The following is a 144,179-nucleotide window of genomic DNA, read 5'->3' on the forward strand; positions in this document are numbered from 1 at the left end:
ACATCCAAAACCTTGGCAGAAAGTCTCCTTAGTCTGGTCATCTGGTTCACTGGGTATATATTCAACTTTCAACATAATGTCAATGACCATGGTACTAAACTTTCTGCCACTATGTAACAAGAATTTGTCTTCCTCTGTTTTCCAATAGCATTTACTTTACTTTCCTGAAAGTTCTCACTGTCAGACTTATCAAAGAGCAGGAGACTCCCACTGATAGTTTCTTCATTGCATTATAGGATTTCACTAACAGCCTCCTCAAAGCCCACTGCCTGGTGTCTACGTCAAGCCATCATTTCAGGTTTTTGTTATGGCAACATCCTATTCTCAGTATCAAAATCATTATTATTTATCTATTATTATATGATAAATAACCCCAAAACTTAAACTCTTAAAAAAGCAACATTTCTTATTTCACAAATTCTGGTGGTGAGAAATCTGGGATTGGCTTAGTTGTATGGTTCTGCCTTAAAGTCTCTCAAGAATTCTCAATCAAGCTGTTGGCTAGGACTGCAGTCTCATCTGATGATCTAGGTGACCACCTTATTCCAAACTCACTCTTAGCGTTATGAGCAGGCCTCAGTTGCTCTCTGGCTGTTAGCCAGTGGTTTTAGTTCACAGCCACATGGGTCACTCCATAGGCTGTATGAGAATCCTGGCAAGGACACTCATTTTCCCCAGAGTAAATGATCCCTTAGAGATATACGACACCCAAAATGAAAGCAGAATCTTTTTATATCCAATTCTCAGAAGGGAGATACCATAATTTCTGTGGTATTCTATTTGTTAAAAGTAAATAAGTAAGTGTATTACACACTCAAGGGGAGGGGACTTAAGCACCACTCTTTGAAGGGAGGAGTATGAAAAAAATTGTGGACATGTCATTAAACTACCACAGCATTAAATACTAAATTTTCATCTATGTACTACTTTAGCTACATTCCAAAAATTTTGCTTTGTGGTTTCATTTTCATTCATGTCAGTATATTTTATGATTTATTTTGTGATATCTTCTTTGACCCATGAGTTATTTAGAAGTGTGTTATTTGGTTCCCAAATATTTTGGAGTTTTCCCACATATTTTGTGTTACTGACTTCTAACATAATGCCATTGCTGTCAGGGAACATAACTCATACGATTAAATTCATGTAAATTTATTGAGACTCGTTTTATGGTCCAGAATATTCCCTATCTTTGTAAATGTCCAGTGTGCACTTGAGAATAATGTATATTCTGTTTTTGTCAGGTGAATATTTTTATGTCAATTAAAAATCTTGGTTGATAGTATTTTTAAGTCTTCTGTGTTCTTACTAACTTTCTGACTACTTTACCAGTACTTGATAAAGAAATGTTGAAATACCTGACTGTAATTGCGGAGTTGTCTGTCTTTTCAATTCTATCAGTTTTTGTTTAATGTATTTTTAAACTCAGGTGTTAGGTACACAAGCTTTTGAGATTGTATGTATCCTCAATAAGTTGACCCCTTTATCATCCTGAAATATTCCTGTTTATCCCCACCAATATTTCTTGCTCTGAAACATATTTTTTATCCACTTCATCTCTCTTCATTAAATTTACCATAGAACATATTTTCCTTCCTTTTATTTTCAAGCTATTTGTTTCTACATACTGAAAGTGGAGATTATTGTAGCCAAGTCATAGGTAGATATTGCTTTTTATCCAACTATAATTTTTTTTTTTAAGAATTTAAGGTATTGAGGCAGAGCTAACATGGTACTATAGACAGAAGCACCATGCTGCCCCTTCACTGCAAAGACCCTAAAAACTAAGGAAAACAGAGCCAAACATCAATTCTGGAACCCTAAGCATCAAATAAAGAGATAAAGAACTCAACCAAACACCAAATGGAATAAGGAACTGACAGAGAACAGAGAGCAAGGAGAGATATGTGCAGAGGTCCCCTATCAGCTAACAGAGCATGGATTCATCATCTTGGACTCCCATTGAAGATTGGTGCACAGGGAGTACAGGAAAGCAGCTTCACAGAGCTCCCAGCAGGAGACTGAGCACCCAGTAGCCAGCGATATGCACTTTCCCACCCCCCATCCTTCTCCTCAATGCTTGACCTTCCCCTCTTCATAGCTGGCTGTGGTCTCTTGGCCAGCCAGGAAGTGTAGGGTCCATGCCACTTGGATTCACCCCACCCACATTGGAGATTGGGGAACAGGGAGTATGTGAAAGCAGCTTCCTGGAGCTCCCAGCAGAAGATAAAGCACCTGGTAACCAGACATACACACTTTTCCACCTTCCCACCCTTCTTTCCCCTGCTCGCTCTCTGCCACTTCCCAGTGAGCTGAGGTCACTTGGCCAAGAGGCACTGGCTATATGCTGCTTGGATATGCCACGCCCACACTGGCCAGCTCCTTCAGTGCATTTCTTTGTTGCTGATGTTGTTTTTTTCAGCTTCTTTTGGTTTCTCCCCTATCTCTCACATCCTCTCTCTCCTTTCTCTTGACTACCTAGCTCCATGTGCCATCTTTGCTTCTCCTTGATAGGCTCTGAAGCACTGCTCAGCTGGGGAATTGTTTCTGAAGTCCACCTGCTAGGGTAGTGGGACCTCTGGAGACTTTTTTTGTTTGTTTTTGTTTTTTGTTTTTCTCCTTTTTGTTTTTCTTCTTTTCTCAGTTCCTTCTCTCTCTGTACTTACTTCTTTTCCTGTCTCCTGAACACCTGGTGCTGTGTGCCATCTCCACCCCTTCTAGACAGGCTATGCTGTGAGGCCAAGGAGCCACTTCCCCAGTCACCACTGGGATCCCTGGAGGCATTTCTTCCTTCTTTTTTGTATATATTTCTTTATTTTCTCCTTTTCTTTTTTCCATTTTTTTCTTCATTTCTCATTTTTTTGTCTCTCTCTACTTACATTCTTTTACTTTCTCCTGAATACCTGGCACTGTGTGCCATCTTGGCCCCTTCTAGCTTCACTGTACCGCACAGCTTGGGAGCTACTTCCCTGATCTGCACACACTGGTGGGATCCCTGGGGGCATGTTTTTCTTGTTTTTAACATATTTATTTTTCTTTTTTCCTTTTTCTTTTTTACATTTCTCAGTTTCTCATCTCTCTCTACTTCTTTCCCTGCCTCCTCTTAATACCTCGTGCTGTGTGGCATTTCTGCCTCTTGTAGAGCAACTTATCCAGTCATCACTGAGATTCCTGGGAGAATTTCTTTTCTTACTTAATTTTTTTTTTTTTTACTTTTTCTTTTTTCCTGTTTGTTTTTCTTCATTTCTTGGTTTCTTGTACCTCCACTCAGACAGAGTCTCGCTCAACAGGTTTTTTTTTTTTTTTTTTTTTTGGCTCCTGTTATACTCTCCTCTCTCTCCTCTTTCCCATATCCAACTTAGCTCCACACATCACAACCTCCCCTCCCCCGCCTGTCTGCACCATGTGCTGAACTTCACACTCCCAAGCAGCACAGGTACGGCCTACCAGAACCTGCCCTGTACTGACTCCCAGCCCACCCTGTTGGCCCCAGTACATGCCAAACAACCCATCCCAGCCTCTTCCTTCCAGTTGGACATGCCCTGCTGCACCATAGCAGAGCAACTGGCCCTACTCTTTGGACATGAGGAGACAAGTATTGTGCCCACAGACGAGAAAGAAACAAAGAATGCACAACTCACCTGCTCAGACATAACCAAATAAAAGAAAAAAATCAGGACAAAACAAACAAATCTACAATCAATAAATGAAGAAAGTAACTATTGAAAGATAGCCAAAAAAAAAAAAAAAAAAAAAAAAAGACAGCAGACAATATCAAAACATATTAAAAAAAAAAAAAAAAAGACAGGATAGTTCCAGTAGGCACCCAAAATAAAACATCAGATGATCTTCCAGTAGAAGAAAAGGCACTGGAACAATCTGATAGGGAATTCAAACATCTAATATTCAGAGCTATCCAAGAGTCAAAGCAAAAATCAGGAAAACATGAGGAAAAAATAAACAAATTCATGGAAAAGGCAGAAAAATTCATGGAAATACAAACAAAACAATGGAAGAATTCAGGAAAATAATACAGGAACAAAATGGCAAATAAATTCACAACATGAAATCATACAAAAACAAGAGTTACAAATCCCAAAATAAACAACAATATTTCAGAAGTGGATAGTGTTGTAGAAGGGCTGAGGAGCGGATCTGAAAAAATAGAAGACAGTATGAGCTAAATTTAAGAGAAATACTTGGATATGGTTATTTATGAGGAAAAAATCAGAAAAAAAGAACAAGCAAAAATGAAGAAACCCTGAGAACGAGGTGAGATACGATCAAAAGCAAAAATTTATGATTGGAGATCCAGAAAGGAGGGAAAATGGAAAACACAGAGAGGATAACTGAAGAACTGCTGAGAGAAAACCTCCTTAATATCATGAAAGATGAAAAGTTGACCATCCAAGAAGTTCTATGAACCACATATAGGATAAACCCCAAAAGAAAAGCACCAAGACATATTATAATCACATTTGCTAAAACCAAAGACAGAGCAAGACTCCTGAGAGCAGCCTGAGAAAAACAAACAGTTACATACAGAGGGGAAACAATAAGACTAAACTCTGATTACTCGGCAGAAACCATGCAGGCAAGAAGGAAATGGGATGATGTATGTAAAATTTGAAAGAAGAAAAATTACCAACCAAGAATAATATATCCTGTAAAGCTTTCATTTAAATATGGTGGTGAAATTAGGACATTTCCAGATAAAGAGAAATTAAGGAAATATGTAAAAACCAAACCAAGCTTACAAGAATTATTAAAGGGAGTCCTTTGATTTAACAACAAACGACATCTGACCACAGCCTGAATCTAGGATGAAAGATTGCACCAGTCAGATAACAACCTTGGAAACAAACTCTCAAGGACTATTCAAAATCAAAAGATTTACAATAGGGCACCAGAGAGGTTACTCTTCTGTAAATGACAACGTTAGAACAATAAAAAAGGGAATAAACGGTGTAGGTATAGAACTTCCTCATGGAGAGGAAGGCAAGGCAATACCAAGTAAAGAAAGACTGAATCAAACCTAGGAAGATAAAGGTAAATTTCAAGGTAATCACAAAGAAAGTTAACAAACCTACCATCAAAATAAAGAAGAAAAACATAAAGTCTCAGTAAAAACAAAATCTACAGAAAAAGAAAGAAAGAAAAAAGAACCAACAAACAAAAAGAATTCAGCACTCAGCACAGGAAACTAAAAGGAACAAAGAAAATGCCAGAACCACAAAAAAAAATCATTACAAAATGACAGCAACAAACTCACACCTATCAAGAATTACACTGAATGTAAACGGCCTAAATACAGTCATAAAGAGAAAGAGAGTGACAGAATGGATAAAAAAGCAGTATCCTTCAATACGCTGTCTACAAAAGACACGACTTAGAAACAAAGATTTAAATTATTAAAAATAAAAGGATGGGAAAAAATATATCAAACAACAACTACCAAAAAAGAGCAGGAGTGGCGATAAAATAGACTTTAAAACAAAATCCACCATAAATGACACAGAAGGACATTATCTAATGATTAAAGGGGCTATCAATCATGAAGACATAACCATAATAAATATTTATGCACCCAATGACAGGGCTCCAAAATACCTAAAACAAACTCTAACAGAACTGGTTAGAGAAATTGCCAGTTCCACAATAATAGTAGGAGACTTCAACACACCACTGTCAGTGAAGGACAGAACATCTACAAAGAAACTCAACAAAGATACAGAAGATCTAAAGGCCACAGTCAACCAACTTGACCTCATAGAAATATACAGAACACTCCACCAAACAGTTACGAAGTACATATTCTTTTTCAACATGCATGGAGCATTCTTAGGCCAAATCTTAGGCCACAAAGCAACACTCAACAAATTCCAAAACAATGAGATAATACAAAGAATCTTCTCTGACCACAATGCTATCAAAGGAGAAATTAACAACAGGAAATGGTTAACAAGAAAACAAGGGAAAAAAATGTATTATATGGAAATTGAATAACGTGGTGCTTAAAAGACACTGGGCAATAGAAGAAATCAAAGATGAAATTTAAAAAATTCCTGGCATCAAATGAGAATGAAAACACATTGTACCAAAACCTATGTAATACAGCAAACACACTGATCAGAGGTCAGTTTATAGAAACAGATGCATGCATCAAAAAAAAAGAAAGGGACAAAATCAAAACATTAGCTACACAACTCAAACAAACAGAAAGAGAACAGAAAAAGAAGACCACAGTCACTAGAAGAAAGGAGATAAATGAAATAGAGAAGCAGAGATAAATGAAATAGAGAATAGAAAAACAATAGAAAGAATCAACAAAATCAACAAACTGCTGGCCAAATTGACAGCTGGAAAACAAGAGAGGATGCAAATAATCCAAATAAGAAATGAAATGTGAGACATTACACAGACACAACTGAAATAAAGAGGATCATGAGAGAGTATTATAAAAAATATATACTTCAATAAATTTGAAAACAGAGGAACTAGACAAATTTCCAGAAACATGGTACCTACCCAAAATAACACAAATTTTTCTGGAAAATCTGAACAGACCCAAAACAAGAGAAGAGAATGAAAAGTTAATTTAAAAAAAAACTCACAACAACAACAAAAAAGAAGCACTGGCCCAGGTGACTTCACTGGAGAATTCCATCAAACATTCAGAGAAGAGCTTACACCAGTACTACTCAAATGATTTCAGAACATAGAAAAGTAAGGAATACTTCCAAATTCATTCTATGAAGCCATCATAACCCTGATACCAAAACCAGGCAGATACCACAAAAAAAGAAAATTACAGACCAATATCTCTCATGAATACAGATGCAAAAATTCTCAACAAAATTCTGGTCAATAGAATTCAGCATCGTGTCAAAAAAATAGTACACTAAACCAAGCAGGATTCATACCAGGTATGCAAGGATGGTTCAACACTGGAAAAGCAATCAACGAAATCCACCACATAAATAAAAGAAAAAAAATGACATGATCATCTCAAATGACACAGAGAAGGCATTCAACAATATCCAACACCCATTCGTGACAAAAACTCTCAATAAAACAGGTATAAAAGGGAAATTCCTCATCATAATAAAGGGCATTTATACTAAACCAAGAAAACCATGGTGGTGTAGTGGTTAAGCACTATGGCTGCTAACCAAGAGGTTGAGAGTTCAAATCTGCCAGGCGCTCCTTGGAAACTCTATGGGGAAGTTCTACTCTGTCCTATAGGGTCACTATGAGTTAGAATCAAATCGACGGCAATAGGTTTGGTTATACTAAACCAAAAGCCAACATCATTCTTAATGGAGAGAAGCTGAAAACACTCCATTTAAGAAGAGGAACAAGACAAGGATGTCCTCTATCAACACTCCAATTTAACATTATGCTGGAAGTCCTAGCTAGAGTAATAAGGCAAGAAAAAGAAATAAAGGGCATCCAAATTGGTAATGAAAAAGTAAAACTTTCCCTATTTGTGGATGATATGATACTATACATAGAAAACCCAAAAGACTCAACAAGAAAAATATTGGAACTAATAGTAAGATTCAGCAGAGTAGCAGTATACAAGATAAACATAAAAAAATCAGTTGGATTCCTATGCACCAATAAAGAGAATGACAAAAAGGAAATCAGGAAAACATTACCATTTATAATCGCCCCTAAAAAAATAAAATACTGGGGGGGAGGGGAAAGATGGCAGAGTAGTCAGACGCTTCCCATGAACCCTCATACAACAAAGACCTGAAAAAACAAGTGAAACAATTGTATTTAAGACTAGGAGCCCTGACATCAAAGGCAATGTTAGAAAACAGAATGAGTGGTGGTGGGGCAGTGGGGAGAGATGGTTCAGAAGTGGACAGGAGTTGCTGGACCTAAATCTCTGGGGACCTTCAGGCTGTGGTGGGCCGGTGGTAGCGTTCAGCTGCACTTTTGTCAGGGAGAAACAGTCAGATGCACAGCCTACTCACACCTCCAGAACCAGAGAAGAACGGAGCTCTGGGCAAAAGCTAAGTACTTGTGCATATTTTATCATGCATCCAGCCTCCAAGCCAGCTTCAGAGGCTGTCAGATTCCCTGGGCCTGAGATAGGTCCTGCTGTGTGTCCTGAGACATTCTCCCCCCACTTGGAAAAGGAATAAATTCACAGTTGGGGGAAAAGATAATCTGCCGGCTCCACTACACTGGGGAGCTCAGGGCAGAAGCAGCTCCTGTCCAGGCATAAATGGTCCATGGACTTTGAATACCTTTCCGCCTGCATGGACTTGTGTGGGCCTACCTAAGAAGAAGACGCCCTTGTTGGCAGACTGCAGCTGTTTCATCTGTGTGGTGGAGAGGTAGGTGTTTGATGTTTGACACCCCTTTGCCTATTAAACAGGGTCCTCACCTACACATATCAGGGGCCTAAGGACTGGTGGCTCCACACAGGTCACCCAGCTACCTGTGACAGGGGTCCAAGGATACCTAGTACCTCCCAGTCATTATAACCAAAAGCACTGGGTGCCCATGGTCCATCTGCAAAACCCATCCACCTGTGCACTCTACAGAACAGGGATGCGCTTTCCACACAGACACTTGGGGGACAGTTGTCAGACCCCTACCTTGCTCAGAGTGTGACCCCCTGCTGCAACCAGATACGGTACTGACACCAATTACCCCTGCCCCTTTAAGACTGTAGGATAGAGCCTGTACCACACACTTGATGACCAACTACCTGGACACTTGAGCTGAATCCATACAAGAAAAGTGAATGGACTCCTAGGCTTATATACCCGATAAGAGCTCTTGCCATCCAGTGACAGGATGTTACAGCTTCAAAGAAGCAAATAATCAAGCTGGCTCACTCAAGCAATCTATTTGGATATATGAAAACAAAACAAAACAAGAAGCTAGAATATAGTAAGCAAACATAAAATGAACTAATACAAAATAGATGGCTCAGAGACAACAGTCAATATCAAATCACTTAAAGAAGCAGGCCATGATAGCTTCAACAAGCCCTCAAAACAAAGAATCAAGGGATCTTCAAGATGAAGGTGCCTTCCTGGAATTACTGGATGCAGAATACAAAAGATTAATATATACAACTCTTCAAGACATCAGGGACAAGATCAGGAAGGAGATCAGGCAATATGCAGAACAAGCCAAGGAACACACAGATAAAGCAGTTGAAGAAATTAAAAAGATTATTCAAGAACATAATGAAAAATTCAATAAGCTGCAAGAATTCATAGAGAGATAGCAATCAGAAATTCAGAAGGTTAACAATAAAATTACAGAATTAGGCAACTCAGTGGAAAGTCAGAGGAGCAGAACTGAACAAGTGGAAGGCAGTACAGGTGAGATTTAAGATAAAGCACTTGGCACCAATATAACCCCAGTGCCATCGAGTCGTTGAAGAAAAATCAGATGAAAGAATTAAAAAACATGAAGAAACCCTAAGAATCATGTGAGACTCTATCAAGAGAAATAACCTATGAGTGTTTGGGTACCAGAACAGGAAAGGATAACAGCAAATGCATAGAGAATTACTGAAGATTTTTTGGCAGAAAACTCCCCTGATATCCTGAAAGATGAGAAGATATCTATCCAAGATGCTCATGGAACTCCACTTAAGTTAGATCTCAAAAGAAAGTCACCAAGGCATATTATAATCAGACTTGCCAAATCAAAGATAAACAGAGAATTTTAAGAGCAGTGAGGGATAAACGAAAAGTCACCTACAAAGGAGAGCCAATAAGAATAAGCTCGGACTACTCAGCAGAAACCATGCAGGCAAGAAGGCAATGGGATGACTTATACAATGCATTGAAGAAAAAAAATTACCAGCCAAAAAACATACATCCAGGAAAACTCTCTCTTAAATATGGAGATGAAATTAGGACATTTCCAGATAAACAGAAGTTTAGGGAATTCATAAAAATCAAACTGAAACTATGAGAAATACTAAAGGGAGTTCTCTGATTAGAAAATCAATAATATCAGATACGCAAAGGCTAGAACACTGGACAGAGCAATCAGATGTCACCCCAGATAGGGAAATCACAAAAATAAATCAAGATTAAAAAAATGCTCAAAACAGGGAAACAATGATGTCTTTATGTAAAAGAAGACAACATTAAAACAATAAAGGAGGACTAAGAAATGTAGTCATAGATCTTTCATATAGCGAGGAAGACAAGGCAATATAAAGAAATATATGTTAGGTTTAAACTTAGGAAAATGAGGGTAAATATTAAGGCAACGAACAAAGGAGACTAACAATCCTACTCATGAAAATAAAATAGAAGAACAAAATAGAGACTCAGCAGAAACAAAATCAAGTACAATGAATAAGAGGAAAAGACAATATATAAAGATAAGCTACCTAGCACAAAAACTTAAGTGGGAAAAAGGAACTGTCAACAACACACAAGAAACACATCAAAATGACAGCACTAAACTCATACCTATCATAAATACGCTGAATGTAAATGGACTAAATGCACCAGTAAAGAGACAGAGAGTAGCAGAATGGATAAAAAACACTATCTGTCTACATGCTGCCTACAAGAGACACACCTAAGACTTAGAGACAAACAACTTAGAACTCAAAGGATAGAAAAAATATATATCAAGCAAACAACAATAAAAAAGAGCAGGATTGGCAATATTAATTTGTGACAAAATAGATTTTAAAGTTAAATCTACCACAAAGGATAAGGAAGGACACAATATAATGACTAAAGGGACAGTATACCAGGAGGATGTAACCATATTAAATATTTATGCACCCAATGATAGGGCTGCAAGATACATAAAACAAACTGTAACAGCATTGAAAAGTGAGATAGACAGCTCCGCAATAATAGTAGGAGACTTCAACGCACCACTTTCAGTGAAGGACAGAACATCCAGAAAGAAGCTCGATAAAGACATGGAATATCTAAATGCCACAATCAACCAACTTGACCTCATAGACATACACGGAATACTCCACCCAACAGCAGACAAGTATACTTTCTTTTCCAGTGCACATGGAACATTTTCCAGAATAGACCACATATTAGGTCATAAAGCAAGCCTTAGCAGAATCCAAAATACTGAAATATTATAAAACATCTTCTCTGACCATAAGGCCATAAAAGCAGAAATCAATAACAGAAAGAGCAGGAAAAAGAAATCAAACACTTGGAAACTGAAAAATACCCTGCCCCAAAATGACTGGGGTATAAAAGATATCAAGGATGGAATAAAGAAATCCGTAGAATCCAATGAGAATGAAAACACTTCCTATCAGAACCTTTGGGGCACAGTGAAAGTAGTGCTCAGAGGGCAATTTACATAAATAATGCACACATCCAAAAAGAAGAGATGGCCAAAATCAAAGAATTATCCCTACAACTTGAACAAATAGAAAGAGAACCACCAAAGAAGCCCTCAGGCACCAAAAGAAAGAAAATAATAAAAATTAGAGCAGAATTAAATGAAATAAAGAACAGAAAAACAATCAAAAGAGTTAACAAGACCAAAAGCTGGTTCTTTGAAAAAAATTAACAAAATTGATAAACCATTGGCCAAACTGACGAAAGAAAAACAGGAGAGGAAGCAAATAACCTGAATAAGAAATGAGATGGGTGATATTACAATAGAACTAACTGAAATTGAAAGAATCATACCAGATTACTACGAAAAATTGTACTCTAACAAATTTGAAAACAGAAGAAATGGATGAATTTCTACAAACACACTACCTACCTAAACTAACACAAACAAAGGTAGAACAACTAAATAAATCCATAGCAAAAGGAGAGACTAAAAAGGTAATTTAAAAAAAATCCCAACAAAAAAAAGCCCTGTCCTGGACGGCTTCACTGCACAGTTCTACCAAACTTTCAGAGAAGAGTTAAAGCCATGACTTCTAAAGGTAATTCAGAGCATAGAAAAGGAAGGAAGGCTACCAGACTCATTCTATCAAGCCAGCATATCTCAGATACCAAAGCCAAGTAAAGACACCACAAAAAAGAAAATTATAGACCTATATCAATAATGAACTTAGATGCAAAAATCCTCAACAAAATTCTAGCCAATAGAATTCAACAACATATCAAAAAAAATTCACTATGGCAAAATGGGATTCATACCAGGTATTCAGGGATGGTTCAACATTAGAAAAACAATGAATGCAATCCACAATACAAATAAAAGACAAGATACACAAGATTTTATCAATTGTTGCAGAAAAGGCATTTGACGAAGTTGAACAGCCAACCATGATAACAATTCTCAGCAAAAAAAGAAGAGAAGGAAAATTCCTCAACATAGTAAAGGGCATTTATGCAAAGCTAACAGCCAACATTGTCCTAAATGGAGAGAGTCTGAAAGCATTCTGTTGAGATCGGAACCAGACAAGGATGCCCTTCATCACCACTCTTATTCAACATTTTACTGGAGGTCCTAGCCAGAGCAATTAGGCTAGATAAAGAAAAAAAGGACATCCAGATTGGTACGGAAGAAGTAAAAGTATCTCTATTTGCAGATGACATGATCTTATACACAGAAAACCTTAAAGGGTCCTAAAGAAAACTACTGAAACTAAAAGAAGAGTTCAGCAGGTATCAGGATACAAAATAAATGTACAAAAATCAGTTGGATTCTGCTACACCAACAAAAAGAACATCAAAGAGGAAATCACCAAATCAATACCATTTACAGTAACCTCCAAGATCAAATACTTAGTAATAAATTTTACTAGAGTTGTAAAGAGACCTACACAAAGAAAACTACAAGACACTACATAAGTGGAAAACAATATCTTGCTAATAGATAGGAAGACTTAACATTGTAAAAATGTCTATTCTACCAAAAGCCAACTATAGATCAAAAGCAATTCGGATCCAAATTCCAATGACATTTTTTAATGAGATGGACAAACAAATCACCAACTTCATATGGAAAGGAAAGAGGCCCTGGATAAGTAAAGCATTACTAAAAAAGAACAAAGTGGGAGGCCTCACTCTACCTGATTTTAGGACCTATTAGACTGCCACAGTAGTCAAAACAGCCTAGTACTCGTGCAACAACAGATACATAGGTCAATGGAGAGAATTGAGAATCCAGATATAAATCTATTCAGATGTGAAAAGCTCATATTTGACAAAGGCCCAAAGTCAGTTAAATGGGGAAAAGACTGTCTCTTTAACAAATGGTGCTGACATAATTGGATATCCATCTGCAAAAAATGGAACAAGACCCACATCTCACACCATGCACAAAAACTAACTGAAAATGAATCAAAGACCTAAATATGAAATCTAAAATGATAAAGATCATGGAAGAAAAAATAGGAACAATGTTAGGAGCCCTAATACATGGCATAAACAGTATACTAAACATTGCTAACAATACACGAGAGAAACTAGACAACTGGGAGCTCCTAAAAATCAAACACCTATGTTCATCCGAAGACTTCACCCAAAGAATAAAAAGATTACCTACAGACTGGGAAAAAGGTTTTAGCTCTGACAACTCCAATCAGCATCTGATCTCTAAAATCTACATGATACTGCAAAAACTCAACTACAAAAAGAAAAATAATGCAAAGGATATGAACAGGCACTTCACTAAAGAATTCAGGTAGCTAACAGATACATGAGGAAATGCTCACCATCATTAGCCATTAAAGAAATGCATATCAAAACTACAGTGAGATTCCATCTCACCCCAATAAGGCTGGAATTAATCCAAAAAACACAAAATAAATGTTGGCGAGGTTGTGGAGAGACTGGAACACTTATACACTGCTGGTGGGAATGTAAAATGGTACAACCACTTTGGAAAGTGATTTGGTGCTTCCTTAAAAAACTAGAATCCGGCAATTCCACTCCTTGGAGTATATCCTAGAGAAATAAGAGCCTTTACGTGAACAGATATATGCACACCATTTTCATTGTAGCACTGTTTACAATAGCAAAAAGAAAGAAGCAACCAAGGTTCCCATCAAGAGATGAATGGATAAATTATGGTATATTCATACAATGGAATACTATGCTTCAATAAAGAACAATGATGAGCCCGTGAAACATTTCATAACATGGAGAAATCTGATAGGCATTATGCTGAGTGAAATTAGTCAACTACAAAAGGGCAAATATTGTATGAAACCTCTATTATAAGAACTCAAGAAATAGCTTAAACAGAGAAGAAAATATTCCTTGATGGTTATGAGAGTGGGGAGGGAGGGAGAGAGAGGAGTTTTCACTAGTTAGATAGTAGATAATAACTATTTTAGGTGAAGGGAAAGAACACACAATACAGGAGAGGTCAGCACAACTGGACTAAACCAAGAGCAAAGAAGTTTCCTGAATAAAGTGAATGCTTCGAAGGCCAGCGTAGCATGGGTGGGGTTTGGGGACCATGGTTGCAGGAGACATCTAAGTCAATTGGCATAATAAAATCTATTAAGAGAACATTCTGTATCCCACTTTGGAGAGTGGCATCCGGGGTCTTAAATACTAGGAAGTGACCACCTAAGATGCACCAGTTGGTCTCAACCCACCTGGAGCAAAGGAGAATGAAGAACACCAAAGATACAAGGTATTTATGGACCCAAGAGACAGAAAGGGCCATATAAACCAGAGACTACCTCAGCCTGAGGCCAGAACTAGATGGCTCCCAGCTAGAACTGATGACTGCCCTGACAGGAAACACAACAGAGAACTCCTGAGAGAGCAGCAGAGCAGTGGGTTGCAGACCTGAAATTCTCCTAAAAAGACCAGACTTAATGGTCTGACTGAGACTAGAGGGATCCCAGAGGTCCTGGCCCCCAGAGCTTTTGTTAGCCCAAGACAGGAACCATTCCCAAAGCCAACTCTTCAGACAGGGATTGGACTGGACTATAGGATAGAAAATGATACTGGTAAGGAGTGAGCTTCTTGGATCAAGTAGACACATGAGCCTATGTGGGCAACTCCTGTCTGGAGGGGAGATGAGAAGGCAGAGGGGTCAAAGCTGACCAAATGGACACAAAAATAGGGAGTGGAGGGGAGTGTGGTGTCTCATTAGGGGAAGGGCAACTAGGAGTATATAGCAAGATGTATATAAATTTTTATATGAAAGACTGACTTGATTTGTAAACTTTCACTTAAAGCACAATAAAAATTTTAAAAAAATAATAAGAATTCAGGGTATTTAGACCATTACACTTAATATTATTATTGCTGTCTGTGAGTTAAATCTACCATTTTGCTGATTGTTTATCTTTTCTGCCAAGTTTTTGTTTCCTCTTTTGAATTTTATTGCTAATATTTTGGATTAATTGAATATTTTTATGATTATTTTTTATCTCCTTTATTAGGATAGAAAGTATACCTCTTTGCTTCAGTTTTATTAGTGATTTGGGGGGAGTAAAGTACATGATTTTTCCTTATTGAAGTCTAACATCAGGTGATAATAAACCTTTTTAAATACAATTTAAGAACCTTACGACAGTAAGGTTTGTTGTAATATGGTCGATTGTGTGTTGCTGTGATGCTGGAAGGTATGCCAGCAGTATTTTGAATACTGAAAGGGACACATATTGGACAAGTTTCCAAACTAAGACAGACTAGGAAGAAGGACATAGCAATCTACTTCTGAAAAAAGTGGCCGGCGAAAACTTTATGAATAGTAGTGGACATTGTCTGATATGGTGCCAGAGGAAGGGCCCCTCATGTCAGAAGGCACTCCAATTACAACTGGGGAAGAGCTGTCTCCTCAAAGTAGAGTTGACCTTAATGATGTGGATGAGTCAAGCTTTTGAGACCTGCATTTGCTGAGGTGGCTTGCCTCAAAATGAGAAGAAACAGTGTAAACATTCCTTAATAATCAGAATGTGGAATGTACGAAGTATGAACCTAGGATAACTGGAAGTCATCAAATATGAAATGGAATGCACAATGATTGCTATCCTAGGCATTAGTGAGCTGCAATGGACTGGTATTGGCCATTTGAATCAATTATATGGTCTACTGTGCTGACAACGTCAAATTGAAGAGGAATGGTGTCATATTCATCATCAAAATGAGCATATTAAGATCTATCCAGAAGTATAATGCTGTCAGTATTAGGACAATACTGACAACCTGTTTGTGTTTGCTCTCCAGTGCCTTAAAACATTTTTTCCAGACCTTATCATTGTTGTCTGTAGGAGGCTTATTCTGATTCAAGATCCTCTACCATTACCAAAAATTGGAATTTCCCACACGATTCTGATATTCAGATGAACAAATATCCTAGGTAATGCTTCTCTAACTTCAATGCCCAAATGAATCATTTGGGAGTAATTTTTAAATGCAGATCGTGATTCAGTAGGTTTTTGGTGAGACCTGAGATTACGCATTTTTAACATGCTCACAGGTGACACGGGTGCTGCTGTCTGCAGACCATACTTTGAGTAGTGAGGCCCTACATTATCGATGGAGTGAAGCTGTGGCAATAAATTTCACATTGTGAAATAGCAGAATTTCAGAGTTTGAAGCAATTAGGGTTAACACACTGCTCTTAATGAAGTGTTGGTTGTGGTTGTAAATTCCTATTTTCCAGGGGCGAAGAATCTAACAAGTGTCAGTATTGATAAAACCTACCTCTACCTTGTTAATGCTAATGGATTAAACAGCACCATGAGCCTGATTATCTGTTAGCCAATTAAGATAAGCATTGAGCTTGTCTTAATAGCATATTTATTGTGATTGGAAATATTGATGTACACTATGTTAAACACTGGACAATATATCAAGTACATGATTTTGCCCTGGACAGACTCCAACAGCAACCACTGAAAACATATTTCAAAAAAAGGACAGTTGCCAACTTTCCTCCATTAAAAATTTTTTTAAAAAGGACCTGCATCTTCATAGACAATAACAATGCAGTTTCTTTCAAGAATCTGAAAGGAAGTTATCTTTGCCATTCTCAAAATATCCATTGTTAGTCACTACTACAGGTAGCCCTCTCTTGGCTCCCTAAACTCAGTCATTAAATTGTACAGATTTTTGTCTCCTAAATAATATCCTAATCCAATTCCTACCACTCTCCAATATTGTTATCACTGCCCTACCTTAAGTATTGAACACCTCTTGCTACTGCTATTCCTTTTCCCCTCAGGTCCATCTCCAAAACTGTTGCCCAACTGATCTATTTAACCCCCTCTTAAAAACATCTACGGTAAAAAGTCCAAGCTACTCAATATGACATAAAAGGCCCACACCGAGCTGATCTTTGCCTATCAATCTGGTTTCCTTTCCCATGAGACCTTTCGTCCCAAAATATACTCCAGGGAAAACAAACTGTACTTACTTTTTCTGGCTATGCTATTTCCCCCTTTGTGTCTTCACTCCATTTGGAATGCTATTGCTATCCCTTCCACAAACATTCTTCTTCCTCTGCTAAATCTTCCTTATAGACTTAACTCAACTGTTATCTCTTCCAGAACACCAACTGTGATTCTTATTGCCAGGTTCCTAGGTGCATACACAATACATAATGCCCAGTGGATACTTCTACCACCAATGCATTACATGTTCTTAAATTTTCTGTTTGCTTCTGCCTCTTTCTTGGATTATAACTTCTTTAGGTCACTGCTGTCTTATTCATCTTTGTATGCTCAGTGATCAACATAAATTCCTGGCACCAAATCAGAGTGCCATAGTACCTAATCAGTGTATTAATGAGTGAGTCCTTCTCTTACTTACATAAACAACTGGCTCCAGAGTTCCTCTGTTGTTAATTTAAATAACTACCTTGTTAGACTGTTATGAGTGCAAGAAGTAAGACATTAAGAACATAGTCTTGTAGGAAAACAAGAGATAACTAAATCATTCTGAACAAGGAAGTAATAAACTGCAATATGCAGATGACTCAACCTTACTTGCTGAAAGCAAAGAGGACTCGAACCACTTACTGTAAAGATCAAAGACTGCAGCCTTCAGTATGGAGTACACATCAACATAAAGAAAACAAAAGTTCTCACTACTGGACCAATAAGCAACATCATAATAAATGGAGCAAAGATTGATGTCAAGGATTTCATTTTACTTGGATCCTCAATAAAGGCCCATTGAAGCAGCAGTTAGGGAATCAAAGGAGGAATTACATTGGGCAAATCTGGTGCAAAAGATCTCTTTAAAGTGTTAAAAAGCAAAGATATCACTTTGAGGACAAAGGTGGGCCTGACCCAAGCCATGATATTTTCAATCGCCTCATATGCATGTGAAAGCTGGACAATGAATAAGGAAGACCAAAGAATAATTGATGCCTTTGAATTGCAGGGTTGGCAAAGAATAATGAATATACCACAGACTGCCAGAAGAATGAACAAATCTGTCTTGGAAGAAATGCAGCAAGAATGTTCCTTGGAAGCAAGGATAGAGAGACTTAGTCTAACGTACTTTGGACATGTTATCAGGAGGGACCAGTCCCTGGAGAAGGACATCATGCTTGGTAAAGTAGAGGGTCAGTGAAAAAGAGGAAGACCCTCAACAAGATGGATTGACACAGTGGCTGCAAGAATGGGCTCAAATATAACAATGACTGTGAGCATGGTGCAGGACTGGGCAATATTTTGTTTTGTTGTACATAGGGTAGCTATGAGTCAGAACCTACTTGATGACACCTAACAACAACAACACTGACATATTGATACAGATTTGTGTCATGGTGAAGTAGGGAAAATGTTTTTTCTTTAGTGTTTTAATATTAGGGAGAATATATTTTCTCATCTGTTTTAATATAGCTGTATAAGCTGTGATTAGTCTCTAGTCCTTGGAAAACGGTGCAGGCTCTGTTCAAAATATAGCTGAGCAGCCTGTTCCCCTCTGAAACATAACAAACACCCTAATACCTTACAACATATTTTCTGTTATTCGAAATAGGCGATTGAGAGCTTGACATGGCTAATGCCATAATGATGCTGTAAGTAATATCTAAACATTTTTTAATTGCACCAGCTGCCCTGGTCTCCTCCGAAGAGGTGCGGAGCTATCTCAGCTCCCGTGGCTTTGATGTCTCCTTTCTTTGTTGTCTTGAGAAACGGCCTTCAGCCTGCAAACTGACAAGAAGGTTTGCTTTCTTGCTCCCTATCTCAGCCACAGTGGACTTGGAAAAATAGCCCCACTAGCCGAGAGATTCTTATAAGAGTTTTTCAGCCTGTCGTAAATATACTGATTAGAGTCCAGGTACCTGACATACTTATCTTTAGTTTAATAAAGAGTTTTTGTAGTTGTTTTGTGATGTATAAGACCATCTGTGGACTACATGCTCAAAATATTAGGTAACTGTGATATTTTCCGTATAAAACCCTCCCATCAATGCTTTAGGGTAGGCAGAATTTGGGAGAAATTTAACCCCCTCTGTCTCTCAATAAAGCCTTCTTACTGCTTACCTCCTCCTGTCTCAGTATTGGCTTTGTGGCATGTGGCTCGAACCCGCAATTTGCGGTAACAGTGGTATGAGAGAATATGAAAATGGCAACTCAGGATTAAAAAAAAAAAAAGATTATCAGGTGTTAATCAGCTGTGATGAGAATGTTTAGGAGCAGATGATGCTGGGGATAACAGGAATGAGAGACTTCCTGGTGATGAGTCCACAGAGGATTTGATACAAATTCTCATGAACAAATACACCAGAGGGAGGTTATGCTTGAATGGCAGTTCTTGCATGGGTTACCCCTGTGTCCTTTATGTGTGATTGGTGCCCTGAAAACCATAGGCATTACTTTTCCCTCCTTACTCCCTTTTGGAATTTTCCTCTGTTGCCTACTCTTCTCCTTCAACTCAGACCTTGCTAATCCACCAGCGTCATTATCTCCTTTTATCAAGGCATGTCTAGGATGGGATCTTAGGTGGCAGAACTGGGACTAGGAGGATGAGAAGTAAAAGATGGTCTAACTATGTGATCATCTCTTTCTTCCCCTGCAGTCCTTTCTCCCTTACACCCACACATACACACTCATTCATACACATGCAAACTCTCAAACACACACACACACTTGTGTGCACACACATACACTTCTGCTTGAACTGGAGATTTCTATTTACTGCATCTGGGTCCCAACCTCACTTCTTGTCTCCTCTAGATTCCACTTTTCTTTCACTTCTCAGTCACTAGCCTTAGTCCAGAACCTATAACTAAGTGCCCAGAGGGACTAATCCTGGGTTCCCATTAACAATGCAATTGAATCTTAAATAAGGCTTTTGTGTACAGAGAGATTCAACATGAATGTGTAAAATCTATCTCGCCCTTTGTAATCTAAATACAAATCCCAAAGGATAAACATATAGGGTGAAAACTTAGTTCTCTTGTCTATTTTCTGATTGTAATATCAGCAAAATCACTTTAAAAATCTCAAAATGTCTCTGTGATTACTACAGGCACAGGAACTCAAATGATACATGTAGCACTATATTTCCTGGGAAGAGAACCTGGGTATGATACAAAGAGGAGCACAGGTGGTCACAGAAGGGAAAAGAGGAAAAGCAGAGAGATAGCCCAGGACAAAGGATTCTCGCACATTTGCCATTCCTAAGCTTCATGAGCCCCTGTCATTAAAATTCTCTGGGGAGGCTGAGCCAACATGGCTCTATAAACAGAAGCACCACACAGTCTCTCCACAGCAAAGACCTAAAAAACTAAGTAAAACAGAGGCAAAAGTCAATCCTGGAACTTTAAGCATCAAGTGAAGAGAAAAAGAACTCAGCCAAGCACCAAATGGAATAAGAAACTGATAGAGAAGAGAGAGCAAGTAGAGATACATGCAGAAGTCCCCTATCAGCTAACACAGTACAAATTCTCCATCTTGGACACCTGTCAGAGATCAGCAGACAGGGAGTATGGGAAAAGAGCTTCATGGAGCTCCCAGCAGGAGACAGAACACCTGATAACCAGTGATATACACTTTCCAACCCTCCATCCTTTTAACCCCTGCTGCTTGGGCTCTGCCAATTCCTAGCAGGCTGCAGTTGCTCACACAAGTGGGAAGAGCAGGATCCATGCTGCATGGATTGGCCCTGCCCACATCAGAGATCAGCAGACAGAAAGTACCAGAAAGCAGCTTCATGGAGCTCCCAGCAGGAGACAGCGCACCCACTGGACCTACCCTGCTGCACCATAGCTGAGTGACAGGGCCTGCCCATTGGACAAGGAGGTGAAAAGTATCCTGCCCACAGATGAGCAAACAACAGAGAACACAAAGCCCACCTGCTCAGACATAATCAAATAAAACAAAAAAGCAGGATGAAACAAACAAATCTACAATCAGTAATTAGAGAAAATAATTACTTAATGTCCCAAAGGCCGAAGACAATATCAAAATATAAAAAAACAGGACAGGATATTTCCAGTGGGTGTCCAAAATAAAACTCCAGGTGACTTTCCATTAGAAGAAAAGACACTGGAGTTACCTGATAAAGAATTCAAATCTCTAATATTCAAAGCTATTCAAGAGTTGAAGCAAAAAGCAGATAAAAATGAGGAAAAAATAGACAAATTCATGGAAAAAGCCAACAAATTCATGGAAAATACAGACAAAAAATGGAAGAATTCAGGAAAATAATACAGGAACAAAATGGCAAAATAAAATCACAACAAGAAACCATACAAAAACAACAACTAGAAATCCAAAAGGGAAACAACAACATTTCAGAAATGGACAGTGTCATAGAAGGTCTGAGGGAAACTTTGAAACAATGGAAGACAGGGCCAGCAAAATTGAAGACAAACACTTGGATACAACTTTGAGGAAAAATCAGAAAAAAGAACATAGAAAAATGAAGAAACCCTGGGAATTATGTGGGATACAAGCAAAACCAAAAATTTGCAAGTGATTGAAGATCCAAAACAGGGGGAGAAAACAGAAAACACAGAGAGGATCACTGAAGAATTGCTAACAGAAAACTTTCCTAATATCATGAAACAGGAAAACCTGACCATCCAAAAAGCTCAGTGAACCCCCATAGGATAGACCCTGAAAGAAAATCACCAAGACATATCATAATCACATTTGCTAAAACCAAAGACAAAGAAAGAATAATGAGAGCAGCTTGAGAGAAACAAAAGTGGCATACAGAGGGGAAACAATAAAACTAAGTTCTGATTATTCAACAGAAACCATGAAGCAAAAAGGCAATGGGATGGCGTATATAAAACTTTGAAAGAAAAAAGTTGCCAACCAAGAACAATATATCCCTCAAAACCCTCATTTAAAAATGATCGTGAAATCAGGGCATTTTCAGACAAACAGAAATTAAGGGAATATGTAAAACCAAACCAAACTTACAAGAATTATTGAAAGGAGTCCTTCAGTTTGAGAACAAACAATATCAGACCACAACCTGAATCTAGGATGCAAGATCACACCACCGAGATATCAACCTAGGAAATGAGCTCTCTAGGACTATCCAAAACCAAAAGAATTACAACAGGAACCAGAGAGATTAATCTGTAAATAACAATGTCAGAACACTAACGGAGGGAATAAACAATGTAGGCATAACACCTTCTTAAGGAGAGGAAGGCAAGGCAATACCAAGGAATAATAGACTGGTTCTAACCTAGGAAGATGAGGGTGAATTTCAAGGTAACCACAAAGAAAGTTAACAAACCTACTCATCAAAATAAATAAGAAAAACATAAAGTCTCAGTAAAAACAAAATCAACAAAAACAAAAGGCATGAAAATAAATAAACACACAAATAAAAGAAATTCAGAACAAGAGAGTAAGAGGAACAAAGAAAAGATCAGCACCACAAAAAAAAGCACAACAAAATGACAGCAGTAAACTCACACCTATCAATAATTACACTGGATGTAAATGGCGTAAATGCACCCATAAAGAGACAGAGAGTGACAGAATGGATTAAAAAAAAAAACAGGATCATCAATATGCTGTCTACAAGAGATGCACCTTAGAAACAAAAGCATAAATTTATTAAAAATCAAAGGATAGAAAAAAATATATCAAGCAAACAGCTACAAAAAAAAAAAAAAGAGCAGGAGCGGCAATGTTAATCTCAGATAAAATAAACTTTAAAACAAAGTCCACCAAAAAAGACAAAGAAGGGCACTATATAATGATTCAAAGGACAATCCATTGTGAACACATAACCATAATAAACATCTATGCAGTCAATGACAGGGCTCCAAAATACATAAAACGAACTCTAACAGCACCAAAAAGAGAAATTCACAGTTCCACAATAATAGTAGTACCCTCTAATACACAACTATCAGCAAAAGACAGAACGTCTAGAAAGAAACTCAACAAAGATACATAGGAAATAAAGGGCACAATCAGCCAACTTGACCTCGTAGACATATATAGAACACTCCACCCAAGAGCTGCAGAGCACACATTCATTTCCAACACACATGGAACGTTCTCCAGAATAGATCACATCTTAGGCCACAGAGCAGCCCTCACAAAACTCAAAACATTGAGATAATATAAAGTGTTTTCTCTGACCACAATGCAATCAAGGTAGAAATTAACAACAGGAAGAGCAAGTGAAAAAAAAAATTCAATTACATAGAAACTGAATAACACCCTGCTTAAAAACTATTGGGTAATAGAAGAAATCAGAGACGGAATCAAAAAATTCCTAGAATCAAATGAGAATGAAACACATCATACCAAAACCTTTGAGACACAGCAAAAGTAGTCCTCAGAGGTCAATTTGTAGCAATAGATGCACACATCAAAAAAGAGGGAACAAAATCAAAGTATTAGCTATACAACTTGAACAAATAGAAAAAGAACAGCAAAAGAAGCCCATAGTCTTAAGAAGAAAGGATATATTCAAGATCAGAGCAGAAATAAATGAAATAGAGAATAGAAAAACCACAGGAAGAATCAGCAAAACCAAAAATTGCTTCTTTGAAAGGATCAACAAAATCAACAAACCACTGGACAAGATGACGTAAGAAAAACAAGAGAGGACACAAATAAACCAAATAAGAAATGAAATGCGGGAAATTACAACAGACACAACTGAAATAAAAAAGGACCATGACAGAGTATTATGAAAAACTACTCCAATAAATTTGAAAACCTAGAGGAAATGGGTAAACTTCTAGAAACACACTACCTACTCAAACTAACGCAAAATAATGTTTAAAATCTGAAAAGGCCCATAACAGTAGAAGAGATTGAAAAGTTTAAAAAAAAAAATCACAACACACAAAAAAGCCCTGGCCCAGATGGCTTCACTGGAGAATTCTACCGAATATTCAGAGAAGAGCTTGCACCACTACTACTCAAACTATTTCAGAACATAGAAAAGGAAGCAATACTTCCAAATTCATTCTATGAAGCCGGCATAACCCTGATACCAAAACGAGCAAAGACAGGACAGAAAAAGAAAATTACAAACCAGTGTCTCTCATGAATACAGATGCAAAAATTCTCAACAAAATTCTAGCCAACAGATTTCACCATCATATCAAAAAAATAATATACCATGACCAAGTAGGGTTCACACCAGGTATACAAGGATGCTTCAACATTAGATAATCAATCAACATAATCCACCACATAAAAGGAATGAAAAGAATTACATGATCATCTCAACTGATGCAGAAAAGGCATTCCACAAAGTCCAACACCCATTTCTGATTAAAAAAAAAAAAAAAAACTCTCAATTAAACAGGTATAGAAGGGAAATTCCTCAACATAAGAAAGGGGATTTATGCAAAACAAATAGCCAGCATGATTCTTAATGGAGAGAGGCTGAAAACAGGGATGCCTTTTATCACTACTCCTATTTACCATTGTGCTGGAACTCCTAGCTGAGCAATAAGGCAAGAAAAAGAAATAAAGGACATCCAAATTGGTAATGAAGAAGTTAAACTATCCTGGGTGGCATAGTGGTTCAGTGCTATGGCTGCTAACCAAAAGATCAGCAGTTTGAATCCACCAGGAGCTCCTTGGAAACTCTATGGGGCAGTTCTACTCTGTCCTATAGGGTCACTATGAGTCTGAATTGACTCAACGGCAGTGGGTTTGGCTTTTTGGTTTTTAAGATACTATACATAGAAAAAAAAAAAAAATAGAACACCCAAAAGACTTCAGGAGAAAACTACTGGAACTAACAGAAAGATTCAGTAAAGTAGCGGGGAAGAAGATAAACATACAAAAATCAGATTCCTATACAACAACAAAGAGAATGTTGAAAAGGAAATTAGGAAAACAATACCATTTATAATAGCCCCTAAAAAAATACTTAGGAATAAATCTAACCAGGGATGTAAAGGAGCTATACAAAGAAAACTACAAAACGCTACTGCAAGAAACCAAAAGAGATCTACATAAATGGAAACACATACCATGCTCATGGATAGGTAGACTCAACATTGCGAAAATGACAATTATACCCAAAACAATTTACAAATACAATGCATTCCCGATCAAATTCCAACAACATTCTTTAAAGAGATGACAAAAATTAATCATTAACTCTATATGGAAATGAAGGCATCCCAGATAATTAAAGCACTACTGAAGAAGAAGAGTAAAGTAGGAGGACTCTCACTACTGCGCAGAACCTACTACAGTAGTCAAAACAGCCTAGTGTTGGGACACCAACAGGTACAATGACCAGTGGAACAGAATCGAGAACGCAGAGGTAAATCCATCCACCTCTGGTCACCTGATCTTTGACAAGGGCCCAAAGTCCATCAAACGGGGGAAAACACAGTCTTTTTAACAAATGGTGCTGGCAAAACTGGATGTTCATCTGCAAAAAAATGAAACAGGACCAGTATCTCACGCCATACACAAAAACGAATTCAAACTGTATCAAAGACCTAAATATAAAGCCAAAAGCTATAAAGTTCGTAGAAGAAAAAGTAGGATCAACCCTAGAGGCCCTAATACACGGCATTAACAGGATACAAACCATAACCAACAACACACAAACTCCAGAAGACAAGTTAGATAACCTGGATCTTCTAAAAATTAAACACTTCTGCTTATCTAAAGGCTCCACCAAAAGAGTAAAAAGAGAACCTACAGAGTGGGAGCAAATTTTTGGCTATGACAAATCCGACAAAGGTTTAATCTCTAAAATCTACAAGAAAATCTAACACCTCCTCAACAAAAAGACTAATAATACAATTAAAAAATGGGCAAAGGAAATGAACAGACACTTCACCAAAGAAGACATTCAAGCAAGCGGCCAACAGACACGTGAGGAAATGCTTGTGATGTCTAGCCATTAGAGAAACGCAAATCAAAACCACAGTGAGATACCGTCTCACCCGGCATTACCGGCATGAATCAAAAACACAGGAAATAACAAATACGGGAGAGGCTGCCTGGTGACTGGAACTCTTATGCACTGCTGGTGGGAATGCAAAATGATACAATCATTTTGGAAAATGATATGGTGCTTTTTTAGAAAGCTAGAAATAGAAATACCATATGATCCAGCAATCCCACTCCTAGGAATAGATCCTAGAGAAATAAGAGTCATCACATGAATAGATATATGCACACCCATGTTCATTGCAGTATTGTTCACAATTGTAAAAAGATGGAAACAACCTAGATGCCCATCAACAGTTGATTGGATAAACAAACTATGCTACATACACACAATGAGATATTATGTAACAATAAAGACCAATGATGAATCTGTGAAGCATCTCATAACATAGATGAATCTGGAAGGCATTATGCTGAGTGAAATAAGTCAATCACAAAAGGACAAATATTGTATAAGACCACTATTGCAAACATTCAGGAAAAGGTTTATACCCAAAAAAACCCGATCTTTGATGGTTACGAGGGAGGGGAGGGGTGCAGATGGAAAAACACCAAATAGACAATAGATAAGTGATAACTTTGGTGAAAGGTAAGACAGTACACAATACTGGGAAAGCCAGCACATCTTGTACAAGGCAAGGTCATGGAAGCTCCAAACTCCCTGAGGGACTGAATTGCTGGGACAAGGGCTGTGGGGACTATGATCTTGAGGAACATCTAGTTCAATTGACATGACGCAATTTATAAAGAAAATGTTCTACATTCTACTTTGGTGAGTAATGCCTGGGCTTTTAAAAGCCTTTGAGCTGCCGTCTAAGATACTCTGCTGGTCTCATCTCTGGGAGCAAGTAAGAGTGAAGCAAACTAAACATACAAGGAAAATATTAGTCCAAAGAACTAGTGGACCACATCTACCACAGCCTCCACCAGACCGAGTCCAGTACAGCTAGATGGTGCCTGGCTACCACCACTGACTGCTCTGACAGAGATGACTATAGAGGGTCCCAGAGAGAGCTGGAGAAAAATGTAGAACAAAATTCTAACTCACAAAAAAGAGATCAGACTTACTGGCCTGACAGAGACTGGAGAAACCCCAAGAATATGGCCCCTGAACACCCTATTAGCCCAGCAATGAATTCACTCCTGAGGTTCATCCTTCAGCCAAAGATTAGACAGGCCCATAAAACAAAATGAGACTAAAGGGGCACAACAGCCCAGGGGAAGGACTAGAAGGCAGAAGGGGACAGGAAAGCTGGTAATAGGGAGCTCAAGGTTGAGAAGGAGAGCTTTAACATGTTGTAGGGTTGTTAACCAATGTCATAAAACAATATGTGTACTAACTGTTTAATGAGACGCTTGTCTGTTATGTAAAACATCATCTAAAGTACAATAAAAAAGTAAAAAAAAAAAAATTCTCCTACTTTTGTTACCATCATCCTGTTTATGTTCCTTTCCATTTCCAATTCATTGATTACATATATACATATGCATCTATATATACTTTCATACATATGTACACGTGTACACATATACATATATATATATTTGTATCTCTGTGTACCAGGCATTGTTGTGGGAGTTGCGGAAATCACTTATTGAGGAAAATATAGTCTTGCCTTACAGAGCTTTAGTAGATTAGGAGAAGGAGAGATTTAAGTAAACAAGTAATGAAAATATGAATTTATAAGCACTGTCTTTAGGCAAAGCATGAAATTTCACTTCTCTCCCCACCTCTGCCACTATAGATCAGGCATTTATAAACAAAACCGGACTCAGGTAAACTTGTATTGGGAACACCTGACAGAGCTTCCCACAGAAAGTTATTGCTTTTCATTCTGTTTGTACACTTACTGGAAGTCGTAAGAAACACAACTCATAATTCCCTATCGGTGGACTTCTCTTTTACTACCTACCAAATGGATGAATTAGGAAAAGGGAGTGAGTCATTCCTGCTGCATTATGGATAAGTCGTGTTTATCCTATCTTAACATGGGACTCAGGGAAAATTTTCTTACAAAAATATTTGACATACAAAATCTAGTTCTATATTGATATTTCGGACAAATAAAAAGTTAAAGATGTTTTGTATACTGGTTTAAGAATTTAAGCAGCTATGAGTCTGAATTGAATCAATGGCAACAGTTTTTTGTGGCATGAAGGGAAGACATTTCAAGCTCCAAATTATTTACAATGCACTTATTATACCAACTTGTTAGCAAGTTGTGTACTCGTGTATCTCAGTTTTACATGATGTGAAAACTTAGAATTACCAAGTGACTTTAGACTTTTTTTTATATTCTTCCTTATTAAAAAAAATGTAAATGGCTTGTAGATATGACTAAGTAAAAATAAAATAAATAATAAAAATAGGGGGTGAAAATAGTAAATACAAAACAATAAGATGCGTCCAGGGCTGGAGTCAGTACACCACATTTGCTCCATAAATTAGCTAAAACTGGCCAGAGGAAAGAAGACTATTTCAGAGTCCAAGACTCGGTATATCTTCATGGTAAAAGCCTGTACACTCCAGAAGCTCTTTCCTGTGTTGATGAGAAAGTTAAGTCCTTGGAATGTGACTACAAAGTAAAGAGAGAAAAGAGTGCATGGGGCACCCTAAAAGGGAGATCAGGTCATGGTAACAGAGGCCATGCAATCTCAGACCCTTGGTAGGGATTGCTTATACTGCTTCCGCTGAAAATTAGCCCACTATTTTCTAAGCAATTCCTTAGCCAGCATTGTAGTAATTAGTGGCAAATGGAGAAAGGTTTGCTTTCTTCATCTTCTTTAAACTCCGACATAGAAATAGGAATCTCCTCAAGGTGCAGAGATAACTCAGTCTGTCAAACGCATGGGATTCAAAGTAAAGACATACTTGCAAGGCTACAATGCACAGACTCACGCATGACTACTCTTGATGATGACGTCATCTATCCAGCTAAGAGATTCGGGTTTGCATCGGCCAAGCATTTCTGAGCATTAGCCGTCAAGAGTCTTGCCCTTTGTTTGCCTTTATTTTTATCTATTTATTCTCCAAGAAAAAAAAAAAAAAAACAGTGCCGTCGAGTTGATTCCGACTCATAGCAACCCTATAGGACAGAGTAGAACTGTCCCATAGGGTTTCCAAGGAGCACCTGGCTTTCTCATTTTGTTGTAATTGGCTTATCCGAGAAAGGAGAGCATTTGACTACGATGTGAGGGAAATTCTTGGAGAGCAAGGCAATGGAATATATCTTACTCTTCCCACTGTTATTGTTATAAGTGTGGCTCAATGTTTGTGCCTAAGAAGAAGATACTAAGGTTAGAGGAACACCTTCCTAAAGTCCAGGTTATTCGAAAAAATGAAGAATTCAGAAGTGTCTCAGGAGAAATTATCCATGAAAGAATAGTGTAAAGTGTAGTTTTCCTGGTTTTGCCTACTAAAACACTAGGATCTCTTCTCTAAACATCAATAAAGCCCAGATAATTATGACCCAGAATACTGAAAGTATTGTTTAACTCAGAACTTTAGGGAGACAACAAGGAATTTATTGAAAACAATGAACGTATTTTCTCACCTGACATAAGACATATGCAAATCCTTACATACACTAAGAATAAAGAGAATATAATAGATTCTGATAGCTGTTTTCTTTGTCTGCATGAAGAAACTTGGGATGACCCTTTAAAAGCATAGCTGAAGGAACAGTACGGTCCAGCTGGAACCCTCCCCAGCATGACAGCCTGAGGAAGTCCATTCTTTTATTCTCAGCCCAATTACCACTTATCTCTTCAGTACTTACTTAAAATACAGACTTCAAGGACTAAATCTTTTTAAAATTACAGAAGGCTTCGCACATCTTCAATATGTTTTGCAAAAGACAGGATGTGAAGGAAATTCTGGAATTTTCTGTATACCCTGAGAAAATTGTATCTGTGTTTTCTTTTACCATAACTAGTATTTGTGTACGGGTGTGTGATCTCTGGTGACAAGACTGATGTCTTATACCCATTTGGGAATATTTTCTTCTGGTTGGAGTTAAGGATTGAAAACAATTTCCTTATTAATCTAAAAATGTAGATGCCCCAGTAAGTCACAGTAAGCGGTATTTCAAGGAATAGCCTGGGGTCTTCGCTGTTTACCCTTGGTAGACCCACATAACTTAGGTTCCAGAATCTAGGAGAACACATTCTGTGGAGGTAGAGGGAACTAATGAGGAATGTCTAGTGTTTAGAGATCAGTAAAATATGATGCAAATGTGAAAGAGAAAGACAAGTAATCCTGAAGCCTTAAGGTTCTTCCGCTCAGAAGTTAAATTTAATCCTTGTTACATTATACCACATGCCATGTAACATATGGGGGAGGCTCACAGGTATTATAAATCCTGATACAGATTCTAAGAATCAGAGGTACGTCATGGTGGCGAGTAGAGTGCTTCATCAGAAAAAAGATATTTAGTCACACAGTAGAGATCTTTTGTTGTTGTTGCAGTTTGATGTTGATTTACTTTTCCAGCTTCTCTTCCTTGGTTTTTATTTTTTGCTTTTGGTAACAGTGCCCACATCCTCTTTTGGTGAACCACTCCTCTCCCTCTTTTAGACCTTGTAGTTCAAATGGCTGTTCCAGGGATGCTCACATAACCTGGACAAGGCCAACCAGAGCAAGCTGTCTGCTAGCTCCACACGTTGCTTCTTGGGACTTCTGCTTGAATTATTAGGAAACAGACACACTCTCTCCCTCTGTAAGGAATGTATTACTCTGGAGTTTCTGGGAATCATATTGGCTACCATACAGAGACAGACTGTTAATAAGTTAAGCAAAGCTGTAGAATCCAAAGTCATTTTACAGAAACCAACTGTATTTCTATATACTAGTCACAAAACCCTGGTGTTGCAGTGGTTAAGAGCTACAGCTGCTAACCAAAAGACTGGCAGTTTGAATCCACCAAGCGCTCCTTGGAAACCCAAAAGGGCAGTTCTACTCTGCCCTATAGGGTCGCTATGAGTCAGAATCGACTGAACGGCAATGGGTTTGGTTTTTGTTTTGGTGGCGCAGTGGTTAAGTGTTTGGCTGCTAACCAAAAGGTCAGTGGTTCGAACCCATGAGCCGTTCCTTGGAAAGCATATGAATAATTAGAGAATAAAATTTAAAATAACCACTTTGTCATGGATTAAATTATGTCCTCCCAAAAATGTGTGTATCAATTTGGCTGGTCCATGATTTCCATCATTGTGTGGTTGTCCTTCATTTTGTGATTGTAATTTCATGTTAAAAAGGATTAGGGTGGGATTGTAACACCACCCTTACCAAGGTCGTATCCCTGATCCAAGGTAAAAGAAGTTTCCCTGGAGTGTGGCCTGCACCACATTTTATCTCTTAAGAGATAAAAGGAAAGGGAAGCTAGCAGAGAGCTGGGGACCTCATACCATCAAGGAAGCAGTGCCAGGAACAGAGCATATCCTTTGGACCTGAGGTTCCTACCCTGAGATGCTCCCGACCAAGGGAAGACTGATGACAAAGATCTTCCTCCAGAGCTGACAGAGAGAAATCTTCCCCTGGAGCCAGCGCCCTGAATTCGAATTTCTAGCCTACTGGACTGTGAGTGAATAAACTTCTCTTTGTTGAAGCCATCCACTTGTGGTATTTTTGTTATAGCAGTACTAGATGACTCAAAAAAACTAAAAAGACACACTTAAAATCACAACCAAACATATGACATATCTACAGATAAATATAATAAAATATAGGCAAGGGCTGTACAATGACAGGTATGAAACATTGCTGAAATTAATGAAATATGTTAGTAAGTATAGATTCATTGCAATCTCAAATTCTCAGCAGACTGTTTTTTGTTTTTTTGTATAAGGTGACAAACTGTTTCTAAAATTTTTTTGGAAATGCAGAAACCTAGCATAGCCAAAACAATTTTTTAAAAGAACAAAAAGGTTGTAAATTTTATATTGTCTTTAATAATTAAGAGAGTATGATATTGACATTAAAATAGACATGTATATAGATCAATGGGGGACATCTGGTGGCATAGTAGTTAAGAGCTATGGCTGTTAACCAAAGGCCAACATTTCAAATCCACCAGTCACTCCTTGGAGAGTCTATGGAGCAGTTCTACTCTGTCCTACAGGGTCACTGTTAGTCAGAATCAACTGGAAGGCAACAGGTTTAGGTCAACGGGACAGAATAGGAAGTCCATTAGTAAACCCTCACATACATGACAAATTAAATTTTGACAACGTACCACACTAATTCAGTGACTATAAGGACCGTCTTTTCAACAAATGTTATTGATTTAACTGGCTATCCATTAAAAAAAAAAAAAGATGCTTATCTTATACCTTATACAAAAAGTAACTTAAAATGGGTTATGATCCTAGATAATAAAACCTAAACTATAAAACTTCTAGAAGAAAACATTAAATTAAAAAAAAAAAAACTTTACAGTCTTGGGAAAGGCAGAGATTTATTATATAAAAAAATTATATAGGACAGGAAAATTATGAACCACAAAAGAAAAAAAGTGATAAATTGGATTTCATCAAAATTAAAAATGTCTGCTTTTTGAAAGACACTGTTAGGAGAATGAAAAGACAAGTCACAGACTGGGAGAAAATATTTGCAAAAATCACAGTCCTAAACTATATAATACCTAGGGAAATTAGAAAACTCTTCCTATGAGTCTTCAAAAAGTACTTTTGCCATTCCTCCCAACAGGGTTGTTGTTGTTAGGTACCATCAAGTCAGTTCAGACTCATAGCGACTCTATAGGACAGAATAGAACTGCCCCATGGTGCTTCCAATGAGCGGCTGGTGGATTTGAACTGCTGACCTTCTGGTTAACAATCAAGCTGTTAACCTCTATGCCACCTATGGGCTGTCTTTTACTCTCCCTGGGAACTGAAACATACATTAAGTACCATTTTGACAGGCAAAAAAGAAGAAGCTGGAGGTGGTGTGGTATCTTAAAAGACACACTTTAAACTGTCTTTTGTTTTCAAAGGTCTAGGTCAATTGAAAGGAGTCCTGTGTGGTACAAAAGTTAATGTTCTCGGCAGCTAACCAAAGGTTGGCAGTTTGAGTCCACCCAGAGGTGCCTCAGAAGAAAGACCGTTGATCTACTTCCAAAAAATCAGCCACTGAAAACCCTACGGAGCACAATTCTACTCTGAAATACTTGGGGTCACCAAAAATCAGCATCGATTCAATGACAACTAGTTTCAGGTCATTTGACAAAAAAAAAGTACAATATCCAAAATCTATTCTTTGACCTACAATGTCCTGCTGATTTGGCACCTGCAATTTTTTTTTTTTTTTTTTTTTTTACTTCACTCTGCTTACCTCATGACCCTCTTTCTCTTGATCTTTACCTTTCAGCGTCGTTTTGTTTTGTTGGTTTGTTTTAGTTCTTCCAATGAATCGTACTTCTTTCTACCTTAGGAAGGTATAACATTCTGTTGCTTGTACCTGGGAGTTTTCATTTTTCCTTCTCTCTCAACTTAACTCCTACATATCCTTCAGATCTCAGCTTTTTTGTCACTTCCTTAATGAATTGCAGGGCCTGACACGTTGTAAGCATTCAATAAATTTACCTTGAATGAGTAAATAAAGAGATGAATGAATGAATGAATGAATGAATGAAATTTATCCCAGACTCTGTAGATCGTCTTCCTATTATATGTTCTCCATATGCCCTATCATCTTTCTTTGTGTTAATCATCACAATCATAGTTATATAATCAATTGTGAAATTAGGTATTTAATGTCTGTTTCTCATACTAGATTATAAGTTGCATGAAAATAACTGAGAAAACTAGGATACCTTCACACTGTACCATATAGGGGTGTGGAATAAAGTTCTCATTGGGATTGTTAGAAGGCAGTGGTGAGAAAGAACAAAGTTATTCCCTGATAATGCTCTACTCAATGCAGCTAGTTAAATAAACTAATTAAAAGATATCCAGGGAATTCTTCCCCCAAGACCAAAATGGATGTAACAGGAGACTCTGAAACTTGCTCTTGAAAGTCGAGTAGCTAAAGCGAAAGGAAGAAATGATGAAGTAAAAGAACTGAATAGAAGATTTCAAAGGGAGGCTCCAGAAGACAAAGTAAAGTATTATAATGTTACTAGATGGAAACCTCAGGTAGTTACTCGGCATGAATCTTATTGACCAATAGACCAGAAACTGAGGTGGGAGAACAAGAAAGCCACCTTTATTTCATCGTACGAGGAAACGGAGTCAGTCTGTGCTTACCGCTGCCAAGACTGTTCACTAAGGGTAGGCAGGCAGGTTACTTTTAAAGGGGTTTACAAGCAGAGAGTTCATAAAGTTATGTCAGCAACATTCTTAATCATACTATGCAGGTGCAATGGGGTTTGCATAAGACTTCCAAGCAAAAGCAGGATTCAAATGCAAAGCTACGGGTGGTAGGGAGAGCCCAGCAAAGGAAATGATGTTTTAATACAACACTGTAGGGGAGGAAGCCAGGCAAAGAATACGGTACTGTGGGAGCTCTGTCTCAATAATGACATGTGCAAAGACATGGAGGTAGAAGACCAAAAGGGAAGAACAGGCTTGTCATTTCTCAAGCTGAAGGAACTGAAAAAAAAAATTCAAGTCTCAAGTTGCAATATTGAAGGATTGTACAGGGAAAATATTAAACGATTCAGGAAGTATTAAAAGAAGATGGAAGGGCTAAACAGAGTCACTATTCCAAAAAGAATTGGTCAACATTCAACCACTTCAAGATGTAGCATATGATCAGGAGCCAACAGTACTGAAGTAAGAAGTCCAAGCTGCTCTGAAGGCATTGGCAAAAAACAAGGCTCTAGGATTTGACAGAATACCAATTGAGATGTTTCAACAAACAGATGCAGCACTGGAATTGCTCATTTGTCTGTGCCAAGAAATTTGGAAGACAGCTACCTGGCCAACCGATTGAGATCCATTTTATGCCTATTGCCAAGAAAGGTGTTCCAACCGAATGCGGATATTATTGAACAATATCATTGATATCACACGCAAGTAAAATTTTACTGAAGTTCATTCAAAAGTGGCTGCAGCAGTATATCGACAGGGAACTGCCAGAAATTCAGGCCGGTTTCAGAAGAGGACGTGGAACCAGGGATATCATGGCTGATGCCAGATGGATCCTGGCTGAAAGCAGAGACTATCAGAAAGATGTTCACCTGTGTTTTATTGAATATGTAAAGGCATTTAACTGTGTGGATCGTAACCAATTATGAATGACATTACAAAGAATGGGAATTCCAGAACACTAAATTGTGCTCATGAGGAAACTTTACATAGATCAAGAGGTAGTCATTCGAACAGAACAAGAGTTTAAAGTCAGGAAAAGTGTGGGTCAGGGTTATATACTTTCACCATACTTATTCAGTCTGTATGCTGAGCAAATAATCTGAGAAACTGGACTATATGAAGAAAAAAAAGGCAGCAGGATTGGAGGAAGTCTCATTAATAGCCTGCAATATGCAGATAACACAACCTTGCTTGCTGAAAGTGAAGACTTGAAGCACTTACTGATGAAGATCAAAGACCACAGCCTTCAGTATGGATTACACCTCAATAGAAAGAAAACAAAAATCCTCACAACAAGATGAATTGACACAGTGACTGCAACAATGGTCTCAAGCATAACGAGGGTTGTGAGGATGGTGCAGGATGGTGCAGTGTTTTGTTCTGTTGTACACAGGGTTGCTGTGAGTTGGAACTGACTCATTGGCACCTAACAACAACAGGGAATTCCCCATCTTTCGATGTGGTGCTTCTCTCAGTCAAGAAGTAGGCATACAATTGAACCTGCCGATCTAATACGTCTATTGAGGTTTTTATTTATTTTGTTTTTTGATTTTATGTTTGGAAGGCAATGATGGAAAAAAAGAAGTACTGTACAGAATCCATTCTGGTAGAGGGGACAGGAGAGATATCCAACTTTCAGAGGCAGCAGTGGCCAAGCTCCTTTCAGAAACAACCAATTCATAAATATAAAGGGGGAAGTAAAAGTAGCTATTATAACTACAATGAACATTTTGAAAAGATCATTTCATGAAATTCTGGCTTCATACACACACACACACACACACACACACACACACAAGCTCAGGTGTCACACAGAAACACAATTCTACATGAATGGAATCGTACTACCATTTTTTTTTTTTTAATTATTTTATTATTTACAGTTGCCATCAAGTCAATTCTGATTCATGGTGACCCCAGGTGTGTCAGAGTCGAACTGTGCTCCACAGGGTTTTCAATGGCTGATTTTTCAGAAGTAGATGGCCAGGCCTTTCTTCTAAGGTGCCTGTGGGGAGACGGAAACCACTAACATTTTGGCTGAGGACTTAACTGTTGGGGCTACTCAGGGCCTCCTTACATTACAGTAGCTGTTTTTGTTTTGTTTTGGGGGAGAAGGGTTTAATACTCTTTTTGAATGAAGTTTTCTTCTTTCTCTCTCTCCACCTCCCTTCCTGCTTCCTCCTTCATTTTTTAGTTTACCTCCCTGTAACCCTCTTTGACCTTTCCCAGCAGTCCTCTCCCATCCTTAAAGTCAATGCTTGTAAGTTGATGTGTATATTTTTGTAGCTTCCCTGTCTTTATAAATTCAGATGCATTTATGTATGTAATGTTACCAAACATGGGGTAATAATATGGGCTTCTCTGTATCTAGATTAGAGAGGTAGTAGAATTCATTTGCTAAGATTCTGGGATCAGGCTGAGACTATCCAAGATCTACCAGCTGATTATCTATGTGATCTTGGGTTAAATTCTTTTTACTTCCAACAAAGAGAAAGTCGAAGAGGAAATCACCAAATTGATACCATTTACAATAGCCCCCAAGAAGATAAAATACTTAGGAATAAATCTAACCAGAGACATAAAAGACCTATACAAAGAAAACTACAGGACACTACTGCAAGAAACCAAAAGAGACCTATGTAAGTGGAAAAACATATTTTATTCATGGATAGGAAGACTCAGCATTGTGAAAATGTCTATTCTATCCAAAGCAATCTGTAGATGCAATGCAATACTGATCCAAATTCCAATGGCATTTTTTAATTAGATGGAGAAACAAATCACCAACTTCATATGGAAAGGGAAGAGGTCCCGGATAAGTAAAGCATTACTGAAGAAGAACAAAGTGGGAGGTCTCACACTACCTGATTTTACCCAAACCCAAACCCACTGTCATTGAGTCAATTATGACTCATAGTGACCCTACAGGACAGAGTAGAACTGCCCCACCTATTATATTGCCACAGTAGTCAAAACAGCCTGGTAGTGGTACAACAACAGATACATAGACCAATGAAACAGAATTGAGAATCCAGAAATAAATCCATCCATTTATGAACAACTGATATTTGATAAAGGCCCAAAGTCCTTTAACTGGAGAAAAGACAGTCTCTTTAACAAATGGTGCTGGCGTAACTTATATCCATCTGCAAAAAAATGAAACAAAACCGATACCTCACACCATGCACAAAATCTAACTCAAAATGGATCAAAGACCTAAATATAAAATTTAAGACAATAAAGATTATGGAAGAAAAAATAGGAACAATGCTAGGAGCCCTAATATATGGCATGAACAGTATACAAAACATTACTAACAATGCACAAACACCAGAAGATAAACTAGCTAACTGGGAGCTCCTAAAAATAAAACACCTATGCTCACCCAAAGAATTCATCAAAAGAGTAAAAGGACAGCCTACAGACTGGGAAAAAAAAGAAATGGCTATAACAAACCCTATCAATGTCTAATCTCTACATGGTACTGCAAAAACTCAACGATAAAAAGACAAATAACCCAATTAAAAAATTGGCAAAGGATATGAACAGGCACTTCACCAAAGAAGACATTCAGGTGGCTAACAGATACATTAGGAAATGCTCACGATCACTACCCACTAGAGAAATGCAAATCAAAACTACAGTGAGATGTCATCTCACCCTGACAAGGCTAGCACCAATCCAAAAAAACAAAAAATAATAAATGTTGGAAAGATTGTGGAGAGACTGGAACACTTAGACACTGTTGATAAGATGTAAAATAGTACAATCACTTTGGAAATCAATTTGGCACTTCCTTAAGAAGCTAGAAATGGAACTACCACACTATCCAGCAATCCCACTCCTCGGAATATATCCTAGAGAAATAAAGGCCTTTGCACAAACAGATCCATGCGCATCCATGTTCACTGCAGCACTGTTCACAATAGTAAAAATATGGAAACAACCTAGGTGCCCATCAGCCGATGAATGGATAAACAAATCCTGGTATATTCACACAATGGAATACTATGCAACAATAAAGGACAGCGTTGAATCCGTGAAACATCTCATAACATGGATGAATCTGGAAGGCATTATGCTGAGTGAAAATATCAGTCTCAAAAGGACAAGTATTGTATGAGACCACTATTACAAGAACTCAAGAAAAAGTTTAAACACTGAAAAAAAACATTCTTTGATAGTTACAAGGGTGGGGAGGGAGGAAGAGGGGTATTCACTAACTAGATAGTTGTTGTTGTTGTTAAGTGCTGTCGAGTCCATTCCAACTCATAGTGACCCTATGCACAACAGAATGAAACACTGCCCGGTCCTGAGCCATCCTTACTATCGTTTTTATGCTTGAGCTCATTGTTGCAGCCACTGTGTCAATCTATCTTGTTGAGGGTGTTCCTCTTTTCTGCTGACCCTGTACTCTGCAAGTATGATGTCCTTCTCCAGGGACTGATCCCTCCTGACAACATGTCCAAAGTATGTAAGACGCAGTCTCGCCATCCTTGCCTCTAAGGAGCATTCTGGCTGCTGTTCTTCCAAGACAGATTTGTTCATTCTTCTGGCAGTCCATGGTATATTCAATATTCTTCACCAACACCACAATTCAAAAGCGTCAACTCTTCTTCGGTCTTCCTTATTCACTGTCCAGCTTTCACATGCATATGATGCTATTGAAAATACCATGGTTTGGGTCAGGCGCACCTTAGTCTTCAGGGTGACATCTTTGCTCTTCAACACTTTGAAGATGTTCTTTGCAGCAGATTTGCCCAATGCGATGCGCCTTTTGATTTCTTGACTGCTGCTTCCCTGGCTGTTGATTGTGGATCCAAGTAAAATGAAATCCTTGACAACTTCAATCTTTTCTCCGTTTATCATGTTGTTGCTCATCGGTCAGTTGTGAGGATTTTTGTTTTCTTTATGTTGAGGTGTAATCCATACTGAAAGCTGTGGTCTTTAATCTTCATTAGTAAGTGCTTCAAGTCCTCTTCACTTTCAGCAAGCAGGGTTGTGTCATCTGCATAATGCAGGTTGTTAATGAGTCTTCCTCCAATCCTGATGCTCCCTTCTTCTTCATATAGTCCTTATAGTCATATAGTCCAGCTACTCATATTATTTGTTCAGCATACAGATTAAATAGGTATGGTGAAAGAATACAACCCTGACGCACACCTTTCCTGAATTTAAACCAATCAGTATCCCCTTGTTCTGTCCGAACAACTGCCTCTTGATCTATGGAAAGGTTCCTCATGAGCACAATTCAGTGTTCTGGAAATTCCCATTCTTGGCAGTGTTACCCATAGTTTGTTATGATCCACACAGTCGAATGCCTTTGCATAGTCAATAAAACACAGGTAAACATCCTTCTGGTATTCTCTGCTTTCAGCCAGGATCCATCTGACATCAGCAATGATATCCCTGGTTCCACGTCCTCTTCTGAAACCACCCTGAATTTCTGGCAGTTCCCTGTCGATATACTGCTGCACCCATTTTTGAATTATCTTCAGCAAAATTTTGCTTGCGTGTGTTATTAATGATATTGTTCTATAATTTTCACATTTGGCTGGATCACCTTTCTTGGCAATAGGCATAAATATGGATCTCTTCCAGTCAATTGGCCAGGAAGCTCTCTTCCGTATTTCTTGGCATAGATGAGTGAGCACCTCCAGTGTTGCCTCTGTTTGTTGAAACACCTCAGCTGATATTCCAGCAATTCCTAGAGCCTTGTTTTTCGCCAATGCCTTCAGAGCAGCTTGGACTTCTTCCTTCAGTACCATCGGTTCCTGATCATATGCCACCTCTTGAAATGGTTGAGTATCGACTAATTCTTTTTGGTATAATGACTCTGTGTATCCCTTCCATCTTCTTTTGATGCTTCCTGCATCGTTTAATATTTTCCCCATGGAATCCTTCACTATTGCAACTCGAGGCTTGAATTTTACCTTCAGTTCTTTCAGTTTGAGAAATGCCGAGCGTGTTCTTCCTTTTTGGTTTTCCATCTCCAGCTCTTTGCACACGTCATTATAATACTTTGTCTTCTCGAGAGGCCCTTTGAAATCTTCTGTTTAGTTCTTTTACTTCATCAGTTCTTCCTTTTGCTTTAGCTGCTCGATGCTCAAGAACAAGTTTCAGAGTCTCCTCTGACATCCGTCTTGGTCTTTTCTTTCTTTCCTGTCTTTTCAGTGACCTCTTGCTTCCTTCATGGATGATGTCCTTGATGTCATTCCACAACTCATCTGGCCCGGGGTCACTAGTGTTCAATGCGTCAAATCTATTCTTGAGATGGTCTCTAAATTCAGGTGGGATATACTCGAGGTCATATTTTGGCTCTCGTGGACTTGCTGTGATTTTCTTCAGTTTCAGCTTGAACTTGCATATGAGCAATTGATGGTCTGTTCCACAGTTGGCCCCTGACCCTGTTCTGACCGATGATATTGAGCTTTCCCATTGTTTCTTTCCAGAGATCTAGTCAATTTGATTTCTGTGTGTTCCATCTGACGAGGTCCATGTGTATAGTTGCCGTTTATGTTGGTGAAAGAAGGTGTTTGCAATGAAGAAGTCGCTGGTCTTGCAAAATTCTGTCATTCGATCTCCAGCATTGTTTCTATCACCAAGGCCATATTTTCCAACTACTGATCCTTCTTCTTTGTTTCCAACTTTTGCATTCCAATCGCCAGTAATTATCAATGCATATTGATTGCATGTTCAATCAAGTTCAGATTGTAGCAGCTGATAAAAATCTTCTATTTCTTCATCTTTGGCCCTAGTGGTTGGTGCGTAAATTTCAATAATAGTCATATTAACTGGTCTTCCTTGTAGGTGTGTGGATATTATCCTATCACTGACAGCAGTGTACTTCAGAATAGATCTTGAAACGTTCTTTTTGATGGTGAATGCAACACCATTCCTCTTCGAGTTGTCATTCCCAGCATAGTAGACTATAAGATTGTCTGATTCAAAATGGCCAATACCAGCCCATTTCAGCTCACTAATGCCTAGGATATCGATGTTTATGTGTTCCATTTCATTTTTGACAATTTCCAATTTTCCTAGATTCATACTTCGTACATTCCAGGTTCCGATTATTAATGGACGTTTCCAGCTGTTCCTTCTCATTTTGAGTCGTGCCACATGAGCAAATGAAGGTCCTGAAAGCTTTACTCCACCCACGTCATTAAGGACGACTCTACTTTTTCTACTTTGAGGAGGCAGCTCTTCCCCAGTCATCTTTTGAGTGCCTTCCAACCTGGGGGGCTCATCTTCCAGCACTTTATCAGACAGTGTTCCGCTGTATTCATAAGGTTTTTACTGGCTAATGCTTTTCAGAAGTAGACTGCTGGGTCCTTCTTCCTAGTCTGTCTTAGTCTGGAAGCTCAGCTGGAACCTGTCCTCCATGGGTGACCCTGCTGGTATCTGAATATTGGTGGCATAGCTTCCAGCATCACAACAACACACAAGCTCCCACAGTACGACAAACTGACAGACACGTGGGGGAACTAGATAGTAGACAAGAAGTATTTTAAGTGAAGGGAAGGACAACACATGATACAGGAGAACAGCACAACTGGACTAAACCAAAAGCTAAGAAGTTTCCTGAAGACAACCAAACACTTTGAGGAACAGTGTAGCAGGGGCAGGTGTCTTGGGACCATGGTTTTGGGGGACATCTACGTCAATTGGTATAACAAAGTTTATTAAGAAAATGTTCTGCATCCCACTTTGGTGAGTGGCGTTTGGGGTCTTAAAAGCTAGCAAGTGGTCATCTAAGATGCATCAATTAGTCTTAACCCACCTGGAGTAAAGTAGAATGAAGAACATCAAAGACACAAGGAAAATATGAGCCCAAGAGACAGAAAACCTAAACCAAACCAAACCCACTGTCATCGAGTCGATTCCAACTCAAGCAGCTGTAGCTTGCCGTAGCTCTCAACTACTGTGCCATGAGGGCTCAGTCAACCACCTTATCCAGTAAGAATTATTGTTATCCTCTTTTCAAAGATAAGAAAGCTGAGGTAAAAAGAATTTTTTTTATTGTGCTTTGAGTGAAAGTTTACAATTTAATTCAGTTTCTCATACAAAAACTTATGCACACGTTATATGACCCTAGTTGCTCTCCCTATAATGTGACAGCACACTCCTCCTCTCCACTGTGTATTTCCTGTGTCAATTCGATCAGCTCCTGTCCCCCTCTGCCTTCTCATCTTGCCTCCAGAGTTGCCCACTTAGTCTCATGTGTCTACTTGAGCTAAGAAGCTCATTTCTTACCAGTGTCATTTTATGTCTTATAGTTCAGTCTAATCTTTGTCTGAAGAGCTGCCTTTGGGAAAGGTTTTAGTTTTGGGCTAACAGGTTGTCTGAGGGCCATGTCTTCCGGGGTCCCTTCAGTCTCACTCGGACCATTAAGTCTGGTCTGTTTACTAGAGTTTGAGTTCTGCATCTCACTTTTCTCCTGCTTCATCAGGGACTCTTTTGTGTCCCCTGTCAGGGTGATCATTAGTGGTAGCCAGGCACCATCTAGTTCTTCTAGTCTCAGGCTAATGGAGTCCCTGGTTTATGTGGCCCTTTCTGTCTCTTCAGCTCATAAATGAAGTGGTTGAGAGCTACGGCAAGCTACAGCTGCTAACCAAACGGTTGGCAGTTCGATTCCACCAGCTGCTCCTTGGAAACCCAATGGGGCAGTGCTACTTTGTTGTATAGGGTCTCTATGATTCCAATTTGAATTGATGGCAATGGATTTTTTTCATTTTAAGGGGATTGAGAGGACTAAAGGATTTGATAAAAATAAAGTGTAAGAGAGTTTAACAAATATTAACCTGTTGCTGCTCTATTATTATTGTTACTTTTTTTTAATTAATAATTGTTGTTGTTATTAGTCATCCTTCAGGGGATTCTGACTCTTGGTGATGTCGTGTGTGCAGAATAGAACTGCTCCATAGGGTTTTCAAGGCTGTGACCTTTTGGAAGTAGATTGCCAGGCCTGTCTTCCAAGGCACTTCTGGGAGGGTTTGAACCACCAACTTTTTGGCTAGATTCAAGGGCTTAACGTTTGCTCTAGACAAAAATCTCTGAATCCCTGTGTCAACTGGTGTATTTGCAAGTGCTTAATATCCCATGTTACAAAAACAAACCTCTTTTTATTTTTTCATTTCCCTATTGACGGGCATTTATTTTGTATTTGTAGTTACAACACCGCTGCAGTAAACATCGTTACACGGACAACACTTTTGAACTTGGTCTTTTCTGTCTAAGCAACAGATCCCTGGAGGATTACTGCTGTTTTGAAGGGTACATGTATTTTTATTTTTAGTAGATTTTGCCAGAAAGCATTCTAAAATAGCAGTAATAATTAATATTTTAGCTGTTATTTATGAGAGGGCACATTCATACGTATGCCTATGAGCGGTAAATGTCATTACTCTTTTTTTCGATTTTTTGTAAGTGATGAGTTAAAGTGATATTTCAATATTACTTGCATTTGAACTACCCTCATATTACAGAGACTGAGTCTTTCTTTCTTTCGAAATATGTTTGTGGTCACTTGAATTTCTCCTTTAGGCTTTTCTTGTTCTTATCCTTTGCCCATCTTTCTATGAGGACATTATCAATTTGTAAGAATTTTTATATATATATTGTAGCCATTAAGCATTTATCTGTCACATGGATTGCAAATATTTTTTAATTTATTTTTTTACTAGTAAGTTTGCTTACGGTAATTTTACCACATAACTTTTTTTTTGATGCATAATTATATAAAACCTTTATTTTTTTTCATTTTAAAAATTCTGGGTTTTCTATTTTGTACTTTTTCTTTCTTCCAAGGATGATTTGAACATGTTTATTAATTCCCCAGTTGTTAAGATTTTTGCTATCTTTTTATTATTCTTTGTGTTATAGTATATTAGCTATTTTATTTTTTACTTTAATGAAAGTCTTAATCCTCTGAATTCATTTTACAGACTAATAAGGCAGTGGTTCTCAAACTTTAGCATGCATTAAAATCACTGCAAAGCTTGCCAAAACACAGATTGCCGAACCTCACCCCCAAAGGGTTTGATGCAGTATCTGGAGAGCAGATAACTCTTTTGTTACTACATTTTTTCTCCTTAATTTTTTTTTTTTTTGATTGCATGTGCATTCGGTATTGAAATGCATATTACTTGTTGCATATGTTTAAACTTTTGGTTGGTAATATGGATTTTGAGAAATACGGCCTGGTAATATAAGCCACCAATGAGGTGAGTGGCACTAGGGTGCCAGTGATCTGTGGTATGACACTCTACCATGAGAGCTATATAAATAATTTTTTGCAGGCACCTTTCAATTAGGTTACATGGGGAAACTCTGGTTTTTAAAAACAGGCAAACAAAACCACTGCTACTAAATCGATTCTGACTCATAGCAATCCTGTAAGACAGAGTAGAACTATCCCACAGGGTTTCCAAGGAGCAGCTGGTGGATTTGAACTGCTGGCCTTTTGGTTAGCAGCTGAACATTTAACCACTGTGCCACCAGAGCTCCTTGGTTTTGAAACATGACACAGAAAAACAAAAACAAGCCCATCAGGCTCCCTAACTATCACACAGGAAAGCCATGATTTTTCTTGCAAGCCTTATCTCACAGAAAAAAAGGCAAAAGTTTACAAAACTAACATATCCAGGAGGTATCACCTAATAGAGTGTTCAACCTATACAACAATGAGGCTCCACCTCTGGTCTGCATTTCAAAAGCGACCCATCTTTGAGGTTAAATACATTAGAACCAGAATAATGGCTTACCTCTGAGGTCCAGAGGTGTAAAAACTGGTTAGTACACCATTAACCCAATGGCAATGAAAGAGGTAATTAGCATCTGTAACTAGTTACCAGCTGAGGTTGACCCTATTGATTCAGGGACCATATTTTGAAAACCAATGCACTAAAGATCGCATTTTGAAAAACACTCAACAAAAATAAAATAAAATGAATAAATGATACTGAACCAACCACATCACACTGTCTTCTTTGGTTCAGTGTAAGACTGGTGATTCTAATAATTATATCTGTTCAAAAGCAAAAGGGCTACAAGTTCCATGTTTATGTAGTGTGTAAAGAACCATTTCCGACTCATAGCAACACTATGTACAACAGAATGAAACACTGCCCTGTCCTGCACCATCCTCAAAATTGTTGCTCTGTTTGAGCCCATTGTTGCAGCCACTCTATCAATCCATCTCATTGAGGATCTTCTTTTTCCCTTACCTCCTACCCATCTACTTTGCCAAGCATGATGTCCTTCTCCAGGGACTGGTTCCTCCTGATAACATGTCCACACTACATGAGAGGAAGTCTCCCCACCTTCGCTACCAAGGAGCACTCTGGCTGTAATTCTTCCAAGACGGACTTGTTGATTCTTCTGGCCAAAAAAAGAAAATCAAACGAAACCCATCGCCACTGAGCCTATTCTGACTCATATATCCAATATTCTTCGGCAACACCATAATTCAAAGGCATCAATTCTCCTTCAGTCTTCCTTATTCATTGTCCAGCTTTCTGATGCATATGTGGTGATTGAAAATATCATGGCTTGGGTCAGGTGCACCTTAGTCTCAAAGTGACATGTTTCCTTTTCAACACTTTAAACAGGTCTTATACAGCAGGTTTGCCCAATGCAATACATCATTTGATTTCTTGACTTCTGCTTCCATAGGCATTGATTGTGGATTTAAGACAAGGAGCAAAGTAACAAGAAATGGGCTAGGGCGCAGAAACAAAGCCATTCCCCAGAACAGTGGGACAAGGAATCAGAAAGTAGCCTGGAAACTTCTTTAAAGTTGTCTTTCAGAAGCAGCTGGGGAAAACCAGCCCCAGGGACATGTGCAGAACATCCACCTATGACCGCTGTGTGACCTTCCACCAGGGGCAGTGAGGGGCTGGAGCAGCAGCCAGGACACTGCACAGGCATGACACCCCATAATAGATCCTGCTACAAATCCCAGAGGCCTCCAAGACAAGAGCCATCTTGGAAAGCTGCTGCGTGTGCACCGTAGTTAACATATCCCGCCTATGCCTGTGAATAAACATGAATCTTTTCCCACCCAAGAACTTTTAAAAACCCAGGCTAGTCTTTTGTTCTGTGAGATAGCAGTAAACGTTGCTTTAGGCCCTCCTCGTCTCTGCTTGCAAGCCTCTTCAATAAAGCTTTGCTCGTGTGGAAAATTCTGCCTGCCTTACCTGCTCATTCTTGACCAGTGAGAAGCAAGAACCTTATTCCGGTAACAGATTCAAATAAAATGAAATCCTTGACAACTTCAGTCGATTCTCCATTTATCATGATGTGGCTTATTGGTCCAGAAGTGGGAATATTTGTTTTCTTCATGTTGAGGGGTAATCCGTACTAAAGGCTGTAGTCTTTGATCTTCATCAGTAAATGCTTCAAGTTCTCTTCACTTTCAACAAGCAAGGCTGTGTCATCTGCATATGACGGTCTTCCTCCAATCCTGATGTGGTATTCTGGTATAGCTTCTTGGATTATTTGCTCAGCATGCAGATTGAATAAGTATGGTGAAAGGATACAATTCTAACATACACCTTTCCTGATTTTAAAACATGCAGTATCTCCTTGTTCTGTTCAAACTACTACCTCTTGGTCTGTGTACAGGTTCCACAAGAGCACAATTAAGTGTACTGGAATTCCCATTCTTCTCAATGTTGTTAAGAATTTGTTATGATCCACACAGTTGAATGCCTTTGCATAGTCAATAAAAGACAGATAAACATCTTTCTGGAATTCTTTGCTTTCAGTCAAGATCTATCTAACATCAGCAATGATGTCCTTCATTTCACGTCCTCTTCTGATTTTTTTTTCTGAATCCAGCTTGAATTTCTGGCAGTTCTCAATTGATGTATTGCTGCAACCATTTTTGAATCCTCTTCAGCAAAAATTTACTTGAGTGTGATTAATGATATTGTTCGATAATTCCTGCATTCTGTTGGATCACCTTTCTTTAGAATGGGCACAAATATAGATCTTTTCCAGTCAGTCGGACAGGTACTGCCTTCCGAATTTCCTGGCACAGACAAGTGAACCCTTCCAGTGCTGCATTCATTTGTTGAAACATCTGAATTGGTATTCCATCAATTTCTGAAGCCTTGTTTTTTTGTTTTTTTCTTTGCCTTCAACGCAGCTTGGACTTCTTCCTTCCCATTGGTTCTTGATTCTATGCTACATCCTGAAATGCTTGAAAGTCGGCCAATTCTTTTTGCTACAGGGACTCTGTGTGTTCCTTACATCTTCTTTTGATGCTTTCTGCATTGTTCAATATTTTGCTCATAGAATCCTTCAGTATTGCAATTTGAGGCTTGAAGTTTTTCCTCAGTTCTTTCAGCTTGAAAAACGCCAAGCATGTTATTCCCTTTTGGTTTTCTAACTCCAGGTCTTTGCACACTTCATTTTAATACTTAACTTTGTCTTTTCGATCCTCCCTTCGAAATCTTCTGTTCAGCTCTTTTACTTCACCTCTTCCATTTGCTTCAGTTGCTCTATGTTCTCAAGCAAGTTTCAGAGTCTCTTCTGACATCCATTTTGATCTTTTCTTTCTTTCCTGACTTTTTAATGACCTTTTGCTTTCTTCATGTATGATGTCCTTGATGTCATACCACAACTCTTCTGGTCTTTAGTCGTTAGTGTTCAATGTATCAAATCTATTCTTGAGATATTCTCCAAATTCATGTGGGATATACTCAAGGTCCTATTTTGGCTCTTGTGGACTTGTTTTTATTTTCTTGAAGTTCATCTTGAACTTGTATATTGAGCAATTTACAATCTGCTCTGCAGTAGGTCCCTGGCCTTGTTCTGACTGATGTAATAATTACAGGTGGCAAAACCGAAGTTCAAAGCAACTAGAAAAATTTCCTAATGTCAATATATCCAGTAAGTGTTATAGCTATGAGTAGGTCTGGTGAGGCTAAAACTACTTTGTTCACTATGCTATGCTGTCTTAAAAGAATAGTTTAGTCTGCATTCCTGGTGACCATATAATTTTGTGTGTTTGTGTGTGTGTGTGTGCACGCAGATCAGGACCTTTTTTAAGCAGAGTATTATTAATAATAATTCTGGAGAAACAAAGTGAATGGCTTTTTGCCTAGGACTGTGCTTCATATGCATCCCTAGGTGGTAAAAATGGTTGAGCACTCTACCGAAAAGGTAGTTCAAACCCACCCCGAGGTGCTTCCAAAGGTAGGCCTGGTAATCTGCTTCTAAAAGTTTATAGCCTTGAAAATCCTTTGTGGTGTAGTTCCACCCTGTACTCATGGGGTCATCATGAATAGGAATCAACTCAACAGCAACTGTTTGTTTGTTTTTTGCTTTTTCTGTACCCCAATAGGACAATCCAGAAGATTAGGCAACTGCTGATGGAGACATGGCCACATCAGCCATGTCACCCTATTTTGAGACCCTTCCTCTGAACTAATCAAATACTCCTGTACTCAACAATTCCACTATTTAAAATATTCACATATATTCATTCTTTTGCATTCCCAAAACTACTTCATCCTTTTTCTGTTTTCATATGCCTGTAACATACCCATTTTTTTTCCTTTTTTTTTTTTCTTATGTCATTTGCCACATTTGATTTCAAAGTATTCTCCTTCAGTGCCTGCCAGCTGGAACTGTCCTTCAACGTCTAAGCCCCCAGATCCCTATCTCTTTCTGAAACACATTGCAGAGTATAATTAAAGTGGGTGCTGTTCTGCTGTATGTTGTCTAACATTTTGCTTTGTGCCTGAGAGAATTATTTATTTTACTGGCCACAGAATCTCTGGGAAATGGTAGCTCCCAATGAGGGTCAGTAGGCAGTGTGAAGAACAGATGACAGCCTGCAATACCTCCTTCGCATTTCTGTAAAGAGATTTGACATTTACAAAGTACTGCATGTTGCTTTTCCCACAAATCTCTGAAGAATTCATAAAAATAAGGGCTTAATGATGATTCCTTCACATTTGATATGCTTTTAAAAGTGCAAGATATGCTGTTTTTGATTAAGCTGGAAGAGGCCCTACAATGGCTGGTATGATAGACCCATTTCTAAAACTACCTGAATGCAGGAGTAATACATATCAAAGACTGTTTCCTAGAAAGGCAATGCCAATGCTAGGGAGAATTGCTGTTCAGGGAAGTTCTTTGTATTCTGAAGAACAGGGATCAAATTTATTAGTGGTTACCAGGTGTGGGCAGGAGGGAGGAAGACAAGAAGACATAATGCTAAGGGAACACTGAGCCAGCTTCTGTTAAGGGTGATGTAAAATTCAGGAACGGTTAAGGGTGATGGTTGAAAAACATGATGACATAATTATCACTGAACTGTACATATGAAAATCATTGAAATGGCAAATGTTTTGTTACTTTTATATATACCACAATTTAAAAAAAAAAAAGACTCAGTGTGCCTCTTCCTATAGAACTCTTAAATTTACAGCTGATAGAATCAGGTAGCATTTAAACTATCTAAGACTTAATTGGAGCCCTGGTGGCACAGTGGTTAAGAGTTTGGCTACTAACCAAAAGCTCAGCAGTTCAAATCCACCAGGTGCTCCTTGGAAACCCTATGGGACAGTTCTACTCTGTCCTACAGGGTTGCTACAATTTGGACTCAACTCAAAATTGGAGCCCTGGTCATGTGTGGTTAAGAACTCAGCTGCTAACCAAAAAAGGTCAGCAGTTAGAACCCATCACCTGCTCCTTGGAAACCTTATGGGGCAGTTCTACTCTGTCTTATACGGTCACTACAAGTTGGGTAAGAGCTAATTATTCTTCCATTTTCTTGGTTCATGGAAGAAATTTCAAAATAAAGTCTACCCTTAAGTAACAGAGATAGACTTTCTTTGATGATAGAGAATACCTTAAACAAAAGATTGAAACAAATCATAAAAGTTAATATACCTTTGAATCTTTTAAACTGCATATAGAAACCTGCACACATTAATAAGAAATGACTTTATTAATACTGCTTTATTTCTAATTTTCTGGACTAAATACAGATTATCAAAAAAGAAAGTTTCTGTAATATTTCTTTCATGCAGAATTTAAATAATTTAAGTAAGAAAAAATTAATCAATAAAAAGTAAAAGAGCTTCAATGACATTTTAAAGTAAAACTCAAGGATAGTTTTGATGTGAATTAAGTCCCATTTCTCCCTCAGGGTAATATACAGAGCATGAAAAAGCTGCCTAAATAAATCAGTGCTGGACTTGGTAGGACAGGGAAGAAATGATAATAAGTGCATGGGCTGGGGAGATAGCCATTTCAAAAATATATTTATCTAGAGTAGATATCCCCACAAACAGTTTTTTTTTTTTTTTTTATAATAACTTTTATTAAGCTTCAAGTGAACGTTTACAAATCCAATCAGTCTGTCACATATAAGTTTACATACATCTCACTCCCTACTCCCACTTACTCTCCCCGTCTTGAGTCAGCCCTTTCAGTCTCTCCTTTCTTGACAATTTTGCCGGCTTCCCTCTCTCTCTATCCTCCCATCCCCCCTCCAGACAAGAGTTGCCAACACAATCTCAAGTGTACACCTGATATAATTAGCTCACTCTTCATCAGCGTCTCTCTCCCACCCGCTGACCAGTCCCTTTCATGTCTGATGAGTTGTCTTCAGGGATGGTTCCTGTCCTGTGTCAACAGGAGGTCTGGAGAGCATGACCGCCGGGATTCCTCCAGTCTCAGTCAGACCATTAAGTTTGGTCTTCTTATGAGAATTTGGGGTCTGCATCCCACTGCTCTCCTGCTCCCTCAGGGGTCCTCTGCTGAGCTCCCTGTCAGGGCAGTCATCGATTGTGGCCGGGCACCAACTAGTTCTTCTGCTCTCAGGATGATGTAGGTCTCTGGTTCATGTGGCCCTTTCTGTCTCTTGGGCTCTTAGTTGTCATGTGGACTTGGTGTTCTTCATTTTCCTTTGCTCCAGGTGGGTTGAGACCAATTGCTGCATCTTAGATGGCTGCTTGTTAGCATTTAAGACCCCAGACGCCACATTTCAAAGTGGGATGCAGAATGATTTCATAATAGAATTATTTTGCCAATTGACTTAGAAGTCCCCGCAAACCATGTTCCCCAGACCCCCGCGCTTGCTCCGCTGAGCTTTGAAGCATTCATTTTATCCCGGAAACTTCTTTGCTTTTGGTCCAGTCCAATTGAGCTGACCTTCCATGTATTGAGTGTTGTCTTTCCCTTCACCTAAAGCAGTTCTTATCTACTGATTAATCAATAAAAAACCCTCTCCCACCCTCCCTCCCTCCCCCCCTCGTAACCACAAAAGTATGTGTTCTTCTCAGGTTTACTATTTCTCAAGATCTTATAATAGTGGTCTTATACAGTATTTGTCCTTTTGCCTCTGACTCATTTCGCTCAGCATAATGCCTTCCAGGTTCCTCCATGTTATGAAATGTTTCAGAGATTCGTCACTGTTCTTTATCGATGCGTAGTATTCCATTGTGTGAATATACCACAATTTATTTACCCATTCATCCGTTGATGGACACCTTGGTTGCTTCCAACTTTTTGCTATTGTAAACAGAGCTGCAATAAACATGGGTGTGCATATATCTGTTTGTATGAAGGCTCTTGTATCTCTAGGGTATATTCCGAGGAGTGGGATTTCTGGGTTGTATGGTAGTTCTATTTCTAACTGTTTAAGATAACGCCAGATAGATTTCCAAAGTGGTTGTACCATTTTACATTCCCACCAGCAGTGTATGAGAGTTCCAATCTCTCCGCAGCCTCTCCAACATTTATTATTTTGTGTTTTTTGGATTAATGCCAGCCTTGCTGGTGTGAGATGGAATCTCATCGTAGTTTTAATTTGCATTTCTCTAATGGCTAATGATCGAGAGCATTTTCTCATGTATCTGTTGGCTGCCTGAATATCTTCTTTAGAGAAATGTGTGTTCATATCCTTTGCCCACTTCTTGATTGGGTTGTTTGTCTTTTTGTGGTTGAGTTTTGACAGAATCATGTAGATTTTAGAGATCAGGCGCTGGTCGGAGATGTCATAGCTGAAAATTCTTTCCCAATCTGTAGGTGGTCTTTTTACTCTTTTGGTGAAGTCTTTAGATGAGCATAGGTGTTTGATTTTTAGGAGCTCCCAGTTATCGGGTTTCTCTTCATCATTTTTGGTAATGTTTTGTATTCTGTTTATACCTTGTATTAGGGCTCCTAGGGTTGTCCCAATTTTTTCTTCCATGATCTTTATCGTTTTAGTCTTTATGTTTAGGTCTTTGATCCACTTGGAGTTAGTTTTTGTGCATGGTGTGAGGTATGGGTCCTGTTTCATTTTTTTGCAAATGGATATCCAGTTATGCCAGCACCATTTGTTAAAAAGGCTGTCTTTTCCCCAGTTAATTGACACTGGTCCTTTGTCAAATATCAGCTGCTCATACGTGGATGGATCTATGTCTGGGTTCTCAATTCTGTTCCATTGGTCTATGTGTCTGTTGTTGTACCAATACCAGGCTGTTTTGACTACTGTGGCTGTATAATAGGTTCTGAAGTCAGGTAAGGTGAGGCCTCCCACTTTCTTCTTCTTTTTCAGTAGTGCTTTGCTTATCCGGGGCTTTTTTCCCTTCCATATGAAATTGGTGATTTGTTTCTCTATCCCCTTAAAATATGACATTGGAATTTGGATCGGAAGTGCGTTAAATGTATAGATGGCTTTTGGTAGTATAGACATTTTTACTATGTTAAGTCTTCCTATCCATGAGCAAGGTATGTTTTTCCACTTAAGTATGTCCTTTTGAATTTCTTGTAGTAGAGCTTTGTAGTTTTCTTTGTATAGGTCTTTTACATCCTTGGTAAGATTTATTCCTAAGTATCTTATCTTCTTGGGGGCTACCGTGAATGGTATTGATTTGGTTATTTCCTCTTCGGTGTTCTTTTTGTTGATGTAGAGGAATCCAAGTGATTTTTGTATGTTTATTTTATAACCTGAGACTCTGCCAAACTCTTCTATTAGTTTCAGTAGTTTTCTGGAGGATTCCTTAGGGTTTTCTGTGTATATAATCATGTCATCTGCAAATAGTGATAACTTTACTTCTTCCTTGCCAATCCGGATACCTTTTATTTCTTTGTCTAGCCTGATTGCCCTGGCTAAGACTTCCAACACGATGTTGAATAAGAGCGGTGATAAAGGGCATCCTTGTCTGGTTCCCGTTCTCAAGGGAAATGCTTTCAGGTTCTCTCCATTTAGAGTGATATTGGCTGTTGGCTTTGCATAGATGCCCTTTATTATGTTGAGGAATTTTCCTTCAATTCCTATTTTGGTAAGAGTTTTTATCATAAATGGGTGTTGGACTTTGTCAAATGCCTTTTCTGCATCAATTGATAAGATCATGTGGTTTTTGTCTTTTGTTTTATTTATGTGATGGATTACATTAATGGTTTTTCTGATATTAAACCAGCCTTGCATACCTGGTATAAATCCCACTTGATCAGGGTGAATTATTTTTTTGATGTGTTGTTGGATTCTATTGGCTAGAATTTTGTTGAGGATTTTTGCATCAATGTTCATGAGGGATATAGGTCTATAATTTTCTTTTTTTGTAATGTCTTTACCTGGTTTTGGTATCAGGGAGATGGTGGCTTCATAGAATGAGTTGGGTAGTATTCCGTCATTTTCTATGCTTTGGAATACCTTTAGTAGTAGTGGTGTTAACTCTTCTCTGAAAATTTGGTAGAACTCTGCAGTGAAGCCGTCCGGGCCAGGACTTTTTTTTGTTGGGAGTTTTTTGATTACCGTTTCAATCTCTTTTTTTGTTATGGGTCTATTTAGTTGTTCTGCTTCTGAATGTGTTAGTTTAGGTAGGTAGTGTTTTTCAAGGAATTCATCCATTTCTTCTAGGTTTTCAAATTTGTTAGAGTACAATTTTTCATAATAATCTGAAATGATTCTTTTAATTTCATTTGGTTCTGTTGTGATGTGGTCCTTCTCATTTCTTATTCGGGTTATTTGTTTCCTTTCCTGTATTTCTTTAGTCAGTCTAGCCAATGGTTTATCAATTTTGTTAATTTTTTCAAAGAACCAGCTTTTGGCTTTGTTAATTCTTTCAATTGTTTTTCTGTTCTCTAATTCATTTAGTTCAGCTCTAATTTTTATTATTTGTTTTCTTCTGGTGCCTGATGGATTCTTTTGTTGCTCACTTTCTATTTGTTCAAGTTGTAGGGACAGTTCTCTGATTTTGGCTCTTTCTTCTTTTTGTATGTGTGCATTTATTGATATAAATTGACCTCTGAGCACTGCTTTTGCTGTGTCCCAGAGGTTTTGATAGGAAGTATTTTCATTCTCGTTGCTGTCTATGAATTTCCTTATTCCCTCCTTGATGTCTTCTATAACCCAGTCTTTTTTCAGGAGGGTATTGTTCATTTTCCAAGTATTTGATTTCTTTTCCCTCGTTCTTCTGTTATTGATCTCTAGTTTTATTGCCTTGTGGTCTGAGAAGATGCTTTGTAATATTTCGATGTTTTGGACTCTGCAAAGGTTTGTTTTATGACCTAATATGTGGTCTATTCTAGAGAATGTTCCATGTGCGCTAGAAAAAAAAGTATATTTTGCAGCAGTTGGGTGGAGAGTTCTGTATAAGTCAATGAGGTCAAGTTGGTTGATTGTTGTAATTAGATCTTCCGTGTCTCTGTTGAGCTTCTTACTGGATGTCCTGTCCTTCTCCGAAAGGGGTGTGTTGAAGTCTCCTACTATAATTGTGGAGGTATCTATCTCGCTTTTCAGTTCTGTTAAAATTTGATTTATATATCTTGCAGCCCTGTCATTGGGTGCGTAAATATTTAATATGGTTATGTCTTCCTGATCAATTGTCCCTTTTATCATTATATAGTGTCCTTCTTTATCCTTTGTGGTGGATTTAAGTCTAAAGTCTATTTTGTCAGAAATTAATATTGCTACTCCTCTTCTTTTTTGCTTATTGTTTGCTTGATATACTTTTTTCCATCCTTTGAGTTTTAGTTTGTTTGTGTCTCTAAGTCTAAGGTGTGTCTCTTGTAGGCAGCATATAGATGGATCGTGTTTCTTTATCCAGTCTGTGACTCTCTGTCTCTTTATTGGTGCATTTAGTCCATTTACATTCAGGGTAATTATAGATAAATAAGTTTTTAGTGCTGTCATTTTGATGCCTTTTTATGTGTGTTGTTGACAATTTCATTTTTCCACATACTTTTTTGTGCTGAGGCGTTTTTCTTAGTAAATTGTGAGATCCTCACTTTCATAGTGTTTGACTTTATGTTAGTTGAGTCGTTACGTTTTTCTTGGTTTTTGTCTTGAGTTATAGAGTTGTTATACCTTTTTGTGGTTACCTCATTATATACCCCTATTTTTCTAAGTAAAAACCTAACTTGTATTGTTCTATATCGCCTTGTATCACTCTCCATATGGCAGTTCAATGCCTCCTGTATTTAGTCCCTCTTTTTGATTATTGTGATCTTTTACCTATTGACTTCCATGATTCCCTGTTATGTGTATTTTTTTTTAATTAATCTTAATTTGTTTGTTTTTGTGATTTCCCTATTTGAGTTGATATCAGGACGTTCTGTTTTGTGACCTTGTGTTGTGCTGATATCTGATATTATTGGTTCCCTGACCAAACAATATCCTTTAGTATTTCTTGTAGCTTTGGTTTGGTTTTTGCAAATTCTCTAAACTTGTGTTTGTCTGTAAATATCTTAATTTCGCCTTCATATTTCAGAGAGAGTTTTGCTGGATATATGATCCTTGGTTGGCAGTTCTTCTCCTTCAGTGTTCTGTATATGTCGTCCCATTCCCTTCTTGCCTGCATGGTTTCTGCTGAGTAGTCAGAACATATTCTTATTGATTCTCCCTTGAAGGAAACCTTTCTTTTCTCCCTGGCTGCTTTTAAAATTTTCTGTTTATCTTTGGTTTTGGTGAGTTTGATGATAATATGTCTTGGTGTTTTTCTTTTTGGATCAATCTTAAATGGGGTTCGATGAGCATCTTGGATAGATATCCTTTCGTCTTTCATGATGTCAGGGAAGTTTTCTGTCAGAAGTTCTTCAACTATTTTCTCTGTGTTTTCTGTCCCCCCTCCCTGTTCTGGGACTCCAATCACCCGCAGGTTATCCTTCTTGATAGAGTCCCACATAATTCTTAGGGTTTCTTCATTTTTTTTAATTCTTTTATCTGATTTTTTTTCAGCTATGTTGGTGTTGATTCCCTGGTCCTCCAGATGTCCCAGTCTGCATTCTAATTGCTCGAGTCTGCTCCTCTGACTTCCTAGTGTGTTGTCTAATTCTGTTATTTTATTGTTAATCTTTTGGATTTCTACATGTTGTCTCTCTATGGATTCTTGCAACTTATTAATTTTTCCAGTATGTTCTTGAATAATCTTTTTGAGTTCTTCAACAGTTTTATCAGTGTGTTCCTTGGCTTTTTCTGCAGATATCCTAATTTCATTTGTGATATCATTAAGCATTCTGTAAATTAGTTTTTTATATTCTGTATCTGATAATTCCAAAATTGTATCTTCATTTGGGAAAGATTTTGATTCTTTTGTTTGGGGAGTTGGAGAAGCTGTCACGGTCTGCTTCTTTAAGTGGTTTGATATGGATTGTTGTCTCCGAGCCATCACTGGGAAACTAGTTTTTCCAGAAAATCCGCTAAAAAAAAACTGCAGTCAGATCCCTATCAGAGTTCTCCCTCTGGCTCAGGCTATTCAGATGTTAATGAAGCCGCCTGCGTGCAGTCCAAATCCCTGTGGGACGGTTCCCCGGCTCGGGTGCTGCTCTTTCTGCTCCAAGATCAGTCACTGCCTCCCGGGGACTTCTCCTAACGGCTGCGTCCCACGCCGCCCGTGGAACCGGCTAGTCCCCCTCCCGGGGTTAGTTCAGGGGGGTGGAGCAGGTCTCTGTGCTTGTGCCGTACCTGACTGGTATGCTGGCTCCAGGCTCTGGAAACAATCGCTGCTTCCCCGTATTAGTTCGTTCTCCGTCTCTAAATCTGTGTTTGTTGTTCAGGGTTCGTAGATTGTTATGTATGTGATCGATTCACTTGTTTTTCCGTGTCTTTGTTGTAAGAGGGATCCGAGGTAGCGTCTGCCTAGTCCGCCATCTTGGCTCCGCCTCTAACAGCAGTTTTTAAAAACAGCCAACATATTTCAGTATAATTTGACCAAGGTGTAAATTCTTTTCTCCCTGTGATGGATGCGAGGGCGTGAGCGCGGGCCCGCAGGGGGAGGGATCCTTTCCCCACAAACAGTTTAACTCCTAGAAATGTGGCTTGTTGTCCCTGTTTCTGTCCCCTTAGTCCCTACACCAACTAGTCTCCATCCAAGTAACTATCACTACAGTTAGGGGCCAGAAAAAATGGAGAATATGAGCAGCTTCCCTGTCTTTCATTTTAGTTCCATCATCCATATTTTTGTTTTTGTTAGGTATTGTTGAATCGGTTCCGAGTCACAGCTACCCTATGTACAACAGAATGAAACACTGCCCAGTCCTGTGCCATTCTCACAATCCTTGTTATGCTTGAGTCCATTGTTGCAGTCACTAGGTCAGTCAATCTCAGTGAGGGTCTTCCTCTTTTTTGCTGACCCTCTACATTACCAAGCGTAATGCCCTTTTCCAAGACTGGTCTCTCCTGATAACGTGTCCAAAGTACGTAAGACCAAGTCTCCATATTCGCTTCTAAGGAGCATTCCGGCTGTACTGTATTCTTCCAAGACAGATTTGTTCACTCTTCTGGCAGTTCATGATATATTCTATATTCTTCGCCAATACCATAATTCAAATGTATTAATTCTTCTTTGGTCTTCCTTACTCATTGTCCAGCTTTCCCATGCATGTGAGGCAATCAAAAATACCATGGCTTGGGTCAGGCACACCTTAGTCCTCAAGGTGACTTCTTTGCTTTTTAACAATTTAAAGAGGTCTTTTGCAGTAGATTTGCCCAATGCAGTGCATCTTTGGATTTCTTAACTGCTGCTTCCATGGGTGTTGATTGTGGATCCAAATAAAAATGAAATCCTTGACAACTTCAATCTTTTCTTCATTTATCATGATGTTGCTTATTGGCCCAGTTGTGAGGATTTTTGTTTTCTTTATGTTGAGGTGTAATCCATACTGAAGGCTGTAGCCTTTGATATTCATCAGTAAGTGCTTGGAGTCCTTTTCACTTTCAGCAAGCAATGTTGTGTAATCCGGATAATGTAGGTTGTTAATGAGTTTTCCTCTAATCCTGATGCCCTGTTCTTCTTCATGTAGTCCAGTTTCTCAGATTATTTACTCAGCATACAAAATGAATAAGTATGGTGAAAGCATACAACCCTGACACACACCTTTTCTGACTTTAAGCCCCGCAGTATCCCCTTGCTCTGTTCAAATGATTTCCTCTTGCTCTATGTATAGGCTTCTCATGAACACAACTAAGTGTTCTGGAATTCCCATTCTTCGCAGTGTTATCCATAATTTGTTATGATCCACACAGTCAAATGCCTTTTCATAGTCAATAAAATACATGTAAACATGTTTCTGGTATCTCTGCTTTCAGCCAGGATCCATCTGATATCAGCAATACTATCCCTTGTTCCATGTCCTCTTTTGAATCTGGCTTGAATTTCTGATTTTAGGAGCCAGTTATGATTCTTGCTTTGTTCCCTTATTACCACTCTGGTCATAAAATGATGGCATTTCTATTTTTATTATTATATCTGCATTTTTTGGTTGACATTCTTCTGTAAAGAAGAACTAGTCCCTTTTTCAACCACATCCCTTCTCTCATTTACTTATTTATATAACATGCACATATGAATCAAAATGAACCCTACCTAGTTATAAAAATATTTTACAAAGTAGATTTGAAGGCAATAGTAGACATAAAAAGCCATATTTCTTAATGGTAAATCCATCAGAAATATTTAACAATTTTGAATACGTATATACCTAATAACATATGTTCAATATATATAAAGCAAAAACTATTATAACTAAAAGGAGAAATAGACAAATCCAAAATCATTGTGGATAATTTATTGAACAAGTGGACAAAACATCAGTAAACCTAAAGAAGGTCTGAATAACACCACTGCAAAACTTCATCTAATTTAAACAATTGCATCTAATTTGGCCTAATGTACCAGTCAACTGCAGAACATACATTTGTCTGAAGTGTGCATGAAACATTTACCAAAAGCAGGCCATAAACTGGGCTATAATTCAATAAATCTCACAAGATCTCAATAAATGTAAATGATTGAAGTTATATAACTTATACTGTCTGATCATGGTGGAATTAAACCAGATATAAATAACATAAGCACAAGTAGGAAGTTCCTAAGTGTTTAAAGTTAAGAAATACACTTTTAAAGAACCCATTATCTAAGAAAATCATATATTAAAAAACAAGAAATACTGAAAATCAGTAAGTATTCATTGCAAGGAGTTAGAAAAAGAATGGCAAAATAGTCCCAGAGAATACTGACAAAAGGAAATAATAAAGGTAAGAACTGAAATCCATGAAATAGAAATCAAAGAGTAAAGCAGCAAAGCCTAACGTTTATTCTTTGAAATGAATATTAAATTTATATTACCTTAACAAGGAGTACATGAATAGCTAATGTAAGAAATGAAAAGGGGTCAACACAAATATACACTTCACACACTACAAAAATAATAAGAAGAAATTATGAAAAATTGTATAGCAAAATATTTTCCAATTTAGATTAACTGGACAAATTTCTTATAAACACCAATCATCAAGCTTACACAGAAAAACAAAAGAAATAAATGAAATATATGTTCACATGTATGAATCAATTTAGAAATACACAGGAATATGTATATTGTTATGTCAGCTGAGATTTGCTTCAATTTGATTCCATGGAGAAATTCTTTCACAAAAATTGCACCATGGAATTAGTCCCAACTTGAGTCATGGGGCTGACCTTATGTATTTGTGTCAGTCACTCAGTCTTTCAGTCATTAGCCACCGTCCCCCTCAAAGTAGGTAGAGATTGGGTGTAGCCTACTAGACAGCATGGTTTACATTTATCTGAGAGCAATTCTCTGGCAGTCATAAATTGTTACCAGCTAACCACAGCAGGTGAGGGGTGGGTACACCAGCTAGTAAAAGGAATCTGGGTGAGGCACCAACATCATTCTTTTTGGCCTGCCCCTTATACCACTCAGATTCATTTTCTTTTCACATTAGGTTAACTGTATACAGTTAGCATTTCTTCAGGAGTCTGGTTGGTGACAACTGTTGGAGTCTTACAAGAAGAAACTTAACCCATTGCTGTTGAGTTGATTCCAACTCATAGTGACTCTATAGGACAGAGTAAAACTACCCCATAGAGTTTCCAAGAAGCACCTGGTAGATTCAAACTGCCGACCTTTTGGTTAGCAGCTGTAGTAGTTAACCACTATGCCACCAGGTTTTCCAAGAAGAGACTTAGTGAGGCAAATTACAACTCCATTCTACAGTTGGTTCAGAAGCCATAATGGAAAAATCATCATATCTTTCTTTTACTCCTCGTTCTAGATTTTTGTACACTTTGACTACCTTCTCTGCTGATCAAGAGAGCTTGCCTGGTGGATAGGCCAAGACCAAGGAGACCAGCGGCTCAAAACCAGGGCTGATTTTGTTGCCCAGGAGACAATTCACAATTTCTAGAGATATATTTGGTTGTTAAAACTGGGGGTAAAGGTTATTGCTAGTGGATAGGGATGAGGCTAGGAATGCTGTTATGCAGTCTGTAATATAGAGGACAAATGCCTACAACAAAGAATTATCCAACCCAAAGTGTCAATAGTGCCCTGTTTGAGAAATCCTGCCTTAGAAGACTTAGTGAACATTTGAAACTGGACCAATAGGTCCATGCCCAGTGTGCAAGAAGCCAAACTCTCAAACATTGTTTTGAGAGGAAGAAAGAGTTTATTTCAGAGGCTAGCAAGAGGGAACTCAGAGGTATAGAATTCAAATTGAGCTCCCCAATTTGAGGAAGCATTTACATTTTATAGGTTTGGGGAATTATACATATTCATAAAGGGGTGGGAGATGGCAGCTGGTGAGGATTGGGGAGTTCTACTTATTCATGGTTTCTACTGATTGTTCATTATGGAGTGGGGCTAAGACTTGGCACGGAAGTGGCCAATGGACTCTTTGCTTTTGAAATGGACTTGGCTACTGTAGATGACATGTCTGGTGATCTTGGTTCCTTGATATGAGCTTTTTTGTGCCTTAACATGAGTTTTCTTGTGTTATTGAGCATGTGTGATGGCCCAGGGTTGTCTCTTGGTCATCTTTGTCTGTTCTGTGCATGTCTGACCTCACTAAGCTGGTTAGATCTGGACCTGTCTGGGGCTCTCTAGAGGGTCTGCAAAATAACTTAGAGGAAGTGAGTGATGTGGTGGGGAGGTGACTGGGAGTGGTCTGGTAACTGTTGGAGCACTAATCAATTAGGTGTCTTTAGCCTCTAGGGTCCCCTAACACATGCATATGGGCTTGGGGAGTGACTTTTAACGTTTACCTTCTGTGCCCTGTATTAGCGACTTAGCTTTTGGAGACAGGCTTTGGAAATATTCACTCCAGATTAACCTCCCAAAATGCCCTTTACATCAAGTAGTATTCCACTGCAGAGGGAATCATGAGAATTGGTTTGAGAAATGACTCTTATACCAACTAGTTCTATGACCTTAGGCAAGTCCCTTCAACTCTGGGCTTAGACTTTTCTCATTTACTAAATTAGCGAAATTATCTGATCTTTATATGGCCCTCTCAGTTCTGACCTTCAAAGTTCTTTTTGGCTAAATGCCACTTGGGAGGAGGGTGATTAACATTGAAAAATAAGAAACAGTTATTTACATCTTAGCTTGAATTTGTTCATGAGCTCCTTTATGAAAGACAGTTGCAGAGGAGAGCAAATAATAATGAGAGTGTGGTAGCAGGGTAGGGCATGGCCCTGATGAACTGGAAATCTGCTGGACAGGAAAATTATGAAGGAAGGGAAAAACAATGAACGTGAAGGCCAAAAGGTCCAGAAGTCAAACCACAGTTAATCTAGGGCTCTATGTGGCGACCACTAGAACCACAACAGCAAACATTTGCAGGACTTTATAAAGATTAAAAAATACTGCAGTCTCACGAGGTAGGAAAGTCTGTCTTAATCATAGCCACATTACAAAGGAAGGCACTGAAGTTAAAGAAGATAAGTGGTTGCTAAATTCATATGTCTAGTGAGGGGCAGAGAGAGGGCTTAAACTCACATCTTCTGATGCTACATCCTTCAATCGGAAACAAATTGGACTGGATGCCTTAGTTTGAGTGTAGTTCTGGCACTTTCTAGCTGTGTAAGAGCTTGTTTCTCCATATCAAAATTATTTGATTCCAAGGCTTGGAAGGTTTTTCAATCTTCTCTGCACTCATTAATTACATTCCTCTGAGCTTGAAAGGGGTGATTCGCTTTCAGCGTTTCTAAAAAATAAATAAATAAAGTCTTGCCAAAACACAAACATTAGTTCTGCCACATTATTCTTCAGGTCCATAGGCCATGTCTCAAAAACCTAAGAGAATAATGCTTATAAATTAACTCTGGCTGTGAAAGGTTTTGAAAGAATTATGTTCTCAAAAAAGCTTTAAAAAGCATGGGTTTTGTGTCAGTATTTTTGTATGACCCTTACTGTGTGCTAATTACCAGTTATTTTTAAAGTTATTTTATACTGAGTTTCACCACACAGCAACCTAGAGAAAGATTCTTGGAAAATATCCTAGATTTCTATCTACAAAGCCTTGTTAAACTCTACCACACATTTAGCATTGTTATAAATATTATGGTTTTAAATTCACCCAAACTAAAGGAGAGATTTTTCAACACAAGAGTTTTTGGGGGTCAAATTTTTGTCTTAATTCATCAGAGATAACTTAGTGTATGAGTATGATAATCCGGATATGATAACCTAGTGTCTGGGCTTTGGTAATCTAACAAATCTACATTTGAATCCTGTTTCAGAAAATTTTTGTGTCTCAATTCATTTCTCCATGCCCTCACCACTGGTTCGAGCCACACCTGCATCACACTTTTCCCGGTAGGCTTAGACTCACCTTTCACTTACAACATTTCCCCTCCAGGGCACGCCATGAGTCTCCGCATTTTGCCCGATGACTTTGCCAATGCCAAGACATGAGCCTGCGGTAGGAACTTACTGAGCAACATTCATGTACAGTTGTATAATATGGAGGACTCACCATGGCGATAACTCTCAAACAATCTGGGATGGGAGTCAATGAATGAATATGCTTCCTTGTCAATCCTTAGATTCACAGCTCTGTGAGGCATCTCCTATAACTCCCGAAGATCCTGGCAGTACTGAGCCCCAGTTGTCCATGGAGATGACCAACTTAACGCCACTCTCTTATTTTGGCTTTTTCCCCTTTCCTATAAAATTCTCCCCAGTTATTCACTGCAGTGCCCTTAGCCTCCCAAATAAACTACCTGCACAGACATCTTTATTTTAGACTCTGCTTTTTTCTTTGAATGGGCGTTACAGGTGGGTAGATTCCAGACAAAAACAAACAAAACTGGGTATAGACCTAGAAATTAGATTTTGAGCATAGAACTCTTGACCTGGATTTTTGACCAATCAATAGTGATAAGTGGGAGGTGATAAAACCTGGCATGCTATAACATCACAATTAACAAAACAGTTACCTATGGTGGGATAACAATGAGATACAAATGGAAGCTGAACCTGTGGTTAGGTGGTAGCCCTAGATGTGCAGGCCACACCCCAGGGAAACTCCCTTTATGTTGTCGAACACAGCAGGAGACCGTGGTAATTATAAGGCAGGCTTTCAACAGCTGCATTGGAAACAATATAAAAAGGAAATGGTAGGCTTCAATAACTATCAACTCAGAGGAAGCTATGAAATCCATAAAGTTTTCATAGATGAGTTTAAAGAGAACCTTTTCTTGTGTAGGCACAACTTGTGTTGAAGATTAGAGCCAAGATTTATTTAAGAGTGGCAGGACTTGAAACGAGACTAATGTTCAGACCCAACAGTTCCCATATGGCAAGCAAAGAATTCTGACAGGGGAAGAATGTGACCTTGATCACTAGTATAGGAACATTAGGAGGGACAAGCCTAAGAAGCTTGGACTCCCAGGTTTTCCTAAAACCTCTAGGCCATCAGAAGCAAAACTCTGCACTTTGATAGAAGACTGTGGCCTCCCCTTGCCTGAAGACCTTGCAAAGAACTCACCTGAGGCAATGTCTTAGTCATCTAGTGCTGCTATAACAGAAATACCACAAGTGGATGGCTTCACAAAGAGAAATTTATTCTCTCACTGTCTAGTAGGCTACAAGGCCAAATTCAGGGCATCAGCTCCAGGAGAAGCCTTTCTCTCTCTGTTGGTGAAACATCTCTGTTGGTGGCTATTGTAAATGGTATTGATTTGGTGATTTGGTATTGATTTGGTGTTTTCTTCTTCGACATTCTCTTTGTTGGTGTAGAGTTCAACTGAGTTTTGTATGTTTATCTCGTATCCTGATACTTTGCTGAACTATTCTATTAGTTCCAGTAGTTTTGTGGATTTTTTAGAGTTTTCTGTATATAGATCATGTCATCTGCAAATAAAGATACTTGTACTTCTTCCTTACAAATTTGATTGCCCTTTATTTCTTTGGAAACCCTGGTGGCGTAGTGATTAAGTGCTACAGCTGCTAACCAAAGGGTCAGCAGTTCGAATCCGCCAGGCACTCCTTGGAAACTCTATGGGGCAGTTCTATTCTGTCCTCTAGGGTTGCTATGAGTCGGAATCGACTCGTCGGCGCTGGGTTTGGTTTTTTTTTTTTTTTTGGTTTTATTTCTTTGTCTAGCCTAATTGCTCTGACTAGGATCTCCAGCACAATGTTGAATAAGAGCGGTGATAAAGGGCATTCTTGTCTGGTTTCCATTCTCAAGGGGAATGCTTTCAGGCTCTCTTCATTTAGGATCATGTTGGCTGTTGGCTTTGTATAAATGCCCTTTATTATGCTGAATAATTTCCATTTCCTCTAGATTTTCAAATTTGCTAGAGCACAATTTTTCATAGTATTCTATTATGATTTTTTTAAATTTCAGTTGGGTCTGTTGTGATACTGCCCATCTCCTTTCTTATTCAGGTTATTTGCTACCTCTCCTGGTTTTTTTTTTTTGGTCAGTTTGGCCAATGGTTTATCGATTTTGTTGATCTTTTCAAAGAACCAGCTTTTGGTCTTATTAACTCTTTCCATTGTTTTCTTGTTTGCTATTTCGTTTAATTCTGCTCTTATTGTTTTTATTTCCCTTCTTTTGTTTCCTGAGGGCTTCTTTTGCTGCTCTCTTTCTGTTTGTTCTAGTTATAGGCATAATTCTTTGATTTTGGTCCTTTTTTCTTTTTGGTTGTGTGCATTTTTTCTGTAAATTGTCTTCTGAGCACTGCTTTTGCTGTGTCCCAAAGGTTCTGATAAGAAGTGTTTTCATTCTCATTTGATTCTATGAATTTCTTTATTCTGTCCTTAATTTCTTCTATAACAGTACTTTTTGAGCAAGCTGCTGTTCAGTTTCCATGTGTTTGATTTTTTTCCTTGCTTTTCCTGTTATTGATTTCTACTTTTATGGCTTTATGGTCAGAAAAGATGCTTTGTAATATTTAGATATTGTGGATTCTGTTGAGGCTGGCTTTAGTATTTCTTGTAATTTTGATTTGGTTTTTGCAAATTCCCTAAACTTCTGTTTATCTGGAAATGTCCTAATTTCACCTTCATATTTGAGAGACAGTTTTGCTGGATATATAATTCTTGATTGGTATTTTTTTTCCTTCAAGGCTTTATATTTGTCATCCATTGCCTTCTTGCCTGCGTGGTTTCTGTTGAGTAGTACAAGATTAGTCTTATTGCTCTCTTTTTAGGTGACTTTTCATTTATCCCTAGCAGCTCTTAAAATTCTCTATTTTTGGTTTTGGCAAGTTTGATATAATATGTCTTGGTGACTTTCTCTTGGGATCTACCTTGTGTGGGGTTCAACGAGCATGTTGGGTATATATCTTCTCATCTTTCATGATACCAGGTAAGTTTTCTGCCAAGAAATCTTCAACTATTCTCTCTGTATTTTCTGTTATCCCCTCCTGTTCTGGTACTCCAATCACTTATAGGCATTCTTCACTTTCTTAAATTCTCTTATCTGATCTTGCCTCAAATGTGTTGATGTCAAGTGGTTCTGACTTCCATTCCATCAATTCTGCTCTATGGCTTTTTATCGAGTTGTCTAATTCTGAAATTTTATTGTTAATCTTCTGAATTTCTTTGTTGTCTTTCTACAGATTCTTGCAGCCTATTACATTTGTCATTATGCGGCTCTCTAATCTTCTTAAGTTCCTTTATATGGTATATCTGAGGGTTCCTTGGCTTGTTCTGCATTTTGCCTGATCTCCTTTCTGATCTGTTAAAGAATTCTATGTATCAATCTTTTTCCACCTCTGGTAGTTCCAGGAATTTCTCTTCATTCAGAAAACTTCTTGATTCTTTGTTTTGGTAGCTTGCTGAAGCCATCATGGTCTGCTTCTTTATGTGATTTGATATTGGCTATTTTTTTATTGTCTCAGAGCTGTCAATAAATTATTGTATTTATTTATTTTATGTTTGCTTACTGTGTCCTAGCTTCTTGTTTTGTTTTGTTTTGATATGTCCAAATAGCCTGCTTGAGTGAGCTAGTTTGATTGTTGATGCTTTTGAAGCTCTAATGTCCTTTCACCAGGTGGTTAGAGCTGTTACTAGGATATATGAGCCCAAGAGCTCGTTTGATTTTCTTGTATGGATTCAGCTCAGGTGTCTAGGTAGTCAGTCACCACATGTGTGGTGCAGGCTCTCACCTACAATCTTAGATGAGTAGAGGTGATCGGTGTAGGTACAGGTATCTGGCTGCAGTAGGGGGTCATGTGCTGAGTGTGGCAGGGAACTGTCAGCCTTCCCTGAGTGTCTATCTGGAAAGCTTGTCCCTGTTCCCTAGAGCACCTAGATGGGTGGGTTTTGCAGCCAGACTATGGGCACCCAATGCTGTTGGCTGTAAGGACTTGGAGGCACCACTTATCCTCGAACCCCTGTCAAGGGTGGCTAGGTGGCATGTGTGTAGCCACTAGTCCTCAAACCCCTGATATGGGTAAGTGAGGACTGCGGTTAATAGGCACAGTGATGTCAAAAGTCACGAATGTGACTTTCCACCATATTGCTGAAACAGCTGAAGTTAGACTTGAGGTATATACCTTGCTGTACTGTGCTGATGAGGGCCTACACTGTTGAAATGGGCCCAAACAGGTCCATGCAGGGGTGAAAGGCATTCAAAGTCCGTGGACTGCTGATGCCTGAGCCTAGGCAAAGGAGCTGTTTTTGCCCTGAGTTCCCAGCTTAGGGAGCCACCAGGTTATTTTCCTCCTGTTTGTTAATTTGTTCCTTCTCCAAGGCTGGGAGGATGGCTCAGGGTATATGGCAGGTCCTACCTCCAGCCCAGAGAAATCAGTTATCATTGAAGCCAGCTTGGGACCCAGTGTAGACCAGGGAAGGTTCAGTTAAATGGAAAAGAGTTTTTTCCGAAGGAGTGTTTTTTGGTTTGTGTGGTAGATTAGATGCAACTACTTATCTTTCGCCGAGAGCATGGCTTTTTGCTGGTGCTTGAAATGTGAGTGAACTCTCCACCATTAGGTCTCTCCCAATGTGGAAAATGTGTCCCAAATGCCACTCCTTGCTTTGCCATGCTTGCATCAGAGACTCTGGCCTGCAGGGTGCCAGTTCCCACAGGGTCAGGTCTAGCAACTCCTCACTGCTTCTGAACCGTCTCTTTCTTCTCTGGCTGCTCAGTCTAATTCCTCAAATTTACCCTGGATGTGCAGGGCTCCTAGATTGTTTTACATAATCAATTTAATTGTTTTTTTCAGGTCTTTGTTGTAAGAGGGACCACTGGAAGTGTCTGACTACTTTGCCATCTTGGCCTCGCCCCCTTCATCAGTAGTTCATTTTTTTAACATCCAAAGTATCTGTTAATTATTTGTTTACCAAGAGAAACTATTCCTCAGCAACTTATTTAACATTCCAAAATAACTTTGCACTCTGAAAGATATCAGCTTCCTTCATCTCCTCAAAATCCTTCATGGAATCATGATTTCGTAGAAGTCTGCATATCCTTTATTTCTTGGTTCAGCTACTGCAAACTTACAGAAAGCTGAAATCCTCAGAGACATAATGAATGCTCCTACAATATGAATTTGCAGACATTTGTTCAGAAGGCCTCACATCTGAGGTTTTGCCTAAACACTAGAAGACAGGGTGGTTCGTCTCCCTCAACACCAATGTCCTTCCTGACTGATGGATAAGTGCAGTTCATACATATATTTTGATTGATGAGTATTATTTCATTGTTTGAATGCACCACAATTTGTATGTATATGAACCTGCTAATGGATATTTGTGTCATTTCTAGTTTTCAGCTATTATGAACAACCTGTTAAGAACATTACTGTCAAGTCTTTATATGGATATACATTTTTTCATTTCTCTTGGGGAAAATACCTATGTATGGAATTTCTGGGTTATATGGGAATGGTTTGTGATTTTCTTTATAAGAAACTGACAGTTTTCCAAAGCGATTGCATCATTTTACATACATACAACATTGTAGAAGAGTATCATTTGTTATACATTCTCACCAACACTTGGTATGGTTAGTTTTTAGTTTTAGCCATCCTAATGAGTGTAAAATGGTATCTTAGTGTGATTTTTAACTTGTGTTTCTCTAATAATTAGGGTTGTGGAAGACTGAGCATATTTCATGTACTTTTGCCATTTGTATATCTTAATTTGACCTGATAAAATTTTTTATTTATTTTAAAAGTAGTCTTACCAATTCGTATTTAGGATTTTCTGTGGTGGGCCCAAAGTAATTAGTACTCTAAAGGGTATTTTTTTATTCCTAAAGCCATCCTTTCTGTGTTTCAGCTGGATGACGGGTTGTTAAGGAGATATCAGTAAGGATTTTCTACTCTAGCTTGGCTGGAATTCCAATGTTCCTCAGCATGCTTGATTTATACTATCTCCCCTCTCTCAATTCTGTAAGAATTTTTCTCAGATAATGTGACTAGCCCTGCTGTGATGTGGAAAATTATGTCCAAGATGTGGTAGCCTGGATAGACAGTCAGGCAAAACTACCCCACCCAAAGGCCCCAGAACAAAAAGGTTTATAGGACAAATTACAATGTTTAAATCACATAGTTTATGAGATGATATTAAAACACACTGAACAAAGCACGAGGAAAAAAGGGGTTTGTTATCATTCTTAGGATAGGGTGAAAGCATCAGAAAGACCATACTACTTAAATCTTGGGGTATGTCCTGTGTCTCCCTCAGTTTCATCAGCCTTCCTTCTGCTAGTGTGGTCATGAGGGCCAGACCGAGGTTAAAGCAAGCAAACCACTTACAAGGAGTGTCCTGAGCCAATGGTTCATGCCTGCTCTTTCTGAAAGTTGTAGAGGCAAGTACACATGGTCATAGCAGTAAATTGCCAGTTAGCCTGTTGAACTACCATGGGTTTGATCTGCGCTTTCTTGCATAAAATGCATGTGAGCCCAGAGGAGACATAATCATGACTGGATCTTTCCATCCTTTTCTATCTAAAAGTAACATTCATGTTTGTTTTGTAATCTTGGCTATTTACTCTATCTTTGGCATGTCTAACAGGTTACTAATTTATTTACAATCTATATTTAAAATGTCATAAATTTTGCTTATGCCTCGCACGCTACTTGTTTACTCACTATCTATATTTAACACATTCTGTGAGTTTTACTGATGCCTCATAAGATCCCAGCTTACTATCTATGCTAAACACTTCTTTTGTCTTTAATCATCTCATTAATTTCTTATTCTCTGTGGCAGAATTGAATATTCTCAAACTATCCAGTGCACTCACATTACATCTGTTCATGCGTGGATCAGTCCTCTCTTGATCTATTGCTAGAGCCTACTGAAGCATCCTTGGAGAAGAACCCTGGAATATCACTAAATATATTCGTGTATATATATATATATATATATTTTTACACACACACATATATATGACAAATATTCACCTAATTCTTCCCCAATAGTACCTTTGATCATGTACCAGAATAATTGTGTATTGGGGAAAGGAGTATACCCTAAACATTTTGAGGGTTGTTGGAAACAAGTCTGAGTTAACACAAGGGGACCATTAGGGTGCTAATGGAAGATAACTGATTAATAGGGGTGTAATAATGAGTATTTGCTGGTCCGGCCCATATGCCACATCACTTGAAATCATTTAGATTAACAGAATAATAGAATAGCCTATTAAAGACTCAACCAGGGTACATCTCAGAGTCAATGCCTTGCAGATTTGGGGAACTATGTCCTCCAGGAGGCAGCGTATAAGGTAAACCAATGACCATTATATGCCAACTCATCTCCAATATCTAGAATAAATACTTGGATCTGGGAATTAAAGAGTACTGTCAATTCTAATGTTCCTCTTGAGAAATTTGTAATTCTTATCCTTAATTCATCGGGTCTGATGGGTGAAAATTCCTGGTTTCCAGATCGCGAACAAATACAGCAAGAGACAGAGTAAGCATTCTACTCAACTAATGTTATGAATATTACCTGTGGCAGGGGACAGAAACCAAGAAAGGAGTTACTACAGTTATGAGAAATTGATCCTGATTAACATGGGAGCAAGGATTGCTTCTCCATCATAGGAACATGGATGAGTATGTCTGGAACTAAAGAAATTTGTGGGGACATCTTTTGATGCTTCCAGGTCTGGTCATAATGGTGAATGTGCAATTGCAGCACGTGGTCCAGTAATGCTGAGTCCCTCAGGGATGAAAATCTGGGTCGCTCTACCAGGCTAGTAACTTAGACCACCTGAAGTGTTAGCTTCTGGAAGAGGAGAAAAAGATAAATATCGGTTATGGCCTTGGGACCAGTTGCAATTAGCTTTCCTACTATTTAATATTAATAATAGTGAACCCAAGGTAGAGAAGGGGAGTGTGTTGACATGTCGTGGGGTTGGGAACAAGTGCCACAAAACAGTATGTGTACTAATTGTTCAATGAGAAGCTAGTTTGTTCTGTAAGCCTTCATCTAAAGTTAAAAAAAAAAATTAAATTTTTTGGAAAATTGCAGCTGGCCACTACCATGAAGAAGTGATGGGTTAGCTTTAATTTAAGGCACAAGCAGACCTTAGCTGTGTAAGATGTGAACTATATTCTATGTGTCTTGTGTATGGCCTCTTATTGCCATACACAATTCTCTGATTCCAACTCAGCTTGGTAAATTCTACGTGGCTTTGACTTGCTCCTTCACCTTTTTCTTTTTTACCTGGGGGTTCTTCAATGCTATAGGGTTGCTATGAGTCATAATCGACTTGACAGCAATGGATTTTTTTTTTTCTTTAATGCTATAACACAGAAATCCAGTTATAGCTCACTAGGAGGAAGATCATGTAGTCCAGAAGTATGTGCGTATAGTATGAAGGGGAGCTAAAATTCCCTAGAGTAATACTCAAACAACAGTGATGGTAGCCAATGGGTAAATGCTTGCCCTTGTCAATCATGGGTGGGCAATTTTGAGAACTGATTGCTGGCTCTATTCTCTTAGAAGATCTTGATGGGATTGAGCTCCATCATGGCAGTTACCATCTTGATAATAGGCTCTTACATAGGCTTTTCATCCTTCCCAGTTTTATTTTGCCCAGACCCTCATTTTTGATCCCAGGAATCACTGCCCTGAACTCTGCTTTAAGTGGAGGAAGAAACTAGACTAAGAAAATTCCATCTCTGCAAACTTCTTGCTTTATGTTCATGAGAAAATTACTTCTGCTTGCCTAGTTTGTCTTCTTTATATAATGACAATATTAGTGATAACTCATTATATGGTAGTTATGAGCATTATGTGATAATGCACAATAACTGGCACATGATACGAGGTATCTTAAAAAACCTAGTGGCATAGTGGTTAAGAGCTATAGCTCCTAACCAAAGGGTTGGCAGTTCAAACCCACTAGGCGCTCCTTATTTATGCCTATTCCCCAGAAAGCTAATCCAACCGAATGCAGAAATTATCCAACAATATTCTTATTATCACATCCAAGCAAAATTTTGCTGAACGTCATTCAAAAGCAGCTATAGAAGTATATCAACAGGGAACTGCAAGAAATTCAAGACAGATTTAGATGAGGATGTGGAACCAAGAATATCATTACTGATATAAGATGGATCCTGGTTGAAAGCAAAGAATACCAGGAGGATGCTGATGTACTTCTATAGCTGCTTTTGAATGACGTTCAGCAAAATTTTGCTTGGATGTGATAATAAGAATATTGTTGGATAATTTCTGCATTTGGTTGGATTAGCTTTCTGGGGAATAGGTATAAATAAGGAGTGCCTAGTGGGTTTGAACTGCCAACGCTTTGGTTAGGAGCTATAGCTCTTAACCACTATGCCACTAGGTTTTTTAAGATACGTCGTATCATGTGCCAGTTATTGTGTTTTATTGAGTTTTCTTTTTTGGTGTATAGCAATCCAACTGATTTTGTATATTTACCTTGTATCCTGCTAATCTGCTGAATCTTTCTATTAGTTTTATTGTGGAATCTTTGGGGTTCTGCATGAATAGGATCACATCATCTGTGAATACAGGTAGTTTTGCTTCTTCCTTTCCAATTTGGATGCACTTTATTTCTTTTTCTTGCCTTATTTCTCTAGCTAGGATTTCCAGCACAATGTTAAATAGGAGTGGTGATAAAGGGCATCCTTGTCCTGTTCCTGTTCTCAAGGGAAATGTTTTTAGCCTCTCTCCATTAAGAATGATGTTAGCTTTTGGTTTTTAAAGATGCCCTTTCTTGTGTTGAGGAATTTATCTTCTATCCCTATCTTACTGAGAGTTTTTACCAGGAATATGTGTTGGACTTTACCAAATGTCTTTCTGCATCAATTGACATGATCATGTAATTCTTTTATTTATGTGGTGGATTACATTGAACGATTTTCTAATGTTTAACCATCCTTGTATACCTGGTCTGAATCCCACTTGGTATATTATTATTATACATTATTTTTATATTATTGTATTATTTATATTATTATAGATCATGATTTTATATATGATGCTGAATTCTACTGGCTAGAGTTTTGCTGGAAGCGCTCACTTGTCTATGCCAAGAAATTTGGAAGACGGCTACCTGGTCATCTGACTAGAAGAGATCCATATTTGTGCTTATTACCAAGAAAGGTGTTCCAACTGAATGCAGAAATTATCCAATAATAACATTAATATCACGTGCAAGCAAAATTTTGCTGAAGATCATTCAAAAGAGGCTGGAGCAGTATATTGATAGGAAACTGCCAAAAATTCAAGCCAAATTTAGAAGAGGACATACAACCAGGGATATCATTGCTGATGTCAGATGGATCCTGGCTGAAAGCAGAGAACACCAGAAAGAGGTTTACCTGTGTTTTATTGATTATGCTAAGGCATTCAACTGTGTGAATCATACCAAATTATGGATAACACTGTAGAGAATGGGAATTCCAGGACACTTTATTGTGCTCATGAGGAATCTGTGCATGGATCAAGAGGCAGTCGTTCAAACAGAACAAGGGAATACTGCATGGTTTAAAGTCAGGAAAGGTGTACGTTGGGGTTGTATCCTTTCATCATACCGATTCAATCTGTATGTTGAGCAAATAATCCGAGAAGCTGGACTATATGAAGAAGAGCAGGGCACCAGAAATAGAGGAAGACTCATTAACAACCTGCATTATGCAGATGACACAACCTTGCTCACTGAAGGTGAAGAGGACTCGAAGCACTCACTGATGAAGATCAAAGACTACACCTTCAGTATGGATTACACCTCAACATAAAAAAAAAATCCTCACAACTGAACCATAAGCAACATCATGATAAACAGAGAAAAGATTGAAGTTGTCAAGGGTTTCATTTTACTTGAATCCACTATCAACACTCATGGAAGCAGCAGTCAAGAAATCAAATGACACATTGCATTCTGCAAATCTGCTGCAAAAGACCTCTTTAAAGTGTTGAAAAGCAAGGATTTCGTCTTGAGGACTAAGGTGCACCTGACCCAAGCCATGGTGTTTTCAATAGCCTCATACATATGCAAAAGCTGGACAATGAATAAGGAAGACCGAAGAATTGACGCCGTTGAATTGTGGTGTTGGCTAAGAACATTGACTATCCCATGGACTGCCAAAAGAATGAACATATCTTTCTTGGAAGAAGTAAAACTGGAATGCTTTTTAGAAGCAGGGATGGGGAGACTTCGTCTCACATACTTTGGATGTTTTATCAGGAGGGATCAGTCCCTGAAGAAGGACATCATGCTTTCTAAAGTAGAGTGTCAGTGAAAAAAAGGAAGACCTTCAACTATGTGGATTAACACAGTGGCTGCAACAATGGGCTCAGCATAGCAACGATTGTGAGTATGGCGCAGGACCAGGCAGTGTTTTGTTCTGTTGTGCATAGAGTTGCTATGAGTCAGAATCAACTTGACTGCGCCTAACTACAACAACAGGCACTCCTCGGAAACCCTATAGGGCAGCTCTATTCTGTCCTATAGAGTCACTATGAGTGGAAATTGACTCGATGGCAATGGACTTTTTTTTTTTTTTTAGTTCGTTTAGGAAAAATTCAGTAGGGCTAAAATAAGAGCAATCTGATTTGAAAATAACATCAAGGCATCCTCACTGTTTTGTTTTGTTTTCCTTTAATATGTAAAGCCTAAAGAAATTCTAGAGTCATTAACAGAGAACAGAATCCCACTGTCTACATACAGTTTAAGAGACCTATATGAAGTTGAGATTCCCAACAGTCTTTAACTCTTAAAATTGCATATAATGAGAATTATAAGCCTTATATCCTCTTTTCTACTCAGTTTACTCAAGGTGCTAACCTCAGCACAAATTTGGTTTTCAGAAAATTCTTATGTATTATGCCTATAAATATGCATTAATATGTGTTTTATGACATATATACATAAAAAAAACCATGCATATGATATATATGTGTGTGTGTACTACTGCACACCTTCTACTTTTAGCTTTAATTTGAAAATTTTAAGAAAATTTTAATGTTAATAAAACATTTCATTTTACTTCAAAGCACAAGATTGATAAGAAATTCTGGATTTGAGGCTCCATTGTGCCACTTTCTATAAAATTTTAGTGTACTTAACCTTTCTGAACTTCATATTCATTTTAAAAAATGGATAGAGACACCAACTTTATAGGATGGTTGTGAAGATTAAATGAGATAGATATGAAAGTGCTTTATGAATTGATATTATTTTACAAATATTAAGCATTAATAATAATAATTTTACTTGAACATACACTTAAAAATATCCCCTTTTTTGAATTTATACAATAATCTGAATTTCAAAATGGCAGAGTCTCCTTTTCCATCTCTCAAATCATCTGGTGATTTTGAGCATATGTTAGATGGAAACCACAGCCATCTTTAATCATGTGCAATGGCCAGTCTTTCTTCCATTCAATCAGAAATGTGGCTGCAGGAGACTGACATCCAGCTCTGTTTTAGTTCCTAGTGTATCCTAATCATCCTGAACCTCATATCTTCCTGCAAAGTGTAGGAGATTATGGCTCCTAGAGAACTGTTATGTGGTGCTTTTCCCCACCACCCTGATACTTCTTTAGTTTTGGGGGCTTGCAGGACCCATACTTATTCTAAATCAATAACCACTGACCCATCAAGGAAATTCAAGAGTGACAGATTCTTTCTAGACTGGAGATCAGGGATGCCTCAAAGAAGAGGCAGCATTTGATCTGAGCCTTATAGACCTTCAAGAGATAAATATGGGATGAAGGCATCCTGGGCAGTAAAAAGAATATGAGCAAAAACACAAAGGTGAGGAATAATGTTCATGGACTTATTTAAGTATTAGTCACATTGGATATTGAGACCAGGGTAAGAAGAACAAGCAGTAAAAATACGTCGAGATCAGATAATAAAAAGCAAATATAAGGAGTATTTTATATGTAATACAGAGCCAGTCTGGGTTTAAACTAGGTTGGGATGGCACGATTACAACTGAATTGTAGATGAAGAGGGCCTAATGTCATTGAGACTAGCAGAAAAGGGAGTCATTTGAGATACTGCAAAGGAAAAATAAATTGGACTTAGAAAGTATTTTGGATAGGGATGTGGGAGGTTAGCAGAAGAAATGATAAAGAAAAAAAAATGAGGAGTTGAGCCTAGGTGGTTGATTGTTGTTGTTGTTGTTAGGTGCCATCGAGTCAGCTCCTACTCATAGCGAACCCATGCACAACAGAATGAAACAGTGCCTGGTCCTGAAGCATCCTCACAACTGTTGTTTTGCTTGAACTCATTGTTGCAGCCACTGTGGTTGGAGAAATGGGCTATTAACTAAGGTAAGGAAGACTGGAGGGGAGGTACACTTTGGGTACAGAAAGGAGGAAAACCAATATGATAGGTTAACTTTTTTCCACTTACTTGTTTGTTTATGCATTTAACTTAAAATTTATAGTCATGCACCGGATAACTTCCATTTGGGCAACATCCAACCGCATATACATCCATGGTCCTGTAAGCCTCTACAGGAAGTCCCCAGATTATGGATGAGCTCCATTCCCAAATCTGCCTTTAAGTCAAAATTTCTACATGAGTTGGAAGATCTAACGTCAGTCAAGTGTTTGTCTTAGTATATAGTATATCTTTCTACCCATAAAAAACATTAAAGAAAAACTTCCAGATACACTGAAACATCTTTCACATAATAATAGAGTTATAATAATAATGTTTTGAAGTGTCACAAGGTAACACCCATTCGTTATTACAAAGCATTGTATGTACCTTGAGTTTTTAATATAATAGGCCTTACAGGGGTAGGTTCATAACTACTGGTCCTACAGAAGTAACTACTGGTTATACAGAAGTCGGATGTTGGTAACCTGGGGACTGCCTGTATATGACATGGTATTCACACAACGTCCAAATCACATAATGTCCTGTGTCACAGAATGTACTGTGGTCGTTAAGCAACGCATGACTGTACATATTTGTTTATTCAGATTGAGGTACTTAGTTAAGTGTATAAATCACATTAATCTTAAGTGAAATTTTACATTTATATGCATACCTGAAATCATAACCCAGATCAATACTTAGTATTTTTTCCAACACACCATAAGGTTTCCTTACTCCATTTCTCATCAACAAACACCTTCTTGCCTCAGGTTAATTTTGAGTTTGGCTCATGTCTTACTTTCTTTTATGAAGTAAATATTTACTGAGCACATAATAGTGCCAGGAAAACATGACAGAGTAAATGGAAAGTTACTTTCTTCTTCCCAAGGAATTTTTTACTAATGGCCTAGTTAAGTGGTTCTTACTTTACTACACATAAAAACCACCTGGGGCAATCGTTTAGAATGAAAACTCTGATGAGTCCCTCCAAAAGGTCCTAATTCAGCATTCTAGGACTGGGGCCTGGAATATTCACTTTTAACAACTTCCTAGTCCATGTACTTTGAGGCAGATGATCTCAGGGTCACAGTTGAGAATCACAGGCCTTTTGAATCCATGCTAAAGAATTTGGATATAATCCAGAGGGTTTTAGGGAAGCACCGAAGCATTCACAAAGGCGTGACAAAGTGAAGATTTATGCATTTGGAGATGACTCTAGTAGCAGAGTGGAGAAAGGATGGACTGGAGGGAGGAAGACTGGCTGCAGGGAGGTCAGTTTCATGAAGGTGATTTCAATGGTTCAGATAAGGAAAGACAAAGCACGGAGAGAAAACATTCAAAGTGCATTTAAAAGTATATTCTAAAACACCTGTGACCAATTAGATATGTGTGTTGGAAGGCAGATATGGAAGATGACTGATTGCCTTTAATAATACAGATAAAAGGATTCACCCAGATCTTGAAGCTATTCTGACCTTGTGACTACTACGCACTTTGGTGGGCTGAACAAATGTAATAGTATATTTGTCCAGGTCACTGGGGACAGATTTTCCATTGCCAAAAGCTGACTGCTGTTTATAGTAATACATAGGGCAGTGTCAAAACAATAGACTGTTGAGCTTCCACTTACTGAAGCAATGTCAGACTCTCAAAGATTTGGCCCTGATAGCTTTCAGGAATTCAGTTCCGAGAATCACCCTCCTGCTGGGGAATTAATTGGTGTTTTCTTAACTAAGCGCAAAATGCTTTAGGATGGTGGGGAAAAAATGTGTTTGAGATTGGGAAGGAAGCCTAGGAGGGGAACGGGAAAAAGATTAATTGTTGCCAAATATCCTTTCAGCTTGTTTTGTCACAAAGGTTTTAGTGGTAGCAGCCAAGAGGTGACACAGATGGGATGTGACAAGCAGAGGCTGTGTCTCAGTCCCTGCTGTCCAACCCATCAACTTATTAGGGCTGAGCTATAGAGCATGAGAAGGGACTTGTAGAACAGGAACTCCATGTCTCTTCAACTCTCAGCCTCTTTTTTATTTTTTAGACTCACTCTGAAAAAGCAGAATGAGAGTTCTGTGGTAACACTATTATTCCTTGCAGATTTCTAAGAGCTTTCTTACAAGCCATCTAATTTGATTATACAACAATATGGAAGTAGGAAAGTCAAGATGTTTATCCTATTCTTGTAGAAGAGGACCCTGGGGCTCAGGAAGGCCAAGTGTCCTGCCCAAGATCACATGTACATATTCTGCTGGAATTGGGCCTAAAGCACTGAAAATCAAAAGAGCTGACATAGTTTCATGAGAGTGAGCTATCTCCTCTGAACCCAGGGAAAGTGATAGCCCATGCTAGATCCACTTTGTAATCATCTGACATAGAGTCTTTTGACCGTGGATGCAAATTGCCACAGAGACTCTTGACCCAGGGCATATCAAATGAGAACACAGCAAAGCAAGAGATGTACACCATACCTCCCCCTTATCTCTAAGTTATGCACATTTCCAAGGCACGATAGACAGAACCTGGAGGCTGAACAGTGGAAGGTAATTTTTTTTTGCACCCATAGCGAAGGTAACCAAATCACTTGATGTTGAGCCAATTCCTAATCATGGAGACACCATGTGTGTCAGAATAGAACTGTACTCCATGTAGCTTTCAATGGCTCATTTTTCAGAAATAGATCACCAGGCCTTTCTTCCAAGGACCTCTGTGTGAACTCAAAACTCTAACCTTTCTATTAGCAACCAAGAGTGTTGTTTGCACCACCCAGGAACTCTTAGCAACCCCATAGGACAGAGTAGAACTGCCCAATAGGGTTTCTAAGGAGCAGTCAGTAGATTTGAACTGCTGACCTTTTGGTTAGCAGCCGTAGCTCTTAATCACTGCACCACCGGGGCTCCATATCGATGGTGTAGCCCACCTAAACAAATAAACAGCTATAACAGAAGAACCCAGGTAAATAACATGCAATTTTTTTTTTCTTTCTTTAGGAATTCTTTACATCTAATTTCTAGCTTGCTGTTAGCACTCAAACTGAATTGGATAAAGTGGTGACTATACTGATTCTTGAAAAATGTTTCCTGTTTCAGATATATAACTGCCATAGCTGTCAACATTTGGCTTTGCCATCTGTCGCTTGTCACAAAAATCCAAAGCCCTTCTATGTAAACCTCACTTAACTGAATTTCACTTAAAATAATTATAAATATAAAGAACTATTTAATTTAGCAGCAAACTCAGCCAATGGGCCAGAAACATTCAAAATTTAAAAACTGGAGAACAGATATTATTATGCCTACCATCTTAATGTTGCTTAGTTCCCTTACTATATAAGTTTGGGTAAACTCCAGGAATGAGCAAATGTTTAAGATAAATCACCACTGAAACAGCATGTTGACATTCTAACATCTAACAATTAATCATTAGATGTAGACCGTCTTACCTTGGACCACACCCACCATGGCCATGAATCTGGAGAAGAAGGAGCAGACCCAGGCTTTGTTTTCAATGGTGGAACAGGCACTGGTGGACCAGATTCCACAGTGGACTCTGTGGGTCATCCTATATGGCAATCAGAAGTGGGACAAGTGGGAATGGACTTCAGGGACTCCCAGACAAGCAGACAATGACGTTGGAAGGTGTAAAGAGATCCAGGAGAAACGGGGATGTGTAGATTAACGGCATTTCTCTGACTCTTTTTTCCCCCTGTTTTTTCATGTTATAATAGTCCTCTCTGCTTCCACCTTACCTCCAGTTATTTGCCTAGTTTTTGCTTGTAATCAGTTATTAATAGTCAATAAACTACCTGCAGCTTTAAGCAATCACGCCTGGAAAAAAACTCTCTTGTCATAAAGGGATAATGCCAACATCCTCTTCAACCTCCTGTTGTTGGCATTCCCTACCTTTCTGAGAAATGGTACACACAGGGAGAACACCTCAGCAATAGGCTGCCTGAACCACGTTGACCGTAAACTGATTCACACACGGAAACAGGAGAGTACACTTTTGGTCTACAGGTTCCTCCACAAAAAAAATGCTGACTATGTAACAGAACAGGCGAGGCAACTGGGTATCAACAATATGAGTACGTGTGTCTATGACCATTCGTTCTGGTCTGAACAGAGACAGCAGGAGAAGCAAGCTATCTGCAGCTTTGAAACCAAACCCAGTGCCGTCGAGTCGATTCCGACTCATAGCGACCCTAGGAAGATCTCAAATTTGAATTGAGGTACTTCTTCCTCCAGGCACCTCCTTTCCGCCCCCCCCCCCAACAAAAAAAACCAATTTTCCTATCCAGCACCACTCTTGAAGCTGTCTTATGCTGGGATCATGTTAAGCAGGTACTACTGGTTCCTTTTATTACCTTGACATTATAATATGGAGAGTGGTTTGGCACCCAAGGCTACTTTGGGACCTGCATTGTCTCTTCCTGTTGATAGCTCTAATACTGTTTGTCTTTCTTTCAGGTGTGTTTGGAAAGTAAAATGCTTCTGTGATCAAAACTATATTAGAACTGTACAGATTTCTGCCATTGCACTTCACTAATGCCAGCCAATGTTAAACCAACAGTCCTTTTTCCACAGTTCTTGTATTTTTAGTTCTACTTCTTAACAAAGGTAGGTGTTACTTGACTTATAATCTAAAGTACTATTATTATATCTAAAGTACTATTAGCCTTATTTTTAAATTTTTTATACTCCCCAACATATCACATACCCTTTGTAGTTATAAAGCTAAGATTGTGGGGGGCAGTACTTAGGAAATCATTTAAGCAAAATGTAATTGAATATCAAAAGAGGATTCAATGCTTTGAAGGTCAGTGGAGCAAGGGCAGGGTTTTGGGGACTATGGCTTCAGGGGACGTCTAAGTCAATTGGCAAAATAAAATCTATTAAGAAAACATTCTGCATCCCACTTTGAAGAGCGATGTCTGGGGTCTTAAACGATAACAAGCAGCCATCTAAGATGCACTAATGAGTCTCAACCCACCTGGATCAAAGGAGAATGAAGAACACCAAGGTCACAATGTAACTATGAGCCCAAGAGACAGAAAGGGCTACATGAACTAGAGACTACATTATCCTCAGACCAGAAGAACTAGATGGTGCCCGGTCACAGCCAATGACTGCCCTGACAGGGAGCACAACAGAGAACCCCTGAGGGAGCAGGAGAACAGTGGCATGCAGACCCCAAATTCTCATAAAATGACCAGACTTAATGGTCTGACTAAGACTAGAAGGACCCCGCCAGTCATGGTCCCCAAACCTTCTCTTGGCCCAGGACAGGAACCATTCCTGAAGCCAACTCATCAGACATAGATTGGACTGGACACTGGGTTGGAGAGAGATGCTGATGAGGAGTGAGCTACTTGCATCAGGTGGACACTTGAGACTATGTTGGCATCTCCAGTCTGAAGGGGAGATGATAGGGTGGAGGGGGTTAGAAAATGGCAAAACGGTCACGAAAGGAGAGACTGGAAGGAGGGAGGGGGCTGACTCATTAGGGGGAGAGTAAGTGGGAGTATGTAGTAAGGTGTGTATAAGTTTGTATGTGAGAGACTGACTTGAATTTTAAATTTTCACTTAAAGTTGTTCACTTAAAGTCACTTTTTAAAAAATTATTTTTAAAAAAAGTGTATTCAGGGTGATGGCAACACTATCATTCATGATAGAATAGAGGTATTGGGAAAGATTTTTGCACAGTGAATTTTTTTTTTTAGTAATTTTTATTGTGCTTTAAGTGAAAGTTTACAAATCAAGTCAGTCTCTCACATATAAGCTTATATACACCTTACTCCATACTCCCACTTACTCTCCCCCAATGAGTCAGGCTGCTCCCTCCTTCCAGTCTCTCCTTTCGTGACAATTTTGCCAGTTTCTAACCCTCTCTACCCTCCTATCTCCCCTCCAGACAGGAGATGCCAACACAGTCTCAAGTGTCCACCTGATACAAGTAGCTCACTCTTCATCAGCATCTCTGTGGCTGTATAATATGTTCCAGAATCAGGTAGAGTGAGGCCTCCCACTTTCTTCTTCTTTTTCAGTAATGCTTTACTTATCCAAGGCTTCTTTCCCTTCCATATGAAGTTGGTGATTTGTTTCTCCATCACATTAAAAAATGTCATTAGAATTTGGATCGGAAGTGCATTGTATGTATAGATGGCTTTTGGTAGAATAGACATTTTTACTATGTTAAGTCTTCCTATCCATGAGCAAGGTATGTTTTTCCACTTAAGTAGGTCCTTTTTAGTTTCTTGCACTAGTACTTTGTAGTTTTCTTTGTATAGGTCTTTTACATCTTTGGTAAGATTTATTACTAAGTATTTTATCTTCTTGGGGGCTACTATGAATGGTATTGATTTGGTGATTTCCTCTTCGATGTTCTTTTTGTTGATGTAGAGGAATCCAAGTGATTTTTGTATGTTTATCTTATAACCTGAGACTCTGCCAAACTCTTCTATTAGTTTCCATGGTTTTCTGGAGGACTCCTTAGGGTTTTCTGTGTCATCTGCAAATAGAGATAATTTTACTTTCTCCTTGCCAATCCGGAAGCCCTTTATTTCTTTGTCTAGCCTAATTGCACTAGCTAGGACCTCTAGCACAATGTGGAATAAGAGCGGTGATAAAGGGCATCCTTGTCTGGTTCCCATTCTCAAGGGAAATGCTGTCAGGCTCTCTCCATTTAGAATGATGTTGGCTGTTGCCTTTGTATAAAAAAAAAAAAAAAAAAAAACTTTTTTTTTTTGATGCCCTTTATTATGTTGAGGAATTTTCCTTCAGTTCCTATTTTGCTGAGAGTTTTTATCATGAATGGGTGTTGGACTTTGTCAAATGCCTTTTCTGCATCAATTGATAAGATCATGTGGTTTTTGTCTTTTGTTTATTTATATGATGGATTACATTAAAGGTTTTTCTAATATTAAACCAGCCTTGCATACCTGGTATAAATCCCACTTGGTCATGGTGGATTATTTTTTTGATATGTTGTTGAATTCTATTGGCTAGAATTTTGTTGAGGATTTTTGCATCTATGTTCATGAGGGATATAGGTCTGTAATTTTCTTTTTTTGTGATGTCGTTACCTGGTTTTGGTATCAGGGTTATGATGGCTTCATAGAATGAGTTAGGTAGTATTCCGTCATTTTCTATGCTTTGAAATACCTTTAGTAGTAGTGGTGTTAACTCTTCCCTGAAAGTTTGGTAGAACTCTTCAGTAAAGCCATTCGGGCCAGAGCTTTTTTTGTTGGGAGTTTTTTTATTACCTTATCAATCTCTGTTTTTGTTATGGGTCTATTTAGTTGTTCTACTTCTGATTGTGTTAGTTTAGGTAGGTAGTGTTTTTCTAGGAATTCATCCATTTCTTCTAGGTTTGCAAATTTGTTAGAGTACAATTTTTTGTAATAATTTGATATAATTCTTTTAATTTCAGTTGGGTCTGTTGTGATGTGGCCCATCTCGTTTCTTATTCGGGTTATTTGTTTCCTTTCCTGTATTTCTTTAGTCAGTCTAGCCAATGGTTTATCAATTTTGTTAATTTTTTCAAAGAACCAGCTTTTGGCTTTGTTAATTCTTTCAATTGTTTTTCTGTTCTCTAATTCATTTAGTTCAGCTCTAATTTTTATTATTTGTTTTCTTCTGGTGCCTCATGGATTCTTTTGTTGCTCACTTTCTATTTGTTCAATTTGTCGGGACGGTTCTCTGATTTTGGCTCTTTCTTCTTTTTGTATGTGTGCATTTATCAATATAAATTGACCTCTGAGCACTTCTTTTGCTGTGTCCCAGAGGTTTTGATAGGAAGTGTTTTCATTCTGGTTGCATTCTATGAATTTCTTTATTCCCTCCTTAATGTCTTGTATAACCCAGTCTTTTTTCAGCAGGGTATTGTTCAGTTTCCAAGTATTTGATTTTTTTCCCTAATTTTTCTTTTATTGATTTCCACTCTTATGGCCTTGTGGTCTGAGAAGATGCTTTGTAATATTTCGATGCTTTGGATTCTGCAAAGTTTTGTTTTATGACCTAATATGTGGTCTATTCTAGAGAATGTTCCATGTGAGCTAGGAAAAAAAAAAAGTATACTTTGCAGCAGTTGGGTGGAGTGTTCTGTATAAGTCTATGAGGTCAGGTTGGTTGATTGTAGCAATTAGGTCTTCCATGTCTCTGTTGAGCTTCTTACTGGAAGTCCTGTCCTTCTCCGAAAGTGGTGTGTTGAAGTCTTCTACTATAATTGTGGAGGTGTCTATCTCACTTTTCAGTTCTGTTAAAGTTTGTTTTATATATCTTGCAGCCCTGTCATTGGGTGCATAAATATTTAATATGGTTATATCTTGCTGGTCTATTGTCCCTTTAATCATTATGTAGTGTCCTTCTTTATCCTTTGTGGTGGATTTAACTTTAAAGTCTTTTTTGTCAAAAATTAATATTGCTACTCCTGCTCTTTTTTGTTTGATGTTTGCTTGATATATTTTTTTCTACCCTTTGAGTTTTAGTTTGTTTGTGTCTCTAAGTCTAAGGTGTGTCTCTTGTAGGCAGCATATAGAGGGATCGTGTTTCTTTATCCAGTCTGAGACTCTCTGTCTCTTTATTGATGCCTTTAGTCCATTTACATTCAGTGTAATTATAGATAACTATGTGTTTAGTGCTGTCATTTTGATGCCTTTTTATGTGTGTTGTTGACAATTTTCTTTTTGCACTTACTTTTTTGTGCTGAGTCTTTTTTCTTTGTAAATTGTGTGTTTCTCATTTTCATAGTATTTGACTTTATGTTTGCTGAGTCTTTATGTTTTTCTTGGGTTTTATTTTGAGTTATGGAGTTGTTATACCACTTTGTGATTACCTTAATATTTACCCCTATTTTTCTAAGTAAAAACCTAACTTGTATTGTCCTATATCGCCTTGTTTCCCTCTCCATATGGCAGTTCTATGCCTCCTGTATTTAGTCCCTCTTTTTGATTATTGTGATCTTTTACTTATTGACTTCAGTGATTCCCTGTTTTGAGAGTTTTTTTCTTTTTTAATATTAATCTTAATTTGTTTTTTGATTTCCCTATTTGAGTTGATATCAGGATGTTCTGTGCTGTGACCTTGTGTTGTGCTGGTATCTGATATTATTGGTTTTCTGACCAAACAATTTCCTTTAGTATTTCTTGTAGCTTTGGTTTGGTTTTTGCAAATTCTCTAAGCTTGTGTTTATCTGTAAATATCTTAATTTTGCCTTCATATTTGAGAGAGAGTTTTGCTGGATATATGATCCTTGGCTGGAAGTTTTTCTCCTTCAGTGCTCTATATATGTCATCCCATTGCCTTCTTGACTGCATGGTTTCTGCTGAGTAGTCTGAACTCATTCTTATTGATTCTCCTTTGTAGGAGACCTTTCTTTTATCCCTGGCTGCTTTTAAAATTTTCTCTTTATCTTTGGTTTTGGCAAGTTTGATGATAATATGTCTTGGTGATTTTCTTTTTGGATCAATCTTAAATGGGGTTCGATGAGCATCTTGGATAGATATCCTTTTGTCTTTCATGATGTCAGGCAAGTTTTCTGGCAACAGATCTTCAACTATTCTCTCTGTATTTTCTGTTATCCTTCCCTGTTCTGGGACTCCAATCACATGCAAGTTATTCTTCTTGATAGAGTCCCACATGATTCTTAGGGTTTCTTCATTTTTTTAAATTCTTTTCTCTGATTTTTTTTCCGGCTATATTGGTGTCAATTCCCTTGTCCTCCAGATCCCCCACCACCCTGCATTCCAATTGCTCGATTCTGCTCCTCTGACTTCCTATTGAGTTGTCTAATTCTGTAATTTTTCTGTTAATCTTTTGGATTTCTGAATGCTGTCTCTCTATGGATTCTTGCAACTTCTTAATTTTTCCACTGTGTTCTTGAATAATCTTTTTGAGTTCTTCAACTGCTTTATCAGTGTGTTCCTTGGATTTTTCTGTAGATTGCCTTATTTCATTTCTGAGGTCATCCCTGATGTCTTGAAGCATTCTGTAAATTAGTTTTTTATATTCTGCATCTGGCAATTCCAGGATTGTATCTTCATTTGGGAAAGATTTTGATTCTTTAGTTTGGGGAGTTGTAGAAGCAATCATGGTCTGCTTCTTTATGTGGTTTGATATTGACTGCTGTCTCCAAGCCATCTCTAAGATATTGTAGTGATTTATTCTATATTTGCTCGCTGAGTCTTGTTTTGTTTTCTTTCAATATACGTAGATGGGCTAGTAGTTTGCGCTGTCTTGATTGTTGTAGCCCTTGAATCACTTATGCCCTATTACCAGCTGGTTTGGGCTGTTACCAGATATTTAAGCCTAAGAGTCCATTCACTATTCTTGAGTAGAATCTGATTTTGGGTCATCAAGTGTGTGGTGCAGACTGTCACCTATCCACCTAGAGAAGTAGTGGTGCTAGTTGTGTGCACCAGATTTTAGTAGCAGCAAGGTTTCACACTCCAGGGGGGGCAGGATGCTGACAGGCTTCCCCCAAGTGCCAGTGTGGTAGGTGTGTCTCTATTCCTAAAGCACTTTGGTGGGTGGGCTCTGCAGCTGTACCTTAGGCCCCCAATGCAAGTACCTCTACAGATTGGTATGTGTCACCCTCCTTAGACCCCTAAGGCAGGAGGCTAGGTGGTCTGGGGGGAGCTTCACCCCTCAGTTCCCTGTTGTGGGTCAGTGAGGGCTCTGCTGAATACGCAGAGATATCAGATCTGGGAAACTTGTCTGTCCAGTAATCTGCTAAAACAATTACAGTCAGATCCCTATCAGAATTGCCTTTGCATTATAATAACCACCTTGTTCCCTGTAGGGATGAAAGCCCAAGACTGTGGATCACATATGTTTGGCTGGAGCTGGTTCTTTGTTTTTAGTCCAATTAGGGAAGGATTTTTGGTCCCTGGGTTTTTTGTAGCTGCTTCTCTCAGGCCAGGAGAATGGGTTAGGAAAAGACCAAAAAAAACCGCAGTGCAGTTCACTCTCTGGCTCAGGAAATTCCAATGTTAATGAAGCTGCCTGGGAAAGGGGGGGGAGGGTTCAGATAAATAGGAAAGAGTAGCACCCAGGAATATAGACAAAGTTACTTACATTGCTTGGGATGACTGTTTTATCTGAGATTCCCGAGGGGCGTGTTGACTGTGTGCTGGCTGGGTAGAGATTGCCCCCGAGGGTCAGGCCGGCGTCCTGTGCTTTTGCGGTCTCAGAATCCGTGGTCAGTTCCTCTGCTCCCAGTCCAAAGCCCAGTGCCAAGGTTACCTGGCTGGGATGCCACACTCCAGGCTCCAAAACCGGTCACTTCCTCCCGGTGACTTCTCCTCCTGTCAGCCGTGTCACTGTGCTGTCTGCGTGCACTGGCTGGGCTTCCTCCGAGGTCACTTCTGGGGGCTAGGGCTGTGTCCCGTGTTTGCGCCATCTCAGGATGCTGTGCTCAGCTCCCCTGAGCCCAGTCCAAAGCCTGGCGCCAAGGTTTTCTGACTGGGATGCTGGCTCCAGGCTCCGAAAATAGTCGCTGCTTCCCCGTGGTTGTTCATCCTCAGCCTCTGTCACTCAGGTCAACTCTTTAGATCTGTGTTTGATGGTCAGGGTTCATAGATTGTCATGTATGTGATCGATTCACTTGTTTTTCCGAGTCTTTGTTGCAAGAGGGATCTGAGGTAGCTTCTACTTAGTCAGCCATCTTGGCCCTGCCTCTGCATTGTGAATTTTTGTCAATTAAAAATGATTTCCTGTTGCCCTGTTAATAATTTTAAATATGCTATGCTGTAACACTTTGTCCTAAGATATTTCAATAATCAACTCTTAAACCATGCTTACCCTTCTCTATCCCTTTATTCTCCAGTCTAAACACTCAGACCTATCATTATCTCTAAATTTGCTGATAAATTTTGAGAATCTGTCTCAGAGTCCTCCAAACATCCTTCTTCCAACTCAAACCATTCTGAGCCAAACTCAGCCTTGGCCTTACCAAACCTAACTCTGTTCTCAGTTCAAGGTGTCATTTCTTTGCAAATCCTCAGTGTGTTTCCAATCTTCCTACCCACCCTTCATTGCTTGGGCCCAAAAACCCTCTTTCCAAATCGTCAATTTGAGACAGCTTCTCGTCCACACACCCACTCAGACAATCTCCGCACACTCCAGCAACTTCTTTGCCCTCTCCAGTATCCTGCCCCCTCATCCCTGCCTAATTTTCTTTTCTTCTCTTTCTAATATGGCATTACCCACTCTGTTTGGAACTGGGTCTTTGGCAATTACAGAAGGTATGTTATTAACTCTGCCAGCTGCTTCATCACCTGCACACACTGCCAGCCAATTTTAAAAATCTTTGTTCTTGGATACTCTGCTTATTCTAATTAGAGAGCTTATCATAGGACTGCAACAAAACTCTGCTTTGACAGTGATCTTTCCTCTTTACTTCCATGATATAAAAAAAAAGTAAGAGCAAAATGTGTTTTAAAGGACCAATCTCCATCCCCCATGCTATTATTTTTTTCTTAACATACGTTAATTTGTGGCATCATTTAGTACTTCAAGCCCTTTCATCTAGACCTTCTTAAATACATGTATGAGGTTGTTTGGGAGCTCTAAATATTGGGGAAAGTGTGATGTAATAACACACCTATTGTTTTTAAAAAGGGAAATCAGAGCAATAGGTTTCATTCACTTCTCCTTATCTACCTTCTTTTCTGTTTTATTTGAGGTCTTTTTTTTTCTCTCATATTTTTCCAACTCACATATAATCCAACAGGAGACTGAAGGAGGCAAGATAGCAGTGGTTGATGAGGAGGAGTTAGTTTACATGGTAACACAGGAAGTAACTGTGGAGTGGGGTGCTGCTAGGAACACAAGTAGCATTTTCCAGCGATCACTGAACCCAGAAGTATGTTTATTGGTGACTTCCTAAAACCAAAAAAAGATTTTAAGTCTCCTTTCATATATTAAGCTACTATTATTTCATTTATTCATCCATCCATTCACTCACTTCTTCATTCATTCATTCGTTCATTCATTCAACCAATATTTCTTGAGAACCCTGTGCGAGGAGTTGTTCTAAAGGTTGAAGATATACACAGAGGTAAGGTCTCTTTTGACGAGAAGCCTCTAACTAATAAGGGAACCAAATACAGAGACAATTAAATATTTAATGAGCAATAAGAACTTTATAAGCATAGCTGGAGTTGGAAGTAGTTACCTTTTCAAGTCCTGAAAGATGCATAATTATGGAATATATGAGAAGTCATTCAGTTGTATTCTTTTTTACAGGGGAAATCAAAAGTGGTTGAACATTACCCAGATCTGTGTAGTAAGTAATTTTTAAAAAGGTACAAATAATACTTGGAAGTATTGTCATTTTGAATTATTGCATGATGTTATACGCCAGGAATACATGTCAGGCACGGTTACTGAAATGGCCATTGTGAAGAAATCACTGTAATTACCTTTCCACGGTCAGATGTATTTATAACAGTCAAAGGAAAATCAAGTTGGTCTAAGCAGATTGCAAAACTAGAAGACATAGGGGAAAATATTCTCACTTAATTGAGCATTGATAAAGGAGAAAGACAGTTGAACGTTTTGTCAGTGTAGTCACAAAGATAAGTGTCCCCCCTCCCCTGTGGAAGTGTTCAAGGTCATAGGTTAAGAAGAATCTTTAAGCAAACTGATTGAAGAGACCCAAGATCACCTTTTTTCATCTCAAAGAGAAGAGAGCAAATCTGGAGAAAATGTTATTTCAGGCCTTCTCTGAGTCTAACAAGTTCTTTTTTTTTTTTTTTAATTGTACTTTGAATGAAGGTTTACAGAATAAACTAGTTTCTCATTAAACAGTTAGTACACATATTGTTTTATAACATCAGTTAACAACCCCATGACATGTCAACACTCTCCCTTCTAGACCTTGGATTCCCTATTACCAGCTTTCCTGTTCCCTCTTGCTTTCTAGTCCTTGCACTGGGCCATCGTACCCTTTTAGCCTTGCTTTGTTTTATGGACCTGTCTAGACTTTGGCTGAAGGGTGACCCGTATGAGTGACTTCATTACTGAGCTAAAAGGGTGTCCGGGGCATACTGTCAGGGTTTCTCCAGTCTCTGTCAGGCCAGTAAGTCTGGTCTTTTTTTGTGATTTCGAATTTTGTTCTAAAATTTTCTCCAGCTCTGTCTGGGACCCTCTGTTGCAATCCCTGTCAGAGCAGAAGTGGCAGTAGTCAGACACCTTCTATCTGTACTGAACTCAGTCTGGCAGAGGCCGTGGTAGATGTGGTAGATTAGTCCTTTGGACTAACCTTTCCGTTGTATCTTTAGTTTTCTTCATTCTTCCCTGCTCCTGAAGAGGTGAGACCAGTGGAGTATTTTAGATGTCTGCTCACAGGCTGTAAAGACTGCAGACACTACTCGCCAAAGTAGAATGTAAAATATTTTCTTTATAAATCATGTTATGCCAGTTGAGCCAGATATTCCCCTAGACCATGGTCCTGACAGCCCTCAGGCCAGCAATACAGTCCTTCAGGGAGTTTACCACCTTTCCTGTGCCCTACTGCCTTCTAGTCCATGCCCCAGGGCTGGTGCACCACTTCAGTCTCATTTCGTTTTATGGGCCTGTCCAATCTTTGGCTGAAGGGTGAACCTCAGGAGTGACTTCATTACTGAGCTGATAGGGTGTTTGGGGGCCATACTCTCAGGGTTTCTCCAGTCTCTGTCAGGCCAACAACCCTGGTCTTTCTTTTTGAGTTAGAATTTTGTTCTACTTTTTCCTCTATTGTGATCCCTGTCAGAGCAGTCAGTGGTGGTAGCCGGGCACCATCTAGTCATGCTGGACTCAGTCTGGTGGAGACCATGGTAGATGTAGTCTATTAGCCCTTTGGACTAATCTTTCCCTTGTATCTTTAGTTTTCTTCATTATTCCTTGCTCCTGAAGCAGTGAGACCAGTGGAGTATCCTAGATGGCTGCTCCTGGATGGCTGCTCACAGGCTTTTAAGACCCCAGATGCTACTCAGCAAAGTAGGATGTAGAACATTTTCTTTATAAACTATGTTATGCCAATTGAGCTAGATGTTCCCTGAGACCACGGTTCCCACAGCCCTTAGGCCAGCAATCCGGTCCTTCACGGAGTTTGAATATGTCTATGGAGCTTCCATGACCTTGCCTTATACAAGTTATACTGGCTTTCCCAGTACCGTCTTAGCCTTCACCAATGTTACCACTTATCTATTGTCTATTTAGTGTTTTTCCATCCCCACCATCCCCTCAACCATCAGAGATTGTTTCTTTGTGTGTGTAAATCTTTTCATGAGTTTTTACAGTAGTGGTTTCATACAATATTTGTCCTTTTGTGACTTATTTCATTCAACATAAAGCCCTCTAGATTCATCCATGTTATGAGATGCTTCCCAGATTCATCATTGTTCTTTATCTCTGCATAATACTCCATTGCGTGTAAGTACCATACTTTATCCATTCCTCTGTTGATGGGTATCTAGGTTGTTTCCATCTTTTTGCTATTGTGAACAATGCAGCAATGTACATGGGTGTCCATATATTCATTCGTGTGATGACTCTTATTTCTTTCTTCAGGATGTTTTCCTAGGAGTGGGATTGCTGGATCATATGGTATTTTTATTCCTAGCTTTCTAAGGAAGCATCATATCATTTCCCAAAATGATTGCATCATTTTGAATTCCTACCAGCAGTGCGTAAGAGTTCCAACCTCCCCCAGCGCCTCCAACATTTGCTGTTTCCTGTTTTTTTGATTCATGCAAGTAATGCCCAGGTAAGATGGTATCTCATTGTGGTTTTGATTTGCATTTCTCTAATAGCAAATGATCCCTAGTATTTCCTCCTGTGTCTGTTGGCCACTTGAATGTCTTCTTTGGTGAAGTGTCTGTTCATTTCCTTTGCCCGTTTTTTAATTGGGTTGTTTGTCTTTTTGTTGTAGCGGTGTTGGATTTTCCTATAAAAAAAAATAGATTTTAGAAATTAGACTTTTGTCAGATTTGTCATAGCCAAATTTTTTTTCCCAGTCTGTAGGTTCTCTTTTTACTCTTTTGGTGAAGTCTTTTGATGAGCATAAGTGTTTAATTTAATTTTTAGAAAATCCCAGTTATCTAGCTTATCTTCTACAGTTTGTGTGTTGTTGGTTATGGTTTATATCCAGTTGATGTGTATTAGGGCCGCTACTGTTGATTCTATTTTTAATTCTATGAACTTTATAGCTTTGGGCTTTATGTTTGACCCATTTTGAATTAGTTTTTGTGTATGGTATGAGGCATTGGTCCTGTTTCAGTTTTTTTTGCAGATGGACATCCAGTTTTGCCAGCACTGTTTGTTAAAAAGACTGCCTTTTCCCCATTTAATGGACTTTGGGGCCTTGTCAAAGATCAGGTGACCGTAGGTAGATGGATTTACATCTGGGCTCTCAATTCTGTTCCATTGGTCAGTGTACCTGTCACTGTACCAGCACCAGGCTCTTTTGACTACCGTAACTGTATAGTACATTCTGAGATCAGGTAGTGTGAGTCCTACTTTATTCTTCTTCAATAGTACTTTACTTTTCTGGGACTTCTTCCCTTTCCATACAGAGTCAATGACTAGTTTTTCCATGTCTTTAAAGAATGTTGTTGGTATCTGGATTGGGATTGCACTTTGGGTAGAATTGTTATTTTCACAATGTTGAGTCTACCCGTCCATGGGTGTGGTATATTTTTCCTTTTATGTAGATCTCCTTTGATTTCTTGAAGTAGTATTTTGTAGTTTTCTTTGTATAGGTCTTTTACATCCCTGGTTAGATTTATTCCTAAGTTTTTTTTTTTTTAGGGACTATTATAAATGGTATTGTTTTCCTGATTTTCTTTTCATTGGTGTACAGGAACCCAAATGATTTTGTATATTTACCTTGTATCCTGCTAATCTTCTGAATCTTTCTTGGTTCCAGTAGTTTTTTCACAGAGTATTTTGGGTTTCTATGTATCATATCATCTGCAAAAAGGGACAATTTAACTTCTTCGTTACCAATTTGGATGCCTTTTATTTCTTTTTCTTGCCTTATTGCTCTAGCTAAAATCTCCAGTACAATTTTAAATAGGCGTTGTGATAAAGGGCATCCTTGTCTCTTTCCTGCTCTCAAGGGGAATGTTTTCAGCCTCTCTCCATTAAGAAAGATGTTGGCTGTTTGTTATGCATAGACGTCCCTTATTATGTTGAGAAATTTCCTTCTATACCTATCTTATTGAGAGTTTTTTTCAGGAACGGTTGTTGGACATTGTCAAATGTCTTTTTTGCATCTGTTGAGATGATCATGTGATTCTTTTCTTTCCTTTTATTTATGTGTTGGATTACATTGATTGATTTTCTAATGCTGAACTATCCTTGTATACCTGATATGTATCCTACTTGTTTGTAGTGTATTATTTTTTGATATGATGCTGAATTCTATTGGCTAGAATTTTGTTGAGAATTTTTGCATCTATATTCATGAGAGATATTGGTCTGTAATTTTCTTTTCTTTTCTTTTTTTGTGGTGCCTTTGATGGTTTTGGTATCAGGGTTATGCTGGCTTCATAGAATGAATTCAGAAGTATCACTTCCTTTTCCATGTTCTGAAATAGTTTGAGTAGTGCCGGTGTAAGCTCTTCTCTGAATGTTTGGTAGGATTCTCCAGTGAAGCCATCTGGGTCAGGGCTTTTTTTGGTTGGGAGTTTTTTTTAATTACCTTTCAATCTCTTCTCTTGTTGTGGTCCATTCAGATTTTCAGCAACATTTTGTGTTAGTCTGGGTAGGTAGTGTGTCTCTAGAAATTTGCCCATTTCCTCTAGGTTTTCAAATTTGTTGGAGTATAGTTTTTTGTAATACTCTCTTATGATTCTTTTTACTTCAGTTGGGTCTGCTGTAATGTCCCCCATTTCATTTTTTATTTGGGTTATTTGCATTCTCTCCTGTATTTCTTTTGTCAGTTTGGCCAGTGGCGTGTTGATTTCGTTGGCCCTTTCAAAGAACCAACTTTTCATTTTCTTTGATTCTTTCTATTCTCTATTTCATTTATTCCTCCTCTGATCTCTATTATTTCCTTTCTTCTTGTAGCTGTGGGCTTCTTTTACTGTTCTGTTTCTAGTTGCTTGAGTTGTGTAGCTAATGCTTTGATTTTGCCCCTTTTTTCTTTTTTGATGTTTGTATCTATTGCTACAAATTGGCCTTTGAGGACTGCCTTTTTTGTGTCCCAAAGGTTTGGTATGATGAGTTTTCATTCTCGTTTGATTCTAGGAATTTTTTAATTCTATCTGTGATACCTTCTATTGCCCAGTGTTTTTTAGGCAGGATGTTATTCAGTTTCCATGTAATTGATTTTTTTTTTCCTTGCTCTTCCTGTTGTTAATTTCTACCTTGATAGCATTGTGACCAGGGAAGATACTTTGTATTATCTCAATGTTTTGGATTTTGTTGAAGGTTGCTCTGTGGCCTAAGGTGTGGTCTATTCTGGAGAATGTTCCATAGGTTTTGGAAAAGAGTATGTACTTTGTAGCTGTTGGATGGAGTGTTCTATATATCTATGAGGTCAAGTTGGCTGACTGTGTCCTTTAGCATCTTTGTTGAGTTTCTAGATTTTCTGTGTTGACGTCTCCTATTATTATTGTGGAACATTCAATTTCTTTTTCAGTACTGTTAGAGTTTGTTTTATGTATGTTGAAGCCCTATCATTGAGTGCATAGAGTTTATTATGGTTATGTGTTCATGATGGACTGTCCCTTTAATCATTACATAGTGTCCTTCTTTGTCTTTTATGGTGGATTTTGTTTTAAAATTTCTTTTATCCGAGATTAGTATTGCCACTCCTGCTCTTTTTTGTAGCTGTTTTCTTGATATATTTTTTTCATCCTTTGATTTCTAATAAATTTGCATCTTTGTTTCTAAGGTGTGTCTCTTGAAGACAGCATATTGATGGATTCTGTCACTGTCTGTGTCTTTATGGGTGCATTTAAGCCATTTACATTTAGTGTAATTATTGATAGGTGTGAGTTTATTGCTGTCATTTTGTAGTGCCATTTTTTTTTTTTTTTTTTGGTGAGGCTGACGTTTTCTTTGTTCCTCTTACTCTCCCGTGCTGAGTTCCTTTTGTTTATGGTTTTTTATTTATTTATTTTCATTTCTTTTGTTTTTGTAGATTTTGTTATTACTGAGACTTTATGTTTTTCTTCTTTATTTTGATGAGTAGGTTTGTTAACTTTCTTTGTGGTTACCTTAAAATATACTCTTATTTTCCTAGGTTTGAACCAGTCTATTATTACTTGGTATTGCCTTGCCTTCCTCTCCATTAAAAAGTTCTATACCTACACCATTTATTCCTTATTTTATTGTTCTGATGTTGTTGTCATTTACAGGTTAACCTCTCTGGTTCCCTCTTGTAATTCTTTTGGTTTTGGATATTCCTTGGGAGTTCATTTCCTAGGTTGGTATCTGGCTGATAGGATCTTGCACCCTAGATTGAGGCTGTGGTCTGATGTTGTTTGTTCTCACGCCAAATAACTCTGTTTAATAATTCTTGTAAGTTTGGCTTGGTTTTTACATAGTCCCTTAATTTCTGTTTATCTGAAAATTTCCTGATCTCACCATCATGTTTCAATGAAAATTTTGCAGGATGTGTTATTCTTGGTTGGCATTTTTTTTCTTTCAAGGTTTTATATGTGTCATCCTGTTACCTTCTTGCCTGCATTGTTCCTACCAAACAATCAGAGCTTAGTCTTATTGTTTCCCCTCTTTATGCAACTTTTCATTTTTCTCAAGTTGCTCTCAGGATTCTTTCTTTGTCTTTGGTTTTAGCGATTGTGATTATGATATGCCTTGGTGATTTTCTCTTGGGGTCTATGCTATATGGGGTTCATTGAGCTTCTTGAATGGTCAGCTTTTCATCTTTCATGATTTTAGGGAAGTTTTCTTTCAGCAGTTCTTCAGTGATCCTCTCTGTATTTTGTTTTCTCCCCCTGTTCTGGAACTCTGACTGCTTGCAAATTTTTGCTTTTGATTGTTTCCCACATAATTCTCAGGGTTTCTTCATTTTTCTTCATTCTTTTTCTTACTTTTCCTCAAAGTTGTATCCAAGTGTTTGTCTACAATTTTGCTGATCCTGTCTTCCATTGTTTCAAAGCTGCTTCTCAGCCCTTCTACGACACTGTCCGTTTCTTGTTGTTTATCTTTTGGATTTCTAATTGTTGTTTTTGTATGATTTCTAGTTGTGAATTTATTTTGGCATTTTGTTCCTGTATTATTTTTCTGAATTATTCCTTTGTTTTGTCTGTATTTTCTGTGAATTTGTTGGCCTTTTCCATGAGTTTGTCTATTTTTTTCCTCATTTTTGTCTGCTTTTTGTGTTAACTTTTGGATAGCTCTGAATATTAGAGATTTGAATTCCCTGTCAGGTAATTCTAGTGCCCTTTCTTCTACTGGAAAGTCATCTGGTGTTTTATTTTGGATGCCTACTGGAATCATCCTGTCCTTTTTTTTTTTAATATCTTTTGATATCGTATGCTGTGTTCCTGACGTCATTAGTTATTTTCTTCATTTATTGATTGTAGATTTGTTTGTTTTATCCTCCTTTTTTTGTTTTATTTGGTTACATCTGAGCAGGCGGGTTGTGTGTTCTTTGCTGTTTGCTCATCTGCGGGCATGATATTTTCACCTCCTTGTCCAATGGGCAGGGCCAATTGCTCAGCTATGGTGCAGCAGGGCAGGTCCAGCTGAAGGGGCTGTGCTGGGATGTGTTGTTTGTGGCATGTACTAGGGCTAATAGGAAGGGTCAGGAATCAGTGCATGACAGGTTCTGGTAGTTTGAGCCTATGCTGCTTGGGTGTGTGATGTTCAGTGAAGGGTGCAGGTAGGCAGGAAGGAGGGCGGAGGCTGTGATGTGTGGAGCTACAATGGGTATGAGAAAGAAGAGAGAGAGGAGAGAGAAACTGGAGCCAAAAACTAAGAAACAAACAGAAGAGTGATAAGGGAGCTTACCCTTGGAGTAGGGAGATGAGAACCAGAGAAATTGAGAAAAAACAAAAAAGAGAGAAAAGGAAAAAAAATGAGGTAAATAAAAATTAGTAAAAAGAAAGAAAGAAAACCCTCCAGAGATCTCACTGGTGTGGCTGTGAAGACTGGGGAAGTGGTTCCCAGGCTGCACGGTACAGCCTGGCTAGAAGGGTCTACCAAGCTGAGAAAAGAAAAAATAAACAAACCAAAAAAACAAAACAAAAAAGTTAATGCCCCCAGGGATCCGACCAGCGTGGTTGCACAGACCAGGAAATTAACTCCCAAGCCTGCCTAGAAGGGGTTCCCAAGCCATGAAAAGAAAACAAACAAACAAAACAAAGTCCCTGCATATCCCACCAACATGGCAGCACAGACAGGGGAAGCAGCTCCACGGCCGAGGAGCACTCCACAGCTTTCCAAGAAGATGCAAAGCTGGCACATGGAGCCAGGTGTTCAAGAGAAAGCAGGGGGAGGTGGTGAGTGGTAGGGAGGAAAATTAAAAAAAAAAAAAAAAAGCAATGCCAGCAACAAACAAATGGCACTGACGGAACCAGCCAGTGTGTGTGGGGTAAATCCAAGCAATAGGGGGCCAGAACTGACGCCTCCCAGCCAAGAGGCTGCAGCTGGCAGGAAGCAGTGGAGGCCCAGAGGTGGGAAAAAATGTGAGGAATGAGAAAGTATATATCACTGCTTACCAGGTGCTCTGTCTCCTGCTGGGAGCTCTGTGAAGCTGATTTCCCATACTCTCTGTCCACTGATCTCCAATGTGGGCAAGCCAAATCCAGGATACATGGACCATGCACTTCCCAGCTGGCCAAGCGACTGCAGCCAGCTAGAAAGCTGTGGAGGCTGAGCGGGGGGGGAGAAGAGAGAAGGTTGGGGGGAGCTGGAAAGCATATACCACTGGTTACTGGGTGTTCTGTCTCCTGCTGGGAGCTCCTTGAAGCTCGTATTCCTGTACCCCCTGTCTGCTGATCTCTAACAGGAATGCAAGGTGATGAATCCGTGCTGCATTAGCCGATAAGGAACCTCCACACATCTCTCTCCTTGTTCTCTGTTTCTCTGACAGTTTCTTATTCCTTTCAGTGCTTGGTTCAGTTCTTTATCTCTTCACTTGACGCTTAGGGTTCCAGGATTTACATCTGTCTCTGTTTTACTTAGTTTTTCGGGTCTTTGCTGTGGAGAGAAGGCGTGGTGCTTCTGGCTATAGCACCATGTTTGCCCCCAGGATCACGAACTTTCTTTTTTAGAAGAGGGATTGTCTGTTTAGTGAAAGATGAGCAAAGATTTGAAGAAGGCAAGCCATCAATAATTATTAACTAACATTAACCACAAGAAAAAAATGCAGTAAGGGCTTGGAAGATAGGTAGCTGGCCAGAAAGCCAAAGATAGGCTGAGATGTTAGGACTTTTCAGTGCCTGAAAGTGTCATGTAATGACAACAGAGACTATCGCAGACACGGACAAAAAGCTAAGCTTAACTTAACAAAAAGTGACAATTATAGAAATTATTGGAAGATATTTTCATTTATACCATTATTTATGCTTCCATCAATCTCATTCAATATTGCACCTTGCTGTATGCTTCCATCAATCTCGTTCAACATTGCACCTTGCCTTAAACATATTCACAACTTAATTACAGTGTAATTAATTAACATTTTATCCAGATTTGGCCTTTTCTCTTTCGCATGAAAAAAGGCAATCAAATACATTGTGAAAATTTTAGATGTTTAGTGTTTTGTGTTTATATATAGAAAAAAATAAAAGAATGAAACATCAAGTTTTCTTTATATTGTTTAAATGTTTTATATTATTTAAATGGAAGACCAAAGAAGAATTGATGCATTTGAATTATGGTGTTGGTGAAGAATATTGACTATACATGGACTACCAGAAACACAAACATTTTGGAAGAAGCACAGCTGGAGTGCCCCTTAGAAATGAGTATGGTGAGACTTCATCTCACGTACTTTGGACATGTTATCAGGAGGGATGAATCCCTAGATAAGGACTTCATACTTGGTAGAAGGTCAGCAAAAAAGAGGAAGAACCTCAAGAAGATGGATTGGCACAGTGGTTGCAACAATGGGCTCAAGCATAACAATCATTGTAAGGATGGCACAGAACTGGGCAGCTGTACATAGAGCTACTATGAGTCAGGACTGACTAGATGGCACCTAACAACAACATATAAATAACTCTGAGACAGGTTGCAAATCAGAGTTTCTACCATTGATTCAAGTCCCTACCTATAGTTCCAAGGTTTTTACACCCCTAGGTCTCCTGAAGCAACATCATCGTCCTTCTTCAATGAAGGACAAATCAAACAAAGGAGGCAATGATCCTTCCCTCACCCTGGACATCGAGTAACTCTATACTCTAAGTTTGGGGAAAGATTTATAGTCCTTTGGCAATAAGGAAAAATTGCCTTTCTACTCATGCATCCTCAATGTCAAAAACATTTCAAATGGATTTCTACTATCATCTTTTCAGAGAACAGTAAATCATTGCCAAGACAGCTGAGCTCAATTCCAAGACCTGTTTCATGCCTTCATATTTTGTTAATGTCCACAAGGCTGCTTTAAGTGGGGAACACTGACATACGTCATTACAAAGGGTTATTACTGTCATTGCTCCGCTTTTCTGAATTTCACTAGGAAAGCAGCCCCTCCACTTTGGTCTGAATGGTGCTCTTCTTCAAAGAAGAGAAACTTTAGCATTCCTGAAAGCCTGTAATTGGAGAAAAGGTTTTCCAGAGGTTGAGTACTTTAAGATATGATAGACAGGCCACATACCACTAAGACTCAAAAATAGCAGAATAAAAGACCAGAGAATTTGATTGCTCCCCAACTTTCCTTAGGAATCCTGACCCACAAGAATTGTGGTGATATAACTCACTTTATGTGTTTATTTTTTGCTGATTCAATTTTCAAGAGAGGCATGCACTGCATGGAAATTAGTCTCTCATTAGAATGTATTGCCACAAATTAGACATAGTTTCTTAGTCACAGGCTACACCCTGAAGGCTTGAATCTCAGCTGCCTGTGAATCAGTGGTGTAGGCAACTACAGCGATGGGCTTTGAACATACACCTGTCTGTGAAAGAAGTGCCAAGGCAAGGATGGAAATGAATTCTATGAAGAGTAAAAGAAAACCCAAAGTCATAGATGAAGAAAAAGAGTGAATCTGATGACATGAAAATCAAATTTTGGTTTCAGAATGTGGTACTTTTGGTGTTTGGGAAGAGGAATGAACAAATCTTACTTCAAAAGAGGCTCCAGTACAACTCAGCAACCCAATTATATCCTCATTAATCTACCTGGATGATGGTTATTTATTACCTTGGCTTACCTCTTAGGTCAGCCCCTCAACTTTAATATCTGATTTGTCCTTATAGTTTGCATGATATGCCATTCTCTGCCTAAACTTAGGTCACTATTGTTTCTATAGCTAGCTATGTTCCATCCAGGAGTCCCTGGGTCACCCAAATTGTTAAGGACCTAGCTACTAACTGAAAGGTTGGTAATTCGAACCTACCCAGAGATGCCTCAGAAGAAGGGCTTGGATATCTCTATCAGAAGGATCACAGCATTTGCAAACTGTATGGACTGCAGCTCTACTCTACAACATATAGGGTATTCATGAGCTGTAATCAAATCCATGGCAACCAGTTTATAGTCCATCCTGACTTCAGGCTCATTCCTCGAAAAGTACTGTTTGGTATCTTCCCCGCATTGCCTTTGGTATCTCTTTGTGAGTCCTGCCATATTTTTGGCCTGGCTGGAATTGTGACACAGACAACTCAAAGGCACTCTTCTTTGAGGATTAAGACACTGAAGCTCCATTCAGGACCAAGAGAGCATATTGTTGTAGTATATGACCATGATTGATTGGATAATTTTCTTATTTATTTACATTTTTGTGGTCTCTAGTTGTACCTCGATTCCTCTAAAATGAGTACTGAAAAAAAGACTATATACATCATCTGTTTTTGTATACTGATGTTTCTCAAATTGTAGTGTGTATAAGAATTAAATATAGTTTCCAGGATTCTGTCCCCAGGTATTTCGACTTAGTATGTTAGGGTCGTGCCCACAAAGCTGTATTGGATTGAGGAGCACTGATCTAAAGAATGCAGGAAAGAAAAAAAATAGAGACCCTTGAAAAACTTGGAGAAAAAAAGAACACTGTCTTGAACTTAAAATATGAAATCAACACCTTATGTTACAGAACATGGATAGCCCAAATCCTCAATCGTTTGTTCTTCAATGCTTCCTGTGTCTTCTCTTCAGGGAGAGAACATGCTGACCAGAGAAGAGACATGTTTGGACCCCTCGACAGTTGCATGTCTTATTTGCATTCTACTTTATATTTCTATCTCTTTGAGGACAAGCAATATGAGCCCATCCCTGAGAGATGGGAGCTATGAGTGATGGGCTGATCAGTTAATAACAGGTCCCCAAGTCTGCAGAGAGCAAACAGAGCCTGGACCACAATGAATAAGGTAATGACTGCCACCCCCTGGGGACACTGGGTGGACAGCAGATCCCTTTTCTTCATCTTCCACATTTTTTTAATTGAATGAGTAGTTGTTTTGCCATCCATGAGCTTTTGAAGGCAGTGACCATGTCTCATCCATCTTTGTATCCTCAAAGCCTAGCATCCCCCCAACCCATAGTGTTGAATAAAGGATTGAATGAAAGAATGATAGCCCAGAAATGACAAAAAGAGGAAGAGAGAGAGACAGCATGACAGTGAGCCAGAGAAAGGAGGCAATGCTAGTGTTTTAGTAAGAAATGGCCTCATCCTGCACTCTATCCTAATTTACCCCGAACTACATGCTCTATTTAATTACTCGTCCCTTGTTTTCAGTCACATTTAGGGGGGGTCCCTAAAATAGTTCATAGAAATAGGCCATCTAGTTTATACCCTGAAGAAACCCTTCTACATATATGTATTTATTATTTTCTAAATGTCTTTTATTTCTTCTTTAGAACCCCACTAGTCAGTTAGTGTTAAAGAGATCAGAAAAGAACTACTTTCTGAAGTCTAATATATGTTCTCTTTGAAAGAACTGCTTCTGGTGTCTAAGAATAATTAACAATACACTTTAATTTATGGATGGCTGTGCTCAGAGGTCCTTCATCTGTGGGAGGGGTAGAGAGAGAAAGAAAGACTGGGAGGCTAATGGAAAATTTTCATATCCTCGTACTTCACTCTGGTGTAACGCCCAGGAATGGTATTAAAGAGGCCAGAGGAAATCTCTGAGCTCTTTTTCACATATGTGCATTATAAATTGGTAACCTCCATATTTTAGGTCTTAGACATCCCTTTCTCCACTCCAGTGGGTATGATTTAAGAATAACAGTGTGACATGAACATTGAGATGAGAGAATAAAGAAAAAGAATGATGATGAATAATTAAAAGGAGGGGGAGATGGGAGGAGGAGATAGAAATTGACTCATGGGGAGCAAAATGTATTCATCTTTTCTTTGTCTTTTCCATGCACTATACCTTTCAGCCAGAAAAACAAATGTCTTGACTCTCAAAGGAAATAAAGGTGGCAATTAAATGCCGACAAGAAAAATAATAAAAAGGAAAAAAAAAGACTAGAGGAGGAAAGGCCACCTCCACCCCAACTATATATAGAGATCCTGACAAGCTTCTCCCCATTTATCAACATAAGCAAGGTCAGGAGATTCAATCTGAAAGGCCTGCGTATAGGGGTTTTTGAATCATCCAATAAATGGGTCTAGTTCTTGTTCACAACCACCCCACCTGTCATATCTCCCACTGGTCACCACCATATAAGCCATCTGCCTGCCCATTCCAGGGTCTTCAGTGAGCTCCCATGACCCAGTGCAGCAGCTCCTTTGGCCACTCCTGCACACCAGGCTGGCGTTGATCCTCAAGACTGTAGCCTCGCTCTCCACTGCCAACTCTCTTAGCTGACGCTCCCATGGCCTCTGTCTTTGGAACATATGTGGCCACTCAACCCTAGATCAACCCCTACTACTTACTGAGTCCACTCCTCTCTAGGTTCTGAGCGTTTCTGGTGGAAAATGCCAAACCAAAAAGCCTTGATAAGGAAGAACATTTTCTTTATTAACTTCAACTGCCATTTCCCAGTAAAAGCTTTATTACAAGTCACCTACAAAAGTGCTTTGACCAGCTCTTCCCATGAGGTCATGTCCTGGACCTCAAAAGCTCACAGTATGTCCTCCTAATTATATGATAAAATTAAGACCATACCACAAGCATTCCAAATATTGCCCAAAGTTTCCTTCTGCCCAGTTTTATATCCTTTTTCACCAACACGGGGGATGAAATATCCCCTCCTCCTCTCTCATATTTTAAGTTTAACCCTTAAGTTTTCCACCACATGCCATTCTTGTTCAACCACATCTCCCTTTCCAACCACTGGCTCTTATCTCTTCATCCATTCTTCCCTTCCTACAGACTCTTTACCTTAAACTCCTGGTTAATGTCAATTTCATTCCTTGCTACCATGGCAAGGTCTCGGTATAGGCCAAATTACCTTCTTTCTCACTTCATCATTAACTCACAGGTGTCTGCCTCCTGTCCTCACTAGGGTATTGAGATCATCAATGAACTCTCACTCTCCTTTTAGCCAAAGCTAATAGAAACAGTTCCTCAATATGTTCCCCTGTCATCTTTCTTACATTTGGCACTGTTAAAATCGTAACCATCTGTCTCTTTATCTAGTGCTGCTATAACAGAAATACCACAAGTGGATGGGTTTAACAAAGAGAAATTTATTTTCTCACAGTCTAGGAGGCTAGAAGTCTGAATTCAGGGTGCCAGCTCCAGGGGAAGTCTTTCTCTCTCTGTTGGCTCTGGGGGAAGGTCCTTGTCATCAATCTTCCCCTGGCCTAGGAGCTTCTCAGTTCAGGGACCCTGGTTCCAATAGGCGAGTTCCACTTCCTGGCTCTTCTTACTTGGCGGTAATGAGGTCTCTCTCCTCTCTTCTCCATTCTCTCTTTATATCTCAAAAGAGATTGACTCAAGATATAACCTGATCCTGTAGATTGAGTCCTGCCTCATTAACATAACTGCCTCTAATCCTGCCTCATTAACTTCATAGAGGTTAGGATTTACAACACATAGTATAATCACATCAGATCACAAAATGGTGGACAATCACACAATGATGAGACTCATGGCCTAGCTGAGTTGACACACATTTGACGGACAAAATTCAATTCATAACACAAAATTTCCCTTCCCAATTCTCCTGCCCCTCTTTCACCTGCATACTTCTATTCCCCTCCTTCCTAAACCCTTCAGCACCATGTGCCTCAGGGCTTTGCATGTCTTTCTCTCTCACAGAATTGAAAGAACTGGGAGAGCAGAGACTACATGACAATCTAAAACATGGTGTTTTTTGTGGAATAGGTGTTCAATATATAAGACCAAATTGCATCTATCATTTCTTTCTTAAACTTTGTTCCCTTGGCTAGTCTGGTTTCCTTGTCTCTGTAATAGGTCCTTCTCTGCTTCTCACATTAGCTCCCCTCGCCTCTTCTCAATGTGATTATCCAAACACTCAATATCGATCCTCTTGGACTTCTTAATATTCCATTTCTCTCAGAGTACGCACTCAACACTTCTTCTTGCCTGTCTCACTATCATCTCAAATGCAACAAGTCTATAACTGAAATCAACATACCTTCCTCCCTAGGCAAATCCTTGGCAGTTCAGATGCTCTTTCACCTTCCCTGTATATCAAAGTCTCTTCTATTTTCCTGTTACTCATGTTTTAACCCTTGCAATTATCTTTGACTAAGTTCCTTCCTTCACCACACCACTCCCCCACTAGTCAGTTCTAAATTATGAAATGGCTTTCCTTTCTCTCATTTCTTCTTTTCTGTTTCCCCTCTCAAAACCTAGTCCAGACCTTCCCCTTTCCATGACTAGATGATATCAAGAATGTTTCTCAATCTAACCTCCCCTTCCAACCTCTCATTGCAGTAATCATCTTTAATCCTTTCTCATAAACCTGCTCTAGATCTAAAACACTCAGGAGTTGCATGTTTCCTACTATATCAAGTCTAAAATCCTCTTTCAAACTAGGTGCAGGTTTGAACTATAAGCAAAATACTTTATGTTCATGGCTGCCTGATTACTGACTGACTACTTTCAACGAGCTATCTTCTAGTCAATACTGTTCCCCCTGAGTCATGTACCTGCAAAGCGTATCCTTATCTCAGGGTCTTTGCAGTTACGGAGGCTTAGATTCAAATCCTGGCTTCTCCCCTTACTCACTGTTACTTTGGGTAAGTTTGAGCCTTGGATTTCTTTGAGCCTTGGATTTCTCATTTTTAACATGAAGATAATGATACCTACCTCATAGTCATATTAAAACCATATTCCTCATATTCCTTCTCTAACACCACAGCACCTAGAACAGGTGATCAATAAACATGGGCAGAGTAATTAATAGCACATGGTTCAGTAATGAGAAATGACCTCAAAAATAAAGAGAAACAGAATCAAATATAGAGATAAGGCAAACCTACCTAGAAGGTTGAAGCAACTCTTTGTGGATATATATACGGATATAAAAAGGGTCTTTAGAAATCCTGTTGCGAAGGTCCCAAGTAACAAAGGCTTACTACATTAAAGTAGCAGAAGATGAGTGTTGCATAAAAACGAAAAATTCAGAGGGAAGTCAGGGTCGGCCATCCTGCCATCCATTACCTACCTTTTGGTTTCATTCTTCTTGCCCCTTAATGGGGTACAGGACTATTTTCAACATCTCTTTAGTATCAAATGAGGCAAGGACAATGCTCTGACAAAGGGGAGAGTTAGCACTCCGCTTCCTGTTTCCCACAGTTTTTAAGCCTATAATTCTTCCTTGATCACTGCATAATTATTGTCATTAGTTCAGATCATCATATTATCCTCATTTTGGAAATGAGGAAACTGAGGTTCGGGAAGATTAAGTGACTTGCCTTCTTAAGAAGTGCTCTTAAGATATTAATGTGATTAAATCCCTCCTCCTACAATAGGTTCTTATATCAGGTGTGCCTGACAGAGATGTATAATGCAAATTTGTGATAAGAAAAAGTACCTAGATTTGACAGTACCAGATATTATGTATTTTATACCCCAGAAAATTAAAGTTCTTTCAGTTGGTGTGATTGAAATGGCTAAAATGAGGACCATCACTTGGGGTGCTATCTACCACACTCTCTTAGAAGTTTTTGGTATGTAAACTAATTAGCTATGCTGCCTTTGCTGTGATGAATTGGGGACCTTGAATGCAGGCCTCCAAGGGAAGTGGCTGACTGGGAACTAAAACCACCAGTGCCAGGGAACTAAACTTTTCAGGTTTCATCCTAAACGGACTGACCAGCTTCCCGGTGTACAAGGCTCTAGATTGTCAGGAGTTGGTGACCAATTGTCTTCGTTCTATGTGGTAAGGCCTGGCGGTACGTTAGAAATATGCAGAAAGTGCTAATATTTGGCGTCAAATGTGCTAGGGGCATTAATTGCTTTAAAGAAGGACCACAGGAGGAAAAGTCAGGGCCTAGATCCTGGAGAAATGGGACTAGAAAGAACAAGAAAAGTTATCAGGGACCCAGGGAAGACAGTCGATGCTCAGAAAGATTTCAATAAAAGAAAGGAAGCTGAAATGTGAATTAAGAAATCAAGACATTTTAGTGGTAATAATAATATGATTTAGTGAGGAAAAAAAAAATTTTTTTTTTTTTTTTTATGTCCCAGGCAGAAACCCTGGTGGCATAGTGGTTAAGCACTACGGCTGCAAACCGAAAGGTTTGCAGTTCGAATCCACCAGGCACTTCTTGGAAACTCTATGGGGCAGCTCTACTCTGTCCTATAGGGTCACTATGTCCCAGGCACTGTTTTAGGCATTTTACATAGAAAATATAAATGGATTCTTCATTCAGTCACCCTATAAAAACAGCGTTAAACTCCTCATTCATGACAGGTAGTAAAGTTTTAAAAGCTTGAATTCAGGGTGACTTTTTGTAAATGGAGATCACAAAAGTACCTACTTCAGATTTTTGCCATAAGGATTGCATGAGTCAATACGATGAAGAACTTTTAAGAGTGACTGGCATATTAAACATATTAATGGTTAGTTGTTAAAAATAAACAACTATTAATAATAAAAGAAATTGAGACACAAGATGCTTAAGCAACTTATCTATGGTCATACAACTTGTAATAGAGCCAAAGCTAAGCTCTGCAACACTGGGAAGCTCGCTCATGCCCACACAGCACACATCTTGCTGAAGATGGGGTTGGGGAGTGTGTAGCAGTGGTTGTAGCTTGGTGGATCAGGAGCCTAGAAGATCATCCCAAGCACACAGCCACTGGGGTTTTGAGCATGAAGACATCTGGGCTCCACCCACATTTTAAGATCGTGCTTCTAATGCCAGTAATATTTGGTTGGGCTAGGCTCTGAGTCTGAGTTTCTGAGCCGCTGAGCTAAGTTTGCCAGCATTTTTAGTTGAGCAGACTGGGAAAGGCAGACACTAAAATCAAATGGGGGTAAAATGAAATCCTGGCATCTTAAAAAAAAAAAAAAATCAGAGCCCCTAACAACTGCCTGAAGGGTGTATGGGAAAAAAGAAAACATCACCTTGGAGATATTGGTGGGTACGGAGGTTATTATGGGTTAATTTTACTCATTACAAACCAAATCTTTAATGCAGACATTTTAAGTGATCTTTAGATGCAGCTGGTGACACACTCCTGGTTGCTTATATGCCATTCTACTGCCCATTCTTCAGTCTCACATTAACAGGTAGGTAAAAAATGGCCATGCTAGGGCTGCTTACCAACCACTACCTAGTTAATATTTTATGAACTTTTATGGCCAAAGCTTTGTCTGAAAAATTTTACATCCAACTTTGTGGATACTGTACCCTGACCTGTGTTTACAGTTGTTCTTAGTACAGTGTTGGGCCTGATCTACTCGAGCTTTTTCCTTTGTTCTTGGTTGAGAGTTAAGCTGTTATATAGAAGAAAATAGCTTTACTACTTTGTCTTGAAAGGGGCCAGAAATATGAGTGGGTAAATGTTAAGTTTAAAAAAAAAAAAAAATTTTTTTTTAAATGTTAAGTAGTACATTAAATCATGAATTCAAACAATCCAAACCAATTTTTATAGTACCCCAAAATATGAAAGTTAGCTCTTCATGTTACCCACCCATTCTACAGGGTGGTAGACAACGCCAGCAATGCAATGAAGAAAGACAATAGGTTTAAACAAATTTGTGTTTTTTCTGGTACACTTTTTTCCCCCCATATGGGATCCTTGTTCAACTTCTTTTGAGATGGAAGCTAAAGAAGTGACAATCACATTAAAAAAAAAATCAAGCTTCATATCTTCCATCCCCTCCCATGGAACTTAACAGACTATGAATAACTTAATAAATATAAAAACTTGCAAAACTGTATTCTTATATCAACTCACATAAAAGAATTGCTTGAAAAAAAGAGTTTTTTCCTTTCTTTTTTTAAAAATTCTGACAGACCACCATTATATCAGGTAAGCTTTGCAGCAAGTGATGATATTTAAAATTAAGGAAACTTTTCCATTTCACTGATGCCAGTTTTAACATTTCGCAATAGGTCTTTTTGGCATTCTAATTATTGTTCTAATTCTATTAACTCTTTTTGAATAAGATTATTTGGCTCTTCTAATGACCATTAAAACTTTTCATTCGCAGTTATCACTTCATTAATCTTGATTACTTACAATTAATCAAACACGTCTTATCTTCACATTTAGGTCACAGAAATGTTTATTTATATGCATTTTATGAGTGCTTTACTACATTTATATTGACTATATTTTTTTTTTTTTTTTTAGAAACTCTGGGAACTGTTCAGACTTCCTCATCTGAAATGGTATAGCTTAGTGGCTAGAATCTTGGGACCTGGAGTCAGACTTGTAGATTGAGAGCGACTTCTCCCCCATTCTAGCTGTCATAGGACCAATTATTTAATCTCTGTCTACTTTTTAAATTTTAATCTATAAAACCAGGCTCTTTAGTAGTAATACCCTATCTCACAGGATAAGTATAAAGATTTACTAAAATAATACATGTAAAACAGAACAGGGTCTGGCATGTAATAATCAATAAGATTAGATTTTATATTATTTCTAAAATAGAGGCACTTAGTAAATCATCGTGCTCATTGATCTTAGGAATCAGAAAAGCCAGAGTTTCAATTATTGCTCTGCCTTAGACTAACTGCATATTAGGCAAGCTATTTATTCTTGGTTTCATTTTCCTTAGATAGATCCAAATGCTGTAGGTACAGTATGGGTGTGTTGTTGGGTTCCACTGAGTAGACTCCAACTCACAGAGACAACATGTGACAGGGTAAAATCGCCCCAAAAGGTTTTCTTGGCTGTGATCTTCATGGAAACAGATTGCCAGGTCTTTCTCCCACAGAGCTGCTGAGTGAGTTTGAGCAGCCAAGCTTTTGGTTAGCAGCCAAACACTTAACCATTGTGCCATTAAGGCTTTTTAGGTAATATATCTATATATAGACATAGTCATAGGTATAGATATAGGCACAGAAATAGACATGGATATAGACATAGACATAAATACTTCTTCCAAATTTGTTGGGAGGATTATATTAATAGTCGTTTTCTTTTAAAAAGATAATGTAGTGCTGTACTTGGTGGTTGGAGTGAAATCCTTGGGAGAAAGACGCGGCAGTCTGCTTCTATAAAGATTTATAGCCATGTGGCAGTTTTACTCTGTTCCATAGGTGTGCTATCAGTCGGAATTGACTCAATGGCAATGGGTACCATAGAAATTTTTTTTTTTAAAGATCAGGGCCTTTAAGGCTAACATTTTTTGTTTAAAGATGAATGAATTAGGTATGTACATATTTTTTATATGAAGCTCATTAATTATGTTATTTTTTTAGGTCATCAGCCTTTATTTTTCCTATGTGTCTATAAAGGACTTGTGGAGATATGGTTTTCCAAATTTCTCATTGTTTAATAGTTACTGATTTATACATTCTGATATAATGATATTTAGGACATAAATCTTCACGACTCGTATCTTTACTTTGGATTGTATCATTTATCAGAGTAAAACGACAGTCTGTATACTGTCTTTTATTTGGGTTTGATATCCAGTGAGAACTCCTTGATAGAGTTTTTTGCTATGGAGTGCATACAAAGCTCTTGGTGAGAAAATGAATAGCTTTCCTTTTTCTTTGTTTAAATTTTAAAAGATCTTCTCTTTCTTTTTTTGAGTTTCATTTATACTTTTTTTGGCATGTCATTGTGCTTTAAATGTATGTAATTCTTTAAAGCAAAATACAATTAGATTTTTTTTCATAATTGAGAGCCTTTTAAAAATAACAGTATTAACTTATTTTTATTTATTGGTATAGCTGATGTTATGTGTTTACTTAAAAAGCGTAGAAGCCTATTTTTGTATTTTCCTGGTCCTGTTTGTTGCTATTTTTACTTTTTCTTTATTTTTGAGTTGGAATGTATTAAAGCTGTTTTTAAACTCAGCTGACACCTTTAAGTGAAAGCATGCAGATGTACACGTGTGCGTGTATGCACACACACACAAACATATTTTCTACAATCACCATCATAAAATAACCCATATTTTTTTTTTTTTCTTTTCCAGGTCTTCTTGTTTCCTCTGCTTGCTCAAGTAATAACCTAGTGTCTGCTGCATCCTTTAATCCAATGCATGCTAAATGTAAGAAGCATTCCAGCTTATTCTAATAGATACCATCATAATGGCCATTTCTCTGTAGCAAACGTGCTTCCGTGTCCCACATGCCTATTAATACCAGAAATTTGCTTATCTGGTTAAAGCACGGTGGCTTGGTGCAAACATTTAATAGTGCTGATTATTAGGCCACAAACATGTTCCAAACAACTAGGAATGCAAGAAAAGAACAGATATTATATACTACATAAGGACTGGAACACAGGGTGGCAAGTAATCAGTTCTTTTAGGGCTCCTTTTTCCCAGCTGGAAGTGTTGAGGATGGACTAAGATGTAACATCTCTCCAAGATAAATCGTATTGAATCAAAGGAATCATAATGCTGAAAAAATGTAGAACCTTCATACCTCTTCTCCCAAACAACTAATTTTTTGCTCAGCTATTTATAGCAGAAATTATTAGTGAATCCTAATTAGCAACAGGGCACAGCCTGAATCATATGTGCACACACATTACTTTCATCTATTCTTTTCATCCCTTTTTTAAATTTAATATTTGGGTATACCCTGGCTAATTTCCAGATAAACCCAATCTAAATGCAATATAAATCCAGAAAAATCTGACCAAGACTGACATAGGACAATGATGTGATCCAAACCACAAAACCCACTTTCAGATTGACAATTATCCATTTATCAACTTGCTTCAGATAATGCAGTTGTTCATTATATATTTGAATTTAACTATGGTCAGGGGTGGTTAGAAGCTTCTAAGAGTCTACTTATTACATGATACCCTACAGATTTCATCCATCACTTTATCTGGATGGCCAATTTCATCACGTTTGGTAAGATGTTAAAAGAGAAACCTTTGGGCATGTGTACTGTGATATTTCTAGCACTTTGGTTCAATGAATGAGCTAGAAGCTTTCTTGGAAAAAAAAAAGAAGTCTGACCAGCGGTGAATGCTTTCAAATGAAAGAGGTGATCAATTATAAAGAGGCTCTATATGAGGGGAAAACTCATTATGAAATAAGATGGAGTCAAGAAATATGAGAATAGTCCTAAAACAAACATTGATTTTGTCAGGAAAGGATGACTTTTCCATGATTTTGTGTAATGTCAGTGACTCAAGCACTGGGAACATGTCCCAGTGTGCTCTATGATAAAAGAGGTCAAAATCTAAGGCAGTGAGTTTATTCTAAAAATAAAAAAGGAGAACAAAAGTTGTAATTCTGAAGATACTCCACTAAATGGAGAGAACTTGCTCTTAACCCCTTTCTAGTAGCCTAATAAGGACTGTGATGGGTCTGGTAATAGAGCTCTGTTCTATCTTTGTCAGACAACAGACTGGGTTAAGGAGAAAGGAGTACCAAAGGTTTCAGGAACTGTAATGACCAACAAGGAGAACCAGTGAGTGCCCCAGGTTACAGGGTTGCCAGACATAATACTGAATACTTAGTTAAATTGTGAATTTCAGATAACATCAATTTTTTTTTTTTTTTTAGTATAAGTATGCCCCATACAATTTATTGTTTATCTGAAATTCAAATTTAACTTGGCACCCTGTATTTTTATTTGTTAAATCTGGCAAATCTATGCAGAAGACTTAGAGAAAAGGAGCCCCCAAGTGACTTGGAGTCCTCATTATTCTTCCTAAAGGGTGGGGGGAGGGGATAATTTTAAAAAAGAAACCCACAAAACACAAAACAAAACAAACAATTTTCATTACCTTGCATATTTTCTGCCACACCTGTTAAGTATCAGTTTGCAGTTTGATATGTCCTGGAAAAGCAAGGTTTTTTTTTTCCCCCCAAATTAATAAAATACTCTTAAATACTTCTGAAATTCCTTTTTATCCTGCTGTATTGTTGCTTATTCCCTCATCAATATCTTTATATAAGCACAAAGACCAGAATGTAAATCCGCTGAGTTCTTACTGATCTCAAATTCAAGCTCCTTTAAAAGTCGTGATATAGAAAGAAAGAAAATATTGGCTAGTAAATGACCAAGTATATAAGGAAGGACAAGAAGAAGGAAAAAAAAAAAAAAGAAAACAATTAGTATTTAGTTTCTCTTGTAAGTAAATTAAAATTGGGTAAACTCACTGCATTTGCATATTTAGCTCAATCTAAGGATTTTCATGGCTTCTTTCTAATTCTTACAGAGACTCATTCCCTTGTGTATTTCTCAAGCTTTGAGATGAATGTACCCGTTTATCTTGTCACTTCGACAATTTCAACTAAAGGGCCTTTTAACTGATGTCAGTAAGAAAATGACTGCTATTTGTAAAAAGAATTTGAGTGAGGCAGTTTGGAAGTTACAGATATGTTCCTCCTGCACCCTCTTCCCCCAAAAGTAAAACAGTAGCTTTCATCTTTGGGGGAGAAAAAAGAAGAAGAATAAGCTCAGTGATTCATAATGCAGATTTGAATTATGGGCTCTCGTGTGTGTACGCGTGTGTGTGTGCGCGCGTGAAAATGCACTTAAGTGTAGGATGTAAGCCATGGCATTAGACTCCTGGAGATAACACAAAATGTAAAAATCATCTCACTAAAAATTGATAGGTTTTTCACTGGTCCCACACAGGGGCTCTCATGCGACAGTTATGAGCAAGGAACTCAAAGACCTGGATGGGGTCTCCTGTCCTCCAGCCAGCCTATTACTTCCAGCCTTTACACCATGGATTTTCATCTCTGAATGCTTGTGCTGTGATTGCACTTCTGGCAGCTACAGTCCACATGTAGCTTCAAAGAGCATCTGGTGAAGATGAAGCCAGCTTGTTTGCCAGTGGCTGCTCCTCCTGAGCAATGGAGCGAGATTCCTTGACTACCCTGAGCGACTACCAGGTTCTGGTTATTAGCATACAGACAAGAAGGTCACCAAAATGTCAGGCTTGCCTATTGGCCAGGCTGCCCACAATTCTACACTTCAGGATTCGGTTCTTTTTAGAGAGCACAGAGAATGTCGACACAATGGGAGGTCAGTTGACTCTGGCCTGTGAAATTGCAAGTGCCCAATATGCTAAAGTTCACATTCACATGGGTAGAAATGTGCTGAGAATTCAGAGATTTGGGGGCAAAACACAGCCATGCTGTGAATCCTGTTGATTGGATGTGTTTTTCAAGTTAATTTACCCACTTTTCTATGGTCCCAATCTTAGCATCACAGTGCTGAAAGAATTGCTGAGGGATTCAGATGCCTGACCTTAAGCACATCAATTTACTTTGCAGAATTGCTATTTCGTTTCCCGTAAAATAGAAAAATAAGGCGGGGGGGGGGAACAAACTGTTGCTGTCGAGTCAGTTCTGACACACGGAAACCCCATGCCTATCAGAGTAGAACTGCTGTACAGGGTTTTCAATAGCTGTGGTCTTTCAGAAGTAAATTGCCAGACCTTTCTTCCTAGGCACCTCTGGGTAGATCTGAACTGCCACTCGCACATTTAGTAGCTGAATGGCTAACCATTTGCATCATATAGGGACTTCTGTAAATTAGGAGACAGGGGTTAATTAGGTGATCACGAATGAAAGTCTTTTATGCCTATTCCCAAGAAAGGTGATCCAAATGAATGTGGAAACTATCAAACAATATCATTAATATCACCCACAAGTAAAATTTTGTAAAGATCATTCAAAAGTGGCTGCAGCAGGATATCCACAAGAAACTGCCAGAAATTCAAGCCTGGTCAGAAGAAGACATGGAACCAGGGATATCATTGCTGATGTCAGATGGATCCTGACTGAAAGCAGAGAATACCAGAAAGATGTTTACCCATGTTTTATTGACTATACAAAGGCATTCGACTGTGTGGGTCATAACAAATTATGGATAACATTGTGAAGAATAGGAACTCCAAAACACTTAATTGTGCTCATGAAGAACCTGTACATAGATCAAGAGGCAGTCGGTTCAAACAGAACAAGCATATACTGAGTAGTTTAAAGTCAGAAAATGTGTGTGTCAGGCTTGTATCCTTTCACCATACCTATTCAATCTGTATGCTGAGCAAATAATCCAAGATGCTGGACTATATCAAGAATAGCGGTCATCAGGATTGGAGGAAGACTCATTAACAACCTGCGATATGCAGATGACACGACCTTGTCGCTGAAAGTGAAAAGCACTTGAAGCACTTACTAATGAAGATCAAAGAACACAATCTTCAGTATGAATTATGGCTTAACATAAAGGAAGCAAAAATCCTCACAACTGGACCAATTAGCAACATCATGACAAACCAGGAAAAGCTTGAAGTTGTCAAGGATTTCATTTTATCTGGATCCAAAATAACACCCATGGAAGCAGCAGACAAGAAATCAAAAGACACATTGCATTGGGTAAATCTGCTGCAAAAGACCTCTTTAAAGTGTTGAAAAGCAGAGGCGGGGTCAAGGTGGCAGAGTAGTCAGGAGCTTCTGGTGGTCCTTCTTACAACAAAGACTTGGAAAAACAAGTGAATTGATAATATATATGACAAGCTAGGACCCCTGAGCACCAAACGCAAAGTTAAGAAATTGGGTTGAGTGCCAGAGGGAGGGAGAGATGGTGCAGAAACAGCAAGGAGTTGCCGAGTCAGCTGCAGCACCTCAGCCCTGATTCCTTGGCACAACTGTGGTGGGGCTGGTGGTAGTGTTCTGGGATGCAGCTGCTTCAGTGAGAGAAGGCAAGCGAGGTGGCACAGCCCTGACCCCCTGGCGTGACCGTGGTAGGGACTGAGCCAGCACTTGCAATCTACACATGCCTCCAGAATCTGAGATAAAACAGCACTCTTGGCACAAGATAAGTGAATTTGTCTAATTTACTGGGTGGATATAATAGCTCCTCCTTTTGAAAGAACTCTCTCCTGTCTAACTGATCCAGTCTCCCTCTGCCCCAGTTGGCTTCATTAAAAGTTGATTTTCCTGGGCCTGAAATAGGTCCTCCTGTGCTTCCTGAGCCATTCCCTTGGCCTTGGAGAAGGAACAAATTAACAAACAGGGTAAAAATACTCTGCTGACTCACCTGATCTGGAAACTCGGAGCAGAAGTGACTCCAGCCCAGGCACAAGAGCTTCACAAACTTTGGCTTTCACCCCTGCATGGGTCCAGGTAGTCCAATTATAGCAGATAGGCTCTGGCTGTTATACTGCAAGGGTGAATCCGTTTGAGGTTTAACTGTAACTGTTTCAGCTGTGTGGTGGCGAGGCAGGCTATTGATGTTTGATACTGCTCTGCCTATTAAACAGGGCCCTCACCTACCCACAGGAGTGGCCTGAGGACTGGAGGTTCCACCCATGCTACCTAGCCACCTGTGACACAGGACCAAGGATAAGTGGTGCCTACCAGTCCTTACAGCTAAAAGCACTGGGTGCCTATGGTACAGCTGCAGAGCCCACCCACCAGAGCACTCTAGAGAACAGGGACAAGCCTTCATTACAGACATTCTGGGGAAGGTTGTTAGCCCTCTGCCTTTCTCAGAGTGTGACCCCCTGCTGCTACCAGAGAGCTGTGCATACACCAATCACACCTGCTCCTCTAAGATCATAGGTCAGAGCCTGCACCACACACTAGGTGACTGACTAACATGACACCTGAGCTGAATCTATACAAGAATAGCGAATGGACTCCTATGCTCATATACCTGGTAACAGCTCTAGCCATCCGGTAACAGGACTTCAAACAGTGCTTCATATGCTCCAATGATCAAGTTAGCTCACTCTAGTAGCCTATTGGGTATATCAAAACAAAACAAAGCAATAACCTAGGACACAGTGAGCAAACATAAAATAAACGCAATAACTTATAGATGGCTCAGAGACAACAGTCAGTATCAAATCATGTAAAGAAGCAGACCATGATTGCTTCAACAAACTCCCAAAATGAAGAATCAAGGACACTTCTGCAATTACCAGATGTAGAATACAAAAGACTAATATACAGAATTCTTTAAGACATCAAGAAGGAGTTCAGAAAAAATGAAGAACAAGCCAAGGAGTACACAGATAAAGCAGTTGAGGAAATTAAGAAGATTATTCAAGAACATAATGAAAAATTAAATAGACTGCAAGATTCCACAGAGAGACAGCAATCAGAAATTTAGATTAACAACAAAATTACAGAATTAGACAACTCAGTAGAAAGACAGCAGAGCAGAACTGAGAAAATAGAAGTCAGAGTGAGCAAGATTGAAGATAAAACACTTTGCACCAAGATATTCAAAGAAAAATCAGATAAAAGAATTTCAAAAAAGAAGAAACCCTAAGAGTCATGTGGAGCTCTATCAAGAAAAATAACCTACAAGTGATTGGAGTACCAGAACAGGGAGGGATAACAGAAAATACAGAGAGGATTGTTGAAGATTTGTTGGCAGAAATCTTCCCTGATATTCTCAAAGATGAAAGGATAGCTATCCAACATGCTCATCAAACTCCATACAAAGTAGATCTCAAAAGAAAATCACCTAGACATATTATAATTAAACTTGCCAAAAACAAAGATAAAGAGAAAATTTTAAGAGTGACCAGGGATAAGCAAAAAGTCACCTACAAAGAAGAATCAATAAGAATAAGCTCAGGCCACTCAGCAGAAACCATGCAGGCAAGAAGGCAGCAGGACGACATATATAAAGCATTGAAGGAGAAAAATTGCCAGTCAAAAGTTATATATCCAGCAAAACTGTCTCTCAAATATGAAGGCGAAATTAGGACATTTCGAGGTAAACAAAAGCTTACAGAATTTGCAAAACCAAACCAAAACTACAAGAAATGCTAAAGGGAATTCTCTGGTTAGAAAATCAATAATATCATATATCAATGCAGCACTAGAACACAGGAACAGAGCAACCAGATATCAACCCAGATAGGGAAATCACAAAATAAATCAAGGGAATAGGGAATCAGCAGTGTCATTATGTAAAAGATGACAAAATTAAATCAATAAAGAGGGATGAAATAAAGTAGTCATAGATCTTCCATATGGAGAGGAAATCAAGGTGTTATAGGGAGAAACAAGTTAGGTTTACAAAAATAGGGGTAAATATCAAGGTAACCACAAAGGAGACTAACAATCCTACACATCAAAATAAAATACAAGAAAAACATACTCAGCAAAAACAAAATCAACAACAGTGGAAAAGAGGAACACACAATTTACAAAGAGAAACTACTCAGCACAAAAAAAAGTGGAAAATGAAACTCTCAACAACACACGAGAAAAGATATCAAAATGACAGAACTAAATCATACCTATCTATAGTCATGCTGAATGTAAATGGACTAAATGAACCAATAAAGAGATGACGGAGAGTTACAGAAAGGATTAAAAAACACGATTCATCTATTTGCTGCCTACAAGAGACACACCTTAACTTAAAGACACAAACAAACTAAAATTCAAAGGATGGAAAAAAAATATATCAAGCAAACAACAATCAAAAAAGAGCAGTAGTGGCTATACTAATTTCTGACAAAACAGACCTCAAACTTAAATCCAGCACAAAGGATAAGGAAGGACACTATGTAATGATTAAAGGGATGATATACCAAAGGAAATTATCATATTAAATATTTACACACCAAATGACAGGGCTTCAAGATACATAAAAAACTCTAACAGGATTGAAAAGCGAGATCGACAGCTCCACAATAATAGTAGGAGACATCAATACACCACTTTCAGTGAAGCACGGACCATCCAGAAAGAAGCTCAATAAAGACACAGAAGAGCTAAATGCAACAATTAACCAAAGTGACCTCATAGACATATACAGAACACTCCACCCAGCAGCAGCCAAGTATACTTTCTTTTCCAATGCACATGGAACATTCTCTAGAATAGACCACATATTAGGACATAAAGCAAGCCTTAATAAAATCCAAAACATCAAAATACTGCAAAGCACCTTCTCTGACCATAAAGCCATAAAACTAGAAGTCAATAACAGAAAAATCAGGGAAAAGGAATCAAACACATGGAAGCTGAACAACACTTGGCTCAAAAACGGTTGGATTATAGAAGAAATTAAGGACAGAATCAAGAAATTCATAAAACTGGATGAGAATGAAAACACTTCCTATCAGAACCTTTGGGACACAGCTAAAGCAGTACTCGGAGGTCAATTTATATCAATAAATACACACATACAAAAAGAAGAAAGGGCCAAAATCAAAGAATTATCCCCACAACTTCAACAAACAGAAAGAGAGCAAGAAAAGAAACCCTCAGGCACCAGAAGAAAGCAAATAATAAAAATTAGAGCAGAATTAAATGAAATAGAGAACAGGAAAACAATTGAAAGAGTTAACAAGACCGAAAGCTGGTTCTTTGAAAAGATTAACAAAATTGATTAACCATTGGCCAGACTGACAAAAGAGAAGCAGGAAACGAAGCAAATAATCTGAATAAGAAATGAGATGGCTGATATCACAACTGATAACCCAACTGATATTAAAGAACCATAACTGAATACTATGAAAAACTGTACTCTAGCAAATTTGAAAACCTAGAGGAAATGGAGAAGTTTCTAGAAACACACTATCTACCTAAACTAACACAGATGTAGAGCTAATAAATAAACCCATAACAAAAGAAGAGATTGAAAACGTAATTAAAAAACTCCCAACAAAGAAAAGCTCTGCTCTGACAGCTTCACTGGAGAATTCTACCAAACTTTCAGAAAAGAGTTAACACCACTACACTAAAAACATTTCAGAGCCTAGAAAAGGATGGAATACTCACTCTATGAAGCCACCATAACCCTGATACTAAAACCAGGTACAAACACCATAAAAGAAAATACACAGACCAATACCCCATTTACTTAGACACAAAAATCCTCAACAAAATTCCAGCCAATAGAATTCAACAACATATCAAAAAGATAATTCACCATGACCAAGCGGGATTCATACCAGGTATGCAGGTATGGTTCAACATTAGAAAAACAATCAATGTAATCCATCACATAAATAAAAGACAAGAACCACACAATCTTATCAATTGATGCAGAAAAGGCATTTGACAAAGTCCAACACCCACTCATGATAAAAACACAGCAAAATAGGAATACAAGGAAAATTCCTAAACATTATAAACGCCATTTACACAAAACCAACAGCCAACATCATCCTAAATGGAGAGAGACTGAAAGCATTCCCTTGAGAACAGGAACCAAACAAGGATGCCCTTTATCACCACTCCTATTCAACATTGTGCAGGAGGTCCTGGCCAGAGCAATTAGGCTAGATAAAGAAATAAAAAATAATAATAATAAAGGTTATCCATATTGGCAAAGAAGAAGCCAAGGTATCTCTGTTTGCAGATGACATGATCTTATACACAGAAAAACCTAAAGAATCCTCAAGAAAACTACTAAAACTAATAGAAGGGTTTAGCAGAGTATCAGAATACAAGATAAAAATACATAAATGAGTTGTATTCCTCTACACCAACAAAGAGAACATTGAAGAGGAAATCACCAAGTGGATATCATTTACAATAGCCCCTAAGAAGATAAAATACTTAGGAATAAATCTAACCAGAGATATAAAAGACCTATACAAAGAAAATTATGACACTACTGCAAGAAACCAAAAGACACCTACATAAGTGGAAAAACATACCTTGCTCGTGGATAGGAAGACTCAACATTGTAAAAATGTCGATTCTACCCAAAGTGATCTATGGATCCAATGCAATCCTGATCCACATACCAGTGACATTTTTTAAGGAGTTGGAGAAACAAATCACCAACTTCATATGGACGGGAGAGGCCTGGATAAGTAAAACATTACTGATAAAGAAGAACAATGTGGGAGGCCTCACACTACCTGGTTTTACAACACATTATACCACCACAGTAGTCAAAACAACGTGGTACTGGTACAACAGATACATAGACCAATGGAACAGAATTGAGGATCCAGATATAAATCCATCTACATATGAGCAGTTGATATTTGACAAAGCCCCAAAGTCTGTTAAATGGGGAAACGACAGTCTCTTTAACAAATGGTGCTGGAATAACTGGCTATCCATCTGCAAAAAATAAAACAAGACCCATACCTCACACAATGCACAAAAACTAACTCAAAATAGATCAAAGACCTAAGTATGATATCTAAAACAATAAAGATCATGGAAGAAAAAATAGGGAAAATGCTAGGAGCCCTAATACATGCCATAAACAGTATACAAAATATTACTAACAATGTACAAACACTAGAAGAGAAATTAGATAACTGGGAGCTCCTAAAATTCGAACACCTATGCTCATCCAAAGACTTCACCAAAAAGAGTAAAAAGATTACCTACAGACTGGGAAAAGGTTTTTAGCTATGATATTTCCAATCAGTGTCTGATCTCTAAAATCTACAGGATACTGCAAAAAATCAGCAACAAAAAGACAACCCCATTAAAAAATGGGTGAATGATATGAACAGGCACTTTAACAAAGACGATATTCAGGCTGCTAATAGATACATGATGAAATGCTCACAATCATTAGCTATTAGAAAAATGCAAATCAAAACTACAATGAGATTCCATCTCACTCCAACAAAGCTGGCATTAATCCAAAAAGCACAAAATAATAAATGTTGGAGAGGTTGTGGAGAGAATGGAATACTTATACACTGCTGGTGGGAATGGCAAATGGTACAACCACTTTGGAAAACAATTTGGTGCTTCCTTAAAAAGCTAGAAATAGAACTACCATAAACTACCATACAACCCAGAAATTCCACTCCTTGGAATATACCCTAAAGAAATAAGAGCCTACACACAAACAGATATATGTGCACCCATGTTCATTGCAGCACTGTTTACAGTAGCAAAAAGATGGAAGCAACCAAGGTGCCCAACAATTGATGAATGGATAAATAAATTAGGGTATATTCACACAATGGAATACTACACAACAAGTAAGAACAATGATGAATCTGTGAAACATTTCATAACATGGAGGAATCTGGAAGTCATTATGCCAAGTGAAATTAGTCAATTGTAAAAGGACAAATATTGTAAGAGACCACTATTATAAAACTCTAGATAAAGTTTAAACACAGAAGAAAATGTTGTTTGATGGTTATGAGGGTGGGGAGAGAGGAAGAGGGATATTCACTAACGAGATAGTAGACAAAAATTTTTTTAGGTGAAGGGCAACACATAACACAGGGTAGTCAATACAACTGGACTAAACCAAAAGCAAAGAAGTTCCTGAATACAACCAAATGCTTCAGAGGCCAGAATAGCAGGGACAGGGGTCTGGGGATCATGGTTTCAGGGGACATCTAGGTCAATTGGCATAATAAAATGTATTAAGAAAACCTGCATTTCACTTTGGTGAGAGGCATCTGGAGTCTTAAACACTAGAAAGTGGCCATCTAAGATGCATCAATTGGTCACAACCCACCTGGAGCAAAGGAGAATGAAGGACACCAAAGACACAAGGTAAATATGAGCCCAAGAGACAGAATAGGCCACATAAACCAGAGACTCCATCAGCCTGAGACTGGAAGAACTAGACAGTGCCCAGCTACCACCAATGACTGCCCTGACAGGGAACATAACAGAGAATCCCTGAGGCAGCAGGAGATCAGTGGGATGCAGACCTTAAATTCTCATAAAAAGACCAGGCTTAGTGGTCTGACTGAGACTGGAGGGACCCTGATGGTCATGATCCTTGGACCCTTTGATAGCCCAAGACTGTAACCATTTCCGAAACCAACTCTATAGACAGGGATTGTCTTGGACTACAAGAGAGACAATGATAGGGTGAGGAGTGACATTTGTGGCTCAAGTAGACATATGAGACTGTGTGGATGACTTCTGGCTGGTGGTGAGATGAGAAGGAAGACGGGGACAGGAGCTGGTTGAATGGACACAGGGAATACAGGGTGGAGAGGAGGCATGTGCTGGCTCATTAAGGGGAGGGCAGCTGGGAGGACACGGCAGGATGCGTATGGCTTTTTGGATGAGAGACTGACTTGATTTGTAAACTTTCACTTAAAGCACAATAAATAAATTAAAAAAAAAAAAGTGTTGAAAAACAAAGCTGTCACCTTGTAGACTAAGAAAGATGCACCTGACCCAAGCCATAGTGTTTTCAATCTAACGCATATGCATGCAAAAGCTGGACGATGAATAAGGGAGAGCCAAGAAGAATTGACGCCTTTGAATTGTGGCGTTGGCAAAGAATATGAATATAGCATGGACTATCAAAAGAACGAATAAATCTGTCTTGGAAGAATTATGACTAGAATGCTCCTTAGAAGCAAGGATGATGAGACTACATCTCACATACTTGGGACACATAATCAAGAGGGATCTGTCTCTGGAGAAGGACGCCATGCTTGGTAAAGCAGAGGGCAGGCAAAAAAGAGGGTAAGAGAAAAAGAGGAAGACCCTCAATAAGATGGATTGACACAGTGGCTGCAACAATGGGCTCAAGCATAACAATGATTGTGAGGATGGCACAAGACCAGGCAGCGTTTTGTTCTGTTGTACGTAGGATCGCTATGAGTCCAAACTGGCTTGACGGTACCTAATAACAACAATGAAAGTCCACACACTCTATGTGAGTGAATGCATTTGGCATCATAGCTGAAATTCAACTATAGTAGCTGATCCACGTAGAGCGGCTTATTTTTCTTAGATATTTAATAAGTGTAGAAGTTAGACAATGAAGGCTGATATAGAGGCTCCCTAATAACAAAAGGAAGGAAAACCAAAAAAAAAAAAAAACCCACTGCCATCGAGTTGATTCCGACTCATACCGACCCTATAGGACAGAGTAGAACTGCCCCATAGAGTTTCCAAGGAGCGCCTGGCAGATTCGAACTGCTGATCATTTGGTTAGCAGCTGTAGCACTTAACCACTACGCCACCAAGGTTTCCAAAAGGAAGAAGGACTCCAGTATTTCTGCTCAGTGAGTGATTTTTTATTTCATGATTTCACCTTTTGATTTCAAGATGGCTGCTACATCTCTAGCAATCACATCTAGGTAGGAAGAAGGGCAAAAGGGAGGTGACAAGGGGCTGTACCTCCTTTTAAGGACCTTCCCTAAAAGTCCTGCTCAAAAACTTATATCTAACCAGTTATAACTGTGTCACAGAGCCACCCTTAGCACTGTGAGAGATTGGGTAACATACAATTTTAACCGGGCACGTTGCCACCTGCAAGAATACCGCATTCTCTTAGTACGAAGGAGAGAATAGATATTGGGCAGTCAATCCAAGAAGAATCTTCCATAACCTCTATGACTCTATTTGTAGTTGATTTCCTTCTTTTATGTAATGCATCTTTTAAATCACTGAGAACAGACAAAAAAGGATTAAGGTTAAGTTTTGTGAACAAGGAATTCCTGCAATTTACAGCCTTGTTTGCTTGTGTTTTAAGATTCCTAGAGCCACCATAACGGAAATACCACAAGAATAGAAAAAAAAAATTATTTTCTCACAGTTCTGGAGGCCTAAAGTCCAAATCAGGTTCTCAGCCGTGTATATTCCTTCTGTGAGTCTCTGTCTTAGATCTTGGTGTTTGTTGGTAACCCTTGGCATTCCTTGGTCTCTGTCTGCCCCCCTCCCCCCGTATGTGTCTCTGTGTCTATTTTGGTATTTTTACACCTCAGAAATAATTAGGTTTAGGGATTATCCTACAGTGGTCACTGTGAGTTGGAATCAACTCTATGGCAACAGGTTTGGTTTTTGGTTTGGTATGTCCTCACTAACATAACAAAAGAGAAATCCTATTCTCAAACAAGGTAACATTCCCGGGTTACAGGGGTTAGGATTTGAACACATATTTGGGGTAAAAAATAAAAAGAAAGTTTTTTTTATTTTTTTTAATTTATTTTATTTTTTTAATTTTTTTTTTGGCGGGGGGCACAATTCAACCCATAACAGTCTGTGCTAGGAATAAAGCTTCTGCAATGTCAACCTCCTGACTCTCCTAAAGGTTGTCTCAGGATGTGCCTCACTGATACAGTTTGTCTCTTCCTAGCCCAAGTTTTTTTTCCTCTTTCTTCTTTTCTTTCTGTTCTTATTCTCTCACCCTCTTTCCTTTCTCATCTCTCCTAACAGAGTTATGTTTGCTAGATAAACATTCGGGGGGAATTTTTTTAATAGCATGTCATCACCTGATTGGTTCTGCCCTCTGTTCAAGATATCCTGCTTTTATCATACATCCACGTTTCAAAAGATGGGCTACTTAAATTTCTGACATCTGTAAGTTTTATTACTTAATGGTGAATCTTTCCCCTATTCCATCATTTCAGAGACATTGTGTTTTTGTGTCTTTCATTGTTGTGGTAGATGAAATCATTATTTACAATTTCTCATGCCCTCCTGAATTCGAATTTTTTATTCATATCTTTTGCCATGTGACTCTGTGGTACTACCTGCTAGAGCAGCACCACAAAGTCACGTGATTGATGCTGAGTTTAACCACGTTGTTGGCTTTTGCCAATGGAATGTGGACGAAAGTGATCACGTACCAGTTCTAGGGCTACTCCTAAAGAGGCATCGTGTGTTTTCATATGCCCTCTTGCACTCCACTCAAACACCAAGGAAATTATATTTCCTAGACAGTCACTCACTCACAGAGAATGGAAGCGACAAATCAAGATGTCTTAAACTCAACCTGAAGCCTGAAACCAAGTACAGCTGATCCGCGCCCTGAAGCAGAGTTGCCCCAGCTGACCCACAGAGTTTTAAGCAAGAAATATGAAGTTTGTTTTAGTAAACTAATGATATTTTGTGCTGGTTTGTTAGGTAGCATTGTTATGGCAATATCTGACTAATGCAGTTGCCTATTGGAAATCTACTGCTTCAGCATATTCGTGGCTGGATTGGATGTAATAAGACCTGAGAGGTGCCTAGGCAACAAATGGCTTTTAAACCATTTGGTAACTCCAAAGAGATTTTCCAAGATCTCTCTAACTGCTAGTGTTTAGAAGTAACCACGTAAGATAATGAGGGGAAAAAAGGATATCTTCACAGCCTCAATCAGCCATAGAAAGAGAATGCTTGCTCAGATCCTGATCTCTCCAGTAGGTTGATTGTAATTTCCTAGTTCCTAGCATCCATTCTCCTATTAGATGGAACTTCTATGCCTACTTAGCCAGCAAAATTTTTATATTTGTTTAACATTTATACAAACTGGATAATGTTTTTCAGAAACTGTGAGGAGGCCTTAAAAGAAAGGTGCTATGGAGATTTGAGGCATTATAGTAATGAATAATTTACCACATTACTTAGCTTCCAGAAAAGGGTACTTGTGAACTCAGGAAGAAATTGGAGCTGTTCTATTCTCTATAATTGACAAGTGTACCTTGGAACAAACATAAGCATCTTCTCTACTAGCCCAGATCCTGCCTGTACTTCTGAGCATGTAACAAAAACACTGCCTCAGTCCCTGGCTCCTGGCCATTTGTGGAAGGAGCCCCCAGGGGAGCAGATAGATCTTCCAGTAGCAAGCAGTGGGGCCCACACAGTGGGTTACTGGCGGGAGTCTGGAAAGAGATGGGGAAGAGAAGCTTCCTCAGAAAGCTCAAACTGGCTGCTTATGTTGGTGGCATGAGAGACTCTTGGGAGATTCCCTCAATTTCTGTCACTACTCTTTCCTTACCTGAAGTGAAATAAACTAGACAGCAGCTGCATCTGGTCACCATCAGAGGGGCAGTGCTGCAGCTAGCTTCTCTCCCACAGGGCTTTGCAGTGGTACAGTGCCCACTCTGGCACCTAGTCAGCTGGCAGCCTTTCCCGAGGTCTTCTTAGAATTCTATTTTCTGTGCTCTGAACACTTGCTGTTGTTTATAATTATCCAGTGTCCAGTGGAAGCTATAGCTAGGAAGTGTATTTGGTTCAGTAATCCCTCTACAAGCATGAGCTCCCCTCAAATGAAATGTGGCTTACGTGGCTAACAAGATGACATACTGTGAAGTTAAGCAGCTGGAGAGCCTATTGAGAAATTGACCTGTTCTCTGTTTTTTAACATGGTAGAAAAACAAAACATGGAAATATGTGTGTTTGTTTTTTCCTACTAAAAGAAAGTCAGCCATCTTTTTCTCCTAAGCTCTGGATTCTTCAAGGGTAGTAGGGGAGCAATAATCAGTCTTGTGTTTCTAGACAAAAAAAGAATGTGCTAAGTAAATCTTAATCATTCAGATGATAAATAGGCTTTTGTGTATTAATGGGGTAGGGCCAGAGTTCACAAACTCATGGCCTTTCTGGGAAGAGGCAGACCATAGAACTCATCCATGCTGACCTGGTAGGACAGATTCTAGCTGACCTTTGGCTTTTGGGGAGACAGTAGGAAGTGGTACAGACTGGGAAAGTCAGAGAGTTCATGCCCTGCCTAAGGGGGCTGGAGCCACTCTGGTCTAGCTGGCTGTGGCTTATTTGGGAACACAAACCTCTTTTCTGGAACAAACCAACAGCAGCGATAGCATTCATGGGCATAGAAGAGCAGGGCTTCCCTCCTCTTCTGTCTGGGGATGAAATAAACCTTCCCGGATTCTTCTATGATAGCAGCAATGCATAGAAAATCTCTGCAAATTGACTGATACTGGATGGTCCTACGAATTTAGGGGCTTTGAGGACTGGACCAGAAACTAGTAATTATATCCAACAAATGCCAGTGGCTCGCATTAGAATGTTGGGTAATACTACTACCAGTGAATTTTCAACCATGGAAATTACTGTTCCAAGCTATGTAAATGATGTGAGTTTTGAGTTGCTTCTATTGAAGAGAATTACAGAAAGAAGGACTGGGGAATGGATATAGAAAAAAGATAAAATGGGCGGCAGAAGAAGAAAATGTTTTGCAAAGAACTCATAGAAAAAGTGAGGCAAGATGGGAGAAAGGAATCCCTGTGTCAGATCTATACTGGTTTGTCAGTAGGGTAAGAGCTGACGAAAGTGTGAGAGGCAGAGACAGATGCTTAGTCAGGGGAAAGATACAGGGACCTGTAACTTTTGAGTCACACAATCAAGTGGTCATTGAACATGTCGTTGGAGAACTAGAAAAATTTTTGCTTAAAAAAACTTTTGCATTAAAAAATAAATATATAAAATAAATCTATTGGGGAAAGTAATCCAGAAATAAATGTATGATGCAAAGGATCATGAATATATATTAACAGCACATACTCATCATTCATAATTTGAGATTTTTCAATGCCATTAATTTGACTTTTATTTAAAGACTTTTATTCGTATTGGTTTATTGGACTAGTAGCTGTGGAAAACCACAGAAACCAAACTATACTGGTTTTCTTATTTGAAGGATATTTGGTAGCTCACAAAATAATCAGGAATGCCAGACAGCCAGTTCAGAAAAAGAACACAGAATAAAGATGCAGCCAAGATCCTGCCATAGCAACACTACCCTGGAGCTCCATGTCCTATGGGCACACACTGTTGGGACATATGACGCATGATTCCAGAGCAGCCTCCACACATAATCTTTGGGCATATCTTATTCTTTGTTTCACTTCCTTAAGATTCAAAGTCCCTGGCAACAACATCCAATTGACTAAGTTTAGGGTGATATTCTACATCTTAGCTGCCTTCTGCTTTTAGATTCCATTGTAGGAGGCAAAGTTCTTATGAGGTTCCTATACAGGAAGGGTGTTCCAAAATGAACACACAAAAATTGAGAAATGCCCACTACATTTATTAAAGTGTACTTAGATTGCATACAGTCTACTAACTTGTATCACTCAAGAGCAATTTTCTTATAAAGCCTTTTTTTAAATTTTTATTGGGCTTTAAGTTTACAAATCAACTCAGCCTATCATACAAAAATTTATATACACCTTGCTATATACTCCTAATTGCTCTACCCCAATGAGACAGTACGCTCCTTCTTTCCACCCTGTATTCCTGTGTCCATTCAGGCAGCATCTGTCCCGCTCTGCCTTCTCATCTCCCCTCCAGACAGGAGCTGCCCATATAGTCTCATGTGTCTACTTGAGCCAAGAAGCTCACCCCTCACCAGTATCATTTTCTATCTTTTGTTCAGTCCAATCCCTGCCTGAAGAGTTGGCGTTAGGAAGGGTTCCTGTCTTGGGCTAACAGAAGGTCTGGGGACCATGACCTCTGGGGTCAGTCATACCATTAATCTGGACTTTCTATGAGAATTTGAGGTCTGTTTATCCCACTACTGTACTGCTCCATCAGGTATTTTCTGTTGTGTTCCCTGTCAGGGCAGTCATTGGTTGTAACTGGGCACCATCTAGTTCTTCTGGTCTCAGGCTGATGTAGCCTCTGATTTATGTGGCCCTTTCTGTCTCTTGGGCTCATATCACCTTGTGCCTTTGGTGTTCTTCATTCTCCTTTGCTCCAGCTGAATTGAGACCAATTGATGCACCTTAGATGGCCTCTTGCTAGCGTTTAAGACCCCAGGCGCCACTCACCAAAGTGGGATACAGAATATTTTCTTAATAGATTTTATTATGCCAATTGACCTAGATGTCCCCTGAAACCATGGTCCCCAAACCACCGCCCTTGGTACTCTGCCCTTCAAAGTATTTGGTTGTATTCAGGAAACTTCTTTGCTTTTGGTTTAATCTAGTTGTGCTGACATCTCCTGTATTGTGTGTTGACTTTCCCTTCACCTAAAATAGGTCTTGTCTACTATCCAGTTAGTGAATACTCCTCTCCCTCACTCCCTCTCAACTATCAAAGAATATTTTCTTCTCTGTCTAAGCTATTTCTTGAGTTCTTACAATAGTGGTCTCATACAATATTTGTCCTTTTGCATCTGACTAATTTCACTCAGCATAATGCCTTACAAGTTCCTCCATGTTATGAAATGTTTCACAGATTCCTCACTTTATCGATGCGTAGTATTCCATTGTGTGAATATACCATAATTTATTTATCCGTTCATCTGTTGATGGGCACCTTGGTTGCTTCCATCTTTTTGCTATTGTAAGCAGCACTGCAATGAACGTGGGTGTGCATATATCTGTTCGTGTAAAGTCTCTTATTTCTCTAGGATATATTCTAAGGAGTGGGATTGGTGGATCATATGGTAGTTCTATTTCTAGCTTTTTAAGGAAGCTCCAAATCGATTTCAAAAGTTGTTGTACCACTTTACAATCCCATCCCCCGCAACGTATAAGTGTTCCAGTCTCTCCACAACCTCTCCAACATTTATTATTTTGTGTTTTTTGAATTACTGCCAGCCTTATTGGCATGAGATAGAACCCCATTGTAGTTTTGATTTGCATTTCTCTAATGGCTAATGATGGTGAGCATTTCCTCACCTCATGTATCTGTTAACTACCTAAACGTCTTCTTTAGTGAAGTACCTGTTCATATCCTTTGCCCATTTTTTAATTGGGCCATTTGTCTTTTTGTTGTTGAGTTTTGCAGTATCATGTACATTTTAGAGATCAGACACTGATGGGAAATGTCATAGCTAAAAACTTTTTCCCAGTCTGTAGGCAATCTTTTTACTCTTTTGGTAAAGTCTTTGGATGAGCATAGGTGTTTGACTTTTAGGAGCTCCCAGTTATCTAGTTTCTCTTCTGGGGTTTGCGCATTGTTAGTAATGTTTTCTATACTGTTTATGCCATGTATTAGGGCTCCTAACATTGTCCCTATTTTTTATTCCATGATCTTGATCCACTTTGAGTTAGTTTTTGTGCATGGTGTGAGGTATGGGGCTTGTTTCATTTTTTTTTGCAGATGGATATCTAGTTATGCCAGCACCATTTGTTAAAGAGACTGTCTTTTCCCCATTTAAATGACTTTGGGCCTTTGTCAAATATCAGCTGCTCATATATGGATGGATTTATGTCTGGATTCTCAATTCTGTTCTACTGGTCTAAGTATCTGTTGTTGTACCAGTACCAGGCTGTTTTGACTTATGTGATGGTACTGCGAGACCTCCCACTTTGCTCTTCTTTTTCAGTAATGCTTTACTTATCCGGGGTGTTTTTCCCTTCCATATGAAGTTGGTGATGTGTTTCTCCATCTCATTAAAAGCTGTTGTTGGAATGTGGATCGGAATTCCATTTTATGTATAGATCGCTTTTGGTAGAATAGACATTTTTACAATGTTGAGTCTTCCTACCCATGAGTAACATACGTTTTTCCACTTACGTAGGTCTCTTTTGGTTTCTTGAAGTAGTGTCTTGTAATTTTCTTTGTATAGGTCTTTCACGTCTCTGGTTAGAGTTATTCCTAAGTATTTTATCTTCTTGGGGGCTACTGTAAATATTTAATATGGTTATATCCTCCTGGTATATTGCCCCTTTAATCATTATATAGTGTCCTTCCTTATCCTTTGTCGTGGGTTTAACTTTAAAGTCTATTTTGCCAGCAATTAATATTACCACTCTTGCTCTTTTTTGATTGTTATTTGCTTGATATATTTTCTTCCATCTTTTGAGTTTTAGTTTGTGTGTTTAAGTCTAAGGTGTGTCCTTGTAGGCAGCATATAGACGGATCATGTTTTTTTTACCCATTTTGCCACTCTATGTATCTTTATTGGTGCATTTAGTCCATTTACATTCAGCGGAATTATGGAAAGGTATAAAAAAATTTTTTTTTTTATGAGTTTAGTGCTGTCATTTTGATGTCCGTTTTTATTTGTTGTTGACACTTTCTTTTTCCCACTTAATTTCCTGTGATGAGTAGTTTATCTTTATATATTGTCTTTTCTTATTGTTGTTGATTTTGTTTCTGCTGAGTCTCTATCTTTTTCTTGTATTTTATTTTGATGAGTAGGATTTTTAGTCTCCTTTGTGGTTACCTGAATATTTACCCCTATTTTTCTAAGTTTAAACCTAACTATTATTTCTATATATCACCTTTTCTTCCTTTCCACATGAAAGATCTATGACTACATTTCTTAGTCCTTCTTTATTGTTTTAATGTTGTCTTCTTTTACATAATGGCATCACTGTTTCCCTGTTTCGAGCGTCTTTTTTTTTTTTTAAATATTGATTTAGTTTTGTGATTTCCCTATCTGTGTTGACATCTCGTTGCTCTGTCCTGTGTTCTAGTCTTGGGTCGATATCTGACATTATTGATTCTCTGACCAGAGAACTCTTTTTAGTATTTCTTATAGTTTTGGTTTGGTTTTTATGAATTCCCTAAACTTCTGTTTATCTGGAAATGTCCTAATTTCACCTTCATATTTGAGAGACAGTTTTGCTGGATATATGATTCTTAGCTCGCATTTTTTTTCCTTCAGTGCTTTGTATACATCATCCCATTGCCTTCTTGCCTGCATGGTTTCTACCAAGTAGTCCAAGCTTATTCTTATGACTCTTTGTAGGCGACTTTTTGTTTATCCCTAAAAAAAAAAAAAAAAATCCCTAGCTGTTCTTAAAATACTCCCTTTATTTTTGGTTTTGGCACATTTGATTATAATATGTCTTGGTGACTTTCTTTTGAGATCTACCTTATGTGGAGTTCGATAAGCATCTTGGAGAGATATCTTCCCATCTTTCAGGATATCAGGGAAGTTTTCTGTCAACAAATCTTCAACAATTCTTTCTGTATTTTCTGTTTTCCCTCCCTGTTCTGGTACTCCAATTACTCATTGGTTATTTCTTTTGGTATGATCCCCCATGATTCATAGGGTTTCTTCATATTTTAAATTATTTTATTTTGATTTTTCTTTGAATATATTGGTACCAAGTGTTTTATCTCCAACTCAGTTGTTCTGCCTTCCATTTCCTCAGTGCTACTGCTCTGACTCAACTGAGTTGTCTAATTTTGTAACTTTATTGTTAATCTTCTGAATTCCTGATTTGTGTCTATGATTCTTGCAGCTTATTAAATTTTTCATTATGTTCTTGAATAACCTTTTTAACTTCTTCAACTGCTTTATCTGTGTTTTCCTTGGCTTGTTCTGCATTTTGCCTGATCTCATTCCTGATGTCTTGAAGAGTTCTGTACATTAACCTTTCATATTCTACATCTAGTAATTCCAGGAGGACAGCTTCATCCAGAAGATTCCTTGAATCTTTTTTTTTTTTTTTTGAAAGCTTGTTGAAGCAATCATGGTCTGCTTCTTTATGTGATTTGATAGTGACTGTTGTCTCTGAGCCATCTGTAAGTTATATATTAATTTATTTTATATTTACTTACTGTATCCTAGCTTCTTGCTTTATTTTGTTTTGATATACCCAAATAGGCTGCTTGAGTGAGCTAGCTTGATTATTTTTCCTTTGAAGCTCTAACGTCCTGTCACCAGATGGCTAGAGCTGTTACCTGGTATATAAGCCTAGGAGTTCATTCACTTTTATTGTATGGATTCAGCTCAGGTGTCCAGGTAGTTGGTCATCAAGTGTGTGGTATAGGCTTTGTCCTACAGTCTTAGAGGGGCAAAGTGATTGGTGTAGGCCCAGGTATCTGGTTGCAGCAGGAAGTCACACTCTGAACAAGGCAAGGGGCTGACAACCTTCCCCAGAGTGTCTATGAGGAAAGTCCCTCTTCTTAGAGCACACAGGTTGGTGTGTTCTGCAGACGGACCATGGACACCCAATCCTTTTGGTCATAAGGACTGGGAGGTACCACTTATCCTTGGACCTCTGTCACAGGTGGTTAGGTGATGTGAATGGAGCCACCAGTCCTTAGGCCCTGATGTGAGTAGGTGAGGACCCTGTTTAATAGGTAACACAGTGTCAAACATCAAAAACCCACATCTCTCCTGCACAGCTGAAACAGTTGCAGTCTACCAACAAGGGCCTATTGTCCCGAAATGGGGCCACAAAGGTCCTTGCAGGGATGAGAGGTATTCAAAGTCTGCGGGCAGTTTGTGCCCAGACAGGACCCACTTCTGTCCTGAGCTCTCCAGCTTAGTGGAGCTGGCGGATTGTCTTTCTCTCAATTGTTAATTTTTTCCTTCTACAAAGCTGGGAGAATGGCTCAGGGCATGCAGCTGGACGTATCTCAGGCCCAGGGAAATCAAAAGCCACTGAAGCTGGCTTGGGGGCTGGGAATGCAGTAAAATAAATGCAAGTACTTAGCTTTTGCCAAGAGTGCCTTTCTTCTCTGTTCCCAGAGTTGTGAGTAGGCTGTGTGGCTCACTGTCTCTCCCTGAGGAAACCACATACAGAACACTACCGCCAGCTGCACCACAGTTGCTCCAGGGGATCATCCTGAGTGTTCCCAGTGAGTCAGTTCTGGCAACTCCTTGCCCCTTCTGAACCGTCTCTCCCTCCCCTTGCCACTGAGTTCATTTTCTAACTTTGCCTTTGATGTTCAGGGCTCCTAGCTTTTCGTATACATAATTGTTTTACTTTTTTTTTTTTTCAGGCCTTTGTTGTAAGAGGGATCACCAGAAGCATCTGACTACTCGGGCATCTTGGCTCCGCCTCCTGAAATCTTTTTTTTAATTAATCTTAAATCCTTATATCATGAGGACTTTCTAATACCTAAGCCAACTGACAGGAGAAAGGCTACCATATAACTATCTGAATCGAAGTAAAACTCTAAATGTGTAATAAAGTTGCTGTGCATCTAGTGACTTCTCTCTTTCTGTTCAGCTGAGCATAAGAGTTGAGACTAAATTATTGAGTACCACTATGGCAATGGCATATAGGAAAGAAAGGAGAAATTGAGACAGAGGAGAGAAACAAAGGCATAAGAGATCTTATTTCTACCTAAAGGAACAAACAAAATCAAATGACTTAAAAACACATACAGTCTATATTACCAAGCTAAGCTCACAAATCATGAGTTGTGTGGAATGGATAATGATCAGTAACATGACTGGCATTGCAAGGAGGAAAAAAATCTGGAGGAGGTGAATTTCGATCAAGTTTAAAACAAAGAAAATCAACCGAGTTAGTTGCTTATTTATTTCTCCAACAGATGTGCATGGGAACCTACCATGAACAGGAGTTCTTGGGTGGTACAAACGTTGAGTGCTTGGCTACTAACCAAAAACATTGGTGGTTCCAATCCACCCAGAGGTGCCTCAGAAGAAAGGCCTGGTGATTTACTTCCAAAAAGTCGTAAACATTGAAAACCCTATATACAGTTTTATTCTAAAGCACATGGGGTCACCATGAGTCAGACTCAACTACTATTTTTGTTTTGTTTTGTTTTCTACCATAAGCAGACCATCAAACATTTGAGGAAAACCAAGTATAAAGAAGAAATATAAATAATTTCAAGATAACATAATTATAAATTTATACTTTATCCTAAAGATTTAGAGAAGAGGTGATGGTAAATGGTCACTTTGATCCTAAAATTCACATGAAAATGCAAGGGGACTCTTATAACAATCTTGAAAAATAACAAAATTAGAATCATACTTCCTCAATTTCAAAATTTACTTCAAAGCTACAGTAGTCAAGACAGTATGGTACTTCCATAAAATAGACATATAGACCAATGAAATAGAATTGAGAATTGACAAATAAATCCATATATCTATGGTCAGTTGACTTTTGACAAGTGAACTTAGTTATCTAGTACTGCTATAACAGAAACACCATAAGTGGGTGGCTTTAACAAATAGAAGTTTATTCTCTTACAACTTAGTAAGGCTAGAAGTCTGAATTCAGAGCGCTAGCTCCAGGGGAAGGTCTTTTCTCTCTGTCAGCTCTGGAGGAAGGTCCTTGTCATCAATCTTTCCCTGATCTAGGAGTTTCTCTGTACAGGAACCCTGGGTCCAAAGGGCACACTCTGCTCCCGGTGCTGCTTTCTTGGTGGTATGAGGTCCCCATGTCTTTCTGTTTGCTTCTGTCTTTTATAGCTCAAAAGAGATTGGCTTAAGACATCACCTAATCTTGTAGATTAAGCCCTGCCTCATTAACATAACTGCTGCTAATCTCATCTTATTAATGTCATAGAGATAAGATTTACAACACATAGAAAAATCACATCGGATGACAAAATGGTGGACAATCACACAATACTGGGAATCATGGCATAGACAATTTCCTAGATATTTTGTGGAGACATAATTCAATTTACAACAGGTACCAAGCCAATATAATTGAGAAAGAATAGTCTTTTCAATTAATGATACTAGGAATAGGACAATAAAATACATACAAGGTCACCTAGATATCCATACACTAAAGAGTGAATTTGTACCCCTACCTTACACCACATGCCAAAATTAAAAAAGATAAACGACCTTATTTAAGAGCCAAAACTATAAAACTTTTAGGAGAAAATATAGGTATAAATCTGTGTGACCTTGGATTAGGCAAATTTTCTTCCACCAAAAACACAGGCAACTAATGACAAAATAGATAAACTGTTCTTCATCAAAATTAAAATCTTTAGTGTTTTGGAAGACAGTATCAAGAAAATGAAAAGACAATTCACAGGGTGGGATAAGATATTTGCAAATCATATATCAGAAAAGATTCTGGTATCCAGAATATGTAAAGAATTTATAAATTCAACAATAAAAAGACAAATAATCCAATTTAAAAATGGGAAAAATATTTTAATAGACTTTTCTTCATAAAGATATACAAATAATCAATAAGCATATGAAAAGATAGCCAACAACATTTGTGATTAGGGAAATAAAAATCAAAACCACAATAAAATACCACTTCTTACCCTTTAAGCTAGCTATAATAAAAAAAGAAAACACTACAAGGTTGTTGAGAATGTGGAGAAATTTAGAACGCTGATACACTGATGACGGGAATGTAAAATGGTACAGCCACTATGGAAAACAGTTTGGCAGTTCTTCACAAAGCCGAGCATAGAATCACCACATGATCCAGCAATTTCGCTCCTAGGTATATACACAAGAGAATTGAAAACATATTTTCACACACAAAAAAATTTGTACGTGAGTGTCCATACTGGCATTTTTCATAATAGCCAAAAATTGGAAGCAACCCAAATGTCTTTCAACTGATGAATGAATAAACAAACTGCAGTACGTCTACAAAATGAAAAATTATACAGTGATAAAAAAGAAATGAAATACTAATACATGTTTCAACATGTGCTAATTTTTGAAATATTATGCTAGGTGAAGGCTCTAGACACAAAAGGTCACATACGGTATGATTCCATTTGTATGAAATGTCCAGAATAGGAAAATCCACAGAGAAGAAAAGTAAATTAATGTTTTCCAAGGGTTGGAGGGAGGGGAGAATTAGGACTCACTGCTAATAGGTCTGGAGTTTCTTATTGGGGAGGCAGAAGTGTTATAGAATAGTCGATATACAGGAATAACCCACTAAATTGTACATTTTAAAATGGTGAATTTTGTGTTATGAATTATATCTCTATTAAGAAAAAATCTGTACGTACTGCATTTTAAGGCAAATAATGGACATGTTCTACATTTATTTGCCAGCCTGCCCTTTTTTCCCCCACAAGGTATTTTTGAAGGTGCTCTATACTAATTTTTTACAGCAATGTGTGAAAAAAAAAAAATGCCATATACTGCTTATGAAAATAGCGGGGGGGAGGGAATGGTTGGCAAACAAATGTAGAATGTGCGTTATTTGCGTAAAATATGGCACATTACCATTACTTTTATAATGATAGTGTAAAGAAAACTAAGGAAAGTCAGGAATTATCTAAAAGCTGTGTCAGAAGAATTGAGGAGAGATGAGGGGATTTGGCATAGAGACAGGAGAATTGACATTTGGGTAATAAAAAGACTCACAGGAAGCTTGTCTAGAGAGGAGGTCCTCTCTCCCAAGACTTCACCTGAACTTTAGACCAACATAACAGCTTCCTCTGTCTTCATTATCTGATATCTCTGTGAGCCTTGACATCAGGAAGCTATATCTTAAAGTTCTTCTCTTCCTTTGATGTTCCAGTACTAAGCCATTCTAAGAGTTCTCTTGTTCCTCCAATCCCACTTCTGAATTCTGATTTTTAACCTGCTGCCAAATACCTTTCCTTTTAATTTTTTTGTTGAGTCTGTGTGTTTTCTGTAATGGAGGACATGCTGAATCATTGAGTTTGTCTGAATTTTTGTTTTATGCCTCATTCCTAAATTCATACCCTCGGAGTCCAGAGGGATATATACGTACCCTTTGTGAAAACAAATTCTACCCCAGAATCCAGAGGTACATATGTATACCAAGTAAAAATCTTTTTAATTCATGATTTTCCTACCAAAAATTCAATGATTCAGCACCACTTCATACAATACCCTGTAGAAACAGTAATTGCACATGCCTGTTTATTTTTCCATTTCAAACTATTAAGTAGGGCCCTGACTGGCTGCAGCATGTACTGTCAGCGGGACAGGAGGTTCCCAATGAATCCCACAGGTACGAAAAGTAAGTGATAGCTGTATGTACTCGCGGTCCTTAAATACTTGCTGAGGGTCTGTACAATGTTAAGAACTTTACAGGTGTTATCTCATTCGATCTTCATAACGATCGTATGAGGTAGATAGTATTTTCCTTGTTACACATACGAGAAAACAGAAGCATCAAGAGTCTAAGTAAGGTACCCCAAATCACATAACCAGTAATTGGATGCAAAAATAGTTGTATTTTAATTCCAAAGATTTTGTATTTCCTTTCTGTTTCTCCAAGTACATAGGGCAGGCATTTGCCCTTCTGATCTTTGCACTATTATTCGTTTTGCATTTATACCTCAGAGAGTCCACCTACTCTCACAGCTCTGTGAACAGTTCCCCAAGAGAAGGTGCTGGGGTTTCCTGCAGGGTTCTCTGCTGATACCCTTGAAGCAATTAAAAGGGAGTCCACAGTGCTATGAATCCTACCTTCTCCTTATAGCTTCTCAGCACCCCTGCTGCATAAAGAAGTGCCTGAGTAATCCATACGGTCAATGTTTGATACTATAAGCCCTGGTGGTGCAGTGGGTAAGAACTTGGCTGCTAACCAAAAGGCTGGCAGTTTGAATCTGCCAGCTGCTCCTTGGAAACCCTATAGGGCAGTTCTATGACATTTTTTTTTTTTAGAATCACAAGTACAATCAATACACAGCCTCAGCCACAAATTTAAAAACAAGGTGGTTGAAGGAGAGAGGTGAAGGAACATACTTAAGTAAATATATAAACCTGCAAGTTGAGGACATATAGAATTCCTTGCCACTTGCCCCAGGATGGTGAGCTACTCAGCCTCTGGACTTTGAAGAAACCTGTCCTGTTGGCTCCAAGCACAACTCCCAGATTGAAGAGAAGTGACTGCTTTACAGAGCCCACCAAGAATCCTAACCTACCCAGTATCATATATTTGGTTCCATGTCCTGAAATATTTTTAAGCTTGCCCTCCTATATCACGGACCAGATTCTTCACTTGTCTCCCAGTTCTGCTCTTAATCAGGGTGACCATAATTTTCTTATTCCCTACCTATGAACAACAGGATACTAATAAGGGACAGAACAACTAGAACTTGAGGACTGAATAAAAAAGAATTGAAAATGTCTCCAAGCTTTTGACTCTGGAAGAATGGGAGGGCTGAGATGCCCTCTTCCCTTCCAATAGGTTACAGTTGTGAAGATTGTATACCCTGAATTTTTCAGGATATATCTTATTTGCAATTTTGAATATTCTCTCCATTTTTTTTTTAAATGAACTTTTTAAATATTCAGGAAATATCAAATTTAACAATAAATTCATAGCTCAAAAACTCTCTCCATCAGAAGTGGTAAAAAGCATCATTTGGTGAGAGCAGGTCTCAGTTTTTTAATTTAAAATATGGTTAATGGGGACCTCTGTAATCAAGACTTCTGTCCTGTAAATTGGCAGTTCTCTCCTACTCTGACTTCAGGCTGAGACATGTGACTTGTTTTGGCCACCAGTTTGTCACAAAGTTGATGCAAGCAAAGGCTTGAAAATGCTTTTTACATTTCCATGTCCTCCCTTGCTTTTCTTTAACTGCCATGAGAACATGCCCTGGCTAGACTGCTTCTGCTGGACAAAATAAAATACCTACCGCCAATTCCAGCCTGCCACCTCAGGCTTCTGCCTTGCTTTTCTTTCTCTCCATGTGTATAAACGTCCTTCTCGGACAGTGAGTGCTTAATCCCTCTGTCAGTATGCCATCTCCAGACCACGCTGGACGTCTCTGCGGCACCACCTCCTCAGTCAGACCAGCACTGCTGCTTCCTCTGCCCCTGGCCCTGACTAGTTATTTGGGCATGACTTCTGTTCCTTTGGAAAACCTGGTGGCATAGCAGTTAAGTGCTACTGCTGCTAACTGAAAGGTCTGCAGTTCAAATCCATCAAGCGCTCTTTGGAAACTCTAATGGGCAGTTTTACTCTGTCCTATAGGGTCGCTATGAGTTAGAATCGACTGGATGGCAATGGGTTTGGTTTTTGGTTTTCTGCCCCTTCAGTCCTATTAACCCCTGACAGCCTCCTCAGCCTGCTACCTCCTCAGCACCTCAGGCCACGCCATGGCCTCCAAGAGCAGGCAAAGGAATGAAAGGAGAGAGAAAGCAAAAGAGAAAGAGAAACCCAAATAAACTTTTTATTTTTCATTAAATTTTCAGTTTTATAATATCGTTCGTCTTTCCAAATATTTTTTGCTGATGCCGTGTGTAATGTAACTTATGGAATAACACCACCACCTGTATATATATATATCTCCTATATCCACCAAATTGAAATGTTAAAAAAAACTGATTTTTAAATTATTTTAATTTGCATGTACTCGTTTTCTTCATTTTTTTTTTAATTGTGGTGAAAATATACATAACAAACCATATGGCATCTCAGCAATTTCTACATATACAATTTAGTGATAAACTTTTGACTCAAATAATTTATTTGGTAAATGGTAACTCATCAGAGACCCTCGTTTCACTTCTCACTTACTATAGACAACAAAAGGGAGCAAGGATTGTTAAAACTTACAATGAAGCTGTCCTTTGCATGGCACCATTATTGGTGATCCTCCTCTGCAGGGACGGTATCTTCTCCCTGATACTCATGAAATCTGAATTCTGGTACTAATATGAAATATTCAGCAGCAGCAATAATATCATAAAACACAACTATTTGTCTAATTTCTACCATATTCCAAGGATACAAGAATTTTTAAGCCAATGAAATATATACCATTCCACAACCATCTATTCTCACAGTACTGAATTATGAAAATGCCTATTTACATATCCTCTATTGACCTTTTTAGCCTCATTTTTGTCAGCTGTCCACTTGATCCAGCTTCTTTTCGGCTCCCCAGGTAAAGATTGTCAAATGGTTACCAACGGCTCCTTCATTTTTACTTTACGTTTTCCAGCCACAGTTGTTGGTGACTGATTCCTGAGCCATGTTGCCAATGAAAAGTTACGACTTTGGCCAGGTGGAAATGATGCATTGGTGCATGACATTAATTGTTCTCAATTTCTCTTAATGTACTGGACTACGTAATTCCTGAGTACCTAAAGCACTTTGAAATTTTTAAGTATTGTTAAAAAAAATGTTTTATATATATATATAAAAAAATGTCAAAATAGCAAATTTGTACTAATACTGCACTTGAAACTTCTCTGAACTCTGACTTGGTAGTCCTCTTCCAGTCCTCGCAGGGCCCTTTGATCTAGTTGTGTGTGTGCCTGTGTGTGTATGTGTGTGTAGGTGTGTGTGTGTGAGTAGGTATGTATCCATATACACACAAGTGCATGGTTTCTCCAAGTTCTTCTATCCTTGTTCTGCTGTCCACATTTTGCCCTAGATTATACATCATACTATCCTTCTTTCCATCCAGTCAAGTTTGCAAAGCTTCCTTCTTTGCAAACTTTCTGAACAAGAGAAAGTCTGCAGACCCTTTGTGGCTACATCACCGAGTGCTATGATTTTCAAATGATCAGGGCATCCCAGGGGATGAGGTGGTGGGTGAAGGCACCCATAGGGGAGGCAGGTGCTTTAAGATGGGGGTGGGTATTCCTTCCTAATTCTACTAATGACTGAAGCACAAGAACCATCAGCCTCTTTATGCTTTCAGAGCAGATGGAGAAAACATTTAATCTGTCTCTGATGAGTCAGAAATCCAAGTTCTATTCTGGGCTCTATGGCTTTGGAAAGCTCATTTATCTCAGCTCCAACTAGTCATTCCAACTAGTTTGGAAAACGTCTTACCAAAAAAAGTCATAGAACGCGCAACAGTGCCAACAGCCAAGTTCACATTTCCCCTGTTACTCTGGGGATAAAAATGGCTGGGTTAGCATCAGCCTTCAGCTTTGAAGAAGAGGATGGGATAGAGTACAGAAACTCAAAGCATTGCCCTTGGGAAGAAAAAAAAGAAAAAGAAAAAAGAAAGCACAAAAAGATGGAAAAAAAAAAAAGGAAAAGAAAAAAGAAAGAATAAAACAGAGAAGAGGGTCTGTGCAGCACACAAAAGCACTACAGCCATGTCATTGACATGACAACCAAGGAAGAAAATAATTGAGTGTTAATGTGAAAGTCTAGAGAGCTGAAGCCCAGTAAAGAATGATAGTAACACCAACGTTAATATAATACTTTGCTCTTTGTCTCATTTGATCTCACAGTTTCCTGAAGGACTTATTATGTGATTATTCCCATTTTTTTTTTTTTATAGATGGGAAAAAAACATGAGGCATAAAAGGCCGATGTCCTTAACAAGATCACAAAAATCATAAGGTCAGAACTAGAGGGTAACCATATATTATGCGTTTAAATTCTACAAGTTTTCTTGGAAACATTTCTTATCTGCTTCAAAGATATTAAATGTTCCTATTGTCTATTCAGGCCTTTGAGGACATTTTCTCATGAACTTTCACCATGGTGGATGATGATTTCTCTCCTCTAAGAGAACTTCCATGAGGTCTTACAGAGAGACAATGGAGGAGGTCAGGTTACCAAGCAACCACCTAATTCAGTCTTTCCCAAACATCATTTGACAATAAAAATCACATGGGCTTCTGTTAAATATTCAGTTTCTTCAGTCCCCTTTCCTGAAGTTTCTGGTTTAAAATATCTGAGTTAGGGCTTGGGAACTTGTTTTTCTAACCAAAGGCACCAAAGTTATTCTTTTCATTATTGAAGTTTGGGAAGGATTGATCTTCTTAACTCACGAATCTACAATTAGGTATAGCACAATAATTAAATGAAAATATGTGTCATTTTAAGATTTCTAGTATTTGCCTCTTTAATCCAAAGCATTTTCCAAGCATCCTCTATACCAACCCTGTTTTGCTGTTTTTGTCTTAATAGAACATTCTAGTAATGAAAGGGATATTTTGATACGATCTATTAGTAAGGATCCTTGCTCACTGTAGGCTTGAGCTTTCTGCCTTATGCTTATGTATCACTTAGATTGAGATATGTGAATCTAAAGCTCTGGTATTTTAGCTGAAACAATCTGGCAACCCTCTCCAGCATTCAATAACCTTTACTCTCAAGAAAAGAATTTCACATAGAATCTAAATCCTTAATATGGCAATTTAGTTCCATTTGAGAGCGTTGCTAGCTTT

This window comes from Elephas maximus, chromosome 1 (assembly GCF_024166365.1).
Source record: "Elephas maximus indicus isolate mEleMax1 chromosome 1, mEleMax1 primary haplotype, whole genome shotgun sequence".
NCBI classification, from domain to species: Eukaryota; Metazoa; Chordata; class Mammalia; order Proboscidea; family Elephantidae; genus Elephas; species Elephas maximus.